Source organism: Nelumbo lutea, chromosome 1 (assembly GCF_056320005.1).
Source record: "Nelumbo lutea isolate HS-2025 chromosome 1, American lotus-T2T, whole genome shotgun sequence".
Lineage (NCBI taxonomy): Eukaryota > Viridiplantae > Streptophyta > Magnoliopsida > Proteales > Nelumbonaceae > Nelumbo > Nelumbo lutea.
This window is the reverse complement of record NC_142684.1, coordinates 155,845,519-155,989,697: the sequence shown is the minus strand read 5'-3', so window position 1 is coordinate 155,989,697 and position 144,179 is coordinate 155,845,519. Positions and strand designations below refer to the sequence as shown.

At 39.5% G+C, this 144,179-nt stretch overlaps 3 protein-coding genes and 1 pseudogene across 3 annotated transcripts; 2 read left to right on the top strand and 2 right to left on the bottom strand.

The window, feature by feature from the left end:
• Nucleotides 1-1,557: 1,557 nt before the first annotated feature.
• On the bottom strand, nucleotides 1,558-3,726 carry LOC148878573 (pentatricopeptide repeat-containing protein At1g18485-like). Its single transcript, XM_088972850.1, has one exon. It carries the CDS (start codon nucleotides 3,724-3,726, stop codon nucleotides 1,558-1,560), a length of 2,169 nt encoding a protein of 722 aa, XP_088828976.1.
• Nucleotides 3,727-8,840: 5,114 nt separating this feature from the next.
• On the top strand, nucleotides 8,841-13,653 carry LOC148878572 (dirigent protein 18 pseudogene; annotated as a pseudogene).
• Nucleotides 13,654-27,605: 13,952 nt separating this feature from the next.
• On the top strand, nucleotides 27,606-42,121 carry LOC148878571 (beta-glucuronosyltransferase GlcAT14B-like). The gene is made up of 4 exons (XM_088956782.1): nucleotides 27,606-28,552; nucleotides 28,661-28,736; nucleotides 28,866-28,981; nucleotides 41,226-42,121. The coding sequence occupies exons 1-4, from the start codon at nucleotides 27,940-27,942 to the stop codon at nucleotides 41,828-41,830; spliced, it is 1,410 nt and encodes a 469-aa protein (XP_088812908.1). The 5' UTR covers nucleotides 27,606-27,939; the 3' UTR covers nucleotides 41,831-42,121.
• Nucleotides 42,122-43,716: 1,595 nt separating this feature from the next.
• LOC148878570 (protein PAM71-homolog, chloroplastic) lies at nucleotides 43,717-109,886 on the bottom strand. The gene is made up of 10 exons (XM_088956767.1): nucleotides 109,433-109,886; nucleotides 100,672-100,831; nucleotides 95,593-95,776; nucleotides 70,703-70,750; nucleotides 64,870-64,966; nucleotides 45,537-45,697; nucleotides 44,938-45,003; nucleotides 44,443-44,493; nucleotides 44,248-44,352; nucleotides 43,717-44,164 (listed from the first exon to the last, which is right to left on the bottom strand). Exons 1-10 carry the CDS (start codon nucleotides 109,548-109,550, stop codon nucleotides 44,099-44,101), a joined length of 1,056 nt encoding a protein of 351 aa, XP_088812893.1. The 5' UTR covers nucleotides 109,551-109,886; the 3' UTR covers nucleotides 43,717-44,098.
• Between the last annotated feature and the right edge of the window lie 34,293 nt (nucleotides 109,887-144,179).

Here is a 144,179-nt window from a genome sequence, read left to right as displayed (position 1 = left end):
GCCCGATACGCCCCTACTGGCGTATCGGGCATATCAATATTTTGAACCTTGATTCAAATTTCTGCAGTGAGCTGCAAGCTACAGCGTACTTTTTAGTAAAAAAAAACCATAGTCAAAATATCTTTACATCATTCCCTTTTGTTTTTTACCCTTTTATCTTGCACACCTGCTTGGCCCTCACATAGTATCTAAATAATGTGAGAAGCCAGCATTTGGTACACCATTAATAAGGCTTAGTTTGGGAGTGCTTAAAACTAAGTACTTATTCAGAAAAGCACTTTTTTGGGCCAGGACCACACCAATAAGCACTTATTTGCATTTGGGAAATAAGCCCAAAATCTTAACTGAGAAACCCAAATTTGGGGCTTATTTTTAAGTGCTTATTTTCTTTCTTGCCTATCTTGGCCTGCCTTGTCATTTTGAAAATACCTATTCTGCCCCTATTTAAAATAAGTGCTTTTTTACTAAATGTTCATAAATGTTTGTTAGAATAAGCACTTGTTTTTAATAGAACTTATTTTTTAAATAAGCTACCTCTCATTGTAGTTCTTACCTCCACTATCAATGTGCAGCATGACTGCATGACTGCATGACTAACTATAAGCGCTCAAAGGCAAGGTAGAGCAAGCTATGCTGTATATGAGCTTATGACAAAATAAGAGGGATGGCATGAAACGGGATCCATGAGCCTATCCACTAGCTGCTTCAATCTATACATTGGCCAAAAATAGGATCAGCTTTTATCAGCCTTTTAATGGCACACGCTTGCTTATGCTTCAAGACACCCTTTGACAGGTCTTTAGTAGGTAAGGAAACTGAATCCCATTCCAAAATGATTCAAATCTGGGGGTCTTCACTCCATTTTTAATGGCACCCAGGCAGTAAAAAGAGGAAAAAAAACACCCTCAAACTAGAAGTACAATCAAACATGAGTGTGTCCTTCAACAAGCAAGCAATGCCCACCAATGCTGGCTCATTAAGTAAATACTTAGGTTGAACCGAGAGACTGGCCTGACCCAACCAAACAAGCCAAACTGAGAGTTCTATACTTGTACACCAGCCCTATTGATTTTGTTCTAGAACAGTGATGAATTACTAGCACGTGAAATTATCAGTCATATCATCATCTGCCTTATTCCACTGAGAGGGCATCTACATGGACACTATTCTATTCCTTCCATCTAATGCTATATCTCTGTTGAAAAATGAACTGAATTTTTTTTTACTGGAAACAAAATAACAGAATTTACAACTATGAAACAAGTATCAAAATTAAGGAACGCCAGAGTTTACAATTGGTGGAGGTACTCTGTTGCTTCATTCTACAATAAAAAAGAAGGTGAACAGACTAATAATATAATTTGCCACTTTGCCGATATAGAAAATTAAATTTTCCTTTTAGTTGGATATTCCATCCTGATACCAAATTCCTATCTATAAAGAACTAAACCTAGGAGGAAGCCAACCTTAACAGGTTTAATAAGATTGCCTGTTAGTAGCAATAAACCAATAACTGGTGCATCAACTCGACTAAAACACCATATAAATATTAGTGTATTACATCATCGCCAAGCTCCACCCTCGTTTCTTCGTCAGTTTACCATCTTCAAATATTTTCCTCACCTTTGCAGCCTCATCCCACTTACTGCCAGAAGCATATAAATTTGATAATAACGTATGGTACCCACATTTGTCTGGTGCCAATCTTGAAAGTTGTTCTCCTGCAAGCTTACCAAGTTCCATAATTATGTTTGTCTTGCATTCACTTGAAAGAAATCTCCAAACAGCATCACAATCTGATAAAAGATTACAATTGGACCCCTCATGGTGCCCATTTTTTATCAACTGATATGCTTCTTGTAGCCTACCTGCCCGTCCAAACATGTCAATGATACATGTCAAGTGCTCCAAAGATGGCTGTATGCCATATTTGCTGACCATCAAATCAAAATAGTGACACCCCTCATTGATCATGCCAGAATGACTACATGAAGATAGTAAAGAGACAAAGGTGATGGAATTTGGCTCAAAGCCATCTTCTTCCATCTGCAAGAAGAGTGAAGATGCTTCTTCCCCTTTCCCATTCACTCCACATGCAGCAATCATTACATTCCAAGAGCTTTGATCTCTCAACCTATCCATTTGATCAAACAATGACCTTGCCTCGATTATGAGGCCATTCTTTGCATAAGCATCAACCAATGAATTGGCAACCAGTGTGTCTGAATCAAGGCCAAGTTTCAAAGCAAAACCATGCACCATTTCACCACCTCTACCACCTGAAATGGAAGTGCATGCCTGAACAATGGAGATGATTGTAACCAGGTCTGGTTTATGCATGTTCTCCAACTGCATACATAGAAACAGTTTTAATGACATGGCTGAATGATCCCTCTTGACATATCCACCAAGCATTGTATTCCATGTGACAACATTCTTGTGAGGCATAGAGTTAAAAAGCACCTGTGAACTTTTCATGCACCCACATCTAATATACATGTCTATCATGGCATTGTTAACGGTAGCATGTGAATCAAAACCTTTAGAAAGGCAATACCCATGAAGCATACTCCCTTGTTTTAGAGATCCTAGCTCACCACAGGATTGAAATAGCATCACCATAGTGATAGAATCTGGAAACACATTACTATTGAGCATTTCAAGAAAGAGAGGAATCCCTTGCTCAGCATGGCGATTCAGAATGTACCCTGAAATCATTACATTCCATGTCACAGCACTAGGATTCTGTATGCAATTGAACGCAGAGGTCGCAGCCTCAATATCCGAACACTTGCCATATGCATCAACCATTGCTGTACCCAAAACGATATCACCATCTAACTCAAGACCATTCTTGACAATGATTGAGTGGATTGATCGAACTCCTTGAAGATCTGCAGAGTTTGCATATGCAGGCACCACATTAGCAATAGTGAATGCATCAAGTTTCAAATTGGCATCCACAAACATCTGTTGGAAAAGAAGTACTGCCTCGTGGTTATACCCATTTTGTGAATACCCTGCAAGTAATGAATTCCATGAAATCAAACTTTTTTCAGGTAAATCTTCTTCAAATACACTTCGAGCAAACTTAACTGCCCCACACTTTGAGTACATATCGACAATGGAGGTTCCCAACCTAACATCAGACATTAGTCCACTGCGTATCAAATAACCATGAATAGTCTTCCCCAGGTCAAGATTATGAGCCTGCCCACAAGCCAATGCCAACCCCAGAAAGGTAACTCGACTAGGATCCAAATTCTCAAATTTCCTCATGGAGATGTAAAGCTCAAATGCTTCAACCCAATATCCACTCCGTGCATAACCCGTGATCATCGAATTCCAGGATATTATATCTTTCTTAGGCGTATCATCAAAAACCTGACGCCCAAGATCTAATCTTCCTACCTTAATATACATAGAAATCAACGAATTAATAATTGGAACATCTGAGTAAAGCCCGTTCTTAATAACATAATCATGAATCAACAAGCCTCTATCTAGGCTTCCCAATTCACCGCAAGCCCTAATCGCATAAGAAATAGAAGCCACATTTGGAAAGAAATCAGATTCTAACATCTGATCAAAAATCACGACAGTCTCTTCATAAAACCCATTGGACCCAAAGCCGCACATCAAAGAATTGTATGTAGTATAATCTATAATGGGTATTTCTTCAAACACCCGGAAAGCATCTTGGATTCTACTCCACTTTGAGTACATAAATACAAGAGAATTACCAATAATTACCCAACTTCTGAACCCAGATTTTATTAAGTAACCATGAAGGCCCAAGCCGGTATTTGTAGCGGAGAGGGCTGCACAACACTTGAGAAGCGGAGGGAACGTCGAGCAGTCCGGCTTCCAGAATGGCGTTAGAAGGAGTTTCTTGAAGAGAAAAAGAGATTGTGAGAATCGACGGGTTGAAGTGAACTCTTGGATAAGATTGTTCCATGAGATGGTGTTACTCCGGAAAAAAGAGGTGACAAGTAAAAGATGGTCAATGATCTCTTTGGGACTTCTCTTTGAAGGGGATGAAGGAAGGATTGAGGGAAGAGTGGAAGCGTAGAAGCGAGTGCGAGAAGCAATTTTGGGCGAGTGAAGTGAGGGATCCGTGTTTTTGGGTGATCGTTTCCCTGCGAACTGTTACAGCTCGCAAACGAAGATGTCGAGAAAACGAAGTACATTTGAAGCTCCAACCAACATATGAACGAATCGAATGATATATATATTACTTTGGCTGATTGATTATGTAATTTTTATATATAATATTTAAATATTAAATATTATATAAAATTATATATATTTATATATTTATATAAATAAAATATTTATTTTATATATTTATTAATTATTTAAAATAATTAATTAATCAAATTCGAACATTATTTTTCAATATCTGTCACGTATCAAATATTACTTGGTTCAATTCAAATTTGATCCATTTACACCTCTAGCATTAGATGTAATTCTAAACCCTCGAATTTGTGTTAGGCTAAGATTCTCAACAATACATATATGAGTTTTTAGTGGACTCCAATGGATGTTCGAGTATTTGGATCCGCAAGGGAACTCCTGAAAACCCTTGTAGCTTGTTGGACATGGGAGTAAAATGAAAAGAGGAAAGAAAAATCCAACAAACCTTTCCACTGGATTTGCGAGGATGGTAAGTAGGAGTGCAATTTTAATATATGGATTTAAAACATGTTTTCTGAAAAATAACTTTTTTAAATGATTTACCTTCGAAGGAATTATATTTTATATCTATCAATGGTCTATTATAAGCTCATTGATCTAACTACATTTTATATCTTCTAAATGATTTTCATGATAAGAAATAATTATAAGATGGGTTTATCGATGATCTATCAAACTCATTGGTCTAACACACTAATGAATTGTTAATAGACTGGAAGGTCTGGTATGGGGAAAACAAAAAAAAACAGCATAACCCCCCTCCCATAGAGAGAGAGAATGTTGGTGATCAAGCCCCCTATATCTAAGAATAAGCTATTTATATTTTTCTTAGTAAAATGCTTTTAGAATTTGTCGATACATGCTTTTCCCAAGTTAATTTTAGACCAGACTAGACCGGATGCATTTAATTCGGTCTATGGTAGTTAGTAAGAATATTGTATTATAATTACATATTTTAGGTTCTTGGTATTGTTGATTGTAATGCATCTTTTTATATAAACTCTTAAAATGTGCATTTATTCTGTATTTATAATTTATTAATAGATATTTCAATATTAAATTTAGTATTATTGATGTATTTGTAAGATTAATAAGAATATATATATATATATATATATATATATATATATATATATATATATTTCCATCACATCCATGTATATTCAAAACGTATTGTGATGCATCCCTCCCTAATGATACGAACCTTAATTATATAGTTATTCTATGCTAAATTTAGTAGGCGATTAATATTAAATATTAAAGTTGCACTCATCCTAGCCAATCCATACATTACCAACCGGGAGGACAACCTATAAAAACTATCAACAAAGTTTATATGAAAAGTTTAGAAGTGAGTAGCAACTCTTTGGCCTATGCCAACAGTCATAAGATTGCCACCACCATAGGTCCATTTATACAAAATCGACATGGGTTCCATTTTGGGATAATAGCATATAAGGGCAACTTTTGGGGTTCAATATCAATAAAAATAATATTTTAAAAAAAATTCAAAAATAGGTTAACTTTTTAAAAATAATATCAATAAAGAGCAAAAACATTGTTCATCATCTTCTTCTTATCATTTCTTCACCAGTGTCGCCGCCGCCCACCACCTGCCACCGCCGTCCGCTGCTACTTGGCGCCGCCTCCGCCTCCGGCAATGTTGCCAGAGGTGGCCGGAGGCAGAGGTGGCGGCAGCGGCGGCGCTTGTGATCATTTCTCTGCCCAACGCCGCCACCTTTGTCCACCTCCGTCTCCACTTCTGGCAACGTTGCCGGAGGCGGAGGCGGTGGCAAGCGGCAGCGGGTGGTGGCGAGTGGCGACGGATGACGGTGCTAGTGAACAAATAGAAAGAAGAAGATGATGAGCATTGTTTTTGCCTTTTATTGATATGATTTTTAAAAATTTAACCTATTTTTTATTTTTTTTTTAAATATTACTTTTATTGATATTAGACCCCAAAAGTTGCCCTTATATGCTATTACCCCTTCCATTTTCAACCATGCCGGATTTGCTCTTCATAGAGTGCACCTCACATAGCATATTAGCATGTATTGAGAACATCTCCCATGCTTGATGTCGACATTCATGGGAAGATGTTCCAATGCACGATTGTAATGCCATGTGATTATATTAGAAAAAAAATTGTAATGCCATGTGATTATATTAGAAAAAAAATTGTAATGCCATGTGAGATTGATGTGTCAGGCACACTCTATAAGGAGCAAATCCGAATTCCACGTGTTTAGGCCTCTAAATACCAATACTACTCTTGAGTTTTCTTGGCTTTTTCCTTCGGAAACATGCCAACCAACAAAAAATCTATATCTATATTATTATTAGAAATGTGAATGATAGTATAGAATTTTTGTTTGACTAAAATACCGCAATTTTTGTTTGACTAAAATACCACAATTTTTAATTGACAGAAATGTAATTTTAATTTGATCACTCTTTAATTGTATGGATAAAAATGTAATTTGAACAATCATTTTTCTCCTCATTCAAATTCTTCTCATTAAGTCATATATTAAGGCTATGTTTGGTTTGAAGGAAAAAGGAGAGAAAGGAAAGGAAAGGAAAGGTAAGGAAACCTTTACAAATCTTGTATAGATTTCCTTACCTTTTCCTTCAAACCAAACATAGCCTAAAGGTATTAATTTTCATTAACCATTTTTATCTGTGTGTGTGTGTAAATCTTATATTTAGAGTATTAACTCCCATTCTTTTATTGAATCTTACATTAATTAGTCATATTAAAAAAGTGACAAAGAATAATTGATAGTATTGATCAATGTTTTCAAACTGTTGTTAACCCGGATGATTGGACCATTCGGCCTAAAAACCATCCAGGCAACCAGTTTTGTTTCACCCTTAACCCATTCCTGGGTCAGAAATCGTTGATTTGGTCAAAGAACTACTAACTTAGGTGGTCAAATCGTCAACCTGTTCGACTGGGACAACGATTCATGATTTAAAAAGGAGGCAGAGGACATTGAAGAACGACCTTTGAGACAAGAATGATGTTAGATCTGAGATCATCATAGAGAGAGAGAGAGATCGCATCATAGAGAAATTAGATTTGAGATCTAAGATCCCAGTTCTCAGATCTGAGAGAGATCCAATGCTCAAAGCCTTGAATGTTGCGTTGTTGTTGTTGCTATCGTCATCGTCGCCTATGAACGTCGGGTGATCCTCCTCCTTTTTCCCTCCTCTTTCCTTCCTTCCCCCCTTCCTTCCTTTCCTTCTTTTCTCTCATTCCTTTCCTTTTTCTTCCTTTCTCTCTTTCCTTTCTTTCTTTCTTTCTTTCTTTCTTTCTTTCTTTCCTTCTTTTCTTTCTTTCTTTCTTTCTCAACCAAATGCCAACAGCCAAATATGTCTCTTTCTCTTAATAAAAGCAAGGTTCAAAAAATTGACATGTATCAGCCCATATCAGCCGATATGTATCATATTGGGAGCACCTCGGTACGCCCCTACAAAGGATGTATTGGGGTTCTGTCTGGTTTAGGGGGTGGTGGAACCTTAAATTGGCCCCCCTGAACCAGTGTTGAAAAAAAATATTATATTAAAAAAGTAAAAAAAATACCGATGCACCCCTACCGGTGTATCAGGTGTATCGATATTTAGAACCTTGAATAAAAGACTAAACCGACTGGACTGTTTGACCCAAACGGTCAAACTGCTGACCTGGAAACTGGTGGCCAGAACTGTTCCATTTCTGGGTCAGTTTTTAAAACCCTGGTATTGATGAAAGAAATAAAATGCAAATTTAAAAACAACCGAAAATGAAGTTGTTTTTCTGTTTGGTGGCAAGTCAAGAATTCAACCTTTTGGGTCAAATATGTCAATCATTGATATCATAATTAAATAAGAATGATAATAATTAAAAATATAAAAAATACATAAAATTATAAAAATACAAGAAATTGTAAAAAATATATAAACACATCTCTAATATCATATATTCATCATATTAAACAAAAATGTATAATAAATAAGAATAACTTTTATAAACATAAAATGATATAAATATAAAAAATCGTAAGAAAAAAAAACTTTAGAAACATATTATTTACTTTCATCATAAAAAATTGCCTACTAATATGAAGGAAAACGGAAAAATGGACAGGTATTAAAAAAAAAAAGGGGACATTTCACATATGGCACTTAGGAATCGGGTCCCACATGATTATGTGGAATGATGGATGGGAGGCACCGGATAAACGGATAAAATTTGGTGTAATCAGAGTGTATAACCATGATTATAGGTTCAAATTAATTACATGAAGGAGTGCGAGCGAGAGAGAGATAACCAATTCATATCTGAACCACTAATCACTCATCCAAATTCCAAAGTGGACGTTAATTACTGTCTACTTGTCTAGGCCCCACATGCTGTTGCTGCAGTTGGAGACTTAGAGACTATAGCCAGAGTCTCCAACTGCTTCACCTATGGTCTCCCAACAGCTCTATTAGAATTCTCTCTATTCAAACAGAAAACCCATGCAGAAGCAATCTGCATTATCATCCGAAATTAGTTCATCATCCTGATCAGATTAAAAAACACAACATATATATGAAGGTACATATCAAGCTATTTTCTGGGCGACGCCACTGCCGATCGCCCCTCTGAAGTTCTGATGCTAGTCACCACAGTAGATCTGACGAGGATCGTGGCTGCAGGTGGTGGTGGTGCTGCTGTTGGCGCCCAAGAACCCGCCCTAGACCTCTACATGCATGACATCCTGAGAGGTATTAGTACTACGGCTAGGCCAATATCCGGCTTGCTGGGAAACATCTGCAGTGGGCAAGTGCCCTTTGCTATAACAAGTGTTCTCTCTGCCGCGCCATGAAGTGCCATCTATCGTGCTTGTAACAGCCACTCCAGTGTTCAAGTGTGTGTCATGGGTGGGCTATGCATATACTTTTGTATGGGAGATTGCCAATGGCACTATTGTAATATTGTAGTATGCTTTTTCATCTTTTTGATGTTTCTTAATGTCACTCCCCCAAAAGCTTAACGTATTTTTTGAGGGGAGGTAGGTAATCGAGTGAGCTCATAAGCGTGTAAAGGTTAAGCACGAGATCCCCTCGACACTATACTATGTGCTTGTGCTTACTACAGATTAATGCAATACAAGTTGCATTTTGTCTAATTTGTGTACCTTCTTGTTGCCTTTTGTGTGTTGTTGCTTGCATTTGTAGGCTTTCTCGACCCCATCGAGCGCCGCACGGGGCCTCATCGATTAGCCCCGTGATAGTTGATATCAGAGCAGGAGCTCCTACACACACTATGGACCTTGTCTTCGTCCCTACATCAACACAATGAAGAGCAACCGTGGCATTGCCGATGACACACCACATGGGCGGCCTCAAGCCCACGACACTGATGAAGCTCCACTTGACGAACCTACCAAGTCACAAGCCCCAAAGGGTCGTACAACTAAAGCTAGCAAGCACGACAAATCAGTCGACCAACTAGCTACTGTGGACATGCGCCTCCTACGTTGTGAGGTGACAGTGGGAGAAACCCGAGATCGGATTGATGAACTCCACCTCAACCTAGAGACGGTTGAGAATGCAGTGGTGGAACTAGAAGGATGTTTCAATGGTGCCTTCAGAGACATGCACACCACCATACAGAATTCGGGAGTTGGGCCTTCCCAAAGCAGCCTACAAGGCTTGCTAGACAAATTTCAAGCACAATTGGATGAGATGAGAGATGAGATGACTCTCCTAAAGAGGGCAGTGGCCAACGCACCTAGCACTCCCTCAACCCTAGCTTCCGTGAACATCAAGATCCAAGAGCCAACACCTTACTCGGGTGCTCGGGATGCTAGGGAGCTTGACAACTTCTTGTGGCAATTGGAGCAATATTTCTCTGCCACTGGCATCACTGACAACCAAACTCAGGTACATACAGCTGCTATGTATTTGACTGATATTGCAATGTTATGGTGGTGTAGGTGTTTCCAAGACATTGAACGTGGAACCCACACCATCGACACCTAGGTTGGATTCAAGCGTGAGATCAAAGCGGCAGTTCTACCCATTAAATGTTGAGTACCTGGTGCGCCGGAGAATGAAGAATCTCAGACATCAAGAATCACTACATGACTATGTCAAGGAGTTTTCGGCCTTGACGCTGGAGATCATTGACATGTCAGACAATGATCTTCTGTTCAATTTTACGGATGGTCTCAAGCCATGGGCCGAGCTCGAACTCCAGCGACGTGGGGTTGAGGACCTCGCCACCGCCATGGCCGTAGCTGAGCAGTTTGTTGATCTGAGAACACCTAAGGAAGATGTGCAAAGACCATCCAGCCCACATACCACGACTTTGAGTGGGGGTGATCAACAATCAGCCTCTACAAAGGAGAAGCCAGTGCCTGCGGACAAGCCCTACAATTACCAACAAGGGAAGAAGCCACAAGGAGGCCCAAGCCATCAGGGCCACCAAGCCACTAGGAGACCTCCTCCTGCGCCTTGTTACCTTTTCAATGGGAAGCATTGGACGAGTGACTGTCCAACCCGAAAGAAAATAACTGCCCTCATCGCCAAACTCAGTGATAGTGAAGAGAGCGATGAGGAGAAACCCACAGCGGCACCAAGAGTAGGCGCCCTCCAACTCATCAACGCCATGGTCAAGAAAGAGGCCACATCCAAGCGGCCCACCAAAGCTTACAAGGGGCTGAATTATGTAGACATCACCCTCGGCGGGAGGCCGACCCAAGCCTTGGTGGACACTGGGGCCACCCACAACTTCATTTCGCTTGTAGAGGCCAAGCGACTCGGCTTGACCACCACCAAACAAACGAGGTGGGTCAAGGCTGTCAACTCCGGGGCCAAAGCAGTAGAGGGCACGGCCCGTGGAGTAGAACTCCGAGTTGGACCATGGAAAGGACCCATCAATCTAGTTGTGGTTCCCTTGGATGATTTTCAGGTTGTTCTTGGAGTGGAGTTCCTAAAGAAGGCGGAAGCAGCACTTATGCCACACATCAACAGCTTGCTTATTCTGGACGAACACTCCTCTTGCATGGTTCTTGTCTCATCAACCGTGCAAATACTTGGGAAGCAGCTTTCAGCTTTACAGTTGTACCAAGAAACCAACAACCATGAAGACAGCGCCGTGCCAACAAGGAAGAACCCCTATCAAGTACCTCACATCAACACTAGAACTGGTTGGGAAGTCGTCACCAGGAAGAAGTCACCCCCAAGACAGTTTCATTTCCAGTGCCAACGCCAATGCCAGCGCCCAAGTCAGCACCAACATCGGCATCAGCATCAACTTCAACACCAACCACATCAACGGATGTTGAATTCGCAGTAGAAGCCGCAAGCGCCTGCAACTGATGGGCCCAACAGAAAACCCAAGGCCGCGTCAAACCTAGCCCACACCTACTACCACAACCAACGGGGAGAGCGAGTGCCACCCAAGCCATTTAGGGACCACCTTTACATCACCCCTCAGGCCAAATCCAGTAGTAGCCTTGTGAGTCAACCTTGGGGAAAAATAAATGGGAACCAACACCCTAACAATCCAAAATATCATTTTGACCTAGCCCTGGCCACAAACCTTCCAAACACCAAACTAGAGCAACCAAAATCCTACCTTGAAGCTGCCAGGCAAGGACTTACCGTAGAGACTAGCCATAGGTTTTCCCGCCATCCAGAACACATTGAAGACTTCCACCCATCATCATGCCCAGGCCTTGGAACAGATAAACTTCGTGGAGCAGCTGAAGAACCTTCCTTCATCAACAGCAGATCGGAGCCTCAAGTAAAAGCTAGTCTTCGAGGACGAAGATTGAATTGAGTGGGGGAGACTGTAACAAGTGTTCTCTCTGTCGCGCCATCAAGTGCCATCCATCGTGCCTATAACAGCCACTCCAGTGTCCAAGTGCGTGTCATGGGTGGGCTATGCATATACTTTTGTATGGGAGATTGCCAATGGCACTATTGTAATATTGTAGTATGCTTTTTCACCTTTTTTATGTTTCTTAATGTCACTCCCCCAAAAGCTTAACGTACTCTTTGAGGGGAGGTAGGTAGTCAAGTGAGCTCATAAGCGTGTAAAGATTAAGCATGAGATCCCCTCGACACTGTACTGTGTGCTTGTGCTTACCACAGATTAATACAATACAAGTTGCCTTTTGTCTAATTTGTGTGCCTTCTTGTTGCCTTTTGTGTGTTGTTGCTTGCATTTGTAGGCTTTCTTGACTCCATCGAGCGCCGCACGGGGCCTCATCGATTAGCCCCGTGACACTTTCTAGGCCAATCGGATTCATTCCACCTAAGAATGGCGTCCCCATCCCTAACGCTAATGGTGCAATCCCAACTGTCAATGTCAATGGTGTCCCACTGAGTACTGGTCTTTCTGCTACAACTTTTACTTTAAATGGTCAAGTCATTAGTGGCAACAATTGGGACCTGACGGGTTGGGCACTTGGGCTTGGGCTTTGGAACGATCACAGTCCTTGATGACATTCTAACATCTGGGCCAGAATTGAGCTCTCGATCAGTTGGAAAGGCCTAGGGAGTGTATGTTGCAAGCTCTGCAGATGGAACCACACAGATTATCAATGTTTTTTAAAACCGACCTCCTGGTTTTCCCAATGGGTCGCGGGTCACTGGTTCGACCAGGCGGGTGGAACATTAAGTCTGGTGACATCACAATTAAAATAGTAAAAATTTATTATTATATACATATATATGTATATAACAATATATGTGTGTGTGTATATATATATATATAACCTGCACAAATATCTAAAAAATGATATAAAATTATAAATAGCAAAATAAATGTCTGAAATATCTTAAAACTTATAAAAATGCCTAATATTTATGAAAAATACATATCCAAAAATGCAAAAAAATGTGAGAAATTTTGAAAAATTGTAAAAAGATAAGGGGGCTCGAGTTGCCCACTTATCGGGTCACCGATTCACCGGTTCAACCATTCAGGGCATCCGGTTTGCTAACTTGTCAACAGTTTTTATCAAATCCTAGGTTTTATGAGAACCAGACCCAGAAAGTTGATCAGGTGACGGTTTGAACGATTCGACCGTCCAGGTCAACCGTAGGTTAAAAACCTTGCAGATGATGGCTTTCACAACCATGCTAAAGGGTGGGGAATATGGAGATAGCCTCGACCTCTTTGGGGTGGGTGAACAACATGGGAAGTTTAAGAATGCCGGTGGATTCGCGGAGGTGCGATCGCTAGTCCCGTTCTATCAGCATGTTACTGATGGAGCAAAGACACTACTAAGAATCACAGTCCACCTCACCAGAGAGTTAACTTTGGTTGTTGGTCTTTCCTGTTTAGAGAGTTCTGGGTTGGGCATGTTCACGGCAGTTCACCAATTCACGCCCATGCTTTTGTTTCTACTCAAAATAAATCAGAAGGCAATTACTAATTTGCCCACTCTCATGGTAACATGCCCAATCTAGAAACTCTCTCAACAGGAGAGGTTGTTGGCCCTAACAGCCAAAGTTTTTCCCCAACTTTGGTTGTTGGGTGCCAACAACCTTTCTTGTTGAGAGAGTTTCTGGGTTGGGCACGTTCGTGGCAGTTCACCAATTCATGGGCATGCTTTTGTTTTTACTCAAAATAAATCAGAAGGCAATTACTATTTCGCCCACTCTCATGGTAACGTACCCAACCCAGAAACTCTCTCAACAAGAAAGGTTGTTGGCCCCCAACAACCAAAGTTTTTCCCCCTACTAAATGCTATTATCTAAATTGCAAAGCAAATTTGGGTGTCCCCATATCAAATTAAATTGCCCTATAGTGTCCCAAATTATTTTTTGTGTCAAAAGTCACATCATTTTTCATATGGAGTTATAAAATCAATGGGTAAAATAAAATAAAAATTAATAATTTTAATAATTACTATTTACTATTAGAATTAATAGTTATTAACTTATTATAAGAAAAAAATATTATCTGTTATCTCTACCTTACCAAACATTAAAAGCCTTTTCTTATTGGAATTTATGCCAAGAGAATATATTAGAGTTAGAGGTAGGACCATTAATGTCTTGTTTATTATGATTACTATGCAAGATTGTTTGTGATTTCTAAACCAACATCTCATTTGTCTCTTAACCTATTTTTTTAAGAGGTAAAGTAAGTTTTTATTAAGGCTGAATTTGGTTGCAATGCAAATGAAAATATATACACTGCATATTTACCCTTTTCGGTTCATGAATACAAACACGATTCACATTTTAAACCGTTTTTGCACTCATCTTGTTTGTTTGAAATTGGTGTAGTGTAGGTCCATCATTAAATGCTCCAACTATCTTATGCTCCAATGCCTTAACTTTGGCCAAAAAGTTAATTATCAAAAGAACACAAAATTGTATCCAAAAAGTAGGTACAGTAATGTTCTCTTCTTAGAGTACAAAAGTGTCAGGAAATACATTTTTTATCTGATAATCATTACTTTTTTACATATCAAACAAACACTTGCAAACGCAAACCGAGGTACATAAATACCCCAGTTCGGCATTTGTATCACAAACAAACAAAGCCTAAGGAAAACACAACGAAAGATATAGGAAATGTTTATTGCACTAGAAACATCTCTTTTGAACAACCACCCTCTCAGGCTCTCAGCTCATCTACAACTAAATTAATCACTTCTTATACTTGGATCTGCTTTTAATCAAATATCCTCCTATTTCTCTCCCTCCAAATGCACCACAGGACTATCAAAGGAATTACATTCCACACAACCTACCCTTTTTGCTTAGACCTTCAACTTTCTAACTCTCAAGAAAAGACTTGACAAAGTTAGGCATGCAAAAAGAAAGGCGAATGGCCTTAACAAAGTGACTCCGAATTCTTGAAGAGAAGTTGTAGTAAAGAAACAGGTGACTTGAAGTCTCTACTCCCTCACCGCAAAGAACACATGAGGTGTCTGGAAGCACCACCTCTTTTTGTTTTACTTTCATCATAAAAAATTGCCTACTAGTATGAAGGAAAACAAAAATGGTAAGAGTGCAAATTTTCCTATTTTCTTTTATTTTAAAATATAAAAACGTAATCATTATCTATTTTGATTAGATCAATAAAATTGTATACTATTATAGAGAGAGAGAGAGAGAGATAGTAATACAACATAATTGATGAAGGGCGATCCGGCCGGTCTTAGCTGTCAACGACCTTGCTTCTAAACTGGGTAGCAGGGAACCTGAAACGGAGGAGATGAGGAAGCTCCAGGGGGAACCCGGTGTAGCGGCTCCGAAGCTCAAGTTAGAATCCTTCAAAAGCAAGATAACACCAGATAGCGCAAAGTTTGCATACCTTCTTTGTTGGGGGGCAGGAGCTCTTATAATCACTTCGCGCACTCGCTCCGAGGCCCTTGTCAGGTCAGGTATGATTACCCTTGCGCTTGTCAATTCGGCCGTCGTCCTTTCTGTTGGGACAGAACTATCACTGCATAACCGTCTCTCTAACTGGAGATGGCGGTGTCAGTGGCGGTGGCAGGTGGCCGTTTAGAGTGCGGCCGCCAAGCGTCAGATCCCAAGTCAGTCAGGTGCGGCGCCCTCAGGCACAGACTTCCTCAATGTCAGGCATGGTACGACTTGTTTGGTTTTGGTGCCCAGAAGGTGATGCGGAGTGGTGAGCGAGGCAAAGTCTTGAGTTCGGAGGTATCTATAGGGCAGGTTAGTTCGGCAAAGTGTATCTCGAACTGTTACAAGGCAGGCCAGTTCAGCGAGGTATACCCCGAGCTATTATAAGGCCAGTTCGGCGAGGTATATCCCGAGCTGTTACGAAGTTGGCCAGTTCGGCGAGGTATATCCCGAGCTGTTACAAGGTTGGCCAGTTCGGTTTACTCTGGTTTTGGGCCAAGGGTGAGTTCGGGCCCCCCATAGGGAGTTCGATCCGCTGGTGTCCCCTTGTTCACGCTTTAGGCTTGGCCCTTTTGCCGAGCTGTTGTTTCTACCACGTGTCGCATAACTGTGAGGTCGGGCCAAATCTTCCTTCATCAATAATAAAGTAAAATATTAATAAATCAAATAATATAAGTAGATTGAGTTTAAAATTTAAACAATCAAACATAAAGCAACAATAATAAAAGAATTATTTTAAAAAGTTATTAATTTAAAAATCCATTAAACTTCTACTTAAAACTAATAAATATTAACAAACTTAGTAAAAATTAAAAACATTTCAATTCCACTTAAAATTTAATAAACACTAATAAAAATAATAAATTTAAATACAAAAAATATTAATTGATAGTTTTAATAATATTATGATTTAAGCATGGGTTTGATATATTGCAAATAGAACCATGTTCTAATGTTGTAAATGTTGTTTTTATTTGTATTAATGCATCTTAATTAATTAATTAATATTATTATTAAAATTAATAACTTTTATGAGTTGAGACCTTTACTATGCATAATGTCTATACTACACAAGAGACTTATAAATTTTAATGAAAATTTAAAATGTAGAAACCATTTTATCACTCAAACAAAGAAGACAAGTTAAATTGGTCTATATTGACCCACTTTCAAAAACAATTCTAATTTATCTATATAATAAATATATAAAATAATAATAACAATAATTTATGTATAATTTGAAACTTAATAACTATAACTAATAAAAATTACTAAAGTTAATAAAAATATTAAAATTTAGCAAGTTTTATCTAGCAACTATTAAAAGTTAAGCAATTAATAAAGATTAGTGGTTCATAAATTAAAAAAAAACTAAAATACAATTTAATTCTATTTGAATATAATTAATATTAATAAGATAATTAAAATTAATAATAAAAGGTTAAGATAAACAATAATAAGTAAAAAAATTATAAAAAATAATAAAAATAAACCATTTGCATTTCATATAAAATTTAATTATGTCATAAGGCTCCTACTTGGGGAAGACCACTCATAACTTAGCCCAACCTTGGACTCAAGCAAATAATGCGGGTAGTGGGATTATAAAATTAATAAAATTAAGAAATTAATAAGAAATACTATTGGTAGGATAACTAAAATTAATAATAAAAAATAACAATTTGTTTATAACTTAACCTAACCTAATTAGATCTATAAATTTTCATGCTCAAGGAACTTTCTTTTAGTTAGGTCTAGCTCAAAGATGCACCAAGCCCATACATAATGTGGGTAGTAGGGCTATAAATGGATCAGATTCAAATCAAATCTAGTTGTATTCACATCAACATCTGATTATGAAATCTCTAGATTTGCATCCACATCTTATTATTATTATTATTGTTGTTGTTGTTGTTGTTGTTGTTGTTGTTGTTGTTGTTGTTGTTGTTGTTATTATTATTATTATTATTATTATTATTATTATTATTATTATTATTATGTTAGATTTTAAATATTAAAGTATAAATGCATATATTAATATCTATGTATACAATAATTATACTACATATACAAAAATAATAATTTTTTATTAGACATGGATTTTAATCAAATTAGATGGGGTTAATTCCGCATCCAATCAAATTATTAACTAGATGCATGTACTAACATCCAAATCTAGGATAATCGGATTCAAAGTCTAATTGAGCATCGAACTTTCCGAAGTTTGATGATGACCCTAGTGGATAGGGCCCAAGTTAAATAACCCATAATAAGCTCAACGTGGAAGTTATATGCACATATGGTATATTATATAATATTTAGATAACAAATTTTGTTATATACATATATATATGTGTGTGTGTGTGTAAAAAATATTTTCTTAATTTGTAACAAAATCATAGTTTTATAATTAACACGAGCAATCATATAGGCTCAGACAAATATTATTACACTTAAGGTGTGGGCAACGCTAGGCCAAGCAACCTTAAAAACTACTAATGCATTATCAAAATTTAGCTCAAGATTTTTAGTTTTTTGGTTTATTGGGCTACACAACGGGGGTAACTAATCCTTTATAGCTACTTTAGCTTCAATATTATTTAAAAATAGTTAAAAAACCCAAAAATAATGCATGCATGGATTACACTTGGTTTGGTTCAATCCAATTACGAATATTGCGATTCGTGCAACTTGGGTGGGTTGGATCAGAATGAGGATCAATCCAAGTCTAATCCAAAGTCTTAAACATTAAATCCATGCTTAGATTAATTTAATTATGACTAAAACAATTAGATATAGATTAATTTAACTATGACTATAGCCTAATTTTATATATTTATTGATATTTAGGTATTTTAAATATTTAAGTGGTATTTACAAACAATTAAAACCTTTAATTATTAATAAAGTAAAATAAATAAAACAAAACACTAACAAAGAATATGGAAAAAATAATTATTTTATTAAATAATTAGCAATAAGTTATTCTTTATTAAAAATATTAATATAATTAATTCAAATTACTAAATTAGTAAAACATTTTTGTAACAAATTATTAAAATAAAAATTTAATTATTTTAAACAACATTGCATTGTTTCATTAGTTATAAGTTTTGGTGATTTCACTTTCTTTGATAAATTCCATGCATTGCATAGGTCCCCACTAGTATATAATAAAATTGGATGGCCCATGTCAACATGTCTCTCTTTTGAGAGAAGCTATTTTCTTCATTTTTTGCATTCTTTCCAATTTTTTCTTGTTTTAAAAATATAAAAAAGCAATCATTGCCTATTTTGATTAGATTAAAAAAGCTGCACACTATTATAAAGGGAGACCTTTGGGTTTTCCAAAGCCTATTATTTTAATGCATGTTATTATTACATTTAAAAAAGACATTTAAGAGAGAGAGAGAGAGAGTAATAGTACAACATAATAAAATAAAATATTATTGAGTCAAATAATATAAATAGGTTGAGGTTAAACAATCAAACATAAAACAATAAAAATAAAATATTATTTTAATATATATAATAAAATTGAATAGTCCATGCCATCATGTCTCTTATTTGAGAGAATATATTTATCTATTTTCTCCATTTTTTGCATTTTCCTATTTTTTTGTTTAAAAATGTAAAAAAGTAATCATCGCCCATTTTGATTAGATTAATAAAGCTAAACACTATTGGAGAGAGAGACCTTTGGCTTTTCCAAAGCCTCTTATTTTAATAAATGTTATTATTACATTTAAAAAAGACATTTAAGAGAGAGGGGGAGTAATAATACAACATAATAAAATAAAATTTTAATAAGTCAAATAATATAAATAGGATGAGACTAAACAATCAAACATAAAACAACAAAAATAAAAATATTATTTTAAAATTTATTAATTTAAAATCCACTAAATTTCCACTTAAAACTAATAAATATTAACAAAACTTAGTAAAACTAAAAAACACTAATAAAAATCAAACTTAATAATAAAAAATTTAAATAAAATTCCACTAACAAAATAAAAAACATTTCAATTCCACTTAAAATCAAACTTAATAAACATAAATAAAAATAAGAAATTTAAATACAAAAAATAATTAATTGATAGATTTGATAATATTATGATTTAAATATGGGTTTGATATATGAGTTTGAAAGTTTATAACGGAACATGAAAATGTCTCTTTAATACTAGCTAAGAAAATATCAAATCCTACACCATATGTGTATCTATTAGACATCCCGGAGTTTAGGTATGAAGGTCCAAGTGGCCTTTTGATGTTATTTTCTAAGAACAACTCATAGAGCCAAACATTTACTTTGCCTAAGTTCGGCTAAGGGAATGAAGTATCCTTTGATGCTAGTCAAGGGAGGGTTAGACCCTTTACCATATATATCTACTAGATACTCCCAAAGTTTAAATACTTAGAATGGGTCAATGTGGCGTTTTGATGCTATTTCTCAATAGTTGAATTCATAAAGTCATGCATCTATTTTAGCCAAGAGATGAATATAGGACAAACAATAGAATATGTCAAAAAACTGGTCCTTTGGTGACTTATCAAGAGTTAAGCTCATAGAGTCATGTATCTACTTAGCCAAGATAGGGAACAAAAACATTGAGTAGGAAAGCAAGCATTTTAGATGAAAGTTTCAAATTTTAATAATTGTAATTTTGATTTTGATCTTAATTCCTAGATTTCTTATTCTTAATTTTTTATTATTGTATTTTTCATCTTAGATGAAATTTGTAGATTTGATTTTGATTTATTTCTTTTAATTAATTGGTTTTGATTTTTTTATCTTACATTATTATTGTTATTTGACTATAATTCAAGATTTTGATATGTTAAAACTTACTTGGAATCTAACTTAGATTTGAAAATTTGGGTTTGGGTGTTACCTTTGGTGACTTTTAGAGTGTTTTAGTGTTTTTTAACAAAAAAAATTTAATGGGTTAAAAGGGGTTGGGATTTACCATTTTTTTATTTCTAAAGATGACAACCACATAGTGCAACACTCATGGTGTTCTAGTCTTAATTACACTATAGTTCCTCTATATTACTTTCATCTAAGGCTTCTATGCATGAATATTCTAGGTGTGATGCATGAAGTTGTTAGGTGGGTTCTAGACTCAGAGGTTCCAACAAAGTTACTATCCTTTAAACCTCCACTCATGGACAAATGGGCTTCTTTGGTTGGTGGTTATTTTGAAGATTTTTGTGGAGCCTTTAAGGAATAAAACCCAGAGACACACACCTATTATCATTCCTCTAATAGGTAAAATGGGATTCTAATTCTGTTTACATGAGGGTGTGTGTAATTGTGAGTGTTCAAGCATGCAAGAGAAATGAAGATAAAAGCCACAAAGAATAATGGGAGGAGGCAACCACATGTTTAGGTTTGCAAGCAATCTTATAAGTTTCTAGGTGGCCACACTTGGAGACTAATAGAAGCTAAATTCTTTTTATGTTTGTCAAAGGAAGTTAAAGTTAGAAGAGAGGCAGAATAAGAAATTAAAGATAGAAAGAAAACTAAGCAAACAACTACCATCTACAATTACTCAAAGATAAAGTTAAGCACAGTCAATTAAATAGAAACAAAAAAGTCTGAATATGGGAATTGTAAATTTTTTCTACGATACTGAAGGCTAGTCGCGATAGAGATCCCGTGCATAGTGATGGAAGGTATTATGCGATAGTAAGGTATGAGAAAGGTAAATGGGTGCGATAAGACTGAAATAAGGTGTGATGGGTAGGTTATGAGGTGTGATGGCCAAGTTCTAGAGTGCGATAAGCATGAAGGAAGGTGTGATGAACATGTTTTGAGGTGCGATAAGCATGCTCTAAGGTGCAATGAGCAAGAAGGAAGGTGTGATGAACAAGTTTTGAGGTGCGTTGAGTAGGTTAGTGTGATTTTGAACTTTCGGGTTGTGATTGAGATGATAGAGGCTGCGATGTTCACATTCTGGGTTGCAATGGGACTGAACTAGGTATGATTTTAATAAGGGAGGTCTATCAGGCTGACCTTTATTGAAACACAATTTTTGAAGCAAGTGGGATAGCTCTATCACGCCTAGCCTCATTGGGATGCGATTTTGAATTGCATTCATGGAACTTTTAGTCTTACCAACGCAAAACAAATAGGCTTGAAACTTAGCCTAAACAACACCCGGTAAAGGTCATAAAGTCCTAGTGGAGTCGCCAGCTATGAGCTCTGAGAAGCTCATGGCCGGCTCAACAAAATGAAGTCACCACCCATTTTTAGAGGAAATTGACCCTCATTTTAGATTCAAAAATTCAATTTATTGGCTTTGATAATGACTCCGTTCTCCTTGGAAAAAGCACACGACCAAGAGATTCTAAATCCGAAAGATTGGGAAAGGGAAAGTGTTAAGCACCCCTCTCTCCAAGTTGTTGTAACAGCCCAAAACAGGAGTAGTTCAGGCTCAAATTCTAATAAAAAAAGGGTTGCTCAAAACTCTAGAAATCAAGTAAAACACTTTCAACTTTACCTAGAATTGATTTGAGGGGATGTTATCGAGTCTTAGGTATTGATTTCCCTAAGACCCTCGCCTCTCAACCTCTTTTTCTCAATCTGGATAAAATTGGGAATGCAAGTTTCCCACGGTTTTGAGACCTCAAGCAACCCAAAACATTAAAAGCAAAGATTTACGAATTTAAACTTAGAAAAAAAGATAGTGAAATTAGAGACTTACCTCTCGTGTGCAACCTTGGGCGAGCTATCGAGTTGGGATAAGTGTTTCTAGCTATAAATCTTCAATCTAGAAAATAGGATAAAGAGATTTGGGGCTTAAACTTCAAGGACTTTGGGATTTCAAGTAGAATGGATGCATTACAAAGGTTGGAACTATGCTATTTTCTTCTCTTTTTCTCTTTTAGATCTCTCTCCTTCTAGTTTTCTCTCCTCCCTTTCCTTGAGCTTGAGTTGGACCAATATTTATAGGGAAAGGAATGGGGAGAGTTATGAAATTCATCCAATCACAAGGCTTGGGTTTTAAGAAAACTTCTACAAGAGAATGGGTAAGGATTTTTTAAGAAAATGGTGACCAGTCAACTTTTCCTCTTTGGTAAAAGATTGTCTTCAATTTGGGGGTGGTTTTTATGGGTTTTGTGCTGTCTAATGGGAACTTGGGGCGTGCTTGTCATGGCAGTCTATTATTTGGGGCTGTCAGTGGCAAAAAATGTAAATTTAATGAACTTTTAAATGTGGTTTTGTCTTTTTTAGTTTTAAGTGGGAGTATATTTGTGTTTTTGGGCTTTTTGGGTCTATTAGGCTCTATTTCATTGGTTCAAGTGTTTGAACAGGTCAAGAATGGGTATGATATCAACCATCCCTTTTTTGAGGTTTCAAGTTGGGACAAATGAGGTGGCAATTCGATCTAGCACGTTGAAATGACATTTTCCTAGTTTAACGGTCAAACGGGTGAATTTAGACGTGAAATTTGACATGCTAGGGTTTTTTGGTCTCTGAACACAGTGATGATGTCTAATTAGCCTAGTAGGGTCGGGATGATGCAGGTTTATGGCTATCAAATCTAAATTAATGAGATTTGTTAAAATATAATCTTTGCTTGATGAAGGGTCAAACATGAGAGTTTTGGGATGAAATTTGGTGGGTAGACATTTTTTAACATCCTAAATCTGATAGAGGTGGTGGATCTTTGATCAGAAGAGTAGATTGATAGATTTGGTTTGGGTGTAGGTTTTAGCCAGTGGTTTATCAATTATAAGAATGCTTGAAATGGAATCTCACTTTTTTTAACTATTAAATGGAGGAGTTTAGTCATGAAATTTGACATACTAGGGTTTTTTGGGTCTCTAAACATAGTTGTGAGGTTTGATTAGTCAAATGAAGATAGGATGATGGATGATAAACTCTAATCGATGAGATTTGCTGAAATAGGATCTAAGCTTGATGGTGGGTTAAACAAGGGATTTTTAGAATGAAATTTGGTGGATAGGCACAGATTAAGGCGAGGGTTAAACAAGGGATTTCTAAACCATGACCATTAGAATGAAATTTTGGCACTTTCAAGGTTGATTATTGTAGACTTATAGTGGGATTCTCTAGTTGATTTATTTTAGTGGAAATGGATATGTTAGATCAAGGCCATGAGAAAGGGAGTTGGCATTATGACTAGTGAGTGTGTGACTAATTTGTAGTTTTCTAAGTTTATAGGCTATATTCGATTGAACGTTGATGTTGATATTGAGGTTTTCATTTGTCCTATGGATTGTGACAAAAGAGGGATTTTTGGTTTTGTAAAGTCTCAATTTGATCTAGTTGTGTTTTCAAGTTTTGGGGTCTAAGAGTATAGTACAAAGAGGTATGGTAAAGGAATCAATCAAAAAATGGGTGATTACAACTAGCCCCTCTTTGTTAGAGGTAGTAACTTGTCTAACAACAAAGAAAAAGAAGCACATGAAGATTTTTGTGAGAGACAACAGGTCACAGGAGGAAATTTTGTTACCGATATTTTAGTCAAGGTTGAAGTTGATGTAGTGCAAGGCCTTTGATTGGAAGGTATAGTACCATCTTAAGCCCTATAAAGCAATTGTAGCTATCAAACAAACATATGAAGAACACAATGGTGCCATCCTAGAAATAGCTAGCCTTAGTTGATGATTAATGTGTCAATTTAAAGGATTTGTTATTTGATGTAGCTTGTTAAGTTTTTATGGATTTTAATTTTTCGGTAGTTGATGTGTTTAAGTTCAAATTTGCTATTTCATGAAAGCCCATGGATTTTGATTCGATAAAGCTTATTGGGTTTTTATGGGTTAAGATTTTTTTTTTCAGCTTATAGGTTTTGATCTCTAAGATTTTGAATTTTGATGGTTGATGTTGAAGCTTGGATTTGTTATTTTATATACTTTGATAGTGACATTACGAAGTTCAAGTTAGTTATTTTATTTTAATATTTGATGGAAGTTTACTAAGTTAATATGGATTTTTATTTTTTTATTTGAATTTTTACGGGTTTTGCTTTTTAGAAAACAATTTTGACAGAGGTCCTGTGATTGCTATAGTGCATGTTGTTTTCTGATAGGTAACAAAAGTCCTTCAAGTCTGAACAACTTGTGCATTAAAACTTTGATTAAAATTGAAGTAAGTCTAATGCCCTTAATAATGGTTAAGAGTGGTTTGCGGATAGGGTGGTCTGGTCATAAGTTATCAAGCTTATTGCACTTCTGGCCATATTGCCACGTATTGGGAGCAAAAGCTTTTTATAATTTATTGTATGAGTGGGAAAGCTATCAATTGATTTGCCTAGAGGCAACTCATACGAGGTGAAGGATTTTTGCATTTCTATTATTAAAGAGAGAGTTTTAATGAGAGAGAAAGAAATAGAGAAATAGCCTTTATATTATTAAAGAGAGAGGGGGTGATGTAAGGTCGTTTGGGCATTTTAGGCCCCCTTAAAGTAATAAAATATTATTAAATTAATAATAAGATAATAATAAAATAATAGTACTATAATAAAATATTACTAAAATAATAATAGCAAATAAAGATATTAATTATTAAATATAATAATGTATAATACAATATATTTTGGGGTAGGAAAAATAATTTTAGTTATAACAATATTACTACTAACTAAGTAATAAATAAATAATAAAATAAAAATATTGATATTAGTAATTAAAAATAAAACATTAATATAAAATATTCATTATAAATACTAAGATATTAATTATTAAAGACTAATAAAATAATAATAAAAAAGTACTAATAAAATAACAAAATATTAATAAAATTGTTAGTTGACTCCAATTCAAACACCAAATGAACCAAACAACAACAATCGAAATCCAATAATTATGTATATATATTATGTATAACTATATAAAGTTTATAGTTGATAAATTTAATATTTTATATTTATATACATTTATTATACATATATACTTTAAAAATAATTTGTTTTATTTTTTATTTTTTATTTTTATTTTTTGTCATTTTAAACCCAATAAGATGGTTGTAGACTAAATGCTAAGATGATCTAAAACCAAATGTAATAAGCAGATGCGAATGTGGATCTAGATTTCATAATCGAATGCAAATGTGGATGTAGTTCGCAAATGGTTTTGATTTGAATCTAAACCATTTACAATCCTATTGTCTACATTTGTGTAGGGTTGGTGTAGGTCTGAGCTAGACCTAACTCAGAAGAAAATAGTTGTTTGAGCTCGCAAATTTGTTGGTTTAGCCGGGTTTAGGCTAAGCTATAAGTGATCATCCCTAAGTAGGAGTCTTAAGACATTTATAATTAGGTCATATTAGTTTTAATATTTTAATTGAATTTTATAGTTTTTATATGGAATGTAAGTGGTTTCATTTATTAGTTTTAATAATATTTTACATTTTATTATTATTTTATGAATTGCTAATTTTTATTAATTTATTAATTTTTAATAGTTAGATAAAAATTTACTAAAATTTAATTTTATTTATTATGTTTCAAGTTATAGTTTTATGACAATTAACCAATTAATAGGATTATTCAAATATGAATAGAAATGATAATATTCCCCATCCCATTAGGTACCCATCTTTCTTGACCTGGTGGGGTTAAGGATGAATGTTAACTTGGTAGGGACGAAAACTTTTCACAATCTTAAACCTTGAGCTTAGACTTAGATTAATTTAATCATGACTAGAAAAGTTAATCTATAGATTAATTTAATTATAACATTTAATAATTAATAAAGTAAAATAAATAAAATAAAACACTAACAAATAATATGAAAAAAATAATATAACAAATTACTAAAATTATTAATATAGTTATCAGTTTATATTGTTTCACTTTTCCTTGATAAATCCCGTGCATCGCACGGGTCCTTGCTAGTTGTTTTAATATATATAGATATAGATTTGGGATTTAATGGGACAAGAAAAGATGTTATTGACATTGATTATTAGAGAGAGAGAGAGACTTAATGGTAGGATTAATAATGGATTTTTTAGAAACAATTAAAATTGGGAGAGGTTTTTTTTTTTATTTTTGATTTAATTTAAAAGTAACTAACCATGTATGAAGTGAGAGAATATATATAAGAGAGAGAGAGAGAGAGAGAGAGAGAGAGAAAGAGAGAGAGAGAGAGAGAGTGAGAGATTTTTCATTGAATTTCAGTGCACTTAAACTCTAAATTCAATATTTCAGCTGATTATTTTCATAACCTTTAAAGATTAAGTAATAACATTCTATTCCAATCAAGAAAGTCCAAAGAGGCTCTTATATAGCTATCGTGTTTTTAAAGACTCAATTATTAAGCTGGGGTAGTTGAAGAATGAAGATCCCAACTATAATGCAATGCCTCTCTTTTCTATTTTCTTGTTGGTGAATAAGTTTGCTCTACTTGCAATTCATACATCAAAATCAAAGGCCCTCTTACCTAAACATGTTGTCTTCAATTATAAGCTATTATTGAGTATGAAGGTAGTGAGGGTGATGATGATGCCATTGGGACCCACACACAAATAGAGAGAGAGATTAGATCTCTTCCATGGTGGTCTGGATGTGAATCCAAGGCAAGTTGGGGTAATAGATTTTACCCTTGTGAAGGAATTCATGTTTTGCTACAAACAACAGTTGTAAAACATGCTAGTAAACACATCAGCTACCAAACCCAATCAGAAGCGAACACATCAGCAACCCATATTGTTGTCAGATGTATCAGCAACTAACAGTTTTTTATTTTTTTATATTTTTGGTTTTGTAACTCACATGAGTTGATTTTACAATTACACCAATCAAGCAATGACTCCCACAAATCAAAGAATATGAATTCACATCAACTCCAACCACGGTGGCAGCACTTCTGTATGTGTGTGTGACCTGACCTCTGTTTCTGTACATGTCAGCGATGGATCATGGAAATGAAAATGAGACCGGATCTGCTACTAACACATGGCGTCTCACACCGATTTCACAGGTACATTTCACCGTGTATTAGAAATATTTTTCGTATTTATGTGTTATTATTATTTAGGAAAAATATTTTTAATGGACGGTGGGATGTGCCTGTGTGAGGCGCCCTATGTTATGCTTTTTGATTTCCATTGTAGGCGTGCTTCTGTGATCTATCTAGTGTCAGTGTCACAGACTCACAGTATTTGAAATTTTGAATTGAACATCAAAATAATTTTGGTCGGACATTTAGCCGAATCCCCCGACTATCATCTCTCCCATTTTCCCAAGTCACACAGTCTCAACCCCGTTTCTGCCACCACGTCTCCTCTATTCCTTGCTTCTCTGCTCAAATTTCAGTTTCTAAAAGTTTCAACCACTGAGCGGGAGGGAATGTAGAGAAGCTCAGAGACAACAGAACAGACAACCCCCGTAAAAAATGCCGAGCCCAACATCACCTTTATCCACCACCACCCTCACCACCACCGGCGCCACCGCCAGCAAAGAAACCCGGATTCTGTATTGCCTCCTAGCCATCTCTCTCTTATCACCCCTCTTCATGCTCTCCTTTTCTTCTTCCTCTACCACCACTCCCGCTTCTTCATCTGGGTCTTTTCCATTTGCCTTTTCAGGGCATCATTTTCAATACAAGCAGCTCATTTTGCTTAATCCAAATCAAGCCGACCACAGCTCACTCACCCCCAAACCCCCTTCCATCGCTTATTTCATCACGGGCTCCAATGGGGACTCTCAGCGCATGCTCAGACTTCTCTTCGCCATCTATCACCCAAGAAACCAATACCTCCTCCACCTCGACCTAACCGCTCCCCAGTCCCAACGAGACGATCTCGCTGTATCGGTCCAATCCGTCCCTGTCTTTCGTGCCGCTCAGAACGTCAATGTCGTGGGCAAAGCCGACTTCGCTTACTCCCGTGGGTCCTCCGCTGTTGCCTCCACTCTTCATGGTGCTGCCATTCTTCTCCGCTTCTTTTCCGACTGGGATTGGTTCATTAACCTCTCTGCTGCCGATTATCCCCTTGTCACGCAAGATGGTGTGTGCCTTTGAAAGAATTTCTGACCTTCTATTGGTTGATTTTGATCTGTGGAAGATTGTTTATTTTGTTGTGTTTGAAATCGTTTATCTGATCTGGGTTTTGTAGATCTTCTCCACATATTTTCCTTCTTGCCAAAGGATCTCAATTTTGTAAATCACACCAGTCACATTGGGTGGAGAGAGTAAGACATTAGAGCAGTTTCTGAAAGTTTTATCATTGGTTATGTTTTGTTTTTGGTTTTAAAAGAAAAGAAATAGGTGAAGTTTCTTTCTGCTAATATGAAAGATATGAAATGTGCTTGATGTTGCAGATCCCGGAGAATGAAACCAATCATTATTGATCCAGGTTTTTATCTCACAACTAAGAGTGATATATTTTATGCAACACAGAAGAGGGAGTTCCCAAATGCCTACAGATTGTTCACAGGTTAGTATTTGTTCATACATCTACTTTTAATGAACTGTAGTATTTTATAGTCCATATACAAATTTGAGATGTCAAATTCATACATATTCATAGTTTGGAAGGTGTAGGATATCATCGAGCCTTCTGAGATTAATATATTAGCCACTGTGTAAGATTAAAGTTTTATGAGCATATTGTCAATAATGCTTCAAATGCTTTAGATAGTTGAAATATGCGTAAGATATTCCTTAATGCCAGTGTTCTCTGATTTGGGCGGAGTAAATGAATAACCAAATGCTTTTGCTCGGCAGTAGAAAAAGTTTAGCATGGGATGGCATGGCCACCTAGTTTGTGTATTTGAAAGCAGCATCCAAATAGATACTAAAACTCTATCAAACATTTCTATTGTTGACTCCCTAATGATGCCAGCTTTGTGTGCAGTAGTCATGAAGGCTGCATCTGACATGCTTTCAGAGGAGAGTGCTGTTGTTGAGTGCTGCAGAAATAACTGATGGCAACTTCTGATAGTGAATACAAAACAAGTGTGATGGTATAACCTGATTCCATGGCTGTACAAAAGACATTGGGTAAACTTAATGGTACCAACTACGTGCCATAGTCAAAGTAGGTGGAGGTAAATTTGACGGCGAGAGGAAAGTTAAAAATTGAAGAAAACAAACCAGACCCAGGAGTTATAGTGTATAATGATTGGATCCAAGAGAATGCACAGATTATGACATGTCTTTGCAATAATATGGAACCTCATATCAATGTGAACTTGATGTTCTTTGATATTGCAAAAGAAATTCGGGAACATGCTAAGCAGTTGTATTCTGGACAAGACAATGTAACTAGAATCTATCAATTGTATCATGAGTATTTTCAACTACAACAAGGTGATAGGAGTGTGGAAGAGTACTATGCTTACTTGAAGAGTCTGTGGAATGAATTGGATTTGTATCAGCCTCTTTTGATTGATCTTGAAGTGCAAAAACAATAGAGAGATCAGTTAGATATGTCAAGTTTTCTTTCCTGATTGAGGTCTGAATTTGAACCAATGCGTGCTTAGATTTTAGGTAGTAGTGACATAACTACACTATCAAAAGTTTTCTCCAGAGTAAGAAGGGATATGAGTCCACATACAGATAGCTCTCCAGTACTAGAGAAGTCTGCCCTCGCCGCAACCAGAGGTGGTAGAGGTGGTTCACGTGGTAGAAGTAGCTATCCCCAGAGGGGGTAACCGTGGTGTGAGAGGAGATTACAGTGGTGGTAGAACTTGGAATTTTAGAGGTCGTGGTGTCAGTGTTGCTGGTTGAGGAATAATCAAAGAAAGCAACTATTGTGGACGGGAAGGACATACTGTGAACTATTGCTATGATCAGCATGGCCCACTATCTACTTGCGAAATTTCGCTAATGTTGCTTGACATATGTCGATGTCGAGGCTCACTGACATGAAAATGGATGGTAAAATAAAAATTACATTATTTTGGTTGACATTTCCTATATTTCGAAAATGTTGACCAAATCGGTCCAAATAACAAAAAAAAGACAGTTTTAATATATTAGTATATTATATTAATATAATACAGTATATTAATATAAATTATTCTATTGATAATTTCTATTTAATATTTATAAAAAAGAATTAACAAAAAATAAAACAAAAGAATAAATTAATTACTTTATAATATAAAATATAAAATATTTTTCAAGTAATAAAATATTAACTAGTTAGTATTTTTAAAATATTTATTAAAATCAGAAAATGTTTATTAAATTTTATAATAAATCATATTCTAAATTTAATATAAAAATGAGAATAAATTTATTAATTTTATACTAAATGATAATTTATTATTAATTTAGTATTAAAAATCATAATAAATTCATTAAGTTTTATAAGGAATCTGAATTTATCATAATCTTAATACTACAAAAAGGAGAATCAATTTATTAAATTTATAATAAAACATAATGTATTATAAATTTAATATTTAAAAATCAGAATAAATGTATTTCTATTTACTAGTGTGAAATAAATATATTAGAATTTATAATAAATCAGAATTAAAAATAAGAAAAGAAAATATCGGATAACCTTGTAAAAACATCAAAATGCATAATGAATTAGTAAATTGTCATTTACTAATTTGTTATTGATCTTAGTTTCTTAGCTTTATATAATGGTTGGGAATAAGATAATAGTTTAGAAATATGTATTAATGCTTCTTTTATCATTTTACAAAATATCATTGCATATTTCCACATATATCATAATATTTCCACAATGTCTCTAATTTTTACAATATTTCCCCTCGACATTTCCGACATATGTCCCATATTTTGATAAGCAACATTTCCATCGACATTGACATTTTAAACCTTGGTTATTCCTTATGTGACCTTTGAAAATGTTCCTTTCTTTATCGCAACTGAGCCTACTTCTCTTGATACTCTATCCCCACCTCCTCTTCCCTTACTCGTGAAGGTGTTTGTGCCTGCTCATGTTGTTCAAGAGTCAATACGACCATTGATTCATCGAGTGTATGCTCACAACCCTCATGGTATTGTGTTTCAGCCTTCTCCAACTCCATCTCAGCCATCACCAACTCCTTTGTCAATGGATCCATCTCATTTCGATTTGCCCATTACACTTTGCAAAGGTAAGCGTGCTTGTACTGAATATCCTATATCTCGTTATGTTTCAAGTGCCCATTTATCTCCATCCTATTGGAATTTTGTATCCCTTCCATCGTTTGTGTTTGTTCCTAGATCTCTTCAAGATGCTTTTCTCTCTCTAGAATGGAAAAGGGCGATGGATGAGGAATTTTATACTCTTCAATCTAATCATACTTGGGACCTCACTTCTTTGCCTCCAGGGAAGAAAGCAGTTGGTTATCAGTGGGTTTACATGGTTAAGCATCTTGTTGATGGTAGTGTGGAGAGATATAAAGCACGCTTAGTAGCCAAAGGGTATACACAAACCTATGGTGTTGATTATATAGATACTTTTTCACCTGTAGCTAAAATGGATTCACTTCGGGTGCTTATTCCCCTGGCTGCACATTTTGATTGGCCATTGTTCCAGTTGGATATTAAAAATGCATTTCTTTACAGTGGCCTAGAGGAGGAGGTGTATATAGAGCAACCTTCAGGGTGCGTTGCTCAGGGGGGAGGAAGGTAAGCTGTGTCGGTTGAAGAAAGCAATTTATGGGTTGAAGTAATCTCCGAGGTTCTGGTTTGGGAGATTCAGTAGTGTAGTACAACAGTTTGGGATGACACAATGTAGGGTTGATCATTCAATGTTCAGTAGAGATACTACCTCTAAGAAGATTGTGTTGGCAGTTTATGTTGATGACATTATTATCACAGGAAGTGATGAGCATGGCATTGAAAAGTTCAAACGGTTCTTACAAAGCTAGTTCCAAACTAAGGACTTGGGGCACTTGGAATATTTTCTGGGCATAGAAGTAGCAAGGTCAAAGTCAGGAATCTCCCTCTTTCACAAAGGAAGTATGTGCTTGACTTGTTGGAAGAAATTACTCTTTTAGGGGCAAAGCCAATGGATACCCCTATAGATTCGAATGTGAAGATGTCTACTAGGAGGGGGAGCCCTTAGCTGATCCTGGACGGTATAGGAGAGTAGTTGGAAAACTGATTTATTTAACCATTACAAGACTAGACATTTCCTTCAATGTTGGATTATTGAGGCAATTCATGCAGAATCCAAGGACAATCCATTTGGAAGGTATTGTTAGAGTTCTATGCTATTTGAAGCGTGCTCCATGTAAAGGGTTGTTGTATAAGAAAGAGAGAGAACTTTCCTTGGAAGGGTACGCAAATGCTTATTGGGCAAGGTCGATTACTGATAGGAAATCAACAACTAGTTACTACACAATTTTGGCAGGGAATTTGATTATACTTGGAAAAGCAAGAAGTAGAATGTGGTGGCCATGAGTAGTGTTGAGGCTGTGTACAAAGCCATGGCCCACACTACATGTGAGTTGGTGTGGTTGAAGCAACTATTACAATAGATGGGAATATCAGTCACAACCCCCATGAAGCTATCTTGTGACAACCAGGTAGCCATTCATATATCTTCCAATCCAATGTATCATGAGAGGACCAAACACATAGAGGTGGATTGTCACATTGTTAGAGTAAAGGTGGTCAGTGGAGAAATCATTGCCCCATATGTGATGTCTGAAGATCAACTAGTTGATTTGTTTACCAAAGGCTTGAGTGGTGCTCAGACGAAATACATTTGTAACAAGTTGGAGTTGTATGATATACATGCTCCAATTTGAGGGGGAGTGTTAAAATATAGTTTTGTTCTAGGGTTATTTTAGTCTTTTTCTCTTCTTTAAATCTATGTTTTTTGTCTTAATTCTCAAGTCTCTGTATACAGGGGTAGTATTGTAATTTTACTTTTCATTATGAATTAAACATATAGGGCAGTAGTTCTTTCTCTCTCTCTCTCAGAGACTGTGAAGCCCTATTTGGTTCGACTTCTTCTCCACTTCTTCTCTGTCTCTTCCCCTTCTAGGCTCATATCAAAGGTTTTTTTTTTTTATTTATTTAATTAAATGTAGGCCTGATAACAGAACCTAAGGCACGTAAGTGTGTCTTCCTAGGATATGCCTCCACACAGAAGGGATGCTGTTTTGATCCGATTCATGGAACCCGCTTTGTATCTAGGCATGCCACATTCGCTAAGTCTATTCCTTTCTTTGGTATTTCTCCTAAGGGGGAGCATTCTGAGGAGCCATTTGTTATGTCCCTAGCTATTCCTCTTCCAGTTCCTTTTAAGTCTTCTGTTGAGTCATTTACTTATTGCCTTTCCTTCCATTGTGTCTATTTCACATGTTCTCGCTCCCCTTCCTCTAGCTCATCCTCCCTTGTTTCCTTCACATCCTATTGTCCAAAGGTGGTACCAAAGACAAAGACTCAGGCATGGGCAAGTTGTTTCCACTCTTTTAATAGAGCCCCTTGCACTTTCCATCACTACTGAGGTCATAGGTCTACCTTTCTTTGACCCATCTGCTACCTTCTTAGATCTTGACCTTCCTATTGTCCTTTTCAAAGGCAAGCGGAAGTGTACAACACATTGTATCTCTAAACACCTATCTTACAACCTTCTTTCCCCAACCTATTATTTTTTTCTTGCCTTTGTTTCTACCCATGTGATTACCAGGTTTGTACTATAAGCCTTGTCCAAAATTGAATGGAGGGATGCTATGATGATTGAGTTAGATGCTTTGCATAAGAACCATACCTGGGATATTGTGGACTTGCTTGAAGGGAAGGAACCCATGGGTTGTAAGTGGGTATTCACTATCTAGTATCATTCTGATGGTACTATTTGAGAGGTTTAAGGCTTGATTAGTTGATAAAGGCTACACTCAAATGTATGGTATTGATTACCTTGAGACTTTTGCTCCTATGGATAAAATGACTTTAGTTCGAGTTTTGTTGTCTCTAGCTACTATTTTTGATTGACCCCTTTACTAGTTTGATGTTACAAATGCTTTCTTAAATGGAGACCTACATGAAGAGGTCTATATGTCTTTACCTCCAGGAGTGTATGAAAAGGAAATGTAAGGGAAGGTGTGTAAATTGAAGAAGTCCCTTTATGGCCTCAAACAATTTCCTAAAGCTTGGTTTTAGAGATTCAGACTTGCCCTTGTTTCTTTTGGTTACACACAGACTCAATTTGACCATACTTTATTTGTGAAGAGAAGTTACTGTTTGGTGACTTTTCTGATTGTTTATGTTGATGACATTGTGGTTACTGGTAATGATTAAGCTTAAAAGGTTTCTTAACACTTAATTTGAGATCAAAGAGATATCAGATGTTTCTTAGGAATTGAATTTCCTAGATCTAACTATGGTATCTTCATTTCTCAATGCAAGTATCTTCTTGATCTCCTTGCGGAGACTGGTAAATTTGGTGCCAAATCGGCTTCCACCCCTATAGACTTAAAACACAATATTTCTGCTACTGATGGTGAACTGTTGTTTGATAGGGGAGTGTTCTAGAGATTGCTTGGGAAGTTGTTATATCTTTGCTTGACTCGGCTAGATATTTCATATGCAATGAGTGTCATTAGTCAGTTTATGCATTTTCCCAGATATACACATTTAGTAGCTACAGAAAGAGTTTTGTGCTACTTGAAATGCACTCCAAGGAAAGGTGTTTTGTTTGCCAAGCATGGACACATGAAGCTAGAGGCATACACTGATGCTGACTGGGCTGGGTGTATTGATGATAGGGGATCCACCTCAAGATGCCTTGATGGCAGGGAACATTGTCTCATGGAGGAGTAAGAAATAGTCTATAATAGCTAGATCTTTAGCTGAAGCTGAGTACAGGGCAATGGCACATGGAGTGTCAGAATTATTGTGGCTAAGATCACTTTTGAGAGAGTTGGGCATTGACTATAAAAAGCCAATGATGCTCTATTGTGACAACTAGGCAACTATCAACATTGCACATAATCCCATTTAGTATGACGGAACTAAGCACATAGAGGTTGATAGACATTTTATACGGGAGAGAGTTGCTTTAGGGGAAGTTTGCTTGCCATTTATTGCTTCAAAAGAGCAATTGGTTGATGCTTTGACCAAAGGTGTTCCAAAAGGAAAGTTGACACACTATATAAGCAAGATAGGCATGATTGACATCTATGCTCAGCTCGAGGGCAAGTGTAGAGAGATTGGGCTGAATGGGCCCTAGTATTTGTTTTATGTTTTAAGTAGTGTTTTATTTAATTTTTGTGTTAATGGGTTGTTAACTTGATTTTTAATTTCTTTTAAGTTATCACTTAGATGGCTGCCCACTTAAGAGCAGAAATGTAATTAGCCTAATTAATTCAGATTAATAAAAGATTAGTGAAGGGAGAGAAGAAACAATTGAACTCTCTTCTCCTTTCTCTTCTCCATCTTCTCCTATTTTTCTGTTATCTTCTTTTCTCTCTCTTTCTTTTCTGCTATAATCAGTATTTTTCTATCAGATCTGAAGGACATATTTATATCTAGAGGAATGCCACTTGGTAAAATCCACACCAGCTTTGAAAATCTGTCATTTTTTTGTGTCCTACATTGAAAGGTTTATTGGCACTACTTAATCAGCTTCTTAGCACTGAGCAAGTTGCTTTTGCTTAGCTGTCCTCTTAGAACACTAAGAGGATGCTTTTCTTTAATTTTTTACCCCTAAAAGAAATGTAAAAGACTCTCCCCCCTAGTGGCTTTGACATCCATTGTGTGCCAAACTCTCCAATCCTGTGAATCCCGATCAATGAGCAGTTCTTCCTCTGGATCAACCCTAGTAAAGCTGTCAACGAAGAACCTACCTAAAAATTCTCTCCAATTTCTCAGAAAACTGGCATCCCTAACCTCAACAGTCTTCAAATTAACTTAACATCTTTGGACATCTCCCCAAGATGTAGAGCTCCACTGAAGTAGAAGCACGGGAAGGATATATGCTCATGGACCATTCAGATGGATTTTTGAGAACAAAAGTTGGGTTTTTTGAAACCTACCCATAGTTGTATATTTGTCGTATACATATTTACTATAATTACATTAAAGCCCAAAACAGTTCCTCCCTGGCCACTCCTTGCTTTGCTAGAGACCTAGAGCATCAACCAGTCCATTTGCTGATCTTGTAGTAAACTTAAAAAGGAATATGTTTTTTTTTTTAGTCTCTAGTGTTTAAAGTTGAAGTTTATAGTCTATATTAGCAAGAGAATATGTTTTTCTATATCATGCTTTTAGTTTATCAAATGTTTTATTTGATAAAGAAGTTTGGTGTCCCTATTGGATTGCCATTCCATGTTAAAGAAGTTTGGTGTCAGCCTATCCCACCAAAGGTTGGGAGTTTTTGTTGGGAAGCTTTCTTGGAAAGAGTCAACAAAGGATATTTGCTTCAAATAAAAAGACCCAATAGATGTTTATTTCCTCATTGGTGTGCTCTTTGTAAAGCTGATGGCGAGTCTAGTAACCACTTATTAGTATCCTGCCAATTTGCAAAAGAAATATTTGGGAATGGTTTACTTCTTTGTTTGGGTGCACATGGAATCCCCCACTGAATGTGCAAAGCTTGTTTACTTCCTCTTCTTTCATCTGGCCAATGAAAAGAGGAAGGATTATGTGGAGATGTCCCCTATGTAATGGAAATGATGACTCATCTAGCCATTTTCTGATTCATTGTGACTTTACTCACTGGGTGTGGTTAAGAGTGTTGGAACTATTTGAAATTAAGCTATGTTTCTCAGCTGATGTGAAGGGATTCATAGAGGCTTGGTGTCTGGGAGGTCTAGCAAGGCTGGAAAGGTGGCATGGTGCATTCTTCTTGCAGCTATACTACGGGCTCTGTGGAGTGAAAGAAATAACAGAATTTTTGAAGGAACTCAGACCTCAAAAGAAGTGCTGAGAATAGTACTGGAGATGATCCACTCATGGTTATTCACCTGCTGTTTAGATGTAGACATTCTAGATCCTTTTTTGAGTTTGATTTTGTAAGGAGTGGATAGTTGTTTTTTGTTGTATGGGTTGCTGTTTTCTGGACTATATGGGAAGAAAGAAACTCAATGATTTTTTTTTTCAGATGAGGGAAGATTAGAAATTGTGCTAAGAAAAGAAACTGGAAGGGTCCATTTGGAAGGAGTACAAATACAAATATGTAGAGTGCAAAGCTTTGTATTTTGTATTATTTTGTATTAATTTGGAGAGGTTTTCATACATATTTTTTATTAAAAACAGAGGGATCCCGAAACACCTATAAACAGGTGTATTGGGACCCCAAAGATACGATACAGGGGCGTATCGTATCGAAAATTTGAACCTTGGATATAAGCAATCAAGAGTATTTCATTGTCATGCACTTACAAAGATATATGGAGAAAGTCCTCAAAGCCTAAAATTGGTCTTTACAGTGTACTGCCTTATTACAAAGTTCCAATTAAACTCAAAAACCCTTGCTGGTAAATCATTAAAACATCCACCAAAGAGCTAAAAAAATTGAGACCCACAAAAAAATTGAGAGCCCTTCTTCAATCCTTAAAAAAAATGTGGATGACAACATTGTCTAAATATTTTTGGAGCATTATCTAGCAATCTGTTGGGGCATTGTGAGAAAAAGAACAGAATTTTTTATGGGAAGAAACGAGGTTGCAAGATGCTATCTGCTGATGTTAGTTAGAAATATTATTATGGACTGGGTGCTTCCTCATCTGGAGTTGGAAGATGTGGAATGATCTTTTTTGGGTTTGATTTTTGGACTACTCTTGACATTGTCAATGGTGATATATAGTGAGGTTTATGTTTGTTTCCTTTGGGTTTGTCTCAGTGATTTGGAATTGGTTTCTCTCTCTATTTGGTTGCAGGTGGACCCCCCACAAAATGTACAGAGCTTGTTTGCTCCCTTTTCTGCTAGTGGGTTAAGGAAAAGAGGTAGATTACTGTGGAGATGTGTGGAAGAGCAGCCATTTGTTGGACAGTTTGGGAAGAAAGAAATCAAAGAAGTTAATATGAAAATGAAAGAAGGATGCCATCATTGAAACAATAACTGTTAGCATTGGGTCAAGACTATGAAAATCTTTGAAGGCTTTTCAGCAGGAGATATTATCAAGAATTGGAAAAAAGTGGTTTATTCAGGTCCCCTTAAATCTGTGACTATTATACTTTGTTCCCCTCCAGCTGTTGGGTTCACAAAACTAAATTTTGATGGAATTAGTGGAGGCAACCCGTGTAGGAGTTTTTAGGGATGTGAAAGGAAAAAATCTTGCTATGTTTTCCGGTCCCATTGGAGTAGGGGATTCCTTAATAGCTGAGGTTTAGGCGGTTTTGGAAGGGATAAGGAGAGCAAAGGAATTAAATATCAGAAAATTGGTTGTAGAAGGTGATTCAATGTTGTTCATTGGCTGGCTTCAAAAGGAAGAGAATGGGTTCTGGAAGTTTTCAAATGAGAAAAAGATGTATAAAAGGCCAACTCAGGACATGAAAATCAAGCTTCAGTGGATTAAGAGAAGTGCAAGCTCCTTTGCGGATGCACTTGCAAAACAAGGGGTGGGAAGAGCTAATATTTTTTGGGCAATATTGTAATATAAGTTTTATTCTTGGGGAGGGTTAAGAGATTTTACCCCTCCCCTTGCTCTATTGTAGTTGCTCCTCTTCTATTCCGTTTTTTCCTTATTTTAATGAAACTATTTGTTATAAAAAAATTTCATTTCCTTTATGTCAAAATAGACCTGACCTCTAGATAGTGTTCCTTCAAGGAAAACCCCTACCATATACAACCCAAACAGAGCTGGATAAGATCTTTGAATGATTGACATGTCCATGCATCATGGGAGCATAGAATAATTTCCAAACATCTGCTATCCCAGGAAAAGATGGAAGATATGATTCACTGATCTCCCAGTCAATTTACTCAGAAAACAAATTTTCTGAATTTTGTTTCTTCTATGATTTAGATATATTAATTTTTTACTATAAAAAATAATCTTTTTGAGAAAAACTATAAAAAATAATTTAAATGGTTATTGTGTAAGCCTTTTGTCTTGGAGACCAGAACACATGAATGTTTCAACACGGGGAGAGGAAAACTCTCAACTCCAAATGCAGCCAAGACAGACAAGCTCAAAAATCCCTGCTTGGAAGGGCAATGTAGAAGGATCTCACTTGAAGTACACCTTGTATTCCTCTTTTCAAATTACCTTGTCTCTTTGATCTTGCTTGGTGAGGCTATGAGAGAGTACTAACTTCTGGAAAAGGATAAGGCATTCAAAACTTTTCTTGTTTAAAAGAGGTCTGTGGAATACTAAGTTCCATTTCCCACTTGAGTGGAAAGTTTGTAAAGCCTTGGGCAAAGATCCTGAGAGAAGATACCTGTGCCAAACGAATTGGGATCTGCTCCTCACAGAGCGCACCTCACACTGACCTTGCAGCCACATCCCACCCTGTATTGGGATATCTCCCCATGAATAATAAATACAAGTACGGGAAATGTTCCCAATGTATGGCCAGGACATGCTGTGATGTTGATGTGAGCTATGCTCTGCAAGGAGCAGATCTGGACTCCTGCCAAGCCTCCCAAAACCAGACTTCAATTTGTTTTCCACAGGGAATTCTGTTAAGGTTGAATAGTCTCTTTTTTTTTTTTTTTATGGTAAAGGTAATGTCTTGGTGATGCCTGCCTTTCTACAAGCATAATGCCATAAGAGGTATCCACTACGCTTGAACCTGGGGGAGGGGGTAATAATAATTGAGGTTTGATCCTTGGTGTACATCAATTGTTGTTATAAACTCCATCTTGCTAGCAATATTATGGGATTAAGTAGACGTGGCTTATAACTTTTTCCAGCTTCCTAGAGGATATATTTATGGTCTTTGGTGGTTTGAGTTGTCATACTATTCTCCATGTACTAGTAAGTTCTTTCATAATTTTTTTTGGCATCATTTGTTCTTTTTCTCATTTAAACCAAATTGCCAAATCGCCTTGACTAAACTGTATTTTTAATGGAATCAGTCACAATGGATCACAACCTGGAAGAATGTTTAGTCTTCATTTCAGCGAACCTTCATAGGAATTTGTACGACTCATGTTAGACCCCCCTTCTTGTGGTACACATTAGAACTCGCTTATTCATTTGTTTGTTAGCTAATATGAAGCAATCATTTTCAAAATAATAATAATATTAATATGATGCAATACTGAATTTATTCATTCATTTTGAAAACCTTATACATGCACACTGTCAAGTGATGGCTTTTCCTATATCCCTAGTTTTTGTTTTTCATTTTTTCAACCATTATCAATTTGGATCAGCAACATGGTGGTGGATTGCCCATGGTTCAATTAGACTGTTCCTAACTGCAAGTATATGATCATGATTTTCAACCATTTTATAGCTTTTACCATATCCATGAATTGTCATGATGTCAGTATCACATCCAAAAACAGTAATAGTTGTACAAGAGGTTGAGTTCGTGCTGGTTGGGCTTCTCTATTCATTCTGTTTTACCGGAGAAGCATCATTTTCATGTATCATGTAATTCCTATATAAATCATACAACCTCAAGATAGATTTTATAATCACCATTTTGAGAAGAAAATTGGTGGTGACATTTGTTTAAAGACATTTCAGTGGGTCAAAGCTGCTTGCATGCAAATCATGCATAATGCACGAGTTTTGAGTAAAAAAATTAATGAAAATCCCATACCCAGTCTTAGTGGTACTGTATGCCTTAAAATTTTGCAGGATTGGTATCCACTATTCTGAATCGTGAATTTGTGGAGTTCTGCGTCTTGGGTTCAGACAATTTACCAAGGATTTTACTGATGTATTTCTCAAATATGCCTTCCTCACAAGCCAACTACTTCCAGACCATTCTCTGTAATTCTCCAGAGCTCAAGAAGACTATAGTTAACCACAACTTGCACTATGTCTCATGGGATACACCCCCTAAACGGGAGCCGCGTGCACTTTCTTTGAAGGACTTCAATGAGATGATTCAGAGCGGAGCAGCCTTTGGTAGTCGATTCCTCCCAGATGATCCAGTTCTTGACCGCATCGATGAAGAAGTGTTGAACCGCACTGCCGGCAAGGTCATCCCTGGAGGTTGGTGTCTAGGTGATCCCAAAAATGATTCGTGTACGGTTTGGGGAGATGTTGATGTGCTGAGGCCTGGTCCAGGAGCTAAGAGACTTGAGAGGCGAATTGTTGAATTGCTCTCAAGTGGTACATTCCATGCCAATCAATGTGACGAAACCCTAAATGAACCCAAAAGGGTCAATCAGAGTGTCCAGAATGTCACCCAAGACCAAAATTCAGTTGGATCAACTGAAGACCCAAAGCGCACTTGATTTAGTTAAATATTAATTTCATATGTATAAATTATTTTAAAATGTCCCATAATTAGCTTTTTGGGTGGCCAAACATTTTCCAAGTTTTTTCCTAGTGCTAGGTTTCTTCTCGTCATTTGTTTTTGTTTTTTTAGTTCACAGAATCCATTGGTTGAAAATTGAAATAGACGGTAGAACATTGATTGCAATCGTTGTATATTACAGTGAATGATCGCGAGTTCCTTTCTGGGCTCGCAACATTTTTGTAAGTAGTAACCAATTTCAATTTCATCATTTGCCAATTCTTTGTCATATCGACATTTATTTCCCAAATACTGTTGAATTGGTCTGTGACCTGACCCAGGCAGTGGTTTTTGGGCCAGTTTGTTTTATTTTTTATTAGTCTGGTTGGTTCAAAGTTGGATTAGGAATTGGAATCCTTTAGAATCAAATCAGAATGGTCTATTCCCAGTCTGGCTTAAACAGGAATGGGAATGAAAATTGAATTCAGCGGGAATGATGGAGTGCCATTCCATCAGGAATGGGGATGAAATTCCAATTCCAGACCCCTATTCCTGCAAACCAAACAGGACCTTAATTTTTAAAGCATCATAGATTGATCCATTCGGACCAGATGATTGAACCACTGATCCAGAAACCAGTGGCCAACATGGTTTCAGTTACAGGTAAGTTTTTAAAACATTGATCTAGTCCGAGATAGCCAGTTTATGCATAAATATGCCAAAAGACAAGGTCCAAATTCAGTCTGATCACCGGACCAACATTAACAGGCATTATATTTTAGGTCATCGCCATGGCTTCAAAACGTACTTGAACTTTTAAGATTCATGTTATTGCAGAGATTGCTTATAGGAAAGAAAACATTGATTGCCAGTGTGGAGGATGCCACACGTCTGGGATTCATTTTGGAGCTAGAAACTTTTTCCGTGTATACTTTCCACACAACTTTGCAAACGAGGAGATAGAAAAAAGGGCCTTTGTAGTTTGTACAAAGAACCATCCTCAGTGATAAATGGTTCAAACTTCAAAGTATCAATGTCAAGCGTTTAATCACTTCATATTCATTACATTTTGCAGATATTTTGTGAAGCTGAACATTAACATTTGAATGTATTTAATAGGCCTAACTAATTTGGTGACCCTACATACTGATACGCAATACTTTGAACCTTGATCTCATACCACTTGTATTACAATAATTTACCAGGGTGAGATGCAATATTTTCAGTAACATTCAAGGAGAACATAGCCATATTGCACGGTAACTAAACCGAGGTCTAAATTATCAGCATCAAAAAGAGTATACATGCATACGGTGGAATGGCTTGGGTATACATGAATATATTGGAAATACTTGTATAAATCCAAAAAAAAAAAAAAGAATTACTAACACTAACATGACTATGAATAAGTTACAAACACATACTTGAATAATTTGGTTACCAAAAAGACATGCTTTAATGGTTTATGTGAATTGTGAATTACTTGGATACGCTTAGAGAATGCTGGGAAATGGAAGATTTAAAAATTTAAGACAACCTGTATACAGCCATAGATAAGAGGAGATGGGGAAGAGAAATATTCAAGAAAAGACAAATCTGAGAGGCAGATGGCAGCCCGCTCTGCTAGAATACTAAGATGAACATAATAAAAGATGAAAAGTCAAAAACTACCCCTGCACTAACGGAACATACAAACACAATATAACCAAATATACATTTTATTAATACTTGAAAACAGTACTTCTGAAATTCATAAAATTGATAAAAAAAACTGAAATTCATAAAATTGGGTTAAAAGCCAAATATTAAAAACCATGCTGTTTAACACTAATGATATAGTGTAGATAATGTTAAGGTTCTTGCAGTTCACATGGGAGACCTGGGTTTTGATTCTGCAAACTTGTATGTAATTTAATTTTATGCACCTAAGAAACATGCAATATGATCACTAGAAAAAAATGTGGTTGTAATAAAAGTTTTGGAAACAGAAACCCAAGAACCCATTCAGTATGGATGCAAGAAGCTTTGACACGAGTTGCACAATATACAAACTCCACTTACAACCCTGCAAACTTCTAGTAATGACTCATCATGACATGCCTACAAAAATCTGACTAAAGAAGGCAAACCTTCAAAGCTAACCAGAAAGAATGAATCCGCAAGACCCTTGCTTAAATATCTAATTCTGCTTCATCATTGCAAGGTCATGGCTTACCCACTTATGATGTGCGGGAGCTTCACTTTTGCACAATCCCTGAGAGATTTGTCAGAAAACTCCTAGAAATGTGGCTACTGCAAAAACAAGGAACAGTACTCCACCCAAATAGCCAACCTGGTTGAAGAGTGCTTCATAAATGCCAAGTGCAGATATGCCCAACAACATAATAAGAGAACGGAAAAAGATTCTGACAATACCAGTTTTTCAGAAATATAGTTGGCAAGAAAAGCTCCTCCCAAAACTGCTATAGATGTTGCCAGTAGGTGCCCAGCAATGGCGCCACTAGCCACACCCCATGGAGACTGTAGAAAGAAATTATAATGGAATCATGACTAGGATGGCATGATATTCAGGGGCAATTCTACTTCAGGGTCAAATTCATGATATTGTACCTGTGCAGCACCTAGAGCAATTGTCGCAAGCATTGATCGATCTCCCCATTCCTGGAAGCAACCAAAATCTTGTTACTTAACTCTTTTTCTGTTGTTTCCCTCTAGAACTTCAGGCTGCGCTTGTTTTCGGTGTAGTACACCCCGGTTTGATTTTGCTCACATTTGTTTTCAATGTAAGTTTTACATAGATAATCAATGTAAAGACAATCGATTTTATTGATGTAAATTTTTCCATGCACTGACATACATTTTTCACCTTACAACGGTTCACTTTTTAAACCAATCAATGTACTTTTACATTGATAAAAACTTTACACCAAAAACAAATGCAGCCTTGAGTTCTCATGGTCAAGTGCTATCACTGATTCACTAATAGGAAGTTGTAAATAGTTCTAGATAGAAAATATGCCAAGCCAAGAATACGTTAAATGAAGGTCATGCTTGCATGTTAAAATACGAGAAGGTTTTCATAGTTAAGTTTAAGAAGTATCTTACAGCAAAGAATATGAGAGTAAAAGACTCCCAGATGACTTCAAGAGGATTCATAAGCCGCTTTGCCACCTGAAAAGGTTAATAAACATAATCCCACTATCAAGAAGTTAGAGAAAAACAAAGAAAGGGTGGAAGAAAAAGTCAAAATAGCACATAATGAGCAAGGATCAAAGTCATTGAATAACAAGAAGAGAAAAACGACAAAGAAACAAAACAAAACAATTTATAAGCTATCGTAAAATCATTGTGAAACAAATAAGAAACAAATTATGAAGTAGGTGATAGCATAAGTACAGTAATACTAATGGTTCCTACCAATTGGATGTATGGAATACTACTGTATCTCTACTAATAAAAAATAAATTAAAATAAAATAAAAGTCCAAACACTACCATATTGTCGATAAATGATAATATTGATTCCAATCAAACAAGGAAATCACTTTTAAGGTGGGAGTTGCATTTAAGAGTCCCTCAGAAAAGGCACTTCCCACTCTAAATTTGGTTTCCCATATGATAAAGATATGAAGATAATGAAATAAAGACAGCAACCCAATAAAAATAAAACATTATACAGAATGAACTAGATATTAGCATAATGACCTTCTCCTTCACAAGCTCCTCAGCTTCAACGAATTCTCCAAGTTCTGAGCTTTTTTCACCATTTTTTACTACATTTGATGGTAGATCCCATGCATCTTTAATTGATTTAAGACCAAAGAACATGAGAAGAGTCACTGCTGCATATTCTCCAATAGGCAATGCTGTTCAAATGGCCACAGAATCACGAACACATTTAGAGACAGCGAGACAGAGGGAAAAGTAAGAACAAAAAGACAAAAGCTCAGGCCAAGCCATTATATCTAAAAGATCATTAGAAGAGACTGGTTGATCTGTGGGTTGATGAACTTTAAGGAAAGCTGGATATTACAAGAAAATACATCCGGCTGAATTGTGTAACAATGATAAGCCTAAAAAAATCTCGTTAATAAAGAATCAGAAACCCATGTTTTAAGATAAATTTAGAAAAGCATCCGCTAAACTACAAAAAACTCTTTCCCATCTCATGAAACCTAAAGGATATGATGACATAATGGTCTCTACAGTGCTCGGTAGAGCGGACTCGGAAGAAGTATGGCCTGGTCATTAGCATCCCTGGAAAATAAAAATGTAAACATATTTTCCTTCCAATGAATTAGCATACCAGAGAGATCCTCTTCCCTATTGGGATTGGGAAGCGTATGATTCATTGAAAGAATTACCATAAAAATATTTTTCTTTATTTTCTTTCCAAGCATCTAGTTGCTTGCCTAAGTTTCTTTTACTCCACATTACTTGAATCTTTGCTTCAAATGGAAACTAGTTTTTTTGTAAGTAAAATATATTTCATTCAATTAAGTAAAGCAAAGGATTTTACGATCAAGACTTCCAACCGGAGGCATGAGATGCAGCCTCAATTACGACAAACAAATTACAATTGAACCCAGCACAGATGGTCTCTATTTACCTCTTGCCTAGCTAGACAATCTGCCATCCCATTTGCCAATATCCTTTCCCATTGAATCCTTATAACATGTTTGTGGTCAGCCGCTTAAATATTTTATAGCTTCCCTATAAGTCCATGTTACTGAGTTAGGCTCCTTCAGCCACCAAACAACCAGCTTGAAATCCCCTTCAATGAGCAGTTTGTCAAAGTTCAATTCTCTAGAAATTTTAACCCCTGTAAACTGCTTGGAATTCAGCATTTATGGAATACCCAACTCCTGGTGGACCCGAGTTTACTGCAATGACATTTCCATCTCTGTTTCTGAATATTTCCCCCTATTCCGAAAGGTCCTGCTCCCTCTTTAGGTGGTATCCAAACTAACAATGAGCTGTTCTTGTTGACTGAACTCTTAGCTACAGCTTTCCAATTCCTCAAGATATCATCAAAAGATAGGTGGGAAAATATATTCATAGTTTTAATCAATGAATAACCCTGCTCACAATACAATCCAACAAGGCCTCTGCATTTCTTTCCCTCTTATTAATATTGTGGCATTCCTCTCCTCCCAAATTGTCCATACCATACCAAAGCTTCCCTAGCACGTCTTTCACATAATTCTACCCCTCCACTTGGTTCAAACAAAGGTTGTAGGTCAAATAAGATACTACTCTGCAAAGGCAAGGTCAACCTGCACGGCTGCACCCAAATAGAGAAAAATGCCTCTCCTAAATACATGTAATGAAGGGACAAGAGAAGAGATTAGTAGATAGTAACAGCTCTCACCATTAGCTTTGCAAAGGATACACTGGTTAGAAGAGATGCAAATAAAGGGCCTTTTTCTTTGCAGGTTATCCAAGGTATTTAAATTTCCAAGGTAAACTTCCCAACAGAAAGTCCAACCTTAGGTGGGACAGGTCTGGACCAAATTTCATCTGGACCCGGAGCCTTTGATCTATCCATTAAGAACACAACCCTCCTAACTTCTAGGGATGCAAACGGATCGAATCGGATTCGAATAAGGGTATATTCGAATCCGATCCGACACTGTTCAGGTTGGATATGATCCAATCCGATCAGATCTGATAGGACTCTATTTGAATTCGAATCCTATTGGTAAGCCAGATCTTTGGATCTGATCTGATCCGACTTGTTTTCTTTAAAAATTAATAAATTATTAATATACTAATTTAGATAAAGTAAAAACAAAAATACAAGTATTTTTAATTATTTTCATCATATATATACATGTTTTTATAAAAAAATAAATAATATAACAAATTTATAAAAATACAATATAAAAATATATTTATAAATAAATAAATAACATATATATGTATTATATATATTTATACTTATAAATATATAATATATATCGGATTCGATCTTATCGGATCAGATATGATCGAATCAGATAATATATTGGAGTGATCCGAATTTGACCAGATATGATCGAATCTCGAATCGGATCAAATCATGATCCGATCCATTTGTACCCCTACTAACTTCAAATAAAAATCCCTTTCTAATGACCTAAACACTTCAACATCCAAACTTGGCACATCCAAACCTTCCACATTAAATTCATTACCCCCTTACCCTTCCTATAAACTACTTTAAAATGATCCACAAAAATCTTAGCAATCTCCTCTTGATTAGAGATCACCTCATCCACCTCTAGGTTCCAACTTAGCCACAAAATTCTTTCTTCTCCTACCATGTGCATGGAAAAATTTGCAATTTCCATCTCCCTCCTTAATCCATTTATGCCTAGATTTTTGTCTCTAACAAATCTCTACCCTAAGAAGTATTTCTTCCAACTCCTTCAAGGTCCACTTCAGTTTCCTATCCTCCTCACTCAATAAGCCTCAACTCTCATTATCATCCAATTGCTCAATTTAGGATGGCACACTTTGTTTTTTCTCCTCATTTCTTCTAAAGTACTCTATTCCATTGCTTGATTTTGCCTTTTAACCTCTGAATCTTTCTATGAAATCTCAAATAGGCCACTCCCCTCAGCTCTTCCCTCCACCATTTCTCCACCCTTAGGATAAAATCTGGATGAGTCAGCCACATATTTTCAAACCTAGAAGGGAGTAGGGATATTCAAGAAATTCTCATCCTATTCTAATCAGACAATGATCAGAGGTTACTCTTGGTAGTGCTATAGCCACCAATCCTTCCCAATGATCCTTCCGATCTGTATTGTAGATAAATCAATCCAGCTTTGAGCATAGGGGGAGGCTTGTAGATTATACCATGTAAATAAGGCTTGTTGGAGGGGAGCTCCTTTTAAGTTACAAGTATATACAAATTCATCGAATTTCCTCATGTTGGTAGAAAATTTTGATTAGGGTTATTTTTCTCATTAGAAAATCTAACCACAATGAAATCCCCACCTAAGTACCAAGGTCCATCCCAAAGGCCCCTAATATCAAACAACTCTTCCCACATCTCTCCTCTGTCCGTATAACTATTTTTTATAGGAAATGGTAACTTTCATTAAACTTGAAGAAATAGAATTACAATTGTCACCTTCCAAAATAAGGTGACCCCTAATAACATAATCAATTTGCAACCGTGCCCAAAATAAAGTCTCCCTATTAACCCCTTGCTTTGCTAAAGCGTTAGCCAAACCATTTGTTGACCTCCTAGTCCAATTAAACTATGCTCTATGCTTAATTGTCAGGTTCATTATTTCCCTTACATATTGTCTAAGGGACCAAGTGCCCAAATTATTTGTTTGCATCCAACCTACAACCAATTTTGAATCCCCCTTCACTTCTAATTGTTGAAATCCCAATTGTTTAGCCAATCTGATCCCTTTAAGAAGCGCCATTACTTCTGCTCTTAGTGAGCCACCCAACCCTACTGGGCCAAAGAAAAGGGCCAATACTCTTCCTTCCACATCTCTAAAAACACCCCCAATTCCAAAGGGACCAGGGTTGCCTATAGAGCTGCCATCAAAGTTCAATTTCACACTATGGTGTAACAGAGGGGACCAATCCTCTTGAATGGTAGGAGAAGAATTGGAGGAACCCACTACTGTGTTCCATCCTCTAAGCAAGTCATCTACAAAAATGTCCTTGAAGAGATCCATAGTTTTCAACCAATGTATGGCCTTGATGGTGATCCCTTCTATAAGTTCAAGTATTGCTTTTTCTTGCCCTTGGAAAATCCTGTTATTTCTCTCTTCCCAAATTGCCCAAATAATAGCTATTCTCATTGTTCTCCACACCACCCTTCCTCTCTTCTTTGGTTGTCAAAAAAAGCTAGAGTCAAAAAGGTTTGCCACGCTTGAGGGAGGAATCTACTTGCAATCAAAGAGAGAGGAGAACCATTCCCAGATATGTGTTACAAAAGGATAGGAGATTAATATATGATTAAGCAAAGGGTACAGACGTGTGGGGATAAACACCAGCTTGGTCTCTTTCTTTGAAGCGCCTTCAAAGTGTTAATTTTTGGAAAACCACTTCCCAATAGAAAACCCTCACCTTTGGCGATGCAGGAGCACACCACACTTCTTTAATAGGAAAAGAGGTAACCATATTAGTAGAGTTCAACAAAGCATTGAAAAATGAAAAACAAGAGAAACAACCAGACTCTGACCAATTCTGCTATCAAGACAATACTGGTCCAGATACATTGAGATTAGAAGAGAGAAAAGTTCATCTACCAAGCCCACTTCTAAGTCCCTCAAATCTCTCCTTAAATCTAGATCCCAAGAATCCCCAGAGACAAAAAAGGAAGAAATGACTTTAAACTTGTTCAAAGAGAGGGAATATATGACCAAGAACCTATCCTTAAAAGGAGAGCCCAATCCAAATGTGCTCCCAAAAAAGAACTTTATTGCCCAAGCAAGCATCACACCTAATGAAAGGAGAAAAAATGAGCAATATACCAACAATATCTTTCCACAGGGAGGAATGAGAAGCCCTAAGATCGATACCAACATCCCATACATTTGCTGCCAATCCATGGATATTTCCAACTGCTCTATGCCATAAGCTTTACTACTCCTTGGGAAATCTCCACAACCGCTTACCTAGCAATGCTATGTTTCTCAACCTAACATTTCCAATCCCTAGACCCTCATTATCTTTTTCTTTTATCAATAACAGAATCAATTTCAATTCCATTAAAAAGGAGGAAGTTTAGTATAATAGGAAAAGGAAGGGATAAAAACTATTAGCCCTCCCCAATAGAAAATAAAGTTACAATGCAGCCCAAAATAAACTATTCCTTCCCACCCCTTGTTTAGAAAGTGTATCAGCAACTGCATTTGCATCTCTTCTGGCCCAATTACAAATCACCTCTACCCCTTGAAGCAAATTAACAACTTTCCTCTACATACTATCACCATCCTTCCACCTCTTTCCAAAGCCAACTAATTACAGGCTTTATATCGCCTTCAATTAACAACTTATTGATATTCATCTCTTTAGCCTTTTGAATCTCTTCAATAACACCATAGTTTCAGCCCTTAGCGAGTCCCCGACTCCACTTGGACTTGAGTATAATGCAATTATATTTCCCTCCTCATTCCTAAAGACACCTCCTATACTAGACGGACCTAGATTGCCTTCACTACTACCATCAAAGTTGACCTTAATAAAACCTCTAGGTGGTGGAGACCACATAGGCCTGATCACCTCCTTACAAAGAGCAGAAACAACTACCTTGCTCCACTTTCTCATCATCTCAATGCCAAGAATATCCTTAAAGAGATCCAATGACTTAACCCAATGGATCACCTTGATGGTAATAGCTTCAATGACTACTTCTCTGCTTTTTTCTTTTTCAAAAAAAAAAAAAAATCTCTAGTTCCTTTCCTCCCAAATTGTCCAAAACACCGCTCCCCTTGTACACCTCCATATCATACTTCCCCTTTTCTTTGACCAGCTTACAAAAGCAAGAGCAAACGGGCTGTGAACATTAGGCACAGGGTTCCACCTGCACCCAAACAAAGCAAAGAACCATTCCCAAATGAAAGAGGAAAAAGGGCAGGAGATTAATAAGTGATAACAATTCTCACCCATAGTTGTTAAGGTGACACCTAGGCGGGCGCCTAGGCGACAAAGCGCCCTTGGAGGCTCGCCTCGCCTAATCTCCAAGTAGTTTTCTCTAGTGTGTTATAAAGAACTTTTATATTCTTAATTTTTTGAGGTTATAATTATAAAATAGACATTTTTAAACTAAAATACTCATTTTGTGTATTTATATACTAATTTCTTTTTATTATTTTCTTATTTGTTAGGGTTTAATCAACACAAACATTGCTAAATGCTTTATTACCTGAACCAATAAGCAATAAAGAACATAAAATGTTGTCCAATCAACAACATAAAATGTTGTCCAATTAACACATTTTTTTCCTATAACAATAATAGGGGTTTAGCCCCTATATATATATATATTTTAATTTTCTTTTCTTTCTTTTTCTTCTTCTCATGAATATGTTGATTTTCTGTACTTTAACATGAAATTTATACTTTTCTTATGAAAATTATGGATATTTATTAAGGAAATATGATTATAGAACCTAGGGAACTACCATAGGATACATGTTTTTACTTAAAAAAATCCATTGCCTAGGCGACTAGGTGACAAGGTGTTAAGGGACCGTGAATAGGATCTCGTCACAGGTCGGTTAACGGGGAAAACCTCTTGTTTTACCTTATTTCTCCCCTTCCTTGAGGTGCCTATCTTTGGCGCCTTAATGGTGATTTGTTAAAGAGACCACCAACTCTCCTCTGCTCTTTCTTGACTGAAAATTTCGATGGTTTCATTGAATATCATCTGCTCCTTTAAATAGGAGATTACAAGAAGATAAGAGTCCTCCTTTAGGAAGACTTCCTAACAACATTTATCTTTAAATGCTACTGCCTAATTAATAGAAACACTGAATCTAGCTAAGAGATAAGATAGAAACAGATAAGATAAGAACACTGAATCTAGCTACAGATAAGATAGGAACATTGAATCTAGTTAAGAGATAAGATAGGGACACTGAATCTGGCTGACAGATAAGATAGGAACACTGAATCTTGCGCCCATTACTGCTGCTGGAACACTGAATCTTGCGCCTATTACTGCTTCTGTTTGCGGCTGTATTTCTTCCCAATAAAAGCATCCACAACATTACTCCCCTCCTGGACTAAGAGCTTGTTCTCAAGCTCAAATTCAGGATAGGTGTCTTGAAACTCAGTCAAAGGAATCCAGGTAGCTTCAGCCAATGGTAAGATGGCCCATTCCACCAGAACTTCAACAACACCTCGATTAATTCTGGAACGAACAATAGACTGAGGTTGGGGAATGAGTTTGCCCTCCTTCAAAGGTGGTAAGGAGGGAACACTGACAGGAGGAACACCCTTGAACGGCTTGAGCAGGGAAATGTGGAAAACATCACGAATCCTACTGTGCTCTGGAAGTTCCAGCTTATATTGCAACCGCACCAATTCGCTGCAAAACCTTGAAAGGCCCATAGAACTTAGGAGCTAATTTAGGAACAGCCCTATGGTGCAAGGAGCGCTGGCGATAAGGCTGAAGTTTCAATCAAACAAACTGCCCCGATTCAAACGACAATTCCCAATGATGCTGGTCATAGGCCTGCTTCATGCGGAGGTGTGCTTGTTGTAAACGAAAAGAAGTGTCAACCAAGAGAGCATCTCGCTCTTGTAGGGAACGATCAATCTCCTCCAAACGAGTAGTACCAGGTTCATAGGACAACAAACGAGGAGGTTCACGGCCATAGACAACTTGGAAGGGTGTCATCCCTAAAGAAGAATGATAGGCAGTGTTATAACAATACTCGGCCCAAGGAAGCCAATCAACCCACCGCCTCGGTTGATCCCCAACAAAGCAACGGAGATACATTTCTATTGTTCGATTCACCACCTCAGTTTGACCATCTGATTGAGGATAATAAGCGGAAGAAAAGGATAAGGTGGTACCATTTAACTGAAACAATTCCCTCCAGAAGGTACTAGTAAAAATTGGGTCCCTGTCGCTGACAATAGATTCCAGTAGCCCGTGTAAACGAAAAATGTGAGTGAAAAAGACATGGGCGACGGAAGTAGCGCTGTACGGATGAGAAAGAGGGATGAAATGGGCGTACTTAGAGAAGCGATCCACCACTACATAAAGAACTGATTTTCCCCCAACCTTGGGCAGTCCCTCTATGAAATCCATGAAAATATCAGCCCAAATCTGCGTTGGGATTGAAAGGGGCTGAAGAAGACCAGCTGGATGCAGATTTTCCCATTTGTGTTGTTGACAAGTAGAGCAGTTTTGTATAAAGTCCCTAATAGAGGCCTTCATACCTTGCCAATGGAAATCAGCTTGGACGCGATACAATGTCTTCTAAATACCTTCATGGGTAGAGTTATGAATACTAGAGATGCTTGAGGGGATCAAAGAGGAACCAGCTGGGAGATATATCCGACCTTTATACATCACAAGCCCGTCTGTGAGGGTCCAATTGGAGTCTGCAGCTCCAGACTGAATTTTCTGAACAAGAGTTGCCCACTCTGTTGATTGTGGCATCTCTTTCTTGATGTCATCCAATAAGGTGACTCGAGGACATGAAATCCCACAAAGGAGCATAATGTCCTCTTCGTGCCTAGACATTGCATCTGCGGCGCGATTTAAAGATCCTGCCTTGTAATCCACCCGGAAATCCAACCCAAGCAGCTTGCTAAACCAATGTTGTTGGGGAGAAGTGACAAGTCACTACTCCAACAAGTACTTGAGGCTATAGTGATCAGTTTTGACAACAAATGACCTTCCCCACAAGTGTGGCCTCCAGTGTTGGACTGCTCTAGCTAACCCAATCAATTTGCGTTCATAGGCTGGCAATTTCAAATGACGATCAACTAGTTTACGGCTGAAGAAAGCAATCAGGTGCCCTTGTTGCTGTAATACGACGCCAATCCCTATTCCAGATGCATCACACTCAATTGTAAACTCAAGATCAAAGTTCGATAATTGCAAAACTGGAGTGGCGGAGAGGGCATTCTTTAAATTTGCAAAAGCCGTGTCAGCTGCATTGTCCCAATGAAAGGCATTCTTCCTCAGCAGGTTGGATAATGGGGCAGCCATCACGCCATAATTCTGTACAAATTTGCGGTAATATCTTGCCAAACCGAGGAACCCGCGTAGAGCCTTGGCGGACTTGGGCTTGGGCCATTCTTTGATCGCTTGAATTTTGGAATTGTCCACTGTCACTCCTTTGCCGTTAATAATATGACCCAAGTAAAGGACCTAGCGCTCCCCAAAGGAGCACTTGGATCGTTTAAGGAAGAGCTTGTGTTGGCGCAGTAGCTCAAAAACAATCCTCGGATGATGCACATGTTCTATCCATGTTTTACTGTAAACCAAAATGTCATCAAAGAATACTAAAACAAATTTGCGAAGATGGGACTAAAATACCTCATTCATTAAGGACTGAAATGTGGATGGGGCGTTCGTGAGACTGAATGGCATAACTAAAAACTCAAACTGGCCATGATGAGTTTGGAAGGCAGTCTTCTCAACGTCTTCGGAAGCCATTCGAACCTGAAAGTACCCCGATCTTAGATCCAATTTTGTGAAATACTGGGCGCCATGAAGTTCATCCAATAACTCGTCCACAATGGGGATAGGGAATTTATCCTTGACAGTTCGGTTATTAAGCTCTCTGTAGTCAACACAAAATCTCCAAGTACCATCCCGCTTTGCCACCAACAGGATGGCGAAGAAAAAGGAGAACGGCCAAGGCGGATGATCCCCTATTCCATTATTTCATCACATTGCTTTTCTATCTCATCTTTTTGTAGGTGTGGGTAGCGATGTGGCCTCACTACTACTGGTTCTGAACCCGTCACCAGAGTGATGCGGTGATTGCAAGCTCGGGAAGGAGGAAGTCCTTTGGGTTCTTGGAACACATCTGAAAAATCAGTGAGCAGCCTTTCCATGGTTGCTGCGTGTGCCATTTCATCTTGGAGCACATGAACCTGTGGGTATTTAGCCTTCACCACGTTACCCTACCAAGTGACTTGCTTTCCATTCAAGTGGAAGGTCATTGTTAGGGCGCTGAAATCCCATAGGATTGGGCCCAGAGTGATCAACCATTTCACCTCAAGAACTACATAAAATCCATCCAAGGATAGCACAAGCAAATCAGCAAAGAAGGATTCAGAATTGACCTGTATTTGGACTCCTTTACAGATGCCCGGGCTGTGCACTCTTTCACCGTTTGCTATGGCTACCTGTAGTCTCGGTTTGATTTCCATTGGTAGTTCCAACTAGAGGGCAGCTTGTTCACTTACAAAATTGTGTGTGCTTCCTAAATCAACAAGGATCAGTATTGGTTTTCCTACCACCCGCGCTTGCAATTGCATAGTTTGAGAGGTTTTAATTCCAGTTATTGCGTGGAGAGAAATCTCGGGTTCCAATGAAGAGGGCTCATCATCATCTTCCTCTTGTTCATCCACCAGGAGGCAGAAAAGTCTCTTGCACTTGTGCCCTGCCGAGTAAAGTTCATCACATTTAAAACATTGTCCCCTTGCCCTGTGTTCTGCCATCTCAGCCCTGGACAAGCGCTTAATAGGGGGTGCAACAACGCTGCTTCCCATACTAGATGCTGATCTGGAATTGTTGCTCATCTTTGGTTTCTGTTCTCGGCTGGCTGCTGAAGATGGAGCCATTCCGAGGAGTTTCGGGGCTGCCCATGCTGTTTGAGGCCACCCTATACTGATACTTCTGCAGTTGAGTTGCAATTTGCGTTCAAAGGCGTGAGCCAAATTCATAGCAGTAACCAGATTAGGGGGATTTTGCATCTCCACATCCACCCTCAAAGTCTCCGCTAACCCCGCGGTGAACATGTCAATCTGTTGGTCTGGATGTACTGAAGATGCTCTTGCAAGGAGGGTCTGAAACTGACGTTGATACTCAACCACAGTTCCAGTCTGTTTGAGGTTGATTAGTTTGCCTAATGGATTGCTCGTTAATGGGGGCCCAAATCTGAGATGGCAGTAGGATTTGAATTGGGTCCAACTGAGCCCAGGTTCCTCCTGCTCCAATTTATAAAACCAGAGCTGCGCCTCCTCTGTCATGTGGAATGCGGCCAAGCCTACCTTGTCCCTGTCCTTTGTCCGTTGGTTGCGGAAGAACTGCTCACATCTGTACCGCCATCCCAAAGGATCTCCAGCTCCATTATAGGAAGGGAATTCCAGCCTGCTATATTTGGGAACGATCGCGGTTCCCTGGGCAACGACTTGCTGTTTGCCGGATGATTCTGCCATGTCTGGTTGGCGGCCGTCTGTGGTTGCAGCCCCTTCTGAACACTTTTCCTTGCTGGAAAAATATAACTCCATCAAGCGCCTCAATTCTCGGACGTCATCCTTGATCTCGCGCACCTCCTTGCTGTTTTCCACGAGTTTGTGCTCTAGATCATGAACCCTAGTCTTCAATTGCTCAAAGTCACCCATGACGCCCTGCTCTGATACCAAATTGTTAAGGGCCCGCGAATAGGATCTCGTCATAGGTCGGTTAACGGGGAAAACCTCTTGTTTTCCCTTATTTCTCCACTTCCTCAAGGTGGCTATCTTTGGCACCTTAATGGTGATTTGTTAAAGAGATCACCAACTCTCCTCTGCTCTTTCTTGACTGAAAATTTCGATGGTTTCATTGAATATCATCTGCTCCTTTAAATAGGAGATTACAAGAAGATAAGAGTCCTCCTTTAGGAAGACTTCCTAACAACATTTATCTTTAAATGCTATTTCCTAATTAATGGAAACACTGAATCTAGCTAAGAGATAAGATAGAAACGGATAAGATAAGAACACTGAATCCAGCTACAGATAAGATAGGAACATTGAATCTAGCTAAGAGATAAGATAGGGACACTGAATCTGGCTGACAGATAAGATAGGAACACTGAATCTTATGCCCATTACTGCTACTGGAACACTGAATCTTATGCCCATTACTGCTGCTGTTTGCGGCTGTATTTCTTCCTAATAAAAGCATCCACAACACAAGGTGCCCCCTGTTGCCTAGCCTTGCCTTAGCACCTTGAAAACTATGATCACACCATTAACTTTGCATAGGGAGCACCAGTGTGGGGAAAGGCACCCACTAGGTCTTTTTCTTTGCAATTGACCCTTTCTCCTCTGTAGAGAACACTGATGCGGGCCCCACGGCTGTGGTCTCCACTGTGTTTGTATGACAGCACATGTAATCTTTGTTAGTTATACCAGTGTTAGTTGGTAGTTATTTCAGACAACTTGTTATTTCAGCTTATTATTGTTTTATTTGCCATGTAAGCATTAAGGGCAATTCTGCCTTTTCTACAACTAGTGAACATAACATATAAATATTAAGAGTGGGGCGGCAGATTCAATCTATCTGTCCCTCTCCTTTCTAAACCCTTGTGTACTTCTGCTTCTCCTCCTTTTCTCCTTCTTTTCTTCTTCTTTTCTCCATCTGAAACCTTTTTGGATTCAAGACAGACTGTAGTCTTGATCAACTACTTGGTATCAGAGCCTATCTAGGGTTTCTCATGTGTGTCTAGTCCAGCCAGCCACATGAGAACTGCCTAGGGCTGGAAGCTTACAAAGAACTGTTCGTTGGCTCATTCTTGGAGGTTACCAGAAGGGTTTAGCAGCTGTCCGAAGGCTTATAGAGGCTTGGAGAGTGTTTTGGTAATCAGGAAGAATCAGAGAAGGTTAAAAGGATCAATATTAGGGTTCAGGTCGAGATTGAAGGTGGCGATCAGAGTTTTCTGGGTAAGTTCCTATTTTTCCTTGAGATCGTCGTCAGTCAAAGATAGGTTGGAGCTATCTAGGAGGAGCGGCTGAACTCTCCTTTATTTTCTCACAGGCAAGTTTTTCTGATTTTTTTTTAGGGTTTGTCATTAACCCTACGACCAGATTTGACTGTGAACCTATTTGGAGGGTGCGGATGAGCACTGTTTATGTTCTCACAAAGGTTTCCTTAACCCTACGATCAAACCCTAAATCTGCTTCAGCATTACAGATTGTTTTCTAAGTGGTTTCTAGACCTGTTTTGGCTTCAAAGCCTGTTTTGGGGTGAGAACCTTTATTGGACTGCTTACATTCTGAACTGCCGATTGGTTTCAGATCAGATCCGAACTGAACCCATACAGAATTCTGACTGTGATCAGTTATTTAAGTGATGTTTTCTATTGCAGTAGCTCTAATAGTTCTTAATTACTGATTCTTAACCAAGAATGGAGTTCAAGTATCAGGGGGAAGGTGTTTTTGGGAACAACAGTTCTGGTAATATGTCTGAGACTGTGTTTCAGATTACAACTGTGAGATTTGACGGATCCAATTACTTAGAATGGGCCCAATCGGCCATGATGGCTATTGGGGGAAGAGGAAAACTTAGCTACCTATTGGGAGACATGAAAGAACTTTCCAAGGACGACCCAATGTATACCAAGTGGGTTCAGGAGAACTACTTGGTTATGAAATGGCTGTGCAACTCTATGCAGCCACATATCAGCCGAAATTATTTGTGGGCAAAAACAGCTAAGGAGATCTGGGATGTCATGAAAGAGACCTATTGGGAGATGTGAAAGAACCTTCCAAGGAGGACCCAATGTATACCAAGTGGGTTCAGGAGAACTACTTGGTTATGACATGGCTGTGCAACTCTATGCAGCCACATATCAGCCAAAATTATTTTTGGGCAAAAACAACCAAGGAGATCTGGGATGTCATGAAAGAGACCTACTCCCAACCCCTTAATGTTGCTAGAGCCAATGAATTGAAGTGTGAGGTAAATAACCTCAAACAAGGAGAGGAACCAGTCTCTGTTTATTTCTCTACTTTGAAATCTCTGTGGTATGAAATTGACCATCTGGAGACTCTTGAGTGGGAAAGTCCGAAAGATGCATAGACCCATAGAAGGCAAGTTGAGACCAATAGGGTGTTTGAATTCCTGGCTGGTTTTTTCAGGATTTGGAGACGAGGAAGGTGATTGGGACTGGCCGTGAGATGAATGAGATCTATCTGCTTGGAGAGAGTTCTCATTAGAAAGAGCATGTGGATAAGAAGTTTTTTGTTTCTCAGTCTGTGAGTCCGGTTATGCTTTGGCATAATCGGTTAGGTCATATATCGTTTCGTCTTTGAAGAGTCTGTTTCCTAATTTGTTTGAGTCTGTTGAGATGTCAACTTTGAGATGTGAGAGTTGTGAGCTTGCAAAGCATTGTAGAACATCTTATCCCTTGAGTAATAAAAGAAGTAGTAATTCTTTTGATGTTGTGCACACCGATGTTTGGGGCCCGTATCACATCCCTTCTATGGGAGGGTACAGATATTTCCTATTGTTTGTTGATGACTATAACCGTTTTTCTTGGGTTTACCTTATGCATTCTCGGGATGAGTTTCTTGCTCTGACCCAGACGTTTCATCAGATGATTTTAACCCAGTTCGGGGTCAAAATCAAAATCCTCATATCTGATAATGCGAAAGAATACTTTGCCAAGCCACTGGCTTCTTATCTACTCGATCATAGGGTTATTCACCAGAGCACTTGTTCTTATACACCACAGCAGAATGGGGTTGCCGAAAGGAAGAATAGGCACATTTTGGAGGTGGCTAGAAGCATTATGTTTACCTCCAATGTGCCTATCCGTTTTTGGGGCGATGCTATTCTCACGGCCGTGTATCTCATTAATCGGGTTCCCACATGGGTTCTTGACATGAAGCCTCCGTTTACCCTTCTATACCCAGATGAGGAATTATTTACTGTTCCCCTTAAAACCTTTGGTTGCACCTGCTTTGCTCAGATTCTTGGCCTTCATCATTCCATATTTGACCCTAAGGCCTCCAAATGCATTTTTCTCGGTTATGCACAAACTCAAAAGGGTTACTGCAGCTATGAACCTATTTCCAGGAGAAGATTTGTCTCGATGGATGTCACTTTCTTTGAGGAGGTACCCTATTACCCTAAGGTTTCTCCTCAGGGGGAGAGTAGTGAGAATTTGGGCCTTTTTCCTCAGGGGGAGAGCACTGAGAGTGGGGTTAACTCATCTGAGGTTCCTTTACCCATTCCATTGAGTGATGAGGGCTGTAATGGGGAGGGTTGTCAGAGGTGTCAAGAGTTGAAAGTCTATCACAGGTGATGGAGGCAGGTTGATTTTGGTCATCAGTAGTCCAGGCCAACCCCAATTCCTTTTGCGGATCCAGATCCAGGTACTACAGTCCCCTTATCAGATCCAAGTCTCATTGAGATACCTTCCACTGTTGCTACTTACCTTCTTTCGGATGACCTTGACCTCCCCATTGCAGTCCATAAAGGGAAACGACGTCACACCACATCCACAACTCACTACATTTCCCAGTTTCTGTCCTATGATCGCCTGTCTCCCTCTTACATGTCCTTTCTCACTTCTATTGCTGATATTCCTATCCCTAGAACAGTGCAAGAAGCCTTGTCAGTTCCTGGGTGGAAAGATGCAATGAAGGTTGAAATGGATGCCTTTTTGAGAAATAATACTTGGGAGCTAGTTGACCAACCCAAAGGAAAGAAACCGGTTGGATGTAGATGGGTATTTACTGTAAAACATAATGCTGATGGTTCCATTGAAAGGTATAAAGCCCGGTTGGTTGCAAAAGGATTTACTCGGACTTATTGTATAGACTACTTGGAGACTTTTGCCCTAGTAGCAAAGATGACCACTATTCAAGTTCTGTTAGCCCTTGCAGCGAGTTATTCTTGGCCTTTGTTCCAGATGGATGTTAAAAATGCCTTTCTGAATGGAGACTTACAAGAAGTTTACATGCAATTACCCCCTGGATTTTATGATGCATAGACAGGTAAGAAGGTTTGCCAACTGAATAAAGCATTGTATGGACTAAAGCAGTCCCCCAGAGCTTGGTTTGATAGATTCAGACTAGCCCTTGGAAAATTCGGCTATGTACAGGCCCAGCCAGACCATACATTGTTCATTAAAAGAGTGAACTCTTCTTTAACCTTGCTTGCTGTATATGTGGATGATATTGTAGTGACAGGGAATGATAATAGTGAGATTGAGTCCCTCAAACAACTCCTTCATCAAGAGTTTGAGGTGAAAGATCTTGGTGCACTACGATACTTTTTGGGTATTGAGGTTGCTAGATCTAAACATGGGATCTTTATTTCTCAAAGGAAGTATGTTCTAGATCTGTTAGCAGAAACTGGAAAGTTAGGTGTCAAGCCTGCAGATACACCCATTGAACAGAATCACAAGATTAGTGCAGAGGGTGGAGAACCTCTTGAAGACAAAGCAATGTTCCAACGGTTGGTTGGAAAACTCCTATATCTTTGTCTCACACGACCAGACATCAGTTATGCAGTAAGTGTTGTCAGCCAGTACATGCATTCCCCTAGAACTACTCATCTCCTATAAGTTGAGAGAATATTAGCATACTTGAAGAGATGTCCAGGTAGAGGTATATTGTTCAAGAATAATGATCACATGAAGGTGGAGGTCTATACAGATGCTGATTGGGCTGGAAGTGCTGATGATAGGAGGTCTACCTCTGGATATTGTGCCTTTGTAGGAGGTAACCTTGTCTCTTGGAGGAGTAAGAAACAAAGTGTTGTTTCTCACTCTAGTGCTGAAGCTGAAATACAGATCGATGGCTAATGGAGTGGCTGAAATCCTATGGCTGAAGTCACTACTTGAAGAATTAGGTATTGATTATGAGAAGCCCTTGATGCTATATTGTGATAATCAGGCGGCTATTAATATAGCTCACAATGTGCAGCATGGCAGAACTAAACACATCGAAGTTGATCGACATTTTGTCAGAGAAAGGGTCTCATCTCAAGAAGTGTGTTGTCTTCCCGTATATCACCTCCAACATGCAACTCGCAGATCTTCTCACCAAGGCTGTTCCAAGGAAGAAGTTAGAGGCAGACCTATGCAAGTTGGGAATGACAAATATCTATTCCCAACTTGAGGGGGAGTGTAGAGAACACTGATGTGGGCCCCATGGCTGTGGTCCCCACTGTGTTCGTATGACAGCACATGTAATCTTTGTTAGTTATATCAGTGTTAGTTGGTAGTTATTTCAGACAGCTTGTTATTTCAGCTTATTATTGTTTTATTTTCCATGTAAGCATTAAGGGCAATTCTGCCTTTTCTACAATTAGTGAACATAACATATAAATATTAAGAGTGGGGCGGCAGATTCAATCTATCTGTCCCTCTCCTTTCCAAACCCTTGTGCACTTCTGCTTCTCCTCCTTTTCTCCTTTTTTTCTTCTTCTTTTCTCCATCCGAAGCCTTTTTGGATTCAAGACTGACTGTAGTCTTGATCGACTACTTCCTCTCCCTCCTCCCACTAAACTCTGTCACCTTCCACACCTAATCTCAGCCTCTCTGCCTTTGTCTTCTTTTTCCTTTTTCCCTCCTCCTTCCTAGAATAAACTTTGACTTTTCCTACTTCCTTAACTTTCAAACCCATCTACTCCACTACTTCTAAAACTGGATTCCCTCCCCCTACCCTATTATCCTCGGCCTCTTCTTTTCTTGACCTATCTAGCCCTTGCTCCTCAATCAATATACCAACAACCTCAAAGTACTCGTTCACCATTTTCTATGTTCTTTCACCTTGCTCCCTACTTTCAAGTCCCTCATCCCTCTTCACAGTACTTCCCTGTATCAGTAATAGGCACCAACAAAGTATTAGTATCCTCAACCTGAATGACACACAAACCTGGAGACTTAGACTTAGGAAGTGGGCTTAGATCACTAAGATGGATTGGACCAGAACTCGTCTCTAAGGCCTTAACAACCAGAAATTGAAACCAACAGAAGCATCTACTCGATCCTATGAGTATTGCACCAACCTAACTGGAATACCTCTAATCCGTCCATGGAGAAACCCGTTTCCATGCTCCATACACCCTGTCTTTGTTGAGAGATTGGTGTCAGCTCTTCGCTATTAGGATGAATGTCTTGTACTCTGTGAACAGAGCCTTCTTCCCTACCTAGCCTTGAAATGGAATATGTCGCCTGTGAAGCAAACTCATTTCATCCACCAATGCCTTCTTCTTCCACTACAAATAGCTGTTCTGTATTAAAGCTATTGCCCTAAATAATAAAAACCATCACCAATATAGGGGATGAAAAGAAGTGCAAGCATCAAGCTCCCAAAGGACCAGGTGAGACCCAAGAGGAGAATCTCAAAAGAGGAAATCCAACAGAATACAACACCTCAGTAGTACAACAAAAATTATTTTAAACCCTAGAAGAGCTGGAATGTAGTGTAACTCTCTTCCCAACCGCATCCCTAGACAGAGAATCAGCTTGAGAGTAAGCTAAAGAATTAGATGTTAGAGAATGATAACAGAAATTTGTTCAATCCTTGTAGGAATTGTTTGACATTTCCCATGCTCTCTCTCTCTTTCTCTCTGTCTTAATTATTCAAATAGTATATGTGCATTTTCAAACGAACATAAATCAATGTCAATGATTCTGGAATAAAGATAAAAATGTTCTGAGGTTCTAATAACCTTTAACTCTTCTTTTGATGCATATGATGTAAAAGATGTCATTTTATATATGGGTCAAGATCCTAATTGGTCATTGTACTTGGGATTCCTTATCTTTTCTTCAGTTGAACATGATCTTAGAAAATCCTAGTTGGCATCAATCCAATGGGCAACTTCAATAATGACGATATCTGCGAAAATCTCTTGGGATAACTCTTTGTTTGAGAAGAAAATGAATATCTCAAGTGACTCCATATGATCTTTCTCCCATTAATTGAGAAGAAATATGAAAAGCTCAAAAAGGGTCAGGATCTCATTTCTATGCAATCATCTAGTACCAAATGAAGACAAGTGGTAAACAATTCAAAATGAAAATGTAGAACCCAAGTATAAACCATTCCCCCTCATACCTCTACAATTGAATTATTTCTGATAAAATTGGCAAATCTCAGAACCTATGCACCATTGGTTTTGCCTATCTATGAGGGTAACTAAGTCTTCACATACCTAAATCCACAACCTGCCAAAAACAATCAGAGTCACTCTCTGTAGCAAGCCTCTCAAGCCCAGTGCAAAAGATAACCGGAGGCCTTGGATTAGGGAAAGAAACTTGAAGCATCACGAACTACATGGGAGTTCAATAAGCTAGAAACACCATACTCAATTGTCCCTTGAAACAGCTCAATCCCTGAAGGCCCCAGGTTTTGATCACTAGACCAAGTTCAAACTAACAGCAAACTCACTTGGAAGGGTCACTTGGAAGGATCATTCAAAGATAATGCCAATCCTAGGTGGGCAGGAGAGTGCTATAACTGAGCAGTTTCTTAGCAAAGAAATGAGCAAGAGTCCCTTACCAGACTCTTGTGCTACTCTTCAAGATCACTACCTAAATAAGATCAATTTCATCCATGGAGTTCTATCCATTCATTCATTATGAAGTGCCAAATACTAACTTACTTGTCTGAAACTGTGCTGGTACTGACTGAAATACCCGTCCTATAACGACAGATAGGATTGTCATAAGTGCAAGAGCACCCATTGATCCAAGTAAGACCTAGTCAATTAAATAAAAAACATATAAGAACAATTGATGCCTGTAAAATAGAACTATTTTACACTAATTCTGTATCTTCAACAATTAATGGACAATTGGAGCAAAGGCATTGAGAGCAGGAAGACAGACTAAAACCTTAAAAGTTGTGAGAAAACCCTAGATTAACAAAAACTACTAGAAATTTTGATTCTAATATTTTCTTCGCTAACATGCAACAGCTAGATGAAAAATATTGCCTAATAATATCCATCATTCCTGTTAATAGTAAAAGTAAAATATCTGTTATTAAAGAGAACCAAAAGGCAGGTGTTGAAAAAGACCATGTCTACACTTCTAGAAGCATAGCTGTGATGTCAAATAAGCATCTGTAACCAAAGTAATGGCTGAGTAAGCACATGGTGAGCTAACCTTTTGAAACATGCATGTTTCAGACATGGATTTATGGAAGTTGCTGGACAAGGTGCAAATTTTGTCGCTAATATTTCCATTTCCAGATTATTAGAATTTATAAATTAAAGTGTGTTTGTAAAGTTTTATCACATAGATAAATTAGGGAATCCACAACAGTGTTAATACTTAACTTGAAGCATATAATAAAGTATTTTAGTGTATATCAAACAGAAAGTCTTAGATGAGTAAAACAAGTCCATACATAGACTATTGGTTAACAGTAGTATGAATTTTGAATATTAAGCTTGTCCATGAAATTTGGGCTGCTTGGATTGTTAAACAGTTTTGTATGCCCTTAGCTCCAATCAGTTTGATGTACTTATGACATTTATTGTAAATGAATAAAGTGCATATTTGATTCATGTCATGTGGTGTGTTTTTGTGTAATACCCTTACGACCAGACACTTATGAGACTTGTGTTGGTTTAGAATGTTCACAGCCAGTGGGTCGGTCTGGGGGGGCCTATCCTGATAAGGCTGACACTGATGTACTGCCAAGTCGGTTGGGGTGGCCTATCTCTGCCACTAGGGTGAGACCCGAGGTACATGCAGTGTGGGATTAGTTTCCTGGACCTTGGCGATTAGTGGGCAAAACTGGAATGTTACATCTGACCCCTAGACTCAATTATGGCACCGCACTAGGTGGCGGATTGGGCCATCTTTGATATGCCAATCAGTGAGACTCTTAGAAGGGGTCAAAACCTGGGTATGTTGAGATAGTTCATGAACCCATCTGAGTGGGTGATCATAGTGACAGGATCAACCCCTTTGTCGGACAAAGGTAATGATCGGGGAAATGCACTCTCTGATGGAAACCAAAACTGCCGGTAGTTGATTTCAATCGTTGAAATTTTGTTTTGCAAAATATATTTATATAATATATGTATTATAGGTTTCCAAAATTGTTTGCAAAAGGTTTTAATCCCCGGGGTCCATGTAAGAGGAGAGTGCAGCACTGTACCTTGCAGTCGGGGGAGAGGTCCTTCCTTGTCGGGCAGTGTTTGATCATTATAGGCTGAGAAGTTAAGTGTAAGGCCATTGAGGGTTAAACCTGATGGGCTAATCTTGCATTTGCCCACAGTCATTGGGTGTTACAAGGTGGCTTGGCCCAAGGACCACTTAGTGTAAGTGTTGGGCCCATAGAGTCCATATTGTTAGACAGCCTTGTATGCCCTTAGCTTCAACCGGATTTGATGTACTTTTGTTATTTAGTGGAAATAAATTAAAGTGCATGTTTGATTCATGTTGTTTGGTATAATTCTGTGTAAGACCCTAAAACTGGACACTTATAGAAACTTGTGTTAGTTTTAAACGTTCACAGCCATTGGATAAGTCTGGGGAGATTTATCCTGCCAAAGCTGATACTGATGTGCCACCAAGTGTTGGGATGGCTTGTTTCGGTCATCAAGGTAAGACCCAAGGTACATGCAGTATGGGATTGCTTGAACCCTTGAACCGGACCAGATTTCCAGTATTGCCCTAGACCTTGGAGACAGATGGGTAAAACTGGAAAGTTACACCTGGCCCCTAGACTCGATTATGACACATCACTGGGTGTCGGATCGGGCTGTCTTTGATGTGTCAATCAGTGAGATCCTTAGTGGGGGTCAAAACCTGGATATGTTGGGGCAGTCTGAGAATTCATCTGAGTGAGTGGTCATAGTGACAGGATCAGCCCCTTTGTCGGACAATGGTAATGATCGGGAATGCACTCTCTTTGATGGAAACCAAACTGCCGGCAGTTGATTTCAATCGTTGGAATTTTGTTTTGCAAAATTAATATATATATGTTTATGTATATGTACTGTTTCAAAAGATTTGCAAAAGGTTTTAATTCCCGGGATCCATGTGAGTGGAGAGTGCGGCACTGTTCCTTGCAGCCGAGGGAGAGGTCTTCTCTTGTCGGGTAGTGCTTGATCATTAAGGGCTGAGAGGTTAAGTGCAAGACCATTTAGGATAATACCTGCTGGGCTAATCTTGCACCTGCCCACAGTCCCTGGGTTTTTATGAGATGGCTTGGCCTAGGGACCACTTAATGTAAGTGTTGGGCCCATAGGGTCCATGTGATGGGCTCAAGGGGGTCACCGAGTCTTTCAATGAATTCGGCTGGACCTTGTAATAAAGGCTGGGCCAAACCCATGTGGCTGGTGTGTAGATCAATGCTTGGGTCCCACGCCATACAAAGAAGCACAACTGGGCAGCAGGTTGGAAACTGGTTAAACACTGAACACTTAATGGGCCAAAAGCCCATTTCGAACTGGGCTGATATGATCACCAGTTCATGGGGCGAATCTGAGATTAATGTTAGTAAAAGGATTGGGTCTTTAACCTTATCCACTCTAAGAGACCAAATTCAAATTAGATTTGAATCTGGTAACCTCCTGATAAGATCAGGAGTTAACTAACTTAATCTGCATATAGGATTAAGATTAACCCCTATCCAAATACTGATTTGGATTGGGATAACTCCCAAAAATATGGGGAGGTTTCTTAATCAAGAAAAAAGAGGAGAAAACCCTAGCAGAAATATCAGATTTCGAACTAGGGGTTTGAGAAAGCAAGAAACACATCCTGCAATATGAGATTTGATCTCTCACAGACTCCAGAGAGAAGAGACAGTTCTACCCTCTTCGTCCCTGGACTTCTCCTCCTTCAGCCGCCGCCACTCCCTGTTGGAAGATTAGATCTTTGCAGCAACAGGAAGTCAAGAAATCAGTTCTTGACAATAGTCTTGCAAGAAAGAAAGAACGATTCGGTGTTCAAGGTTTCTAGAGGGTTCTTGTGAAGAATCCAGTGTGTAGGATGCACCCTGCTGGTTCCGTTCCATCCACAGCTGTGTCATCTTTAGCAGGAGCGGATCTTGGTTTCTTTTTTGGGCGTGAACACCAACTTTGGGAGATATTATTTCTCCGAATCAGGTATAATCCTTCATGTTTCCTTTTGGTTCAGATCTGGTTTGTTTATGGTTCAAGTAAGATCCTTGAATAATGTATTCTAAATTTAGGGAATATGATTCCCAGTTGGAAGAAGGTAGGAAATTTTTTTGAAATTCGCCCTCCATTCCGCACCCTTCATGGCGTCCATTAGATGGATCCTACCATTCTTTCACATATGATGAGCTCAAGGGGTTCACTGGGCTTTCCAGTGAATTCGACTAGGCCTTATGACAAAGGCTGGGCCAAACCCTTCTGGCTGATGTGTAGATCAATGTTTGGGTCCCACGCCATACAGAGAAAGCCCAACTAGGCAGCAATTTGGAAGGCTTAAGTGAGCACATACACTTAATGGAACAAAAGCCCAATACGAGTTGGGCTAATTAGATTGGCTTGAATGGGGCGAATCTGAGATATGGACCAGCCTTAAAGGATAAGGGAAAGTCCCTATCCACTCAGTAAGAGTCCAAATTTGAATATGATTCAAAACTGGAAACTCCTAATCAAATTAGGAGGGCTGATCATGATCTGCAGATTAGATAAGGACTCTACCTTATCACTTAAAGGGATCAACATCTCCTAATAGGATTAGGCGCTGATCCCTTTAGGGTTATAAAAGGAGGGGGCGGCAGCCTCAAAACACACTCATCTGAGATACATATACATCACAGAAGAGAGAAATCAGCATACAGTGAGACTGTGCCAATTTCTCCCTGCCGCCTCCTTCCTGCCGCCGCCACCATTAGCAATTCGTCTCCACTCACGTGGGAGTCATCAAGAAGCGTTCTTGATTTCAGTTCTTTGTGAAATAATTGAAAAGAAGTTGTGCTCATCTACCGTCCAGTGGGTTCTTGCGAAGGATCCAGTTCTTGTGAAGAACGTTACTGATTCTGCTCCATCCTACACTGCGCCATCTTCAGTGGGAGCAGTCTTTGGTGACTTTTCTGGGCGTGAACACCTTCGTTTGGGGATACTAATTCTCCGTATCAGGTATTTCCCTCTCCTACTGTTTTGTTCAGATCTGGTTCGGTTCTTGATTCAAGATTGATCCTTGAAAATTAGTTTTCTAAAATAGGGAATGCGATTCCCAGTTGTAGGAAGGAAAGAAATTTTTGAAATTCGCCCATTCTATTCCGCTTTATCTAGGCATCCATACGATGGATCTTTCCATTCCTTCATGGATAAGAAAATTTCTTTAATTCTACTCTCTTCTCTTTTTCTTTTCTTTTCTTATTTATCCAACCTTGTAAAAAAACTGGGCTTCAACAATGATCAATTTATTTTTTAACGCCTAGGTTCATAGTATGGTGAATCCCTAAAAAGATTTCCACTGCAACAGCTATTCATGTCCTTGGTATCATTAGATCTTTTTCCTTTTATTATCTTTCTCAAATGTTTCTTTTTATGTACGGAGATCTGGCTTAGTTTGATTAGATCTAGGCACATCTTAAACATACAGAACTCTATATCCTAATTTTATCTCAATGAATTTATCTATTATGAGAAAAATATTGCTTGTCTTAAATACTCATGTTTGAGACTAGCTCCCCAATAATCTTTTCTTTTTCCATTTGAAGCATCAAATCCAGACACTATCAACAAGTTCTCATATTCTCCACACTACTAGTTTCTAATTGAAGGATGGAGCATACTTTTATTAAAATGTTTCAGCTGTTACAAGAATAACCAAGAAAAAAACTTGATCCTAATATGGACTTAAATGATTTAGGTTTTATTCTTAATGGTATAAGCTGAAAAGATATGTCAATCCCCTAGATTATTGCAGTACTGGAAAACAGCACTTGAAATATCTTGACCACCTATTAGGTGCTAAGATCATGGCCATTGCATTTTGTGATCATGTTGTAGAAAAGTAAAACAGTTAGCTTCTTAGAAGAAGAATTACATTTCCTTCAGAGAGATAATTAAATCAAAGAAGCAGCCTCCAACTTCTCAGTGGACCATTTGATAACAGCTGAAGTGGCTGAACTGAAAAGCTTATGGCATTGGCTTCTAGTCAATAAGTTCTTAAGGAGGTGGTGGGCTCCTTAATGGCTGAGAGGGAAGTTGGGTAGATTACTATACCCTAATGACAAAGTAATAAATCGTTCAGTTCAGTCCAGAAACTTCATCCCTTATCAAACGGCCCCTAAGTATCTCTAATTAAAGGTCTTAAAGAAGCAGTGGAGAAGCCAAATCAAATCCAAAGGAGCTACTTTAAGAAGGTGGGGCAACTAAAAATACAATTTTTAAACTAGAAGACTATACATGTCTGTATATACATACATACATACATACATATATATATATATAGAGAGAGAGAGAGAGAGAGAGAGAGAGTTTATAGTAATACCAGTCCTTTTTCATATTGCATGGCCAACAGAGCAGCAATAAAAAATGTCTGAACAAGGAACCAGAACGAGTGTCAAATAAATCTGTGTTACAAAATTACAAAGTAAACTAAAGATTATAAGAGGTTACAACATAACCCATACAAAGTATGAGAAAGAAAGCTTCAAAAGTAGATATCACCAAAAAATAGTTTCAACCTACATAACAGGTGCAAATATTAAATGGCTTGATATTAGTGAACAACGGCAGCAGTAACAAAAAATAAAGATAATAACATCTTTATCAACAAAATAAAGTGAAAGATTAAAGGTGGAATTTTTATCATAGTCTAGAAATTAAAAAAAAAAAAAGAACTGAAGTTTTTAAGAGTAAATGTGACAATAAAATATCTATGGTTTCAAGTATAACTGTTAATTGGCAATGGGTTTATAAATCTAATGCCCATTAATACTTGATATGCACATGGTTAAGTTTCCATATAAGTTTGCAATTGTGTAACACATATTGGAGGAAAGAGAATTGAGGTTTAGGATTAAGAAAGATTTGGAAGAAATTTTATTAAGTGAAGAGATCAGTTGGAGACAAAAGTCAAGGTGCAAGTGGTTGAAAGAAGGTGATGGTAACACAAAATTCTTTCATACTTCGGCAAATGGGAGGAGGAGGAAAAATTTTGTGGCTAGATTGGAGGTAGATGGGCAAGAGATAACAAATCAAGAATGAAATTGCTAGGATCTTTGTGGACCACTTCAAAGCAATCTTTAGGAGGTCCTTGGATGATAGATTACAATTGGAAGACTTTGAGTGGCCCCAAGTGGAGACTGAAATAGCACAGTGGATGGAGAGAGACTTTATGGAAGAGGAAACAAGGAAGGCAGTTTTCTCAATGAATAGATCGAAAGCCCCGGGGTCAAATGGATTTACTATGGCTTTCTATCAAGACCATTGGGACATTGTAAAAGATGGTCTTTGTGAGGTCCTCAATGAATTTGTGGAGAGGTTTATGATATGTCCCAGAAATTTGACACGCAGTTCACAGACTCACAGCAGAATCCAAACCACTAGTACTTCAACAGGGAACTGATATTCATTCAGAAGAAAAGAAGATCACTTACAGTAGGTCGGTTCTTCGAGAGACCGCCGGCTCTCCCAAGCACTCTCAGAATTCTGTACTCAGCAAAAGTCTATCTTCTCCATCCCCCAAAGCCCCTTCTTATAGACATCTTACAGCATAACTGCCTTCCATAATAAATGCCTAGCTGGCCGAAATATAAATGCCCCACTCTTCTTATTCCCAACTAACAAGCTATAAATGCTAAATGCCCTATACTCTTCCTATTCTCAACTGATAAGCTATAAATGCCACAAAAACTCTCCTTATTCCCTCCAGCCATAAATTCCCCCATGTTCAATTATTTCCCCCCTTGGCCGCCAGCTGACCTTTCCCCTTCCTGGTGTATGTAAAATTAATTGGGGGCCTATCATTACCCGCCGCCCAAAGTCTAACCTTGTCCTCAAGGTTGAAATGAGGAAATTAGTCGCGAAGTAAGTCAAAAGGCTCCCATGAATCTTCAAAATCAGGCAGGTCCTGCCAATTGATAAGCACTTCCGAACCAGTAACTCCAGGCATAGTGGATGGACGCACCCCCCGAACGGCCGCAGGTTCCACCAGCATTTCCATATCAGCTGACAGAGTGGAAGGAATCACGGGAGAAGAGATATGATTGCCAATTGCCTTCTTGAGTTGCGAGACATGAAAAACAGGGTGAATCCTTGCCTCTGGAGGAAGTTGAAGTTTATAAGCGACAACACCAATTCTTTCCACAATAGCAAATGGTCAATAAAATCGAGGGGCAAGCTTTTCATTGGCTCAGCAAGCTAGAGACTACTAGCAATAAGGTCGCACTCGTAAATACACCGAATCCCCAAACTCAAAATTAACATCACGGCGGTTCACATCAGCCAAGTCTTTCATCTTTTGTTGTGCCTGGTGTAGATGAGCACGCAACTCCCTGAGTATAGCATCTCGTTGAAGGAATACAACTTCAACATCAGCATTAGCCGTAGAGCCAAGCTCATAGCGGATTAATGGAGGAGGATCATGCCCATAAACCACCTTGAAAAGTGTCATGCCAGCAGTAGTGTGAAAAGAGGTATTATAGTTGTATTCTGCCCACGATATCCAAGAAGACCAGTGGGAGGGGGAATCAGCCGCAAAGCACCTCAAATAAGTCTCCAAACAGTGATTAACCACCTCCGACTGTCCATCTGTTTGAGGATGGTAAGCTGAGCTATGACGCAATTCTGAACCCTATAGGGTAAAAAGCTCGCGCCAAAAGAAGCTCATAAAGACCTTATCACGATCAGATACAATCGAGCGGGGAATGCCATGTAAACGGACTATGTTGTGCAGGAAGGCCTGAGCAACCGTGAGAGCTGAGAAGGGATGACTGAGAGGGATAAAATGGGCATACTTGGAGAGATGATCAACCATCACCATAATTGTATCAAACCCCTTTGATTTAGGAAGAGCCTCAATAACGTCCATAGCAATATCTTCCCAGATCTGTTCAGGTATGGGTAAAGGTTGTAAAAGGCCAGCAGGGGACATGGCTTCATATTTACTGCGTTGACACTATTGGACAATTTTGTATGCCCTTAGCTGCAATCAGTTTTGATGTACTTTTGATATTTAATGTAAATAAATAAAATACGTGTTTGATTCATGTTGTGTGGTATGCTTCTGTGTAAGACCCTTAAACTGGACACTTAGTGAGACTCGTTTTAGCTTAGAACGTTCATGGCTGTTGGATAAGTTTGGGGAGATTTATCCTGCCAAAGCTGACACTGGTGTGCTGTCAAGTGTTGGGGTGGCTTGTCTCAGTCGCTAGGGTGAGACCCAAGGCACATGCAGTGTAGGATTACTTGAATCCTTGAACCGGACCAGATTTTCAGTATTGCCCTGGACCTTGGAGATTGATGGGCAAAACTGGAAAGTTACACTTGACCCCTAGACTCGATTATGATACTACACTAGGTGTCGGATTGGGCTGTCTTTGATATGCCAATCAGTGAGATCCTTAGCGGGGGTCAAAACCTGGGTATGTTGGGACAGTCTGAGAATTCATCTGAGTGGGTGATCATAGTGACAGGATCAGCCCCTTTGTCGGACAAAGGTAATGATCGGGGATGCACTCTCTCTGATGGAAACCAAACTGCTGACAGTTGATTTCAATCATTGGAATTTTGTTTTGCAAAATTTATATATATGATATATATTTATGTACGGTTTCAAAATGTTTGCAAATGGTTTTAATTCCCAGGATCCATGTGAGTAGAGAGTGCAACACTGTTCCTTGCAGTCGAGGGAGAGGTCATCTCTTGTCGGGCAGTGCTTGATCGTTATGTGTTGAGAGGTTAAGTGTAAAGCCATTTAGGATAATACTTGATGGGCTAATCTTGCATCTGCCCACAGTCCCTGGGTTTTATAAGATGGCTTGGCCCAGGGACCACTTAGTGTAAGTGTTGGGCCCATAGGGTCCATGTGATGGGCTTAGGGGGTTCACTGGGCCTTCTAGTGAATTCGGCTAAGCCTTATAACAAAGGCTGGGCTGAACCCATGTGGCTGATGTGAAGATCAATGCTTGGGTCCCACGCCATACAAAGAAGCTCAACTGGGTAGCAGTTTGGAAACTTATTGAGCACTAATTACTTATTGGGCCTAAAAGCCCATTTCGAACTGGGCTAATATGATCACCCACTTAAGGGGGCGAATCTGCAGATAGGATTATGATTAACCTCCTGATGAGATCAGGAATGGGCTGATCTAATCTGTAGATAGGATTAAGATTACCCATATCCAAATACAGATTTGGATTGGGATAACTCCTAATGGGATTAGGAGATTTCTTAATCACTAAGAAAGGAGAAAAGCCCTAAAAAAGAATTACAAGAATTCGACCTTGGGTTTTTGCAGTGAACACTCTCTGCAATCTGAGATAGGATCTCATCTTCCCTAAGCTGAAAACTGCATTCACGCCACTTTCAGCCTTAGGGATCTCCTCCAGCCGCCGCCACCTTGCTGCATAGTTCGAACTCCATTGAAGGGAGAATCAAGAAATCTGTTCTTGATATCAGTTTTTGCTGAAAGGCTGATTTGGTTCGGTGCTCTAAGCCTCCAACGAGTTCTTGTGAAGAGTTCGGTACGTGAGACGTACACTATGGGTTCTACTCCACCATCGCTGTGTCATCTTCAGCAGGAGCAGATCTTGGATCTTTCTTTGGGCGTGAACACCGACGTTGGGAGATTTTGATTCTCCGTATCAGGTATAACCCTTCCCCTAATCTTTGGCTCAGATTTGGTCTGGTTTGGTTCGAGTAGATCCTTGAATATTTGATTATAAAATAAGGGAATGCGATTCTCAGTTGGAAGAAAGGTAGGAGATTTTTTAAATTCGTCCACCCATTCTGCAACCTTTTTGGCGTCCATACGATGGATCCTACCATTCTTTCAGTGGTATCAGAGCCACAGGTTTGAATCTTGAACCAAGAGATCAAATCTGAACCTACGCAATTCGGTAGAAGCTGTTCTATCCGGGTATTGCGCAGTTTGTAGTTTTGTTTCAGGAAATTGTTTCTTGTAGGGGCGGTTGGTCTGAAATTAATTTTCGTTAAATCTGAAATTTAATTTAGAATTGTTCTTATTTTATTTCTGATTTAATGGACTGTTCATACATGGAGTTCGAAGATCAAATTTGGCGCAGAATGTCTGCACACCTGTTATTTGCAGTTTCTATTCATTCTAGTCTGTAAAATAATTTTTTTTATTTTTCTAGACTGAATGTATAGGATTCAATCAATAATGTAATTATTTAATAGAAATAGGATTTCTGTTTTTTTTATTTTCTTGATTGAGAAGGCGGCGGTGCTAGAGATTCTCAGATGAAGAGTTCGCTATCTGCGTTTTGTAGTTTGGGAAACTGCAGCCCTAGTTACTAACCTCTATTTTGCAGGTTGTACGAACAGTCTAGATCTGTTTTTGATTGTCAAAACTTAGAATTTTAATTTCAGATCTTTCATTGAATTGCTTCTTGAATTAAAAATTGTTTTTGGACCGTTTCAAACCAGATTGGACCAAAGCTGTTTGGACCGAACCTAGGGTTCAAAAGGGACTGTATTCAGTCCTGTTATTTCCCACTTTCAAGTCTGAAATCAATTTTTAATTGGAAGAACCAATTCGGCCCAACCTGTAAAGCCCGGTTTTAAGAGGTTAAAACTGTAGAAGCCCAATTTGTGTAAAAGCTATATGGGCTGAACTGCTAACTGCGATTCAACCCATATACCTAGACAATGTTACTTGTTAATGTTGTGTTTTTCAAGTGGGCTGATTAATGGGCTTTACAGTGAGTAATTGATTGCATCAATTCTTCCATATCATGTGATGATGTGTGGATGTTTGATGTGCTGCGACCATGGGCCATAAGCACTTGGCCTATGAGGATTCGCTAGTGGCTCCTGCGCACACCATGGCTGAATGCACATCATTGCCATGGTGTCCCCTAAGGTCATTGGATGACCCCTTCCTTGCATGGTGGGCCCCACAACCCTGAAAAGGGATGCATGCGAAAACCCTAGCCGATTTGGGCCACCATAAATCTGACTTTATGAAAGTCGGTGGGAGTCACTCTGGTTTGACCTAAATTAACTAGGGCGTAATTTCTTTTTGTTCCCTCCAGCAAATATGAGTGCATGTGATAGGGAGATCCATATGATGGACTCTCTAAAGGCCCTCCATCATTAGCACGATGATGGGTCCTTCAGTAATGAGGAAACACACCATAAAATTGGGCTATCCATTTGCTGTTGGGTCTGTCAGTGTTTCATAAGATGATAGGAGCGTCATAGACCGATGTGGGAGGAGCTTCACCAGAAAATGGGAACTCTCTCACGGTACCTTGGCGTAACCTGAATATGATGGGTGAGCACTCACTGGACAGAAATGTTTACCTGAAAATAGCTCTGAACCTTGTCTTACAGAGGCCAAAGGGAAACTCATATGATGAGTGGATATGATCCGTCACAGAAAGGTGGTGGGGTTATGCAGCTTAAACAGTTGGCTCCACGCACCCTATGTGATTTCCCACATTTCCAGAGACATTTTTCCGTCTCCGTCACTGAGATAGGAGGGAAATCTCAAAGATGAACAAATGGAAATGGAGCATAGACTAAAAGCCTTATCTATGTAGGTAACATGAATCAAACTAAGGTTGTGGACTAACGTTTTGCTGTTTTATCAGAAAATGGCAAACGAACAATTTGCTAAGTTGCTTGACGACAACAAGCTTAAGGGCCCAAACTATGCCGACTGGTACAGAAACCTTATGCTGGTCCTGACTTCAGAAAAACTAGATAAGGTGGCAAAGAATCCTACATCGGATCGTCCGGGAGACAGGGCTTCGGAAGCCTGCAGGAGGGAATACCAAGAATGGGAGGAGAAAAACTCCTTAGCCCGCTGCTATATCATAGCCTCTTTGGATAATCCGATACAGAGGTAGTTCGATCAGATCGAACTCGCCAAGGACATATTGGATAGTCTGAAGACTATGTATGAAGAGCAGAACTGTTCTACTCGACAAAAGGTCCTAAAGCAGTTCATGACCGCGCAGATGACCAAGGGACAGCAAGTTCATGACCATTGTCTTCGGATGATGGGTTACATTAACGAGCTGGAGGCCCTTGAGTCCGGGCTGGATTTGGTTACACAGATAGATGCCATTCTTAACTCCTTGCCCTCGTCCTTCAATCCGTTCATAATGAATTACAATATGAACAAGCTGAATGTCAGCGTTCAAGAGCTCAGCAACATGTTGCAACGGGCCGAGGAATTGATTAGAAAAGATGAACCGATAGCCATGCTAGTTGAAGCTCGCAAAACTGGCAAGAAGAGGAGGGCAAAGAGGAAACCCTAGAAAAATGCCACTAAGTCTAAGAAACAAAAGAAAGACAAGGCATCCGAGGACTGTCACTTCTGCAAGCAGGTCGGCCACTGGAAAAGGAATTGTCCTGCCTACCTAGAATCTAAGAAATGTACATTCGAAACTTGTGTCATTGAGACTGATTTGTTAGTCACTTCTGTATCATGGTGTGTTGACTCCAGGGCTTCAACTCATGCGTGTAATTCACTGCAGGGGTTCAAAGTAAGCAGAAGGCTGAGTGAAGGGGAAGTGACTCTTCTTGGGAACGACTGCAAGTGTTGCAGCTGCGTCAATTGGAACCGTAGAACTAGTTTTTAGAGAAGGAATTATTGTACTTAAAGATTGTCTTTATGTACAGAACTTAAGAAGAAATTTGATTTCTGTTTCTAAACTGTGTGCTGATGGAAATACTGTTTACTTTAGTAATATGATTACTGTTAAACGGAATAATAAATTCATCGCATGCGGGAATTGGAGAACGGTCTTTATGTTCTACATCTTTCTCTAGAAGCTAACTTAACCGAAACTACGTTGATCGAAATCCCCAAGAAAAGGACTCATGATATAGTCAGTCCCATGTGCCTGTCGAAGGTGATCCAAATGGGCAACTTCGGAAGCACTGTAAACCAGAATATCATAAAAAAATACCAGCACAAAGCGACGGAGGAAATCATGGAATACAATATTCATTAATGACTGGAAGGTTGAGGGCGCATTGGTAAGACCGAAGGGCATGACAACGAATTCGTAATGGCCCTCGTGGGTGCGAAATGGTCTTGGAAATGTCCTCACTGCGGACCTGAATCTGGTGGTAGCCCTATTTAAGATCAATTTTGCTGAAAAAAGAAGCACCATGGAAATCAACAAGAAGTTCTTTGATGACTAGAATGGGGAACTTATCTGGAACCGTAGCACGGTTAAGGGCTCTGTAATCCACACAAAAACGCCAACTTCCATCTTTCTTTTTGACTAAAAGGACCGGGCTCGAGTAGGGGTTTGTACTTGTTAGACAGTTTTGTATGCCCTTACTTCAATCAAAATGATGTACTTTATGAGTTTATTGTAAATGAATAAAAGTGCACATTTGGTACATGTTCCCTTGGTATGTTTCTGTGTAATACCCTTAAACTAGACACTTAATGAGACTTGTGTTAGTTTATAATGTTCACAGCCAGTGGGTCGGTCTGGGGAGACCTATCCTGACAAGGCTGATACTGTGGTGCCACCAAGTCGGTTGGGGTGGCCTGTCTCAGCTACCAAGGTGAGACCCTAGGCATATATAGTGTTGGATTAATTGAATCTTTGAACTGTACCAGATTTCCAGTATTGCCCTGGACCTTGGAAGATTGATGGGCAAAACCGTAAAGTTACACCCGACCCCTAGACTCGATTATGATACTGCACTGGGTGTCAGATTGGGCTGTCTTTGATATACCATTCAGTGAGATCCTTAGTGGGGGTCAAAACTTGGGTATGTTGGGACAGTTTGAGAATTCATCTGAGTGGGTGATCATAGTGACAGGATCAGCCCCTTTGTCGGACAAAGGTAATGATTGGGGATGCACTCTCACTAATGGAAACCAAGACTGCCGGCAGCCGATTTCAATCGTTGAGATTTGTTTTGCAAAATATATTTTATATGAGATATAAAAGTATATATTTAATGGTTTCTAAAAGGTTTGCAAAAGGTTTTAATTCCCGGGATCCATATAAGCAGAGAGTGCAACACTGTTCCTTGCAGCCGAGGGAGAGGTTCTCTCTTGTCGGGCAGTGTATGATCATTATGAGCTGAGAGGTTAAGTGTAAGACCCTTGAGGATAATGCCTGATGGGCTAATCTTGCATCTGCCCTAGTCCCTGGGTGTTACAAGGTGGCTTGGCCCAGGGACCACTTAGGGTAAGTGTTGGGCCCATAGAGACCATGAGATGGTTTTCAGGGGGTGCACTGTCCATAACAGTGTATTCGGCCAAGCCTTGTAACAAAGGCTGGGCCAAACCCATGTGGCTGATGTGTAGATCAATGTTAGGGTCCAATGCCATACAAGGAAGCCTAACTAGGCAACGGTTTGGAAGGCCAAGTGAATACATAGCCTAAAATGGGCCTTAAGCCCATTTCGAACTGGGCTGATTTGATTAGTCACTTAAAGGGGCAAATTCTGAGATGGATCAGCTGATAGGATTGGGCCCAGACCCTATCCACTTAGAGAGTCCAAGATCTAAATAAGATTTAGATCTGGAAGCCTCCTAATTAGATTAGGAGATGGCTGATCTAATCTGCAGATAAGATAAGGGTTATCCTTTATCACTTAAAGGGGCTTCTAATCCAAATATGATTTGAGTTAGCAACTCCTAATGGGATTAGGAGCTGATCCCTTTGAGATTATAAAAGGAGGAGGCGGCGGCAACCTTTAGACATGCAACCAACACACTCTTGCCTTCAGAGCTGAGATCACAAGAAGAGAGAATTTTGCACTCTGCAAATACTCTCTTGCCGCCTCCTTCATGCAGCCGCCACCTCCAGCAGTTCGATCTCCAGTTCTTGGGAGAAATCAAGATTCGATCTTGACACCAATCTTTTGGAGAAAAGATTGGTTGGAGCTGTATTCACAAGTCATCTAGTTGATTCTTGCGAAGGGTCAAGTTCTTTTGGAAGAACACTGCTGATTTTGCTCCACCCTGAACTGCGCCATCTTTAGTGGGAGCAGATTTTGGATCCTTCCTTGGGCGTGAACACCTCCATCGAGAGATACTATTTCTCCACATCAGGTATAATCCCTTCCTAGTCCTTTTGGTTTAGATATGGTTCAGTTTATGGTTCAAGGATGATCATTGAAAATATGATTTTCTAAATAGGGAATGCGATTCCCAGTTGAGGGAAGAGAAAAAGTTTTGAAATTCGCTCCTTATTCCGCAATCTTTGGGCGTCCATGTGATGGATATCCTATCCCTTCAGTGGTATCAGAGCCATGGTTCAAATCTTGAACCATTTTGTTTCATATCTGAACCTGCGCAAATGGGCAGAAGGCATTCTACCCAATTTGCGCAGATATGGGTTTTGGGAAATTTGTTCCCAAAATTGATGGGCAAATAATCTGAAATTAATTTTATATAAATCTGATTATTGTTTAGAATATTTCTTTATGATTTTCTTGATTTATGGGTTGTTCGTACAAGAGGAGATTGAATTCTTGGTTTGCACAAGGAGAACTGCAAGATTTGCAGTTTCTTGATTTATTTATTTCATTTGGTCTGTAAATAATATTTTTTTTATTTTAGACTCAATGTATAGGCATTCGATCTTATGTAATTATTAATAAAAATAGGATTTCTATTTATTTTATTTTGGATCGAAGATGACGGTGCAGAAAAGGAGATTTCACAGATGGGACATTCGCTATTTACGATTTGCAATTTATGAAACTGCAAATTGTGATCTAACCTCTGTTTTGCAGGATGGATTGTGCGAAAACCCTACTTAACTGATTCTTGATTTTCTTTTATCAGTTCTTTAATTTCAGATTATTTTCTTGAATTAAAGATTTAATTAAAGATCAAACCCTAGACCCATTCAAACCAAGATTGATTCAAACTGTTTGGACCAAATCTAGGGTTTAATCAAGGCTGAAAGTCGGCCCTATTTTTTCCACTAATGGGCCTAAGGATTGATATTTAATTAAATGGTTAATTCGACCCAACCTGTAAAGGCCCAGTTTTAAACAGTTAAAACTGCCAAAAAACCACTTCAAAGAATAAAGCTATATGGGCCGAACTGGGTAACCCTAATTTAGCCCATATACCTAGATAATATTATGGATTTAAAACGGGCTTCCAATGAGCTTTACAGATGATTAATTGATTTGATCAATTTATCCCTGCATGAGATGTTTGGATGTGTGATGTGCTGCGTACATGGGCCATAAGTGCTTGGCCCATGTTCATTCGACAGTTGCTCTTACACACACCATGGCTAAATGCACATCATTGCCATGGTGTCCCTTTTGGTCATTGGATGACCTCCCTCAGTGGTGGGCCCCACACCTCATCAAGAGGTTACATGCGGAACCCTAACCGATTTAAGGCCCACCGAAATCTGACTTTATGAAAGTCAGTGGGAGCCACTTTGGTTTGACCTAAATCAAACTAGGGCGTAATAATTGTTCCCTCCAGCTAATATGAGTGCAAGTGATAGGGAAATTCATACGATGAACTCTCTAAAGGCCTTCCATCATTAGCATGAAGATGGGTCATTCAGTAATGAGGAAACGCACCAAAAAATGGGCTATCCATTTGCTGTTGGGCTTGTCTAAGTGTTTCATAAGATGATAGGGGCGTCATAGACCGATGTAGGAGGGGCTTCACCAGAAAATGGGAACTCTCTCACAGTACCTTGGCGTTCACGAATATGATGGGTAAGCACTCACTGGACAGAAAGGTTTACCTGAAAACGGCTCTGAACCTTGTCTGACAGAGGCCAAAGGGAAAACTCATATGATGAGTGGATGTGATCCTTCACAGAAAGGTGGTGGTGTTATGCAGCTGAAACAGTTGGCTCCATGCACCCTATGTGATTTCCCACATTTCCAGAGACAACACGTAGTCTCTGTCACTGAGAAATGAGGGAAATATCAGAGATGAATAAATGGAAATAGATCGTAGATTAAAATCCATATCTATGAAATGAACATGAATCAAATTAGGTTGTGGACTGATATTTGCTCTTTTATCAGAAAATGGCAAACAGATCATTTGCAAAACTTCTTGACGACAACAAGCTTAAGGTCCCAAACTATGCCGACTGGTACAGGAACCTTATGTTGGTCTTAACCTCTGAAAAGTTGGATAAGGTAGCCAAGAATCCTACCCCGGATCGTCCAGGAGATATGGCTTCTGAGGCCCGAAGAAGAGAATACCAAGAATGGGAGGAGAAAAACTCCCTTGCCCGCTGCTATATCATTGCCTCCTTGGACAATCCAATTAAGAGGCAGTTCGATCAGATCGAACTTGCCAATGACGTATTGGATAGTCTCAAGACAATGTATGAAGGGTAGAATCGTTCTACTCGGCAGAAGGTCTTGAAACGGTTCATGACCGCACAGATGTCCAAAAGCCAACAAGTTCGCGACCATTGTCTCCGGATGATGGGTTATATCAACGAACTGGAGGCTCTTGGATTCGGGCTGGATCTGGTAACACAGATCGATGCTATTCTCAACTCTCTGCCTCCATCCTTTAATCAATTCATCATGAACTACAACATGAACAAGCTGAACGTCAGCTTGCAGGAACTCATCAATATGTTGCAGAGGGCCGAAGAATTAATTAAAAAGGATGAGCCCATTGCCATGCTTGTTGAAACTAGCAAATCGGGCAAGAAAAGGAAGGCAAAGAGAAAGCCCCAGAAGAAGACTGCCAAACCCAAGAAGCAGAAGAAAGACAAAGCATCAGATGCCTGTCATTTTTGCAAGGAGACCGACCACTGGAAAAGGAACTGTCCTGCCTACCTGGAATCCAAGAAAGGTAATTTCGAAACTTGTGTTATAGAAACCAATTTATTGGTAGCTTCTGCATCCTGGTGTATTGACTCCGAGGCTTCAACTCATGCGTGTAACTCACTGCAAGGTTCAAGGTAAGCAGAAGGCTGAGTGAAGGAGAAGTCACACTCTACTTGGGGACTACTGCAACTGTTGCAGCCGCGGCCATAGGAATTGTGGAGTTAATTTTTAGAGAATGAATGATTGTACTGAAAGATTGTCTTTATGTACAAAATTTAAAGAGAAATTTGATTTCTGTCTCAAAACTGTGCAGATGGTTATTCTATCTTCTTTAATAATACGATTACTATTAAAAGAAATAACAGATTCATCACATACGGGGAACTGGAGAACGGTCTCTACGTTCTACATCCTTCTCTAGAAACTAACATAACCGAAACTACATCGGTTGAAATCCCCAAGAAAAGAGCCCGTGATACAGTTAATCCGACGTGTCTGTGGCATTACCGACTTGGCCACATCGGTGTTGACCGAATCACAAGGTTGGTAAAGGATGGTCCTTTGGATTTTCTAACTATAGAAGATCTTCCCACCTGTGAGCCTTGCCTGCAAGGCAAGATGACGAAATGGCCATTTAACGGTAAACCTAAAAGATGTACAGGCACACTTGACCTAATACATACTAATGTATGTGGTCCCCTGAGTGTTAGGACACGGAACCAACACGTGTATTTCATCACCTTCACAGATGATTTTTCACGATATGGTTACGTGTACCTAATGAGACACAAGTTTGAATCCTTTGAAAAGTTCAAAGAGTTTAGACAAGAGGTCGAGAAACAGTTAGGGAGAGAAATTAAAGCCCTTCGATCAAATCGAGGTGGCGAGTATTTCTCTGACGAATTCAGGGACTACTTAAAGGACAATGGGATAGTATCACAATTAGCTCCTCCTGCTACACCATAACTTAACGGTGTTTCAGAGGAGGAATAGGACCTTATTGGATATGGTCCGGTCGCTTCTCATACACTCAGAGTTATCCACATCCTTTTGGAATTACGCATTAGAGACTGCGATTTACGTGCTAAATCGGGTTCCAACCAAATTGGATCCGCACACTCCATATGAACTTTGGACCGGAAAGAAACCAAGTGTCAGACACTTGAAGATTTGGGGTTGTCCAGCACACGTTAAAAGAACGAGTGCAAACAAGTTGGAACGTAGAGAGGTTACCTATTCTATGACCCAAGTGAGCAGAAAGTGTTCTGCAGTCGAAATGCACAATTCTTGGAAACCGATTTCATCCTGGACACCCATCGTCAGGAAGTTGTTCTTGATGAGGAGAGCTCAGGAGCAGTGGGAGATGTCCCACAAGTTCTAGGTAGTGACCAACCTAGAAGATCCACTCGGGTATCCAGGCCACCAGTCCGTCATGGTTATGACCAGGATAGTTACCTGGTGGAAACCTTGACTAGTGAGGAGGATCCCGTGACTTACGCGAAAGCTATGTTGGACATAGATTCCCAGAAGTGGGTGGAGCCCATGAGAGCAGAGATGGACTCAATGGAGACCAATGGAGTCTGGACTCTAGTAGATCCACCCTCTGGGGTAAAAGCAATCGGTTGCAAATGGATTTACAAGAGAAAGAAGGGCCCCGAAGGTAGGGTTGAGACCTTCAAAGCTCGTTTGGTGGCGAAAGGGTACACTCAGAAAGAGGGCATCGATTATGAGGAAACCATTTCGCCTGTGGCCATGCTTAAATCCATTAGGATCCTGCTAGCTGTAGCAGCATACCATGATTATGAGATTTGGCAGATGGATGTCAAAACTGCATTCCTGAATGGAGATCTTACTGAAGATATCTATATGCAGCAGCCACAAGGCTTCATTGCTACAGGTCAGGAAAACATGGTATGTAAACTTAATAGATCCATTTATGGACTTAAGCAAGCTTCTAGAAGTTGGAACATCCGTTTTGACTCTACTGTCAAATCGTTTGACTTCGAGCAGAATCCGGATGAACCCTGTGTCTACAGGAAGTACAGTGGAGATAAGGTTACCTTCTTAGTTCTGTATGTAGATGACATTCTACTCATTGGGAATGATGTAGGAATGTTAACTACGGTGAAAGTATGGCTTTCACAACAATTCTCCATGAAAGATCTTGGAGAAGCCTCCTATATACTGGGTCTTCGACTCTATAGAGATAGATCGAAGCGGATAATAGGATTATCCCAATCTGCCTACATTGACAAAATAGTCAAAAGATACAACATGGAAAAATCCAAGAAAGGAAATGTTCCTTTCAGGCACGGAGTCATTCTCTCCAAGAAGATGTCTCCCAAGACTTCTGAGGAGATTGATGGCATGAAAAACGTTCCCTATGCCTCCGCCGTAGGGAGCATCATGTATGCCATGCTGTGCACTTGTCCTGACATTGCTCAAGCAGTGAGTGTAGTAAGCAGATTTCAGGCCAACCCAAGGCAGGAGCACTGGACTGCTGTGAAAAACATACTTAAATACCTTCGAAGGACAAAAGAGTTTTGTCTAGTATTCGATGGCTGCTCACTACAGATCCAAGGGTATACAGATACCGATTTCCAGTCGGATTCAGATGATAAAAAGTCTACACCTGGATATGTTTTCATAATAGGATCGTGTGCTGTTTGCTGGAAAAGCAGCAAACAGGGGTCCACTGCAGACTCCACGATAGGATCGTGTGCAACACTGTTTCTTGCAGCCGAGGGAGAGGTCCTCTCTTGTCGGGCAGTGTATGATCATTATGGGCTAAGAGGTTAAGTGTAAAACCATTGAGGATAATGCCTGATGGGCTAATCTTGCATCTACCCACAGTCCCTGGGTGTTATAAGGTGGCGTGGCCCAGGGACTACTTAGTGTAAGTGTTGGGCCCATAGAGACCATGAGATGGTTTTCAGGGGGTGCACTGTCCATAACAGTGTATTCGGCCAAGCCTTGTAACAAAGGCTAGGCCGAACCCATGTGGCTGATGTGTAGATCAATGTTAGGGTCCCACGCCATACAAGGAAGCCCAACTGGGCAACAGTTTGGAAGGCCAAGTGAATACATAACCTAAAATGGGCCTTAAGCCCATTTCGAACTGAGCTGATTTGATTAGTCACTTAAAGGGGCAAATTCTGAGATGGATCAGCTGATAGGATTGGGCCCAAACCCTATCCACTTAGAGAGTCCAAGATCTAAATAAGATTTAGATCTGGAAGCCTCCTAATTAGATTAGGAGATGGCTGATCTAATCTGCAGATAAGATAAGGGTTATCCCTTATCACTTAAAGGGACTTCTAATCCAAATATGGTTTGGGTTAGCAACTCCTAATGGGATTAGGAGCTGATCCCTTTGAGATTATAAAAAGAGGAGGGGGCGGCAGCCTTTAGACATGCAACCAACACACTCTTGTCTTCAGAGCTGAGATCACAAGAAGAGAGAATTCTGCACCCTGCAAATACTCTCTTGCCGCCTCCTTCCTGCAGCCGCTACCTCCAGCAGTTCGATCTCTAGTTCTTGGGAGAAATCAAGATTCGATCTTGACACCAATCTTTTGAAAAGATTGGTTGGAGTTGTATTCACAAGCCATCCAGTTGATTCTTGCGAAGGGTCAAGTTCTTTTGGAAGAACACGGTTGATTCTGCTCCACCCTGCACTGCGCCATCTTCAGTGGGAGCAGATTTTAGATCCTTCCTTGGGCATGAACACCTCCATTGGGAGATACTATTTCTCCGTATCAGGTATAATCCCTTCCTACTCCTTTTGGTTCAGATCTGGTTTAGTTTATGGTTCAAGAATGATCCTTGAAAATATGATTTTCTAAATAGGGAATGTGATTCCCAGTTGAAGGGAGAGAAAAATTTTTGAAATTCGCCCCTTATTCCGCAATCTTTGGGCGTCCATGTGATGGATATCCTATCCCTTCAGTACTTGGCTGAATAATATCTGCAACCAGCATCTCAGAGACAAGACGTTCAATCTCATCTTTTTGGAATTGAGGATATCTGTAAGGACGAACAGAGATAGGATAAGTGCCTTCCTGTAAGACAATAGCATGTTCCGTAGCCCGTGCATGGGGTAAGCCCGTAGGCATGTCAAAAATATCTTTGAACTCATCTAGTATGGCGGAGATTGGCGGGGATGTAGGCAAGACGGAGTTCAACGGAGGATCCACTAGCTGCAATTGTTTTAATTCTATCAAAGCCCCTTGTCCCTCATGTTGTAAGTTGCGCATCATGGCATGCAAAGATACATAAGAGGAACAGAGAGAAGGGTCGCCCTGCAACTTTACCCGGACACCTCCCAAATTGAGCTTCATAGACATGTTGCCCCAATTCATCATTGAGTCCTCGAGGGATGCTAACCAAGGAAAACCAAGAATGACATCCGTAGAATCCAACTTTAAGGGAAAGAAATCAGCAATGACTTCCAATTCGGGTAAGTTGAGGCAAACCTGACGGCAGACTCCAGATGTTCTCACCTCATCACCATTTCCCATCTGAACTCCAAATTCGTGGGTAGGGGTGCGGGGTAATTTCAATTCTTCGACTAAAGTTGCGGAGATAAAGTTGTGGGATGAACCCGAGTCTACCAATATGACCACCTCATGTGACAAAATGCGTCCACGCACCTTAAGGGAATTTGCTGCACACAACCCAACAAGAGACAAAACACAAAGTACGGTTGATTCTGGAGCCGGAGCAATTTCCCCGGAAGTGCAGTCCCAATTAGACGCATCAGAATCAAGTTCCTCCACGTCATCTTGAACCCATAAAACCTGAAGTGCAGTCCCAATCATATCCCGGGCTGTATTTCTCGTTACAACGAAAGCATAGACCCTTTGCTCATTTCTGCTGCATTTCTTTGTCAGTCATCTTTTTGAAAGAAGGAGGTGGGGCCTTAATAATAGGGGCTGATGCAGGAGAAGGAGGGATTGCAGCTCGTGTAGGTCGGGTGACAGCAGAAGTAGTCACTTGCGAAACCCGTGAGTTAAGGTGGGTTCCAGAGAGGGACGTTGCGGGCCCACGAGGATATGAACTGGATTGATAGGCCCATAAGGCCTGATTCTTTTCCTCAATTTTCTGGGCTGCAACCATTTTTCTAATCAGCCCAACGGGTTCCATCTGTCAGAGTTCGGTCTGGATATCTGGGCGCAACCCATTCACAAAGGCTGCTTCAAGGACTGATTCTGGTAGGTCACGTAAGGGGGTAGAAAGCACCTCGAAATGGCGACGATATTCCTTGACAGTAGTGGATTGACGTAATGATAGAAGCTGCTCCTGCAAGTTTCCCTCCTGAGTTGATCGGAAACGTTCAAGGTGTTGGACAGTTTTTGTATGCCCTTAGCTTCAATCAGCTATGATGTACTTTTGATGTTTAATGTAAATAAATAAAGTACATGTTTGATTCATGTTGTGTGGTATGCTTTTGTGTAAAACCCTAAAACTGGACACTTAATGAGACTTGTGTTAGTTTTAAATGTTCACAGCCGTTGGATAAGTCTGGGGAGATTTATCCTACCAAGGCTGACACTGGTGTGCTGCCAAATGTTGGGGTGGCTTGTCTCAGCCACCAGGGTGAGACCCAAGGCACACGCAGTGTAGGATTACTTGAACCCTTGAACCAGACCAGATTTCTAGTGTTGCCCTGGACCTTGGAGATTGATGGGCAAAACTGGAAAGTTACACCTGACCCCTAGAGCCGATTATGGTACTGCACTATGTGTCAGATCAGGCTGTCTTTGATATGCCAATCAGTGAGATCCTTAGCGGGGGCCAAAACCTGGGTATGTTGGGACAGTTTGAGAATTCATCTGAGTGGGTGACCATAGTGACATAATCAACCCCTTTGTCGGACGAAGGTAATGATCGGGGATGCACTGTCTCTAATGGAAACCAAACTGGCGGCAGTTGATTTCAATCGTTGGAATTTTGTTTTGCAAAATTTATATATATGATATATAGATATGTATGGTTTCAAAATGTTTGCAAATGGTTTTAATTCCCGGGATCCATGTGAGTAGAGAGTGCAGCACTGTTCCTTGCAGCCGAGGTAGAGGTCCTCTCTTGTCGAGCAGTGCTTGATCATTATGGGCTGAGAAGTTAAGTGTAAGGCCATTTAGGATAATACTTGATGGGCTAATCTTGCATCTGCCCACAGTCCCTAGGTTGTTATAAGATGGCTTGGCCTAGAGACCACTTAGTGTAAGTGTTGGGCCCATAGGGTCCATGTGATCGGCTCAAGGGGTTCACTGGGCTTTCCAGTGAATTCGGCTACGTCTTGTAACAGAGGTTGGGCCGAACCCATGTGGCTGGTGTGTAAATCAATGCTTGGGTCCCACGCCATACAAAGAAGCCCAACTGGGCAGTAGTTTGGAAGACTATTGAGCACTTATTACTTAATGGGCCCAAAGCCCATTTCGAACTGGGCCGATTTGATCAGTCACTAAAAGGGGGCGGATCTGAGATTAGGATGAGCCCAAAAGCTTATCTAATATGTAGATAAGATTAAGAAGAGTCCTAATCCAAATACAAATTTGGATAAGGGCAACTCCTGATATGATTAGGAGGTTTTCTTAATCATTAAGCAAGAGAGGAGAAAAACCCTAATTCGATTTACAAGAATTCGAACCCAAGGGATTTTGTAGAGAACACACCTACATTCTGAAGATCAGATCTTATAAACCCTAGAGGAGAAAAGCAGTTCGCCACTTTCTTATCTAGTTCTCTTCTCCATTAGCTGCCGCCAACCACCACCAGTTCGATTTCTTTGTGAGGGAAAGATCAAGAAAGAGTTCTTGATATCAATCTTCGATGAAAGGCTGATTCTGTTCGGTGCTCATTGTTTCCAGAGGATTCTTGTGAAGGATTCAGTGCGTAGGACGCACTCTGCTGGTTCTGTTCCACAGTTGCTGTGCCATCTTCAGCAAGAGCAGATCTTGGTGTCTTCTATGGGCGTGAACACCAACTTTGGGAGATATTATTTCTCTAGATCAGGTATAATCACTCCCTTCCTTTTTGGTTCAGATCTGGTTCAGTTCTGGTTCAAGTAGGATCCTTGAATTTTGATTCTAAAATCAGGGAATAAGATTCCCAGTTGGAAGGAAGGTAGGAAATTTTTGAAATTCGCCCACCCATTCTGCAACAGTTTTGGCGTCCATACGATGGATCCTACCATCCCTTTCACAAGGAGTTCCTTGAATTATGCCCAACTACGAAAGGGTTGCCGACCATCCTCCCAATAATACCACGCCAATGCATCACCCTCTAAACAAACCACTGCTGCCCGCAGACGTTCTGCCGGAAGCAAGCCATTAATATCAAAATAGCGCTCCGCGCGAAAAAGCCAGCCGTCTGGATTTTCCCCATCAAAAATAGGCAGCTCCAACTTCCGAGGAAGTGAATCAAAAGTATGTTCCGAGACTGTCATTGAAGGGGACGTCGGGAAAGCTGCACCCTTCCCTTTGTCAGCCGCACGACTTGATGCGGATACAGGAGGAACATTGTCAATTGTAGAAAAAGGAGCTGACAAGGACTGTTGTTGCAGCAACAGATCAAAATGCCTTACCAAGTCTTGAACGCCTCCTTCCAGGGATGTGATCTTCGACAGCCCAGCTGTTATCTCATCACGCAAGCCATCCACTTTAGAATGCAGAGAAGTCAAGCATTCTTCGAAACCCTCCACCTGCGATGCCACTTCCTTAGCTGTCACCATGGTCGAGGAAAGACGGACGAGCTCTGATACCACTGATATGTCCTAGAAATTTGACACGCAGTTCATAGACTCACAACAGAATCCAAACCACTAGTACTTCAATAGGGAACTGATATTCATTCAGAAGAAAAGAAGATCACTTACAGTAGGTCGGTTCTTCGAGAGACCGCCGGCTCTCCCAAGCACTCTCAGAATTCTGTACTCAACAAAAGTCTGTCTTCTCCATCCCCCAAAGCCCCTTCTTATACACATCTTACAACATAACTGCCTTCCATAATAAATGCCCAGCTAGCCGAAATATAAATGCCCCACTCTTCTTATTCCCAACTAACAAGCTATAAATGCTAAATGCCCTATACTCTTCCTATTCTCAACTGACAAGCTATAAATGCCACAAAAACTCTCCTTATTCCCTCCAACCATAAATTCCCCCATGTTCAATTATTTCCCCCCCTTGGCCGCCAGCTGACCTTTCCCCTTCCTGGTGTATGTAAAATTAATTGGGGGCCTATCAGTTTATTGTTAGCTGAGGGGTGAATGCAACCTTTTTTGCCCTTATTCAAAGAGGACTGATGCTAGCCATCCAAAGGACTTTGGACCCATTAGCCTATTAACAAGCATCTATAAGATTTTGACTAAGGATCTATCTTTGAGATTAAAAGTAGTACTTCCAACCATAATTAGTCAAAATCAGGGGGCCTTTATCCAAGGGAGACAAATAACTTATCAAATTCTTATTGTTAATGAATGTGTGGAGGATATGAAAAGATCGAGGAAGAAAGGTTCCGTATGCAAATTGGATATGGAGAAAGCCTATGATTTGGTAGACTGGAATTTCCTTGATGGTGTAATGAAAAATTGTGGGTTTGGGGAGAGATGGTGCAATTGGATTTTTGTTTGCATTAATTCATGTCACTACTTTCTTCTGATTAATGGGGTTGTGAGAGACTTCTTTCTAGCCTGTCGGGGTCTAAGGCAAGGTGATCCTCTTTCACCTTTTTTGTTCACTCTAGTAGCTTATGTGTTTAGCAGAATGATCTCAAAGGCTGATAGGGAGAAAGTAATAAAAGGGTGGAAGATTGGGAGGGATTTGGTCTCAGTGACACATTTGCAATTTGTAGATGATATCATAATTTTCTGTGAAGGGTGTGAGCAAGGTGTGGTGAGAAATTTCAAGGAAGTGATGAGGAAATTTGAGTTAGCTTCTAATCTGAAAATTAATCTTGAAAAGAGTTGTGTAGCGGGAATCAACTTGGAGGAAGGGGAAGTAAACTTTGTTGCCTACACCTTAGATTGTTCCATAGTTAGCAGGCCCTTGACCTACCTTGGCCTCCCTTCAGAAGCAAACACTAGAGAAAGCAGGTTTTGGAATCCAATTATTGAGAGGTGTGCAAAAAAGTTGGCAGCTTGGAAGAGAAGTTATGTACCTTTGGGAGGAAGAATTACTTCTATTAAACCCACTCTTGCCAACCTACCAATATATTTTCTGTCAGTATTTAGGATTCCCCAAAAGGAGGCTAAAAAAATTGAGAAAGAGATTTCCTATGGGAGTCGGGTGATGGAAAGAAAGATCATTTGATTAAATGCAAGGTTGTGTCTAGAAGTCTACAAGAGGGTGGTTTAGGCATTGGAAATATAGATAAAAAGAACTCGGCTCTATTACGAAAATGGATTTGGAGATGGTCGGAGGAAAGAGATATTTTGTGGCATAAAATAATAGCAAGCATACATGGGAGGTTGAGAAATGGTTGGGATGCAGGAGTATCCAACAGGGCCACATTGGCCTCTCCGTGGAAAGCCATTCATTGCACTTTGCATTTTTCTACTTCGGCTTGTCAGGAATGATGTTTGCTCTAGGAATTCTGTTAAATTTTGGGAGGATACTTGGATTGGTTGTAGTCCACTGAAGGATCTCTTTTCTACCTTATATTTGGTATCCCTGTATAAAAATGAATGTGTGTCTAAATTTATCGTTCCTCCCTTATTCCCTGTGGGCCCTAATTGAGACTTTGGCTTTCAGAGAGGTCTAGGAGACAGTGAAGTTTCAGCTTGTTCGGACCTTTTACAAATACTTCAAAATGTTAGTTTAGACCCTGATAAACCTGATTAGCGTATTTGCGCCCCCATCCTAAGGGTTTGCTCTCTTGTGCCTCTTTGTTTAAGACTTTGTGCATCTCTTCAGATCCTCCGTCCTTTTCCTTTAAAGAATTCTGGTGTAGACCCATTCCTTACAAAGTAAGAGCTTTTTGTTGGGAAGTAGTGAATGGGAAGATTAATACTTTGGATATGTTACAAAAGAAAAAGCCTAATTCTTGTTTCTCTTCTAATTGGTGCATACTGTGTAAATCCAATAATGAGAGTTGCTATCACCTACTGATCTCTTGTCCTTTTGTTGCAGAGATTTGGATTTGCTTTTTCTCTTTGTTTGGGTGCAGGTGGACTTCACCATCGGAAGTCAATATGCTATTTAACCCTTCTTTATTTTCGTGGCCCAAAAAAAAGGGGAAGAATAATGTGGAGATGTGTTAGAGAAGCTGTGGTGTGGACCATATGGGAAGAAAGGAATGCTAGGATCTTCTCAGGTAAAGAGAGAAATAAAGAAGCTGTTGGGGATTGTGCAATGGTCAGGGTGGTCCATTGGGTGAGGATCTTGGAGTTCTCCCAATTCTCCGTTGATGATGTTTGGAGGAATAGGGAAGTAACTGCAAAAAGCTCTTCAAGAAAGGAATGTGTGGAGATGCAATGGTCACCCCCAATGAAGGCTTCGTCAAACTGAATTTCAATGGGAGCAACCAAGGAAATCCAGGCCCCTCAGGTATAGGAGGGGTATTGAGAGATTCAGAAGGTAAACTTATAGCCTTGTTTTCCAGCCCCATGGGCTTGGGTGACTCTCTCAAAGAAGAGTTGCTGACAGCAATACAAGGGGTGCAGATTGCCAATGAGTTACAGTTAGAAAATTTGGTGATAGAAGGGGATTCAAAAGTGGTGGTGAGCTAGCTAAAGGACCCGGTCTCTATAACCTGGTGCTACAGAAATGAAATGAAAAGGTTTAAGTGGCTTGAATCTCAGGATACAGTGGGTGAGGAGATCTGCAAATGGGACGGCTGATGCTTTGGCTAAGCAAGGGGTGAATAGGGATGTATTGCTTTGGGCTCCATTGTAATTTTCTTTGCTCTTTGCTTTTTATAAAGAGGTAGCATCTCGTGCATCTCTAAGGGATGCTTATAAAGTCTTATCTTAAAGTCTAATAAAAGCTCATCTTATTTATCAAAAAAAAAAAAAAAACGCATAGGTGTGTATGCTAAAACCATGAGGATATCCACTACTTTTTATTATTAGGCACTTAACTTGAGCTATGAGACTACATATGTTAACATTTTTTTTTGATAAATGATACATATGTTAGCATTTCATTCTTTTCATCTAGACCATAATTGTCACATATATTGCATTCATCACTTAAGCAATGCTAAAACTATTCTTTTATTCCTCCCTATTTTAATGAGTAGCTCTAATTACTGAACTTTCTTTCTGGATAAGTTTTCAGTACTAATCAGCCCAAATGATTCGAGTGAAATTGCAGTTCTCTATCTGTAATAGTTTCCCTTGGTTCATTGTACCATGATGAAAATCAAAGTTTTAACCACAAGATCAATAACAATGGTGTTGTGGTGGTGACTGGAAATGATTTATAACCTTTCTGTATCAATGAACAGGGATTTATTAGGAGACCAGAAAAAAAAAAAAGTAGAACAAGCAGAAAATAGACAGAAATTAGAAAACAGGAAACAAGTCTACCTAGCTAGAAATGCAAGGAGCTCTGGGAAGAACCATGGGTTACACCCCTCCAACCAAGATTGTCAAGAACCAGCTGAACACTAATCTTCACACCCTATCAAAAGAGATGTTCAGCTAAGCAGCTTAGGATCATCTTTTGTTTTGTATCTGGCTGAATACCAAGAACTCATAAAAATCCTCAACATCCATGCAATCACAACTCGGGAGCTACCCTACAAAATCATCAAGGACAGACCTTGATTGACAAGAGACTACCTCCTATTCAGATGGACAGAAGGAACAGAATTTTCCAAAGAACAACAATCAGGAAGCCCTCCTCCACCCCCACCCAAAAATAACAAAAAAAAACCTCCAAGTTAGAGAGTTAGAAAACAGTTGCATAATACCTTGATAAGGATGAGGAAAAATTACAATTCGATTTCAGCAACTAAACCCTACTATCCTAATTATCCAGATAAAGAAAAAACCTAGTTTTCTTGATCTGTTCAAGGAGATAGTCTAACCATGTTTGATTCCTTCAAAAGGAATTTCTCAAGTATCACCTTTGACCCAAATTATGCCCTAAAGACTATTTGATATCATTTCCTTTTTACACAAGCCACCTCTTACTAACCTACAATTTTGGAATGTGAATCATTGTTTAATTGTATTCTGGCATACAGATTAGAGAAAACAGAAAACTACTGGTGGTAAACCACAGGGCTAATAATTCCTGACAAGTCAAGTAAAGCAACTACTCATAGCTTAGTGTTTGCAGCAAACCCCAGATAAACAAGACAGATGAATCTATTCAATGAGATAAAAACAAAAAGATCAAAATATAGGAGGTCCTATAAACACTTAACTTAGATAAATAAGGGAAACATAAAACCTTCCAAGAAAAACAAGTAAATCACCTTGTCCCCAATCTCAGAAACAAAGATCAATGAGAATGCAGCAGTGAAGCCTGACTTTGCGATTGCTGCTAAGAGTGATGAAGGTCCTCCACTCACAAAGGCAATCAGTGAAAAGGCTAAGGCACATGCAAGCAGAACAATTGCTATAGATACTGGATAAAGAATCTTCTTAGGGGGCTTCACACTGTCAAATCATGAAATATATGTATGAGCTTGATTTAAATCGGGCAATTGATGTCTATAGCACCAGACTATAACATAATCTCCAACCAATGGATTTACACTATCAGTAAATCTATAGAAAGAACTGTTGAGTGGCCCGGTTTTATTTTAGTTTGTTTTTATTTAGTTAGGAAGTTGTTGGGCCTTGGCCCATTAGTTTATATTTTTTAAAGTTGTGACTGTTCAGTTTTAGTAGCCGCCCTACTAAGGGCATCCTTGTAATATCTCATCTTTAAGTTAATTATAAATATAATGAGAGGTAGGCGGCAAGGGTTAACTTTTCTCACAATCCTAGTTGACCTCCTACTCTTTTCTTCTTCTCCTTCCTTCTCTACTGCTGAAATCTTCACCTTCTCCCTCTTTCTCTCACAAGAAGCTTGACTGAATCAGCAAATAGTGATTTCTACTTGGTATCAGAGCAGGCCGAAGGTTCTTGAAGTTGTTCTCTCATGCAGCCTTAGATCGGCCGACTGCATGGTGATTTAAGAGGTTGATCGAAGCCCCCAGGTAAGCCCAGTTTTTGGATTTTCTTGATGGATCTATGTGCCCTGTAGCTGGTCTAAGGTTTCTCATCAGAATCAGGAAAAACTGGAGAAAGGGGAAGAGCCTTGTTTTTGTTGGACTCTTCATATTTGACCTAGGAAGTGGCGCCCTAATTTTTTAGGGTTCCTTGGAGTTTTTTGTAAGGGGTGGTTCAAGTCCTGCCTGGTTTGGAGGCTTCTAGAGAGGGCGACTGCCTCTTCTCCCTCTTCTCCCATCCCACAGAAAAGGAATCTTTTGTGGGAAGAAAGTCCAGGACACCAAGAAAGTGTTGTTGGTTCCAAAAGGTGTTTTGTTTGATCTTGCTGCAAGTTTTAGTTATTTTCTTTACCTTTTTTGAGAAGCATGGAGGGCCACAAAGTTGAAAATAAGCCCGGGGTGAAATGAGACCAGTGGGAGGAGGTGCTGGAGACCCCTTTGGGGCTAGGACCATTACTACAGTTAGGTTGGATGGTGCAAATTACTTGGAATGGTCACAATCTACAAAGATGGCCATTGGTGCTCATGGGAAATTAGGGTACATCACCGGTGAAGAGGTGAAACCCGAAACTAGCAACTCCCGGTGGGTGCAGGAGAATTATATGGTGATGAGTTGGTTATGTATTTCCATGTTGCCACATATAAGTAAAAATTTTTTATGGGCAAATACAGCTAAGGAGATATGGGATGGGGTTGCAGAAACCTATTCACAGAAGGAGAATGTTGCTAGGGCTTATCAACTGAGAAATCAGATTATTGCTACAAGGCAGGGAGATAGATCTGTTGCAGCCTATTTTTCGGCCCTTAAAACCTTGTGGCAAAAGATTGACCATTTAGAGACATTTGCTTGGGAAACCACTAAGGATGCAGCTACCTATCAAAAACATCTAGAGAAGTATAGGGTGTTTGAATTCCTTGCTGGCCTTAATCATAAGTATGATATTGCACGACAGCATCTTCTTTCCAGGGACTGTGTCACTCTCTCTCAAGCATATTCCTTTGTGTCGGGGGAGGAGTGCAGGAGGGATGTGATGATGGAAAACCTCTTTTCTGATCAGTCTTCCATGGTAAGTGTTGTGAAACTGAAACAACGTGGCAGTGAAATCAAGAAAGAAGACACAAGAGATCTGATCTGTGACTACTGTAAGAAGCCTAAACATACAAGAGATACTTGTTGGAAGCTTCACCCACATCTTGTGCCGACTAGATTGAAGAATAAGGGAAATGCACACGTGGCAGTTACTGGTGACACTCCGGCCCCTCCTACTACAGCTGCTCTGGAGTCTGTTGCAGATACTGCAGTAAGAGCCGAACTTGAGAGGTATGGGCTACTTCTAAACTAGCGGGATACAACCAGTTCCAATTCAGCCGCAAGCGGACAGCAAGGTACAAGTGGCACTGGTGGAGTCCACTCTACCTCCTTTGCTCACACAGGTAGTTCACACGCTATTGCACATTATGTTTCCACTTCAGGTAAGGAGGGATCTCCTTGGATTATAAATTCTGGAGCCTCAGAGCACATGACCCATAGCTCCACTATTTTTTCTTCTTACCAGCTCTGTTCTGGCAGAGATAGGGTCTCCACAGCTGATGGATCCCATGTTCCTATTGCTAGGAAGGGATCTGTCAAGATCAGTGATTCTATTTGTCTACCCTCTTTCCTTCATGTTCCCAGATTAAGTACTAATTTGTTATCTGTTAGTAGTTTGACTAAAAACCTGAACTGCTCGGTAATTTTTTCTCTTGGACGTTGTATTTTGCAGGATCTGGTTTCAAAAAGGACGATTGGGAGTGGTCGTGAAGTGAATGGAATCTACCTCCTGGATGTACTTCCTCCTCACCAGAGTCATCATGTCAGCAGGGATAGTGAGTCAGGACCTGTGAGCCAAATTATGCTTTGGCATAATCGTTTGGGTCATTTACCTTTTTCTTCTTTGAGTTCGTTGTTCCCAAAATATTTTGAGTCTGTTAGTCTGTCGAGTCTAGAGTGTGAAGGTTGTCAACTTGGAAAGTATTGTAGACATTCATTTAAAGCTAATAATAAAAGATGTTCTTCCTCTTTTGATGTTATTCATTCGGATGTGTGGGGCCCTTACCATGTTCCTTCTATGGGAGGCTATCGCTATTTTCTCTTATTTGTGGATGATTTCTCTCGATACTCTTGGATTTACCTAACACAGTTTGGAACAAGGATAAAGGTGTTCAGATCTGACAATGCTAGGGAATATTTTGAAAGACATCTTGCCTCATATCTATTAGAATATGGTGTTGTCCATCAGAGCAGCTGCCCCTACAGTCCACAACAGAATGGTGTTGCAGAAAGGAAGAATAGACACATTGTTGAGACTACAAGAAGCATGATGATCACATCTACAGTTCCGTTTCATTTTTGGGGTGATGCAGTTCTCACAGCAGTATATTTGACTAACAGGGTGCTCTCTCGCATACTTGGATTCAGCACTCCATTCAGTCTTCTTTTTCCTCAAGGGGAGATGTTTCATATTCCTCTCAGGGTGTTTGGGTGTGTCTACTTTGCACATATCCTTGGTCCTCACCGCTCGAAGCTTGATCCCAAGGAAAAGAAGTGTGTCTTCCTTGGATATGCAGAGAATCAGAAAGGGTATTGCTGCTATGATCCAGTCTTTGGGAGCCGATATGTTACCATGGATGTCACCTTTTTTGAATCCACGTACTTCTTCTCAAAGAATCCTTCTCAGGGGGAGTGTTTTGGGGAAGTAAGTCAGCAATCTATTCCTCTCCCAGTTCTAGTCCCTGTGTCTACTCTTGTGCTTGACCACCACCCTGTGGCACCTACCTTGCCACCTCCTTTGCGTTCTGTTTCTCAGCATTACTCACGACAGAGACTTCACACGGCGGTTGATTCCACTACAGCAGAACTCACACCACTTCCTGTCGATCCCTTTGAGACTCCAGATTCGGTTGACATGGATTCAAGTATTCCTCTTGGTCCCGCTACCATTCCAGTTCCCATTGATCCTACTAACTCTGTTACAGATAACCTTGATCTTCCTATTGCTCTCAGAGAAAGGGTAACTTCTGGAGAAGTTTGTCTTCCATACATTGCTTCTGATCAACAGCTCGTCGATGTTCTCACAAAAGGTGTCACAAAGAACAAGCTAGAGCATGATCTACGCAAGTTGGGAATGTGTGACATTTACTCCCAACTTGAGGGGGAGTGTTGAGTGGCCCGGTTTTATTTTAGTTTGTTTTTATTTAGTTAGGAAGTTGTTGGGCCTTGGCCCATTAGTTTGTATTTTTTAAAGTTGTGACTGTTCAGTTTTAGTAGCCGCCCTACTAAGGGCATCTTTGTAATATCTCATCTTTAAGTTAATTATTAATAAAATGAGAGGTAGGCGGCTAGGGTTAACTTTTCTCACAATCCTAGTTAACCTCCTACTCTTTTCTTCTTCTCCTTCCTTCTCTACTGCTGAAATCTTCACCTTCCCCCTCTTTCTCTCACAAGAAGCTTAACTGAATCAGCAAATAGTGATTTCTACTAGAACCAAGAATTAGAAAACCAAGACATGAATTATGATAATGGATTTTGTGCTCTGATTATTGGCATGTAAATATGCTTTTTGGTATTTCCTGAAGTTTCAGTAAAATCTCTAGATCTTTAATATTTACCTTATTTTTCTAAAAAATGTGAAACATAACACCAAATTAAAAATTCATGCTAGGTTTACCATGAATGAATCCCATTTTCTAAGGTTAAGGATATATATATATATATATATATATATTAAATAGGGGCCATCACTTAGCGTAATGGTAAAATCTCGGACTGGCAAGCGTGAGAATGCAGGTTAGAATCTGAGAGCAGCAGCCACTTTGTACAAAAATGCCAAAGGTTAGGACTGTATCCAGTCTACCCCTCCCAAGACCCCAGATGGCTAGGACCAACATTAGGTAATGACTTTTTTTATTGTTTTAAATAAAATGCAAAATATGTATTAAATAGAAAGAGAAATTGCAAAGATGCTATAACCTATGGCCATGCAGCCTAGCCAGACAAAAGAAAACAAAAGAAAAGAAGAGCACAGGGCAACATTTAAAAAGATATGTTCCACCAACTCCAACCCCATAGAAGCATCATGCAATATACCATAAAGATTTTGAGTTTCAACAATTATCCATGCTTCCATTAGAAAATTATTATGACACCACAAAACCCAGATTATGTCTATGCAAGACAAGCAAGAGCAATCATAGGACTTGTTCCACAAACAAATGATATTTATTACAGGATTTCATAGTAATAAGTAATAACACCCTTAGATACACCATAAGGTCAAAAACTGATTTTCTCCAACTCACGATTCAGGTGGATTTGCACTTTGTGGATTATTGACAAAATTTTTGTGGTTGTCATTTTCTTCTCTCCTATCAAAGTCTCCAGATCCAATACTAACATTAGATGCTTGAGCTCTGATTGTGCCATAAGCTGAGTTCAACCTTTGTATCTCTCGATATGTCACTATCAAAAAGGAAAAGATAGTTAGGAAAAGTGTCATTCACTTTTTACCATTTAAAGAAAATTACAAGAACTTAGGATGCCAAGGTATTACAGTAAAAATAAGGCAATTAATAATGTCAAAAACTGCAAAGAAGAAACCTTTTGTACAAAAGACTTCTTCAATGCTCAAAACAAGTCATCCATCAAAAAGAATAAAAGGAAAATCCCAATGGCAACAACTGGAAGATAAACCATCACAGGTGGATAAATTGATCCTCAAGTAAGCCCAAGCTCTTTCACCGTTTTTCCTTTCATTAATTAAATTGGCCAGCCCAACTTCTCAAGTTCCTATAATTTAGTTTAACTTACCTGTTTGGTAATTCCCGTCTCTATTTTCCTAAAGCCTTGACCCAGAAGGTGGCATACAATGGAAAGCTGGGACACATGAAAATAATTAAAATATTGGCTAATTTCTTTTCAAAATCTTTAATGTGATTAAAAAACTTAAACTGTATAATTATGTTCATATTATTGAAAAATTCCTTGTTTGCTGATTGTTAGAGTCAGCCGTAGAGGGGTAGTATAGGCAATTTACATTAAGTTATATGTTGGATGTAATTACAAGTAGGTCTTAAGTTAGCTGATGTGTCTCTCACTTAAGTGAGGGCATAAGAGTAATTCTGATTTGTTTTATAGAAAGGTATAAATAAAACCTGGCCAACTAGAGAGAGCAGTTCTCTAGTTTGACTAGTGTTCTCTTCTCTTCTCCTCTCTTCTCTTCTCTCTACTGTTTCTATAGGTTCCTCTTCTCCTTATTATTTTGAAATATAAGAACACTATATACCTGAATTCTATCATGGCATCAAAACCACGATAACCAGTTCAGATCAATTTTTTTCTTCTATTCAGCGTACATCTTCCTAGGGTTTTTGCAGATTTCTCATTAGTCGATGGGAGTTTCACAAAGGGACTAAAAAGGACTGGTCGTTTTTTTTTTTTGTTCTGGAGGTTTTCATGCTTCCAATGGGTAGAGTTGTTGCTGTTTTGTGTGGTTGGTAGAAAACCCTCTACTTGGCGGTTCGAAGAGGGCTGGTTTCAGGTGTGAAGTTGAGTGACAGTGCAAGTCTGGTTGGCGGGGGTTCAGATAGGTAGGCTTCGTGGGTGTAGCAGTGAGGAACAGATTGTGATGTGTTGCAGAATCTAATTCCCTATTCATGAGGTGTACTGTGATGGTTTATGATGCTGAAAGTGGAAGACAGCAGTGGTGAACAACAGTGAGTGTTGTTGCTGAAACCTATGATAGTAAGTACCCTAGTAGTAACAACAGTCAGTGGTGTGTAGTGTGGTGACTAATTAGTGAAGTGGAGTGACAGAGTAGTGGTAGAATTTCTTTCCTTTTCCTTGTGCAGTCATGGGAGACAGCAATGAATGCAAGCCTAGTGTGATGGTCCCTTCTGATTATTTGAATGTGTAGATGACATCTACCAAACTGAATGGTGAGAATTATGTGCCTTGGGCTAAATCTGTTGAAGTTTTTCTAAAAGCTAAGAAGAAAGTGAAGCATGTGAGGGAAGATAAAACCCAACTGATTCTGAAGGGAATATTATGAGTGGGAGCAAGAGGATGTGCAAATTATGACATGGCTATGGAATAGTATGGAACCCAAAATCAGCATGAACTTCATGTTTTTAGATACAGCCAAGGAGGTTTGGGGTCATGCAAAAAAACCTTATTCTGGACAAGACAAAACTACTAGGGTTTACCAACTATACGAAGAGTATTTCAATCTGCAACAGGGGAATCAAAGTCTTGAGGAATATTATGCTAGTATGAGAAATCTGCGAAATGAGTTCAATGTGTATCATCCCCTTACATCTAATGTCAAAATTCAGCAACAATAGAAGGAGCAGTTGGATGAGAACAGATTTTTAGTAGGGTTGAAGTCTGAATATGAACCGGTAAGAGCACAAGTACTAGGTGGGTCTGCTCTTCCCTCTCTTGAGGAGGTGTTTGCCCATGTCCAGAGGATCTTAGTTGAACCCACGGAGAACTCCACTATATCAGATAGGTCTATGTTTCCAGTAATGAGAGGGGGAGGCCGTGGAGTTAGAGGAGGAGTTCGGGAAGGTCAACCTAGTCGTGGTGGTGGTAGTGGTGGTGATCGTGTTGGAGGTTGAGACTCAAGGGGAGCCCGCGGCAGAGAATGTAGTAATGGTCAGAGGAGGTGTACACATTGTGGTATGGAATGACATACTATCAACTTTTGTTATGATCTACATCACCCACCTTCGACCTGGACAAATAATGCAACGGTAACTAGTGGTGGTTCAAGATAGGAATCTCAACAAACTGATCAGATACCTTCTACATCTACAAATTCCTCCACAAAGGAGATGATGAGTGTTCCATGTGATGAGTATGAATGGTTCACTCAAGCTACATCTCAGTAGAACATGGCTACCCTTGCACACTCGGGTATGGCTTGTCTGGCATCCAAACCTTCCCATTGGATTATCGATTCTAGAGCTTCCGATCATATGGTTGGGAGTCCAAGTGTGTTTTCCTCCCTTTCTCCATCCTCCACATCACAATCTGTTACTCTTGCTAATGGTTCTACATCTTCCATATGTAGTGTTGATAATGTTGACATAGACTCATTATCCCTATCCTCAGTTTTATATGTTCCCAAATTTTCCTTTAACCTGATGTTTGTTAGTAAATTGATTAAGTCTCTTAATTGCTCTATCATTTTTTACCCTTCTTCTTGTGTGTTTCAGGATCTCAAGACGATGATGAAGATTGGTGGAGGGCATGAAGCTGGTGGACTGTACTATCTTGATGGAGGTGGTTTGACAACAACCCTTCAGACATCTCTTTCTCCTCTTCAGTGGCACTACAGACTTGCCCGTCCGTCTCTTAAAGCTCTTAAGTTACTTGTTCCGTCGTTGAGTCGTCTTTCTACTTTGGATTGTGAGTTGTGCCAATTTGGAAAACATCATCGTGTTCCCTTTAGTCCTAGAATTGATAGTCATATGTCGAGTCCTTTTTCTCTAGTCCATTTGGATATCTGGGGTCCAAACAGAGTAGTGTCTTATAATGGTTACAAGTACTTTGTATTTTTGTTGATGATTATTCAACGATGACATGGCTTTACCTTGTGAAAGAAAGGAGTGAATTGTTTTCTATCTTCCAAAAATTTTATGTTGAGATTTGCAATCAATTTGGTATACACATTAAAATTCTTCGTTCTAATAATGGTCATGAGTATTTTTGCACACCATTTCAGGAATATTTGGAACAACATGGCATTATCCATTAAACCTTGTATTCCTACACCCCTCAACAAAATGGGGTGGCTGAGATAAAGAACCATCATCTTTTAGAAACTGCTTGATCCCTCTTACATCATATGAATGTTCCCAAACACTTTTGGAGTGATGTACTTACATCTTGCTTCCTTATTAACTGCATGCCCATGTCCATCCTTGAAGGTCATTCTCCATTCTCGATTTTGTTTCCTACTTTGTCTCATTTTCCTCTTACTCCCAGGCTTTTTGGGTGTGTGTGTTTTTTCCATAATCTTGGGCCTGGAATGGACAAGTTAATTGCTCGATTCACTAAGTGTGTCTTCCTTGGCTATTCCAAGACTCAAAAAGGGTACAAGTGTTATAACCCCAGTTCCCGGCATTTTTTTGTGTGTCCCGATGTTATGTTCTCTGAGTCTATTCCTTTTTTCTCCAGGTCGGATGTTTCTTCTCTTTCATCACCTCCTCTTCCAGTTCTTGTTGAGGACCCCATTCCTCTTGTTCTAGTTGTGACCAAGTCTTCGCCTCCAGTGCAACTTCCTATTGAACGACCACCCATCCGGCAAGTGTATATGCATCATTAGGTATTGGCTCCTCCCCCAACTTCGTCACCGTCGACAAATCCAGTAATTATTCCCATCCCAACCCCATCCCTATTTTTGACCTTATAATTCCTATTGCTTTACGGAAAGGTAAACATAGTTGCACTCTTCACCCCATTTCCAGTTATGTTTTTGTATCTCACCTTTCAGCTTCCCATCGCCAATTTATGTCTATGTTATCCTCTGTCTCTATTCCCAAGGATGTCCAAGAAGCTCTTACTTCTCTACTTTCTAGGGTGGTGCCAAGCAATGGAGGAAGAACTCCCGGCCCTAACTCATACTCATACGTGGAACCTCACCACTCTTCCACCCAGAAAGCATGTTATAGGTTGTAAGTGGGTGTACACTGTTAAGTATTTACTTGATGGGAGTGTTAAGCGGTTGAAAACTCGATTGGGTGCCAAAGGTTATTCACAGTTATATGGTATTGATTACACAGACACCTTCTCCCCTGTTGCCACGATTGGCTCCTTTCATGTTCTGATCTCCCTTGTTACTATGTATGATTGGCCCTTGTTTCAACTTGACATCAAAAATGCTTTTTTTACATGGTGATCTCATTGAGGAAGTGTACATGGAGTAACCACCGGGATTTGTTGCTCAGGGGGAGGGTGGTAAGGTATGTAGACTTACGAAGGTTATTTATGGGCTTAAACAATCTCCCCGTGCATGGTTTGGCATATTCAATGAAGTGGTGAAAAAATATGGCATGAAACAGTGTCAGGTTGACCATTTCGTATTTAGTTGAGTCCAGTGCTGGGAAGATTTTATTGGTGGTATATGTAGATGATATTGTTATCACCAGCAGTGATAGACCAAGGATTGATAGGTTGAAAACTTACTTGCATGATCACTTCTAGACAAAGGATCTTGCAAATTAAGATACTTCTTAGGGACATAAGTAATGAGGTCCAAGCATGCTATTAATTTGTGCCAAAGGAAATATGTTCTTGATTTACTAGAGGAGACAGGGTTGTTAGGTGCCAGACCAGCTGAAACCATGGAACTGAATGTCAAGTTGAGTAGTGATGCAGGCAAGGTTCAAAATATCAATACGCCGGTAGGGGCATATCGGGCGATATCAATAGTGTTTTGTAGGCTTTTTTTTTTCAAAACCGATTCAGGGGGTCAGGGGTGTATCGGGAAGCCACCGGCATGATACGTATCGACCGATACAAATCAATACTTTGAACCTTGGATGCAAGTGAGAAGTTTGAACATCTTGGAAGGTATAGAAGGTTGGTAGGTAAGTTGAATTACCTAACCATCAGTCGGCCTGATATTTCATTTGCAGTTAGTGTAGTGAGTCAGTTTATGCAGAACCCTCGAATTCCACATTGGGAGGCGGTTCTAAGGATTGTACGGTACTTGAAGGGAGCTCCAGGTCATGGTTTGTTACATAAGAGAGGAGGAAGTCTTGAGATAGAGGGATGACTGGGCCGGTTCCATATCTAACAAAAGGTCCACTACATGGTATTGCACTTTTCTTGGTGGCAATCTAGTGACATGGAAGAGTAAAAAGTAGACAGTGGTAGCAAGAAGCAGTGTAGAGGCTGAATATAGAGCCATGGCACACACAACATGTGAACTAGTGCGGTTGAAGCATCTCCTAGAGGAAATGGGATACTCAATTGACACTCCTATGAAGCTATATTTGTGATAATCAAGCTACAATTCATATCTTCTCTAATCTAGTGTTTCATGGAAGAACAAAGCGTATAGAAGTTGATTGCCTATTTGTACGAGAGAAGATGCTTAGTGGAATGATAAGTACAACATTATGTGAACACAGGAAATCAATGGGCAAATTTGTTTACCTAAGGGTTGAGTCGGGGAATAGTGGACTATATATGTAACAAGCTGGGGCTATATGACATATACTCACCAGCTTGAGGGGGAGTGTTAGAGTTGGCTGTAGAGGGGTAGTATAGGCAATTTACATTAAGTTATATGTTGGATGTAATTACAAGTAGGTCCTAAGTTAGCTGATGTGTCTCTCATTTAAGTGAGGGCACAAGAGTAATTCTGATTGTTTTTTAGAAAGGTATAAATAAAACCTGACCGACTAGAGAAAGCAGTTCTCTAGTTCGACTAGACCTGTTTTCTCTTCTTCTCTTCTTCTCCTCTCTTCTCTTCTCTCTACTGTTTCTACAGGTTCCTCTTCTCCTTATTATTTCAAAATATAAGAACACTATATACCTGAATTCTATCACTGATAAAAGAATGTAATTAGAAACAAACTTGGTTACAGTAGTGCAGTATAATATAACCCAAAGACAAGGAATAAGAACTGCCAAAACTGTAATGGTTATCAATAATAAGGAAAAGAAAGGGTGGAACATGACTAGCCACCTCTAATCCATGGAGTGGAGTGTGGAGTGTCTCTCACCATAGGACTCACTCTCACTCTACCACGGAATCTTTTCAAATACTATCAAACCAGAGCTTTTCCCATAATCAGTCTCTAAAATTTAAAGAAAAGAAAATTAAAAGTAGAATCATCTAACAAATTTAGCAGAGCTAGCTAGAATCCAATCTCTCACTCTCAAAATGGATCGCATAGGCAAATAGTTGCCTATTTTGGAAGGATAGGCATAAGCAGATGGAAAAGATGTAACTAGAGATTTGGAAATGTTCCAATGTGCCTGAATTACGGACCACTCTTGCTAAACAAACAAGATAACAAATTTTGTGTTGCATGTCAAACAATCTGAAGATGACGTTTTAAAAAGCTGTTTCAAATCTAATGATTTATGAAGAATATCACGATGCAGCTCACAATTTCTGTTCATTCAAAATGCATCCTTTTTGTGCATTGTACCTTTGCATCCCAGGTTGGAAACATTTCTCTTCCTTGGCCAATTGTGTTTGGGTAGCACCATCAACTTAAATTTGATGAGTTTGAAAGGTTTGAAGAATTAGGAGATTGAGGGAGACTGTCAAACTATAATTTGTTGGATGAGAAATCAAGTTATGATTCCTTGGAAAGAAAGGCACAATTTTTAGCTCTATATTGAATAATTCATTCAACTGGGTGCCTAGATGTGCTAAGGACTTGCAGATTTGTTAGCCAAGGCAAGAGTGGCAAGGAATCAACTTGAATGGGGATGTCCAGGGCCGGCTTGTAATTTGTAATATCTTTCTGTTTGTTGTAATGCCTTTCTATGGGATAAATTTGTATTATTTTAGATTCCCTCATAAAGTTTTGGCCTGCTGTTCTGTTTTATGAGCAGTATGGCAGTATCTTTAATGAAATATCTCCGTTGCTTATTAAAAAAAAGCATCCCTGTTGTGCTGCTGCAGTTGACATATGGGTTGCATCCTTCAAATCATCATCATCATCCAAGAGACTTGGCCCAAGCCCCATCAGTATGTAAATCACAATTCATCATTCAACTGTCAAGGGTTGCATCCTCCATTAGAAGGTATTCCATTCAACATTATCATGCTTGTTCAGGATTAACCTCTTTTAATGGCCTTCATTTAATGTAATGTGTTGCTTCTTATTCCTGAAATTAATGGCCTTTCATCAAGACAACCATTTCAAAGAGCCACCTTTATTCCATCACCTATTAGAGCTGCTACCACTTAACAATGGACAATGGATATGGCTTTAAACAGAATGGAATGGCAAAACAGGATTCATGTAGCCAACCCCATATAGTTGGGATAAGGCTAGGATGATGATGATAACATTTTTTCTTACATGTTTCCTTCTAATTTTGCATCATTCAAAGGCAAAATTGATGTGTCAAATCTATCGTAAATATGTGTCTGTAAATTCGAACTAAAATCAACTAATGCCACAGGACATTATCAAAGACTGGCACTACAATTGGAAATTTTACTATGGAAATATGTGTCTGCTAGGGATATTTACTATGGAAATTTTACTTTCATCAGAGCCAGGATAACCCGTGCCTCTGATATCCTGTAAGAGATCAAGTCATCTTTCTCTGCGATGGCTTACAGATGTGACAGCTCTTCTGACCACATCAAGTAGGAAATCTATTAGAAAAGTAGGTTTTATTTAAAGAAAATTAGAATAAGAGAAAACTAGAAATTATGATTATAAGTCCAAATTATTAAGATCCGATTACACGAATATAAACTGGATTAGACTGGTTGAAGTTTCGTGTCATTTAGTAATATCCAATGATTAGTCTTCAATTAGTGAATTCCTTTAGAGGTTGTATTGGAATCATACCCATCCCATTAACAGTTCAACTTCATGACCCAAACCTTGAGCAGCGGGGCATGTCTTCAAGACTAAAAGGCTGAAAATCAACATTTCTGTTTATTTCTTGTCCTTTTAGCTGAATATTTAAGGCCAAAGCTCCCAATGAAACTTGAATAAATACGCCACTGTAGCAGCAGCAGAATGAGCGGGGCACCCATTTCCTACTTCAATTGATTCTAATTGACAATAACATTCAAATGTTTTATTTGAGTTTTAACTACTTATCTGATGGATTCTTGTTTTGTTACAGTACCAATCATATCACTATAAAATTATATATAAACGGAAAATCCTATGAAATTATAACTTTTCTAACACCCAATTGAGCAAACGGAATAATATAGAATTTGGTGCTACGATTCAATCGAGAGTAACCTCGGAGTTCTCCAATTGAGAATCCGAATGCATCTCAGAACTCCACTTGTTTGAAAACAACAAACTAAACATCTACCTATGAGCAGAAAAAAGAACTTACAAGAACGTGAAGCTCTTCTTGTGGGTAGACTGGTGGAGTGTGGCAAGGAGTCGACGGAAGCCAATAAGGGGAGCTTCCCTCTTGAAACAACTGGAGACTGGAGAACGAGACCCTGCATTTTTCTCAAGCTTTCCTCTCTGTCACAGATTCCTCTCCATGTGTATTACTGCTGTTTAAATATAACCAGACAGACACAGACTGTTATTATTGCTCTACCTCTTATTTCTGAAGCTCCAGCACAAGGAGAAAGAAGGTACCGATTGAATGGTACCTGCTAGAAGCTTGAACATCAGCGAGTTGCGATCGAGGTTCGCCTTTGAGTACTGAGGATGGAGCTTCTGTAAGATGCCACGTGTTAGAGACAGATAATGTGGAAAAGACATGATTCAGTGTGCGCACTCTCATCATGTACACTTACGTATCCACCATTCAGTTGATAAATAGGTACGTATCTATCACAATCTTTTACTTCGTGAACAACACCCTCGCAAATATGATCTGACACCATACATCTCCAATCTCTGAGATGCCTGTTGGGAGGGTGTTGTAACGTATTTGTTGGTAAGAAATCCAATTCTGAGTTGAAATCACCTATCGACTATCTAATAAGTTCCAACACTGTATCAACTTTGAATTGATACCGTACATCTGATCTGGCTAAAAACTAGAACCACCATAAAAAGTGGGACCCGTTATATATAAAACGTACAGTGTCAGATGTAGTTGGTAAGGTGTTGGAACTTAAATTGTTGGCAGCTGATTCAGACTCTATGTAAGATTGGTATGAGACGCACTCCATGAGGAGCAATTTGCTCCGAGCAAATCGAATTCTGGAATTGGCTACCATGTCAACTTTGATCCAAATGACTATCTGATGAAGTCTGAATCTGCGGTCAACACAAGTGGTGTGTGCTATTTCCTTTGAACACGTCCACGTGTGGTGCTGCACGTGTAAGCAGTTGCACATTGCAAAACCTAGGGAGTAGGGATGATAATCTTTAGTCAGGCCCGCAATTTTCAACTTGGGCCTAGGTTTTTCATCTAAACCCAGCCCGGTCCTGTCCACCCTAAAAACATATATGGTTGGGCTTGGGCCAGAAGCCCGGCCCAAGCCAATGTGTTGGGCAATATCAGCTTGGGAGTTGGGACTATACTTTAGGCCTGTTTGTGGATTAAAATGGGCTTGGCTTGCATATAAGCCCTTCACACCAATCTCACTATGCGTTCCAGCCACACATTGGGAACATTTCCCTTAGTGTTGTTATTCATAGAGAGATGTTCCCGGTACAAGATGGGATAGTGGTGTGAGGTCGGTGTCAGGTGAACTTTGTAAGGAGCAAATCCTGATTCCACCTTATGATCAAGTCCAAGACCGGACCTTTTCCTCACAAAGTGCACCTCACAGCCTCATCCCATCGTGTATTGGGAATATCTTCCATCCTTTGTTTTGTTATTCATGAGTAGGTGTTCCTAATACACGGTAGGATGGGGTTGTGAAGTCCATGTGAGGTGCACTCTATGAGGAGCAGATCCCAATTCACCAAGTCCATGTCAAGTGGATTGGCTTGAATTTTACGAGTCCAAATCTGCTCCTCACATCAACCTCACACACATGTTTCAGCTACACATCAGAAACATCTCTCATATTTATGTGTTTTTCATTCATGGGAAGATGTTCAAGGAGCAAATCCTGATTCAAAGTTTACTTGGCCACCTAGGCCTTTCCTATTCCTGGTGCATGTGCCCCTATGTTTCATTGAAATACAAGCGATCAATGGAGCAATGTATGTGTTTGGTTCCATGGCGTTTTAGTGACAAGGTGTTTGTCAAATAAACATTTATTTGAAAAAACATTGCTTTGAACGTTTATTGCTTTTGTTGTTTGGTTTTTATGGGCATTTCAGGTAACACCCCATAAAGTTACTTTTAAAGTGTGTCACATAAGCATTTCATTTCAATAAATGCTTAGGCATTGGAGGAAACAAGAACACCTAATGCACATAAATATTAAATCAAAGCATTTTTGTTTTTTAGTGTTTAATTGATAAATGTTGAAACCAAACAATGGTTTCATAAACAATAAATGCCAATGCCTATGTTGTGCTGATGTGGCGGCATTTTGCCAATAAATGCCCATGGAACCAAACATAGCCAAATATTTGGTATGTTAAGTTAATGGGACATTTTTCGCTTTGAACTAAGGACACAAATGTCTTCCAAAATACCCTACTAATGGACACATACCCAATATTGTGTTGAAGCAAGCTAACATTCAACCTAATTACATGTCTCTCAGTCGAATGCTTTGAAGGATATGCCTACGTGTTGAAGTTAACGAGCAAAGATAACCTCCAAGTAGGGTTGTTCATCAAACCGATGAAACCAACCAACCTGACCTAACTCGATCCAAGCTGGTCGGTTTTTCAATATTTTCAATCGGCTTCAGTTCATTAATTTTTCAACCTGATCAGGTCGGGTCGGTTTTGGTTTGGCCATTTGCAAATCAACCAAAACCAGTTATATATATATATATATTGATACTTTATATTTTAAATATAATTTTTTTAATACAAGAAAGTGGGAAATTTTCCATATTTCCTAGTTTAAAATGTTTTATATTGCAAATTTAAATTTTTTTAATTTGTTTTTTAAAAATATTATTACAATCCTTAAAAGTTAAATTTAATTTTAAATTTTTTAAGTTTAAATCTTTTGAACTGATCAATCAAATAGAAAACCAACCCAAACTGATATAGAGTTGGCCAGTTTTCACTATTGGTCAGTCTGTTTTGATTGACCAACTCCCTAACCCAACCAAGTCGATTTGGTTGGCCAAACACTCTATAATCAAATCGGACTAACTCGTGAACACCCCTACCTCCAAGGGAATGACCACTAAGGGCCCTTCCAATGCAAAAAAGGAAGGACATTGGAGGTTGAGGAACCCAACTAGTTGAAGGGGGGAGGATGTAGTTTTTTTGTTTTATATATATAAGCTTGCGTTAATGGAAATACCAATGGAGTGGATGAGTGGTGGTGGGATCTCTTGTAATTGAGTTGTCTTGTTGGGAAAAACAATTAATAGAATTTATTAGAGAGAATTTTAATTTAAATATAGGATTTAATGAGAGAGAATTAAATTTAATACATTAAATATAAGTTTTAGTGGGAGGAAATTAAATGAGGTAAAAGTAGTAGTTCAAATTACATTTTCTATCTTTATAATTAGAGAGGGACAAAATTCAAAAATATGGGCATTTTAATTAAAAAGTTTCTCAATCTCATTCATACTTTTTATAGTAGTATATATAACAATTAATCAATTATAGTAGTTGATGATGCACAATTTGCTCACTCCCTTGTGTCTGATTGTGTGGCTCGAACCGATTCCAGACTTGTCAGCGGTGAGCTGTGATGCCGAGCTGGAAGTCTGAGCTAAGAGATTCTGTAAAGAGAGATAGGTTAGAGTGTCTGGGTATATTTTACCCAAGAAAACACTTCGATGCTTAAGTTAGAAAGGGGATTTGATGAGAATCTTGGAGAGAGTTCAAGAGCTCTAGTGCGCATACCTTTCTAAGTGTCCCTGGGTTCTTTTTATAGTTACTAGGTGTTCAAGTGTCATTGACCAACGTCTTTGAGCTTTCTACGGAGTTGTTTCCACAGTTTGAGGGAGTGTTGGGTCGTTAGTTGCTAAATTTGTTAGACAATTATGCCCTTAGATCCAATTAGATTGATGTACCTTTTGACATTTATTGTAAATGGATAAAGTACATAATTGATTCATGTCATTGTGGTGTTTTTCTGTGTAATACCCTTAAACTGGACACTTATGAGACTTGTGTTAGTTTAGAATCTTCACAGCTGTTGGATAGATCTGGGGAGATTTACCCTGCCAAGGTTGACACTGATGTGCTGCCAAGTTGGCTAGGGTGGCTTGTCTTAGCTGCCAGGGTGAGACCTGAGGTACATGCAGTGTGGGTTTTCTTGAAACCCTGAAACGGACCAGAATTCCAGTATTGTGCTACACCTTGGAGATAAATGGAAAAAGCTGGAATGTTACACCTGACCCCTACACTTAATTATGACATTGCAGTAGGTGTCGGATTGGGTTGTCTTTGATATGCCAATCAGTGAGATCCTTAGAGGGGGTCAAAATCTGGGTATGTTGGGACAGTTTGAGAATTCATCTGAGTGGGTGATCATAGTGACAGGATCAGCCCCTTTGCCGGACAAAGTGAATGATCGGGGATGCACTCTCTCTGATGGAAACCTAAACTGCCAGTAGTTGATTTCAACCGTTGAAATTTGTTTTTGCAAAATATATTTATATAAATACACACACACACACACACACACACACACATACATAATATATATATATATATATATATATATATATATATATATATTATGGTTTCAAAGTATTTGCAAAAGGTTTTAATTCCCGGGATCCATTTGAGTAGAGAGTGCAGCACTGTACCTTGCAGTCGAGGGAGAGGTCCTCTCTTGTCGGGCAATGTTTGATCATTATGGGCTGAGAGGTTAAGTGTAAGACCATTAATGGTAATACCTAATGGGATAATCTTTGCATCTTCCCACAATCCTTGGGTTTTCATAAGGTGGTTGAACCCAAGGACCATTTAGTGTAAATGTTGGGCCCATTAAGAGCTCATGGAGATGGACTCAGGGGTTCACTGTCTCCTACTGTGAATTCGGCCAAGCCTTGTAACAAAGGCTAGGCTAAACCCATGTGGTTGATGTATAGATTAATGTTTGGGTCTCACGCCATACAAGGAGAGCCAGCTGGGCAACAGGTTAAGAGGTTAAGTGAGCACACAAACTTAATGGGCCTAAAGCCCAATTCGAACTAGGTTAATAAGATTAATGAAATAGGGGCGGATCTGGGATTTGGATCTGTAAATGAGATAAAGGATTATTCTTATCCACTTAAAGAGTCCAGATCCAAAGAAAGATTTGGATACAAGGAACTCGTAATTTGATTAGTAAGGGTGATCTGTTTAGTCTAGATCCAAATAAAAGATTTGGATTAGGAAACTCCTAATGGGATTAGGAGATTCTCTCTTTAAGGCTATAAATAGGAGAGCAGGGTGGACCTCCAGAGACACATTCACAGTTCGTTGAATACAGAGAGAAGACTACACAGTTTGATTGCTTTTGTCTTCTGCTCTTTTCTCTCTTGCTCTTGCTGCCCCTACCTAGTTCGATCTCCACTTGTGGGAGTGATCAAGAACCGTTCTTGATATTGCTTCTTGCTAGAAGAGGCAATTTGAAGTTGTGCTCACCAGCCCTCCACTACATTCTTGCTAAAGAATTTGGTTCTTGCTGAAGAGCCATCCTACTGATTTTGCTTCACCTCACACTTTGTCATCTTCAATGGTAGCAGTTTTGGGTTTTCTCCTTGGGCGTGAATACCTTCATTCAGAGTTACTGTTACTCCGTATCAGGTATATCCCTCTCCTCCCTTTTGGTTTCAGATCTGGTCCGATTTGGTTCAAGATTGATCCTTGAAAAGGCAATTTTCTAAAATAGGGAGTGTGATTCCCAAATGGGAGAGAGAGAGAAATTTTTGAAATTTTGCCAAACCATCCTGCAGGGTTTGGCTATCCATATGATGGATCTCTCATCCCTTTAGTGGTACTAGAGCCAGGTTCAAATCCTGAAACAAATTAAGCCAAATCTGGATCTGTGCAAATGGGCAGAAGGCGTTCTACTTGATTTGCATAGTTATCGTTTTTCTAGGAAATCGGTTCCCAGTTTTTGGGTGAATGATCTGAAATTAAATCTTTATTAATCTAATTTATATTTAGAATTGTTCTATATATTTTTTGTTGGATTTTGGGCTGATCGTATGGTGGAGATCAAATTCTTTAATTAGCGCAAGAAATTTGCGCACCTACTCATTTGTTCTATTCATTCTTGGTCTGTAATTAATTTTATTATTTTTAATTTTGAACAGAATGTATAGGCATTCAAAATTTGATTTAATATTAATAGAAACTTAGGTTTTCTGTTTTATTTCATTCAAGAACGAAACAAAAAGCGCAAGAGAGAGAATTTCGTAGATTCGGGTTCAGTAATCTATGATTTGCAGTTTTGGAAACTGTATACTGTTAGACAGTTTTGTATGCCCTTAGCTTCAATCTGATTTGATGTACTTTTGTTATTTAGTGGAAATAAATAAAGTGCATGTTTGATTCATGTTGTTTGGTTTAATTCTGTGTAAAACCCTAAAACTGGACATTTATAGAGACTCATGTTAGTTTTAAATGTTCACAGCCGTTGGATAAGTCTGGGGAGATTTATCCTGCCAAGGCTGATACTGGTGTGCCACCAAGTGTTGGGATGGCCTGTCTCAGCCATCAGGGAAGACCCGAGGCACATGCAGTATGGGATTACTTGAATCCTTGAACCGGACCAGATTTCCAGTATTGCCCTGGACCTTGGAGATAGATGGGCAAAACTGGAAAGTTACACCTGACCCCTAGACTCGATTATGACATTTCACTAGGTGTTGGATCAGGCTGCCTTTGATATGCCATTCAGTGAGATCCTTAGCGGGGATCAAAACCTAGGTATGTTGGGGCAGTTTGAGAATTCATCTGAGTGGGTGATCATAGTGACAGAATCAGCCACTTTGTCGGACAAAGGGTAATGATCGGGAATGCACTCTCTCTGATGGAAACCAAACTGCCGGCAGTTGATTTCAATCGTTGGAATTTTGTTTTGCAAAATTAATATATTTATATATATATGTACGGTTTCGAATTGTTTGCAAATGGTTTTAATTCCCGGGATCCATGTGAGAGGAGAGTGCGGCACTGTACCTTGCAGCCGAGGGAGAGGTCCTCTCTTGTCGGGCAGTGTTTGATCATTAAGGGCTGAGAGGTTAAGTGTAAGACCATTGAGGATAATACCTGATGGGCTAATCTTGCACCTGCCCACAGTCCCTAGGTTTTTATAAGATGGCTTGGCCCAGGGACCACTTAATGTAAGTGTTGGGCCCATAGGGTCCATATGATGGACTCAAGGGGTTCATTGAGTTTTTCAGTGAATTCAGCTGGGCCTTGTATTAAAGGCTGGGCCGAACCCATGTGGCTGGTGTGTAGATCAATGCTTGGGTCCCACGCCATACAAAGAAGCCCAACTGGGCAGCAGATTGGAAAGTGATTAGACACTGAACACTTAATGGGCCAAAAGCCCATTTCGAGGTGGGCTGATATGATCACCCATACATGGGGCGAATTTGATATTAAAGTTAGTAAAAGGATTGGGCCTTTTAGCCTTATCCACTCTAAGAGACCAAATTCAAATTAGATTTGAATCTGGTAACCTCCTGATAAGATCAGGAGTAAGCTAACTCTATCTGCAGAAAGGATTAAGATTATCCCCTATCCAAATACTGATTTGGATTGGGATAACTCCTAAAAAGGAGGTTTCTTAATCAAGAAGAAAGGAGGAGATTTCGAACCACCTTAAAGAGGTATAGGATACCTCCTGCGAATTTAGATCTGATCTGATTCATACTCTCCAGAAAAAAACAGAAAAACAGTTCAGCCTTTTTGTTTTGGAAATCTCCTCCTGCCGCCGCCATCTGCCATTGCAAGATTAGATCTTTGCAGAGAAGAAAGTCAAGAAATCTGTTCTTGACATCAGTCTTGCAAGAAAGACTGAAAAGGATTCAGTGTTTAGTACTTCCAGAGGATTCTTGTGAAGGATCCAGTGTGTAGGACGCACCCTACTGGTTCTGTTCCATTCACAGCTGTGTCATCTTCAGCAGGAACGGATCTTGGAGCATTCTTTGGGCGTGAACACCAACTTTGGGAGATACTGCTTCTCCGGATCAGGTATATTCCTCCCATTTATCTTTTGGTACAGATCTGGTTTGATTATGGTTCAAGTAGGATCCTTGAATATTGTATTCTAAATTTAGGGAATATGATTCCCAATTGAGAGAAGGTAGGAAATTTTTGAAATTCGCCCACCCATTCCGCAACCTTTATGGCGTCCATTATTTGGATCCTACCATTCTTTCACATACTGTGAACTGACCTTTATTTTGCAGGGTAGCAGTCATACTAACAGCCCTCTTACTGATTCTTGATTGTCTTGCATCAGTTGTTTAATTTCATATCATCTTCTTGAATTAAACATCAAACCCTAGACCCATTTGAACTAGATTGGACCAAACTGGTTGGACCGAATCTATGGTTCGATGGGGGCTGTTCTCAGCCCTAAAATTTCTTATATGGGTCAAGGAGTTGATGATTGATCGCAAGATGCAATTCAGCCCACATCTGTAAAACACAATTTTGGATTGTGAAAATTGCTTTAGCCCAATTCAGCATAAATGCTATATGGGTCGAACTGCTCTTTGTTGTTCAGCCCATATACCTAGATATATTATTTGATAATGTTATGGGCTTTAAATGGGCTAAAAGTTTTTTAAATCTAATTTTGTGTTTTACTATTATTTAATTGATTGGATCAATTGTGGATTCCATGCATGTGATGTATAGTGATGTGTTGCGTACATGGGCCATAAGTGCTTGGCCCATGTTAATGCGACAGTGGCTCTTTCGAACACCATGGCTGAATGCACATCATTGCCATAGTGCCCTTAATATCATTGGATGATCTCCCTTTCTCAGCGGGGCCCGCTTCAGTTTCTCCCCAAGAGGAACACCCCGGAACCCTAGCCGTTTTGGGCCCACTTTGAATCTGGCTTTATGAAAGCCAGTGGGAGCCACTTTGGTTTGACCTAAATCAGATCTAGGGAGTTTTTTCGATCCCTCCATTAAACATAAGTGCATGTGATAGGGAATTTCATATGATTAATTCTTTAAAGGTCTTCCATCATTAGTATGGAGGTTGATTGTATTGGTGGGTGGGGATGCCCCATAAAATTGGGCTATCCATCTGCTAATGCAGTTGGCTGGATTGTTTCATGGGATGATAGGGGTGTCATAGACCGATGTAGGAGGGGCCTATTCTAAAATGGATGATTCTCTCACGGTACCTTGGCATTCACGAACATAATGGGTGAGCATTTACTGGATAGAAAGGTTTAACCTAAAATGGCTATGAACCTTATTTGACAGAGGCCAAAGGGAAAGCTCATAAGATGAGTGGATGAGATCCTTCACAGAAGGTGGTGGGGTTTTGTAGGTGAAACAGTTGGCTCCGTGCACCCTATGTGGTTTCCCACATTTCCAGAGACACAACTGTCTCCATCACTGAGATTGGAGGGAATCTCAGAGATACCCAAAATAAAAATAAAATATAGATTAAAAGCCATATCTATGTGATGACATGAATTAATTAGGTTGTGGACTTACAAATCTGCCTTGCCTTTACCAGAAATGGCAAACGGAAACTTCACCAAATTGTTGGATGATAACAAAATCAAGGGCCCTAATTATGCTGACTGGTTCCAAAACCTTATGCTGATTCTGACATCCAAAAAATGGGACAAAATTACTAAAAACCCTACTCCAGATCGTCCAGGGTGAAATGGCTTCTAAGGCCTGACGAAGAAAGTATCAAGAATGGGAAGAGAAAAACTCTCTTGCCCGGTGTTATATTATAGCCTCTTTAGATAATCCGATACAACGACAATTTGATAAGATTGAAGTGTCCAATGATATATTGGATAGTCTGAAGACTATGTATGAAGAGCAGAACCGTTCTAATTGTCAGGTCTTAAAATTGTTTATGACCGCATAGATGATAGAGAACCAACAAGTTCATGACCATTGTCTAAAGATGGCGGATTATATCAATGAACTGGAGGCTCTCGGGTCAGGGCTAGACCATGACACCAAAATTGATGTTGCCCTCAATTCCTTGCCTCCATCCTTCAATCAGTTCATCATAAACTATAAATTGAATAAGCTAAATGTTAGCCTTTAGGAACTCAGCAATATGTTGCAGAGGGTTGAAGAACTGATTAAGAGGGATAAGCTGATAGCCATGCTTGTTGAAGGTGGCAAATCAAGCAAAAAAAAGTGGAAGGCTAAAAGGAAGGTTCAGAAGAAAGGTAGCAAACCTAAAAAGCAAAAGAAGGATAAGGCATCGGGTGCCTATCACTACTACAAACAAACCGGCCACTAGAAGAGGAATTGTCCTCAATTTCTGGAGACTTAGAAGAAAGGTAATTTTGATTTTTTTTATCATAGAGACCAATTTGTTTGTCACTTCTGCTTTCTAGTGTATTGACTTTGGGGCTTCAACTCATGCATGTAACTCACTACAAGGGTTCAAGATAAGCAGAAGACTGAGTGATGGAGAAGTGACGCTCTACTTGGGGACTTTTGCAACAGTTGCAGCTATAACCATAGGAACTGTAGAACTGGTTTTTAGAGAATGAACTATTGTACTTAAAGACCGTCTTTTCGTACCTAATTTAAGAAGAAATTTGATTTCTGTCTCAAAATTGTGCATGGATGGTTATTCTATCTTATTCAATAATGCGATTACTATTAAACGGAATAACAAATTCCTCGCATACGGAGAACTTGAAAACGGTCTATATGTTCTCTATCCTTCTCTGGAAACAAACCTTATCAAAACTACGTCTGAAATAATCCCCAAGAAGAGAACTCGTGATACAGTAAATCCCACGTGCCTATGGCATTACCAACTTGGCCACATTAATATAGATCGTATCACAAGGTTAGTAAAGGATGGTTCTTTCGATTTTCTAACTATAGAAGATCTTCCAACCTGTGAACCTTGCCTTCAGGGTAAGATGACGAAGCGACCATTTGCCGGTAAGCCTAAAAGATCTATAAGCACACTTGACCTAATACATACTGATGTATGTGGCCCCCTGAATGTTAGGACACGTAACCAGAACATTTATTTCATAACATTTACCGATGATTATTCACGGTATGGTTACGTGTACCTAATGAGACATAAGTCTGAATCTTTTGAAAAGTTCAAAGAATTCAGACAAGAAGTTGAGAAACAGTTAGGGAGAGAAATTAAGACCCTTCGATTAGATCGAGGCGGCGAGTATCTCTTTGATGAATTCATGGACTACTTAAAGGACAATGGGATAGTATCACAACTAGCTCCTCCTGCTACACCACAGTTAAATGATGTGTCAGAAAGGAGGAACCTGACTTTATTGGATATGGTTCGATCACTTCTCGTAAACTCAAAACTACCCACATCCTTTTGGGGTTATGCATTAGAGACTGCGATTTATGTGTTGAACTGGGTTCCAACCAAATCCGTTCCAAAGACTCCCTATGAGCTTTGTACCAGTAAGAAACTAAGTGTAAGACACTTGAAGATTTGGGGTTGTCCGACACAGGTTAAAAGTATGAGTGCTGACAAATTGAAATCCAAGACCAACCTTTGCCTATTTATAGGCTACACCAAAGGCTCTGTGGGTTACTTATTCTATGATCTAAAAGAGCAAAAGATGTTTTGCAGTCGAAATGCCACTTCTTAGAAGAAGATTACATTCTGGATAATCATCATCAGGAAGTTGTTCTTGATGAGGAGAGCCCAGGGATAGTGGGAGATGTTCCACCAACTCTAGAAAATAACTAACCTAGGAGATCTACCTGGGTTTTCAGGCCTCCAATTCGTTTCGGCTATGACCAAGAAAGTTACTTGGTGGAAGCCACGACCAGTGAGGAGGATCCTGTGACTTATATGGAAGCTATGTTGGACATAGATTCCTTGAAGTGGGTAGATGCCATGAGAGCTGAGATGGACTCAATGGAGACCAATGAAGTCTGGACTCTAGTAGATCCACCCCCTGGGGTGAAGGCAATCGGTTGCAAATGGATCTATAAGAGGAAGAAGGGCCCCAATGGTAAAGTTGAGACCTACAAGGCTCGTCTAGTGGCGAAAGGGTACACTCAGAAAGAGGGAATCGATTATGAGGAAACTTTTTCACCTGTGGCCATGCTTAAATCCATTAGGATCCTGCTAGCTGTAGCCGCTTACCATGACTACGAGATTTGGCAAATGGATGTCAAAACCACGTTCCTGAATGGAGATCTTACTGAAGATATCTATATGCAGCAACCACAAGGTTTCATAGTTGCAGGTCAGGAATACATGGTATGTAAACTCAACTGATCCATATATGGACTTAAGCAAGCTTCTAGGAATTGGAACATCCGGTTTGACTCTATCGTCAAATAGTTTGACTTTGAGCAAAATCCAAATGAGCTATGTGTTTATAGAAAGACCAGTGGGGATAAGGTTACATTCTTGGTTTTGTATGTAGATGACATTATACTCATTTGGAATGATGTAGGAATGTTAACTACGGTGAAAGTGTGGTTTTCACAACAATTCTCCATGAAAGATCTTGGAGAAGCCTTCTACATACTGTGTCTTCGACTCTATAAAGATAGGTCAAAGAGGATAATAGATTATCCCACTTTGTTTACATAGACAAAATAGTCAAGAGATACAGCATGGAGAACTCCAAGAAAGGAATTGTTCCTTTCAGGCATGGAGTCACTCTCTCCAAGGGTATGTCTCCCAAGACTCCCGAAGAGATTGAGGGCATGAAAGAGGTTCCCTATGCCTCAACCGTAGGGAGCATCATGTATGCCATGCTGTGCACTCGTCCTGACATTTCTCAGGCAGTGAGTGTGGTAAGTAGATACCAACCTAACCCAAGGCAGGAGCATTGGACCGCTGTGAAAAACATACTAAAATACCTTCAAAGGACAAAAGAGTTTTGTCTGGTATTCGATGGTAGTTTACTACAGATCCAGGGGTATACTGATGCCGATTTCCAGTTAGATCCAGATGATAGAAAAACTACATCTAGTTATATCTTCACGATAGGATCGCGTGTTGTTTGATGGAAAAGCAACAAACAATGGTCCACCGTAGATTCCACAACCGAGGCTGAATACAATGGCGCAAGTGAAACTCCCAAGGAAGCCGTTTGGATGAAGAAGTTCATTCAGCAATTAGGAGTAGTTTTATCCAGCACATCACCTTTTCCATTGTTGTTTGACAACACTGGAGCCATTGCTTAGGCGAAGGAGCCACGAGCCCACTCGAAGTTGAAGAACATCGAGAGGAAATACCATGTACTACGGGAGATGGTTGGAAGAGGGAACGTCCTAATTCAGAAGGTAGCATCAGCGAAAAATGTAGTAGACCCATTGACTAAGCCACCAACACAGAAAATGTTTGAGAAACACGTGGAAAGTATGGGACTCCGGCTTATACCCGATCGAACCTAAGTGCAAGTGGGAGTTGTTAGACAGTTATGCCCTTAGCTCCAATCAGATTGATGTGCCTTATGAAATTTACTATAAATGAATAAAGTACATAATTTATTCATGTCATAGTGGTGTGTTTCTGTGTAATACCCTTAAACTGGACACTTACGAGACTCGTTTTAGTTTAAAATCTTCACAACCATTGGATAGATCTAGGGAGATTTATCCGGCCAAGGCTGACACTGATGTACCACCAAGTTGGTTGGGGTGGCTTGTCTTAGCTGCTAGGGTGAGACCTGGGGTATATGCAGTGTGGGTTTTCTTGAAATTCTAAACCGGACCAAAATTCCAGTATTGCCCTGGACCTTGGAGATAGATGGGCAAAACTGGAATGTTACACTTGACCCCTAGACTCAATTATATTACTGCACTAGGTGTCGGATTGGACTGTCTTTGATATGCCAATCAATGAGATCCTTAGAGGGGGTAAAAACCTGGGTATGTTGGGATAGCCCGAGAATTCATCTGAGTGGGTGATCATAGTGATAGGATCAACCCTTTGTCGGACAAAGTGAATGGTCGGGGATGCACTCTCTTTGACAGAAACCTAAACTGCCGGCAGTTGATTTCAACCGTTGAAATTTGTTTTTGCAAAATATATTTATATAAAGATATACATATATATATTATGGTTTCAAATATTTGCAAAAGGTTTTAATTCCCGGGATCCATGTGAGTAGAGAGTGCAACACTATACCTTGCAGCCGAGGGAGAGGTCCTCTCTTGTCGGGCAGTGTTTGATCATTATGGGCTGAGAGGTTAAGTGTAAGACCATTGAGGGTAATAACTGATGGGCTAATCTTGCATCTGCCCACAGTCCTTGGATTTTCATAAGGTGGCTACATCCAAGGACCATTTAGTGTAAATGTTGGGCCCATTAAAAGCCCATGGTAATGGACTCAGGGCTTCACTGTCTCCTACAGTGAATTCAACCAGGCCTTGTAACAAAAGTTGGGCTGAACCCATGTGGCCGATGAGTAGATCAATGTTTGGGTCCCACGCTATACAAGGAGAGCCAACCGGGCAACAGGTTAAAAGGTTAAGTGAGCACATAAACTTAATGGGCCTAAAGCCCAATTAAAACTAGGTTAATAAGATTAATTAAATAAGGGCAGATCTAGGATTTGGATCAATAAATAAGATAAGGGTTATCCTTATCCACTTAAAGAGTCTAGATCCAAATAAAGATTTGGATAAAAGGTGAAGGGATGAGAGATCCATCATATGGATGGCCGAACCCTGCAGGTAGGTTGGGCGAAATTTCAAAAATTTCTCTCTCTTCCATGTGGGAATCATATTTCCTATTTTAAAAAATTGCATTTTCAAGGATCAATCTTGAATCCAAACCAAACCAGATCTGAAACCAAGAGGTCAGAGAGGGATATACTTGATACGGAGTAGTAGTAACTCCAACGAAGGTGTTCACGCCCAAGGGGTTCAGCAAGATGGTTCTTCAGCAAGAACCGAATTCTTCAACAAGAACTCAATGAAGGACAGATGAGCACGACTTCTGATTATCTTTTCTCCCAAAAGATAATATCAAGAATTCTTCTTGATCGCTCTTATAGGTGGAGACCGAACTGGTAATGGAGGCAATAGCAGGTAAAGGCAAGAGCATAAGATGGCGTCAGTTCAACTGTATGTTGTCTTCTCTCTTGAATCAATAAGACTGAAGTATGAACTAGAGGTTCGCCCTACTCCTCTATTTATAGCTTTAAAGAGAACATCTCCTAATCCCATTACGAGTTTCCAAATCCAAATCTTATATTTGGATCTGGATTCTGTTTAAGAGATAAGGATAATCCCTTATCTTACCTATAGATAAAGATCAACCCTCCTAATCTAATTAGGAGTTTCCAGATCTAAATCTCTATTTGGATCTAGACTCTCTGAGTGGATAGGGACAATCCCTTATCCTATCTGCTGATCTAAATCCCAGAACCGCCCCTCTTTAATTAATCTCATTAAGTCAGTTCGAATTGGGTTTTAGGCCCATTTAGTCTATGTGCTCACTTATCCTCCAAACTGCTGCCCTGTTGGATATCCTTGTATTGCGTGGGACCCAAACATTGATCTACACATCAGCCACATGGGTTCAGCCCAGCCTTTGTTACAAGGCCTGGCCGAATTTACTATAGGAGACAGTGAACCACTGAGCCCATCACCATGGGCTCTTATTGGGCACAACATTTACACTAAATGGTCCCTGGGTCAAGCCACCTTATAAAAACCCAAGGACTATGGGAAGATGCAAGATTATCCCATTAGGTATTACCCTCAATAGTCATACACTTAACCTCTCAGCCCATAATGATTAAACACTGCCTGACAAGGGAGGACCTCTCCCTCAACTGCAAGGAACAGTGTTGCACTCTCTTCTCACATGGATCCTGGAAATAAAAACCTTTTGCAAACATTTTGAAACCATAATATATATATATGTATATCTCTATATAAATATATTTTTCAAAACAAATTTCAATGGTTGAAATTGACTGCCAGCAGTTTTGGTTTCCATCAGAGAGAGTGCATCCTCGATCATTCACTTTGTCCGACAAAGGGGCTGATCCTGTCACTATGATCACCCACTCAGATGAATTCTCGGCCTGTCCCAACATACCTAGGTTTTGACCCCCTCTAAGGATCTCACTGATTGGAATATCAAAGATACCCAATCCAACACCTGGTGTAGTATCATAATCGAGTCTAGGGGTCAGGTGTAACATTCTAGTTTTGCCCATTTATCTCCAAGGTCCAGGGTAATACTAGAATTCGGGTTCGATTCAGGGTTTCAAAAAAACCCACACTGCATGTACCCCAGGTCTCACCCTGGTAACTGAGACAAACCACCCCAACCAACTTGGCAGCACATCAGTGTCAGCCTTGGCAGGATAAATCTCTCCATATCTATCCAACGGCTGTGAAAATTCTAAACTAACACGAGTCTCATATGTGTCCAATTTAAGGGTATTACATAGAATTACACCATAATAACATGAATCAAATATGTACTTTATTCATTTATATTAAATGTCATAATGTACATCATTCTTATTGGAGCTAAGTGCAAACACTGTCCAATAAAAGGAACTCCTAATTTGATTAGGAAGGTTGATCTTTATATGTAGATAAGATAAGGGATTAATCCTTATCACTTAAAGAGAGTCCAAATCCAAATAAAAGATTTGGATTAGGAAACTCCTAATGGGATTAGGAGATTCTCTCTTTAAGGCTATAACTAGGAGAGCAGGATGGACCTCCAGAGACACATTCACAGTTCATTGAATACAGAGAGAAGATTATGCAGTTTGTCTGTTTTTGTCTTCTGCTCTTTTCTCTCTTGCTCTTGCCGCCTCTACCCAGTTCGATTTCCACTTGTGGGAGTGATCAAGAACCGCTCTTGATATTACTTTTTGCTAGAAGAGGCAATCTGAAGTTGTGCTCACCAGCCCTCCACTACATTCTTGTTGAAGAATTTGGTTCTTGTTGAAGAACCATCCTTCTAATTCTGTTTCAACTCACACCGTGTCATCTTCAGTGGGAGCAGTTTTTGGTTTTCTCTTTGGGCATGAACACCTTCATTGGGAGTTACTATTACTCTGTATCAGGTAACACCCTCTCCTCCCTTTTGGTTTTAGATCTGGTCCGGTTTGGTTCAAGATTAATCCTTGAAAAAGCAATTTTCTAAAATAGGGAATGCGATTCCCAGATGGGAAAGAGAAATTTTTGAAAATTTTGCCCAACCTTCTGGCAGGGTTTGGCCATCCATATGATGGATCTCTCATCCCTTCAAAATTTGCACGGCGGTTATAGGTTGCTTGCAGGTCTCATGGCGCATAGTTCGGCGAGCTGTTCTTATAATTTCGGTAGCTCGGTTGCACACAAGTTATAAACTGCCACGTGCTGAGCCGGTGAGTTGTCATGCTGAGTTGGACATGAAGGGATGAGAGATCCATCGTATGGATGCTCAAATCTTATGGAATAAGGTGGGCAAATTTCAAAAAATTTTTCTTCCTTCAACTGAGCACAGAATAAGGTGGGCATCGTATGGATGCCCAAATCGCAAAAATTAGTAGGATGGCATGTGAGCACACTTCCTATCAGTCCCTTCACAAGGAACTGATGTCAACATCGAATCTTGATTTCTCCCACTAAACTGGAGGTAGAATTGGCAGGTGAGGTGGCAGCAGGAAGGAGGCGGCAAGAAAGAATTTTGCAGGGTTGCTTAATTCTTCCTTCCATGGTTTCAGTTCTGAAGAGGATGTGAATATGTGTCTTCTAAAAGCTACCGCCCCCTCCTTCTTTTGTAACCTAAAAGGGATTAGCTCCTAATCCCATTAGGAGTTGCTGATCCAAATCATATTTGGATCAAACATCCCTTTAGGTGATAAGGGTAAACCCTTATCTTATCTGTAGATTAGATCAGCCTTCTCCTAATTTCATTAGGAGGTTTCTACATCTGGGTTAAGACCTTATCCTATCTGCTAATCCAATCCCAGAATTTGCCCCTTATTTAACTGCTTAAATTAGCCCAGTTCGAAATGGACTTTAGGCCCATTAAGGTTATGTGCTCACTTAGCCTTCCTAACTGTTGCCCAGTTGGGCTTCCTTGTATGGCGTGGGACCCAAACATTGATCTACACATCAACCACATGAGTTCGGCCCAGCCTTTGTTACAAGGTCTGGCTGAATACACTGTTATGGATAGTGCACCCCCTGAAACCCATCACATGGGCTCTATGGGCCCAACACTTACCCTAAGTGGTCCCTGGGCCAAGCCACTTTGTAACACCCAGGGACTGTGGGTAGATGCAAGATTAGCCCATCAGGTATTACCCTCAATGGTCTTACACTTAACCTCTCAGCCCATAATGATCAAAAACTACCCGACAAGAGAGGACCTCTCCCTCGGCTGCAAGAAACAGTGTTGCACTCTCTACTTATATGGATCCCGGGAATTAAAATCTTTTTGTAAACATTTTGGAAATCGTAATATATATACTTTTATATCTCATATAAAATATATTTTGCAAAACAAATCTCATTGATTGAAATCGGCTACCAATTGTCTTGGCTTCCATCAGTGAGAGTGCATCCCCGATCATTACCTTTGTCCGACAAAGGGGCTGATCTTGTCACTATGATCATCCACTCAGATGAATTCTTAGACTGTCCCAACATACCCAAGTTTTGACCCCTGCTAAGGATCTCACTGATTGGTACATCAAAGACAACCCAATCCGACACCTAGTGCAATATCATAATCAAGTCTAAGGGTCGGGTGTAACTTTTCAGTTTTGCCCATTAATCTCCAAGGTCCAAGACATTATTGGAAATCTGGTCCAGTTCAAAGATTCAATTAATCCTATACTACATGTGCCTAGGGTCTCACCCTGGCGGCTGAGACAGGCCACCCCAACCGACTTGGTGGCACATCAGTGTCAGCCTTATCAGGACAGGTATCCCCAGACCAATCCACTGGCTATGAACATTCTAAACTAACACAAGTCTCAATAAGGGTCCAGTTTAAGGGTATTACACGAAAACACACCATAGGAATATGAATCAAATATGTACTTTATTCATTTACAATAAAATCATAATGTACATCATTTTGATTGAAGCTAAGGGCATACAAAAACTGTCTAACAGAACACTATGTTGCTGACAGCGTCCACGTGTCCACCATCAAGTGGATTGACCAAAATGCCCTATTAGACAATGTATGACCTTAGCTCTAATCAGAATAATGTACCTTATGACATTTATTGTAAATAAATAAAGTACATATTTTATTCATGTTATTATGGTGTGTTTAGAATCTGGACACTTGAACTGGACACTGGACACTTATGAAGTACATACCCTTAAACTGGACACTTATGAGACTCGTGTTAGTTTAGAATCTTCACAGTCATTGGATAGATCTAGGGAGATTTATCCTGCCAAGGCTGACACTGATGTGTTGCCAAGTTGGTTGGGGTGGCTTGTCTCAGCTACCAGGGTGAGACCTGAGGTACATGCAGTGTAGGTTTTTTTGAAACCCTGAACTGGACCAGAATTGCAGTATTGCCCTACACCTTGGAAATAGATGGGAAAAACTAGAAACTCGATTATGATACTGCACAAGGTGTCGGATTGGGTTGTCTTTGATATGCAAATCAGTGAGATCCTTAGAGGGGGTCAAAACCTGGGTATGTTGGAACAGTTTGAGAATTCATCTGAGTGGGTGATTATAGTGACAGGATCAGCCCCTTTGTCGGACAAAGTGAATGATCGGGGATGTACTCTCTCTGTTGGAAACCAAAACTACCGGCAGTTGATTTCAACCGTTGAAATTTGTTTTGCAAAATATATTTCTATAGAGATATACATATATATATATATATATATATATATATATATATATATATATATATATATATATATATATTTATGGTTTCAAAATGTTTGCAAAAAGGTTTTAACTCCCAGGATCCATGTGAGTAGAGAGTGCAACATTATTCTTTGCAGCCGAGGGAGAAGTCCTCTCTTGTCGGGCAGTATTTGATCATTATGGGATGAGTGGTTAAGTGCAAGGCCATTGAGGGTAATGCCTGATGGGCTAATCTTACATCTGCACAGTCCTTGGGTTTTTATAAGGTAGTTTGACCCAGGGACCATTTAGTGTAAATGTTGGGCCCATTAAGCGCCCATGGTGATGGACTCAGGGGTTCACTGTCTCCTACAGTGAATTCAGCCATGCCTTGTAATAGAGGCTGGGCTGAACCCATATGGCTGATGTGTAGATCAATGTTTGGGTCCCAAGCCATACAAGGATACCCAACTGGGCAGCAGTTTGGGTCCCAAGCGCATGGACTTAATGGGCCTAAAGCCCAATTCGAACTAGTTTAATATGATTGATTAAAGAGGGGTGGTTCTAAGATTTAGATTAGCAGATAAGATAAGGGATTGTCCCTATCCATTCAGAGAGTCCTGATCCAAATAGATATTTGGATTAGGAAACTCCTAATCATATTAGGAGGGCTGATCTTTATCTGTAGATAAGATAAGGGATTATCCTTATCTCTTGAAGAGAGTCCAGATCCAAATACAAGATTTGGATTAGGAAACTCCTAATGGGATTAGGAGGACCTCTCTTTAGGGCTATAAATAGAGGAGAATGGCGAACCCTAGTTAATCCTTCAAGATTACTGATTCAAGAGAGAAGACGACTGCAGTTGGACTGACGCCATCTTCTGCTCTTGCCTTCTCTTGTTGTTTCCACCATTGCCAGTTCGATCTCCACCTATAGGAGAGATCTAGAAAGGTTCTTGATATCAATTTTTGGAAGAAAAACTGATCTAAAGTCATGCTTTCTCGCCCTCCAATAGAATCTTGGTGAAAAATCAGGTTCTTGCTGAAGAACCACCCTACGCTGTGCCATCTTCAGTGGTAGCAGTCTTTGGTGACCTCCTTGGGCATGAATACCTTCGTTTGGAGTTACTACTACTCTGTATCAGGTATATCCCTCTCCTACTTTTTGGTTTCAGATCTGGTCTAATTTAGGGTTCAAGATTGATCCTTGAAAATGCAGTTTTCTAAAGTAGGGAATGTGATTCTCACATGGGAGAGGGATAAATTTTTGAAAATTTGCCCAATCTACTTGCAAGGTTTGGCCATCCATATGATGGATCTCTCATCCCTTCATGCCCCTCATTAATTTCCCCCACTCTTGAGTCACTACCTAGTAGGCAAAGAGAGTAGAAGTTTCTAGGGCGTTTTGGTTCGACTTGCTTTGTTCTCAGGTTCGGTTCGCCATTTCAGCCGACCTGGTTTAACTCGCTGTTGTCGGTTCAGTGCGACTGGTTCAGCTCATCCAGCTTAGCGTGGTTGGTGAAGTCTGCTAGCACAAAATAACAGGCTTTTCAAATTTCAAAAATGCCCGCCACCTCCTTTTTTTTTAATTTTCGAGATTGGCACATTGACAGGTTCGACGGGCACCTGTCTACAACTGCCAATAGCATGTCAGGCGCAAGCACCACTTGATCATGGGAGGCGTGCTCTTGTCACATTACTTCCAAATCTGGGCATTGACTTCCTTCTTGCAAGCTTTAACTATAGGGGCCCTCGAGGTCCCCACTTTGTGGCGAGAGTTTTGAGTTTTTTGTGGTTGAATTGCTAAGGCGAGCTTTGTTCTTTGTGAGCGAGTTGTATTTTCTTCTTTTGCCAAGTTCGATGGCTGTCATTTTCAGTCCCTCCTAGCATTTTCTGGTGAGTACTTCATTCTCGACATGTCTCACAATTCTTCTGAGAGTAGAGTTCGTTGTAGTGGGTCAGAGGAGGAGTCTAGCTCCTCCAGTGAAGAGTCTTTTGGGAAGAGGGAAGAAGTTGAAGCTGCAACGGTTCGTTTGTGGGTCTATGAGGAGTCCTTAGCGGTTGGTCTTCTCTTTCCCCTTCATCCTTTCATTGTTGCAATCCTGAGATGTTATCGGGTGTCTTTGGGCCAGCTTGCTCCTAATGGGGTTAGGACACTGATTGGGTTGATCAGTTTGTTCCATCATCATGGCTTTCCTCTAAGCATCGAGGCCTTCTTGGCTTTGGGGCACATGAAGCGAGTTTCGGGTCCCTTCTGTTTCTATCTTCCCCATCATAGTGGGAGAAAAATTTTTAACTTCCCAAATAAGGTTAGGAATTGGAGGTAGTGATTCTTCTTTCTTGAGAAGGAAGGTGGCTAGGGCTGTGGTACTGCCTGGTACAGTAGTCCTCAAAAGGTTCCTGAGTGCATGGATGATAAGTGGTGGGCCATTGTTCAGCAGCTCGTCCGAGAACGTGTTAGAATTGAGGATTTTTTTACCGAGCCGATGCTCGTGCAAGTGGGCCTGAACCGAATAGGTGGATCGAATGTATGGCCACTTATTGCACATTCAGTTCAGGTTGCTTATCTATTTATTTATTCCTTTGTATTTGGTAATTGATACTCTTTGATTCTTATAGGTATGGTGAGCTTGGCATCCATGATGTCTGCTGATGCTGAGTGGAGTTTTGCCTGTAAGAAGCGCCGAGCTGAGTGCAGGCTTTTGAGGGGTGGAGCTTCTTCTTCCGGGACTCCTCCCATTGTCAACCTGGAAGGGGAGGGGGACCCGATGCTTACAGAGCAGGATTCTTCTAGCCCTTAGCCTGCACGAGAGGCGGGCCCTTATCTCTCCAACGTCCCTCCTTTTATTCCCTGTGTTCCTGATGTGAAAGTGATTGATTGGTTGAGTGATACCCGAGTGGCATTTCAGATCGGTAGGGGCATTCTTCTTTTGGCGGATATGCAACGGATCACCGAGATGGACCTTGAGGAGGCTGGGGCTTGGATGACCCAGTGCATTATACAAGTGCCTTTTCTTTTCTTTTCTTTTTTTTTTTGAGGTGCCTTACTCCTATCTTTCTTTTTGTAAACGAACTCTTATGGCCAGGCCTTGCTGGATCGTGCTTACTCCAGCCAGAAGAAGCAAGCTAGCATGCAAACCAACGTTAGTTTGCTTAATGCCGAGGTTTAGAAGCTCAAGCTGGACTCGGAGGAGGAGCATGTGGAGGTGGTTGCTTCTTACTTGGAGTCCCCCATGTATGAGAACCAACGGGCATTGGATGGTATCCCTTTGATGAAGAGGGGTTTCAAGCTGTATCACTGCTATCTTAAATCTCTTTTCCCCGATCTCGACGTCAGCTCTGTTACTTCACAGAAGGTGTTGCTCGAGCTCGTCACATGGATGGACAATGAGCCACTGACCAGGAATAGGAGGAGGAAGACGATGAAGAGGGATTTGAAGGGGAAGATGGCGGGGAGGCTCAGGATGATGCTGGCAGTGACGAGTAGCCTGCTTCTCAGCTCGGTCGAGGAATTTATGGTGGTCTTTGGTGATTCTCTCAGTTGTTATGGGGGCTTTATGCTCCTATTAAGATCTTGGGGCCTGCATGCCCTGTATTGTTCGAACTTATGAAACCATCTTTGGTGATTCTCTCAGTTGTTATGGGGGCTTTATGCTCCTATTAAGATCTTGGGGCCTGCATGCCCTGTATTGTTCGAACTTATGAAACCATTTTTTTTAGGTGGCAACTTGGCATGCCTCTTGTTGGGGGTTCTGGTTCCCCCTTTTTTCTTTTTCTCAGCAATAAAGGGGTTAGTTTCCTTTAATGTCCTACGTTTGCCCGTTTCATGTGACTTAGCTGTATTGTGTGGTTTTGGGTTTATCTATTGCTTTATGCTTACCATTGGGCAAGCTGTTATCTGGTGTTGGCGAGCTATTCAAAAGCCTCTTTTAGGCATAATACCAACGCAAGTTGTCTATGTTTCACGCCCAGGGAACCATTTTTCCATCAAGTGTCTCAAGTTCGTATGTGATAACCCTGCATTTTGATGCCTTAAGGGAATCAATTCAGGGGTATTTTTGGCCTTAGAGTAGTCAAAGTGTACCCTTTTCCCAGTTAAAATAAATTATGTGACCTCTGAGGGTCTCTGTGCAAATTATGTAGAAAACTGGGAAACTTTCTAGGCTGAAGTGTAGTTTTTGGGAAGCTGGTGTGAAGATCAACTGAGAGAGGGGTGTTTTTGTAAAGAACTGAGAACAAGAGGGCGCCTCCTATCTGCTAAACCCAGTTGGCGCCCATCCTATTATATTACCATGCTCCCCTCTCCTTAGTAAACCCTAGGGAGCCTTTTTAACCTAATCTTTTCACTCTTAGCAAACCCTAGCCACCCCTAGGTGTTTAATCTCCACCCTCCACCTCTTTTAATCTCAACCACTCATTTTAGGGATCTCCTTTATAGCTTTTAAACCCTAGGGGGTGCCACCTATTCTGCTAATCCTCACCATTTAGCCCCTCACCTCCAAATCTCAGCCACTCCCTCCATCTTATATCCCAACCATTCAATCTAGGGCACCACCTATTCTTTTAATCTTAACCCTTCAACCCTAGATGTTCTAATCTACACCCTTCATTTTTGGGCGCCCAAATCTCATCCCTACATAATATTGGGTGCCCTCTCCTTTTATTTTTAGCCATAGGATCACCCTAAAACCATCTTAGTCATCCATTAGAAACCCTAGGGCATCCCTAACTTTGCTAAAACCTAGCTGTCGCCCCCATCTTTCTCCCTATTCCTAGTTGTATCCACCCTTCTCTATAAAAAGGGCCCCAGGGGCCCTGTAGAAGGGGTTGGTCAATTCACCCAGGTAAAAAGGAAGGCTGATCTTGAGAAGTTCAAGGGTAAAGGAAGATGACGCCCAGGCAAGAGGAGGGGTTCCTACTTGCAGTTCGCCAACACCACTAATGCTACTTCTAGATTTGAATCACAACCATTTTTTTTTTTTTTGCAGTTTTAGAATTACTTTCTGTTCTTTAATTTCCAGTTCAATTTTTTTCCTTTCTGCAAATTTATTTTTATTAGATTTAATTTGTGTTTTATTTCTTTTTTGTAGATCTGAAATTCGGCCAGGTAAGACGAAAGGCCTAGCTCGAGAAGTTTGAGGGTCGAAGGAGAGATCCGGAGACTGCTACCTCTGATCGGATGTGGGACGGTTTGAGGGTTGAAGGAGAGATCCGGAGTCTCGTGGCGCATGGTTCGACAAGCTATTCCTGTAGTTTCAGTAACGGTGCTAGATTGGACATGGCATGTGGGATGGTTTCGGTTGAGATGTCATTGTCGGTGGGCCAAACTCACCTCAGCTCGGCCGCACACCTGTTATAAACTGCCACATGTTGAACTGGCGAGTTGTCATGCATAGTTGGACGTTGTGTTGTTGACAATGTCCACGTATCCACCGTCGAGTGGGTTGACCAAAATGCCCCTCATCAGTAGTATATACCAATTAATTGGAACTTTTATTTGACTAAAATACCCTACTTTTTGAATTTGATCCTACTCTAATTGTAATTTGAGCAACCACTTTTCTCCTCATTACGTCATATCTTTAAGGTATGAATGCCCATATTATTCATTGAATCCTATTATTGAATAGAATAACCCTATTTTTGAATTTAGTCCCTATTTAATTGTGATTAGACTTGTTCATGGGTTGGGTAGCCCGATGGCCCGGCCTAGCCCGACCCGCACCCCAGTCAGTCTTGGTCATGTAATTAGGCCCGTGGGCCTGACCTCGGGCCTAACATAGTAAGCCCGACTGTGTTTTGGGCCGGGCTCAGGATTTGTCAAAAAAGCCCAGCCTGGCCCAACTCAACATTATATATTTTATAAAATATATAATATGTATTTTATATATTATATAAAATATATAAATAATATAATATTTATTAAAATATATATTTATAATTTAATATATATTCTTTTATTCTTTCTTTATAATTTCTCTCTCTCTTTCTCTCTATTCAGCCGCTTCAGCAGTAGTAATAGTAACAATATGTATGGGCTAAATTTCAGGCCCAGGTCCACGCCTAGGCTTCGGGCTTTTATGAGGGCTGGGCTCGGGCCCAAGTTATAGGCCCGATGGTCGGGTCAGGCTTTGGCTCGGGCCTTAAAAAAATCTGTTAATGCAGAGTGAAAGCTCGGCCCGAGCCCGACTCAGCCCGACCCATGAACATGTCTAATTGTGAGGGCACAAAATATAATTTAAACTACTACATTTTTACTCATTCAATTCTCTTTCATTAAATCTTATATTTAGGTATTAACTCTCATTCTTTCATTGAATCCTATATTAATTAACTATATTAAAGAAAAATAAGTGTGATAAATAATAATTATTTTTATTGATGATAAAAATAAAAAAAATTAAAACCAACCCAAAAAATGAAGTTCTTTTCTTATTTGGTGACAAGTCAAGAATTCAATCTTTTGGGTCAGATGTGTCAATTTTGATATAATAATAATAATAATAATAATAATAATAATAATAATAATAATAATAATAATAATAATAATAATAATAATAATAATAATAATAATTTAAAACACACAAAAGTATGAAAAATACAAAAAAATTGTAAAAAAAAAAATTTGGACACATAACTAATATCATATATTCATCATATTAAACAAAAATAAGTGTCACAAATAAGAACAATTTTTATAGACATAGAAATATAAAAAATTATAGAAAATTTTTGAAACACACTATTTACTATCTTCATCATCATAAAAAATTATCATGTGCTTTTACACACCCTTAGACTAGAGAGTGGAAAAACATATAACTAATCAATTGGTATCATAAAAGCTGCAACAAATAAGGTGGTATTCATCAAAATTCATTGGGGATGATTAGTCAAAGCTCTTCCCATATCATTTCCGTCATCATAGATTTATCCTTACTCATCATAAAAACTTTCAATGGTATGGATCCCATTACATCGGATGGGATTGGTCTTCATTTACAAAGTACTTTTTTAATTTCCTAACTTAAATAGGAAATTAAATAAGAAACCATATCAGATTTACTGTATTAAGTAGGGAATCTAAAACAAATAATAGGTATACTTGGTAAGGGGTGGTATTACTTGTTTTCTATAATTCTATCAACCGCTGCTCACATAAGTGCAATGCCACACGTGTGCTCAGAGACAAGTGTGATGCATTTGTATACTTAACATCCTCCATTTTTTTAGGGAAAATTCCCGATAAGTACCTTGTACTTTAGGCCTAGTGCAATTTACTACCCAAACTTTAAAATGTGACAATCTAGTACCTGAACTTTCATTTGCGACAATCTAGTACCTACCGTTAATAAACCGTCAGTTATGTATATTAGGTAACCTCAAGTGCGATTTAAGGCTTTTAAAAATGTCAAAACTACCCTTAGACACTGATCATCATCTTCTTTCTCAAAAAAAATGAAAGAGAGCCCAAACACACTCTTCATCATCTTTTTTCTCAAGAAATTGAAGATCAGGTTCTAGGAACCCAAATCTCTTGATGGAGGTAAAGCCTCCATCAACCACTAGCTAGATGTTATTTGCCACACCAAAGAATGCTTGCACCAACCAGCCATCGCCACCGAAGAAGCTTTTCATCAGTAGCCTAGTAATAAGCCCTTAACCTTACAATATTGGGGTGCTTAACACTATTCATCTTCTTCATAGAGAAATAGAGCGATGGCAGATCTGAACCCGTTTGGTAAGTGTTAACACCATGCTAGCAAGGAGCTAAGTTTGAAATAGTCTCCGATACTCATAGCATGCAAAGTAGTTACTTCCTATTGGAAAATCAAAGATTGTAACGAAAGAAATAGAAAAAGAAAAAGATTAAATCAAGGTATGCAAGTAACAATCCTCCTTTAGAATTGTTTTCGCGCTTCTATTTTATGGAAATGGCTTGTAATCCATCGGAAATGCAAGAACTAAGCATCGATACTGACAAGCTCTTCTCTATTCTAGAAAGTAATTTTCTCTTTGGCTATGACGATCAGAAACTCTGGATTCCCAAACAGATCGCTCTAGCCATAGAAACAAAATCCAAAACTACATCTCTGGCAACCACCAGTAATGGCGTTGGGGCGATCAAGAATCAAAGAGGTAAGGTCTGCATTCATAGCATTGATGGCGGAGGAATGAGAGGGATCCTCTCAGGAAAAGCCCTAGCTTACCTAGAACAATCTCTCAAGACCAAATCCGGAATTCTAGATGCAAGAATAGCAGATTATTTTGACATTGCCGTTGGTTCGGAGGGATTTTCTCGGCGATGCTCTTTGCCACCAAGGGCGATAATCGATCCATTTTCCAGGTGGAGGAGACGTGGAAGTTCTTAGCAGAATAGGGGAAGCATTTTTATCAATCTTCCTCTGGTTCATTCTCCGGTGGGGTTTTATATGGCGACAAGCTTAGTTATGAGATGATTGACATATATATAGATCAAAGCTTACTGTCACTGGCAACTCCCTTTACCACATGCATGGATCGGTGTCGTTTTTGTTCCCATTGGAGAATGCCAAGACGTCTGACATTTGGTTGAAGGCAGACTTCAAAGCCAGGAGGGAGAGACCGTCGGGGGATAGAGAGAAGAGTAGAAAGAGGTCACGTGAATGAAAGAAGATGAAAGGAACACGTGTTTTGGGCTCTGTTTCATTTTCATGAGAAAGAAGATGATGAACAATGTCCCTTTCATTGGTTTCTCTTGAAGGGCATTTTTGTCTTTTTGCATGTCACTTAATGGTTGGTTAACGCCGAGAACTAGATTGTCACAAAATGAAAGTTCGGGTACTAGATTGTCGCATTTTAACGTTCAAGTACTAAATTGGCACTCGGCCTAAAGTATAGGAATTTTCCCTTTTTTATATACAAAAAGGAAGAAACTAAACAAAATGAGAAAAGGAACCACCTAGGGTATCTATTAGAATAATGTAGTTTAATGGACCTAAAATATCCGAATCCAATTTTTATTGGATTGAATTTAGATGGGAACCAACCCAAACTTGATCCATTTAAGACATATTTGCACAATTTTTGTGGCTTTAAGCTGGATTTAGGACTTTGCCATCATGACTCAAAAATAAAGTGCATAAACTTTCTTACAATATCACATGAAGAATTAAAATAACACCCTTCCATAAAATTATTATACTGACAAACTTCCTTAAAGTTAAATTTCATTTTTTATGATTTTTACATTTTTAAATAGAATTTTACCGGTTTATATTTATAGAAATGGGATTCTAAGGTAAGCTAAAGAGGAAGAAATTATTACTTTTGAGAAAATTATTGAATATATTAATGTTATTTTTTTCTACATTTTAAGAAAATCAATGTTATTTTTCTTTCTATTTGTTCTTTCATTTAATGATCTCCATTGTTTAGACTTCAATGCCAAAGGCCCATTTTGGTGAAATGGGTTAGCTAAAAGATTTGGTCATGTAGAAGGTTGTGTAACCAATGATAACACCTCATGCCACTAATAAAGTACATGGGGCCCACAATAAGGGGTTGAATGGTTGTGGGTCCCATGTATTTTATTACTATAGTGAAGCATTATTATTAGTTCGGTAGCCTGCTAAACAGCTATTGTGTTCAACTAAGCCTATCTTCGTTTTGGTTTGGACATGTTGATCAAAATGGAGAGGGGGAGAGAAAGATATATATATATATATATATATATATAAAGAGATATGGGTTTTATAGGGCTCGATGAGGCTAAGAGAGAGAGAGAGAGAGAGAGAGAGAGAGAGAGAGAGAGAGAGAGAGAGGGTTGTTTAGGACCTTGATATCAGTCTTTGCTGAAAGGTTGATTTAGTTCGATGCTCTAAGCCTCCAATGAGTTCTTGTGAAGAGTTCGGTACGTGAGATGTACACTGTTAGTTCTGCCCCACCACCGCTGTGTCATCTTCAACGGGAGCAGATCTTGAATATTTCTTTGGGCGTGAACATCGACATTGGGAGATTTTGATTCTCCATATCAGGTATAACCCTTCCCCTGATCTTTGGTTCAGATCTGGTTTGGTTTGGTTCGAGTAGATCCTTGAATATTTGATTCTAAAATAAGGGAATGTGATTCGCATTTGGAAGAAAGTTAGGAAATTTTTGAAATTCGTCCTCCCATTTTGCAACCTTTTTGGCATCCATACAATGGATCCTACCATTCTTTCATTGGTATCAGAGCCATAGGTTTGAATCTTGAACCAAGAGATCAGATCTGAACTTGTGCAATTCGGTAGAAGCTGTTCTATCCAGGTATTTCACAGTTTGCAGTTTTTGTTTCAAGAAATTGTTTCTTGTAGGGGCGATTGGTCTGAAATTAATTTTCGTTAAATCTGAAATTTAATTTAGAATTGTTCTTATTAATGGACTATTCGTACATGGAGTTCGAAGATCAAATTTGGCGCAGAATGTTTGCACACCTGTTATTTGCAGTTTCTATTCATTTTGGTCTGTAAAATAATTTTTTTTTTAATTTTTCTAGAATGAATGTATAGGATTCAATCAAGATTGTAACTATTTAATAGAAATAGGATTTCTATTTTTTATTTTTTTGATTGAGAAAGCAGCGGCACTGGAGATTCGCAGATGAAGAGTTCGCTATCTGCGTTTTGCAGTTTTGGAAACTGCAGCCCTAGTTACTAACCTCTATTTTGTAGGTTGTACAAACAGTCCAGATCTGTTTTTGATTGTCAAAACTTAGAATTTTAATTTCAGATCTTACATTGAATAGTTTCTTGAATTAAAAATTATTTTTGGACCGTTTTGGACCAGATTGGACTAAACCTGTTTGGACCGAATCTAGGATTCAAAAGGGACTATATTCAGTCCTGTTATTTCCCACTTTCTAGTCTGAAATCAATTTTTAATTGGAAGAACCAATTCGCCCAACCTGTAAAGCCCAGTTTTAAGAGGTTAAAACTGTAGAAGCCCAATTTGTGTAAAAGCTATATGAGCTGAACTGCTAACTGCGATTCAGCCCATATACCTAGATGATGTTACTTGTTAATGTTGTGTTTTTCAAATGGGCTGATTAATGGGCTTTACAGTGAGTAATTGATTGGATCAATTCTTCCATATCATGTGATGTGTGGATGTTTGATGCGCTGCGAGCATGGGCCATAAGCACTTGGCCCATGATATTTCGTTAGTGGCTCTTGCGCACACCATGGTTGAATGCACATCATTGCCATGGTATCCCCTAAGGTCATTGGATGACCCCTTCATTGCATTGTGGGCCCCACAACCCTGAAAAGGGATGCGTGCGGAAACCCTAGCCGATTTGGGCCACCATAAATTTGACTTTATGAAAGTCAGTGGGAGCAACTCTAGTTTGACCTAAATTAACTAGGGTGTAATTTTTTTTGTTCCCTCCAGCAAATATGAGTGCATGTGATAAGGAGATCCATATGATGGACTCTCTAAAGCCTTCCATCATTAGCATGATGATGGGTCCTTTAGTAATGGGGAAACACACCATAAAATAGGGGCGTCATAGACTGATGTGGGAGGGGCTTCACCAGAAAATGGGAACTCTCTCGCAGTACCTTGGCGTAACCTGAATATGATGGGTGAGCACTCACTGGACAGAAAGGTTTACCTGAAAATGGCTCTGAACCTTGTCTGACAGAAGCCAAAGGGAAACTCATATGATGGGTGGATATGTTCCGTCACAGAAAGGTGGTGGGGTTATGCAACTGAAATAGTTGGCTCTACGCACCCTATGTGATTTCCCACATTTCCAGAGACATTTCGCCGTCTCTATCACTGAGATAGGAGGGAAATCTCAGAGATGAACAAATAAAAATGGAGCATAGATTAAAAGCCTTATCTATGTAGGTAACATGAATCAAACTAAGGTTGTGGACTAACGTTTTGCTGTTTTATTAGAAAATGGCAAACGGACAATTTGCTAAGTTGCTTGACGACAACAAGCTTAAGGGCCCAAACTATGCCAACTGGTACAAAAACCTTATCCTGGTCCTGACTTCAGAAGAACTAGATAAGGTGGCAAAGAATCCTACACCGGATCGTCCGGGAGATAGGGCTTCAGAAGCCCGTAGGGGGGAATACCAAGAATGGGAGGAGAAAAAATCCTTAGCCCATTGCTATATCATAGCCTCTTTGGATAATCCGATACAGAGGCAGTTCGTTTAGATCGAACTCACCAAGGACATATTGGATAGTCTAAAGACTATGTACGAAGAGCCGAACCGTTCTACTTGACAAAAGGTCCTAAACCAGTTCATGACCGCGCAGATGACCACGGGGCAGCAAGTTCATGACCATTGTCTCCGGATGATGGGTTACATTAATGAGCTAGAGGCCCTTGGGTCCGGGCTGGATCTGGTCACACAGATAGATGCCATTCTTAACTCCTTGCCTCCATCCTTCAATTCATTCATAATGAATTACAATATGAACAAGCTGAATGTCAGCATTCAAGAGCTCAGTAACATGTTGCAACGGGCCAAGGAATTGATTAGAAAGGATGAACCGATAGCCATGCTTGTTGAAGTTGGAAAATTTGGCAAGAAGAGGAGGGCAAAGAGGAAACCCCAGGAAAATGCCACTAAGTCTAAGAAACAAAAGAAAGACAAGGCATCCGATGCCTGTCACTTCTGCAAGCAGGTTGGCCACTGGAAAAGGAACTGTCCTACCTACCTGGAATCTAAGAAAGGTACATTTGAAACTTGTGCCATTGAGACTAATTTGTTAGTCACTTCTGTGTCCTGGTGTGTTGACTTTGGGGCTTCAACTCATGTGTGTAATTCATTGCAGGGGTTCAAAGTAAGCAAAAGGCTGAGTGAAGGGGAAGTGACACTCTTCTTGGGAACGACTGCAAGTGTTGCAGCTATGGAAATTGGAACCGTAGAACTAGTTTTTAGAGAAGGAATTGTTGTACTTAAAGATTGTCTTTATGTACAGAACTTAAGAAGAAATTTGATTTCTGTTTTTAAACTGTGTGCTGATGGATATACTGTTTACTTTAGTAATATGATTACTGTTAAACGGAATAATAAATTCATCGCATGCGGGGAACTGGAGAATGGTCTCTATGTTCTACATCCTTCTCTAGAAGCTAACTTAACCGAAACTACGTCGGTTGAAATCCCCAAGAAAAGGACTCGTGATATAGTTAGTCCCACGTGCCTTGACTAGTGAGGAGGATCCCTTGACTTATGCGGAAGCTATGTTGGACATAGATTCCTAGAAGTGGGTGGAGGCCATTAGAGCTGAGATGGACTCGATGGATGCCAATGGAGTCTAGACTCTAGTAGATCCGCCCTCTGGGGTAAAAGCAATTGGTTGCAAATGGATCTATAAGAGGAAGAAGGGCCCCGATGGCAAGATTGAGACCTACAAAGCTCGTTTGGTGGCAAAAGGGTATAGTCAGAAAAAAGGCATCGACTATGAGGAAACCTTTTCGCCCGTGGCCATGCTTAAATCCATTAGGATCTTGCTAGCTGTAGCAGTATACCATGACTACGAGATTTGGCAAATGGATGTCAAAACCGCGTTCCTGAATGGAGATCTTAGTGAAGATATCTATATGTAGCAGCCGCAAGGCTTCATTGCTGCTGGTCAGGAACACATGGTATGTAAACTTAAAAGATCCATATATGGACTTAAGCAGGCTTCTAGGAGTTGGAACATCCGTTTTGATTCTGTCGTCAAAACGTTTGACTTTGAGCAGAATCCAGATGAGCCCTGTGTTTACAAGAAGTCCAGTGGGGATAAGGTCACCTTTTAGGTGTTATCTGTGGACGATATCCTATTCCTTGGGAATGATGTAGGAATGTTGACTTTGGTCAAGATGTGTCTTTTGCAGCAATTCTCCATGAAAGATCTTGGAGAAACTTCCTATATACTGGGCCTTTAACTCTATAGAGATAGATCGAAGCGATAGTTGGATTATCCCAGGCTGCTTACATTGACAAAATTGTCAAAAGGTACACATGGAGAACTCCAAGAAAGGAAATGTTCCTTTCAGGCTCAGAGTCACTCTCTCCAAGAAGATGTCTCCCAAGACTTCTGAGGAGATTGAGGGCATGAAAGACGTTCCCTATGCCTCAGCCATAGGGAGCATCGTGTATGCCATGCTGTCCACTTGCCTTGACATTGCTCAGGTGGTAAGTGTTGTAAGCAGGTTCCATGGAAACCCAGGGCAGGAGCATTGGACCGCTGTGAAGAACATACTCAAATACCTTCGAAGGATAAAAGAGTTTTGTCTGGTATTCGATGGTAGTTGACTACAAATTCTAGGGTATACTGATGCCGATTTCCAGTCGGATCCAGTTGATAGAAAGTCTACATCTGGTTGTATTTTCACGATAGGATCGTATGCTGTTTGTTGGAAAAGCAACAAACAGGGGTCCACGGCAGACTCCATGACTGAAGCCGAGTACATTGCCGCAAGTGAAGCTGCCAAGGAAGCCGTGTGGATGAAGAAGTTCATTCACGAATTAGGAGTGGTTCCATCCAGCACATCACCCATCTCATTGTTGTGTGACAACAATGGAGTGATCGCCTAGCATAAGGAGCCTCGGGCCCACTCGAAGTCAAAGCACATCGAGAAGAAGGACCATGTACTACGGGAGATCATTGGTAGAGGGGACATCCTGATTCAGAAGGTAGCATCAGCGGATAATGTGGCAGACCCATTAACTAAGCCACTCTCACAGAAGGTGTTTGAGAATCACGTGGAAAGTATGGGACTCTAGCTTGTACCAAAATGGACCTAAGTGCAAGTGGGAGCTGTTGGACAGTTTTGTATGCCCTTAGCTCCAATCAGTTTTGATGTACTTTTGATATTTAATGTAAATAAAAAAAGTACACATTTGATTCATGTCGTGTGGTACGCTTCTGTGTAAGACCCTTAAACTGGACACTTAATGAGACTCGTGTTAATTTAGAACAATCACGGCCGTTGGTTTAGTCTGGGGTGATTTATCCTGGCAAGGCTGACATTGGTGTGCATCCAAGTGTTGGGGTGGCTTGTCTCAGTCGCCAGTGTGAGAACCACAGCACATGTAGTGTAGGATTACTTGAATCCTTGAACTGGACCA

Coding starts and splice junctions, on each gene's coding strand:
- LOC148878573 (XM_088972850.1), bottom strand. CDS start 3,726: ATGTACTCAAAGTGGAGTAGAATCCAAGATGCTTTCCGGGTGTTTGAA.
- LOC148878571 (XM_088956782.1), top strand. CDS start 27,940: ATGCCGAGCCCAACATCACCTTTATCCACCACCACCCTCACCACCACC. Junction 28,737..28,865: donor AGTCACATTGGGTGGAGAGA/GTAAGACATTAG, acceptor TTGATGTTGCAG/ATCCCGGAGAATGAAACCAA. Junction 28,982..41,225: donor TGCCTACAGATTGTTCACAG/GTTAGTATTTGT, acceptor AAAATTTTGCAG/GATTGGTATCCACTATTCTG.
- LOC148878570 (XM_088956767.1), bottom strand. CDS start 109,550: ATGCAGGGTCTCGTTCTCCAGTCTCCAGTTGTTTCAAGAGGGAAGCTC. Junction 95,777..100,671: donor AGTGCAAATCCACCTGAATC/GTGAGTTGGAGA, acceptor ATGATTTGACAG/TGTGAAGCCCCCTAAGAAGA. Junction 70,751..95,592: donor TTTCTGAGATTGGGGACAAG/GTGATTTACTTG, acceptor TTCCTTGTTCAG/ACATTTTTTATTGCTGCTCT.